Source organism: Wyeomyia smithii, chromosome 1, assembly GCF_029784165.1.
Source record: "Wyeomyia smithii strain HCP4-BCI-WySm-NY-G18 chromosome 1, ASM2978416v1, whole genome shotgun sequence".
Lineage (NCBI taxonomy): Eukaryota > Metazoa > Arthropoda > Insecta > Diptera > Culicidae > Wyeomyia > Wyeomyia smithii.
Genome location: NC_073694.1, coordinates 71,960,083 through 72,103,120, shown reverse-complemented (window position 1 = coordinate 72,103,120; position 143,038 = coordinate 71,960,083). Strand labels below are relative to the sequence as shown.

The window sequence follows — 143,038 nt, the reverse complement described above, 5'->3', positions numbered from 1 at the left end:
TCGACAGCGTATATGTTTAATTTAGCAACAAACAAGTCCAGTTACAGTATAAGTGTCCTCAAAGACAAGCCAAATGATTAATAATGATAATAATGTGGTATTTTTCAACACACTTTTGCATACAAGTTACAAACGTCGTAACCTACACACAATTTTGTATGAAAGCTATTCCTCATTTTTCTTCTCAGTGTTATTTATTTTTTGCCCTCCCCTTAGCTGACTTTGATAACCGTGGACATAAAAACTTTTTAAAATTTGTATCAGCCTTATTTCAAATTATGAACTACCTATCGATTACAACTAATTTCAAACATTTCTATTTCCTCCTTTTTCAGAAGGTTTGCTTGGTTTGCTGTTTGCTTTTAATTGCAAAAAAAAAAAATAACAAAAACAACATGCAAGCACCAGTTACCCAATTTTGAGTAAATTTGCCGCCATGATCAATTTAATTCTACTCTTTTTTTTTGACGTCTTTGAACAACTGAAAAAAAAGATTAAAATTCAACTCATCCGCTGAGTAGCCCAGAGTGAGCGTGTATGCTATCGCTGTCAAATCTCATATTGGGAGGTTTGCCCAAAACTGAACACGGTCTAAGCCAGATGGAAAGAAACACTGACTCAAGACAAACACCGCGCTAGAGCTTCTATCAAAATTTTATAAACAAACAGGGTGATAAAACTTGGTTTCGAAAAATTTTCAGGATTGGTGGTTCTATCACAGACAAACAGACATGCCACTCGATGACGATTTCATCGACCAGAAAAATAACGATTATTTTGAAATTTTGCTGTAACATGCGTGCAACTCATTATTCAAAGACAAATCCATCAGTAATGCCGCTTGTGTCGATTTAAACAAGCATGCACACCAATTAGCAAAGACAAAACTTTTTACGAAAATAAGTTAGTAGGAAATAAGCTCACATGATGGCGCATGACTGTAACGTTTCGAAGAAGGACGAAGATTTTTCAGCATTTTTGTTCGGAGAGGCACGTCTTTTTGTCTGTGGTTCTATCATAAACACGGAAAATATATGAAATTGTGCTTACACTACTAAAATGCCTCATAAAGATATTTTGCATAACGGGAAATAGTTACGCGGCGGTAAATACAGTCTATTATTGCCATTATGCATTTTATTTTCTTGAAAACAATCGCAATCCAGCTTTCCACGAGCGGTAATGGCGGACAGTGCACGCAGCCCTTTTTGAAGTTTTCTGTAGGTCAAGGAATTTTCAATCGCAATAACGTAGTATAAAATATCACAACATTGCAACGTAGCGTAGCAACTTCAACAAACAATGGGCGTTTTGTTATTTTAATTTCGTCGTGCGCATGCGCGGATCATGATAAACAAAACTGTTTAGTAAAGTTGCTATGCTACGTTGCAAAAATTTTATGTTTTTCACTCCGTTACTGCGATTGAAAACTACCCGACCTACAGAAAACGTCTAAATGGGCTGCGTGCATTGTCCGCCATTACCTGAAAAGCTGGATACTAAACAGAAATTTTTGTAAATTCTAAATCAACGATTAGCAATTGGATTCTTTAAGAAGGAGGGCGAAGGAGTATTCTCAAGAAAACATCGGAGACTGGTTTATCGATATTTTGGGACTATGTAACGACAATAGCTGTTGAATTTTTTTTAAGGAACCTGTATTATTCATAGATGAAGCTAGAGATCGCTTTCGGCAACATTCTAAAAGGTGCATCAATAGTTCGAGTTTTAAAAACAGCTGGACTGACATAGAAAAAAATTGAAAGACATGCTATACAAATTAGAAAAGCGGATATTTTTAGGTAACGATGACATTGAATATTAGGAGCACAAATTTTATTAATTTGACTAAATTGCGGGAGCATTTATATGGAAGCTGAATCAATTAGTCTTCATCGATGATTTTGTTTTCGATTCCCGTAATATGCTACGAAACTACGGATACGGAGTAGAAGAAAAAACGCGATTTTTCGTGGAGAATTCAATCGACTTCCGCATAGCCGTATTTACCATTGTGGGGCCCCGGGGCTCAGTGTTAAGTGGGGCCCCAAAATAAAACAAAACCGTTTTTGACTTTTTCCCAGAGAGGTATAGCCACAGACAGACGTCCAAGCAAGAACAACATTGATCGAAAATTCTGTGTAAATTTTCGAAGAGAATCGCGTTATAAATCACTTGTACACTTGCGCCGCCTGGTGACCTTATCGCTACAATACTTTTTTTTCGCTGGTGTACGAGGCTAGCGTCACTGGTAGCGCTATCTGGTTACGAATCGCTACTACAAAAAACTTTACACAAGTTTAGAATTCAGCTTGGACGTTTGTCTGCGGTATAGCAATCACTGCAAAAACTAAAGGTATAAAAGTGCTCAAAAGGGCCGAATGTCGTATATCATTTCACTCAGTTCGACAAGCTGAGCATTTTCTGTATGTGTGTGTGTAACGCTCTCCCGATCTCACTCTAGTTGTACCATAAGACTGTATCGAATTTTATTGTAATCGGATTTCTAGTTTAGAGGTTATGTATCAAAATGTAGAAATCACGAAACATCAATATCTCGGAAACCACACAACCGATTTGAACAAAACTAATTTCAAATGGACGGGTTACCTAAAACCCTTAGCTTTTGAATTTTATGAAGATTGAACTTGTGGTTCAGGAGTTATGAAAAGAAACGTGTCCTGGAGACTATTTAATCTCACTCATGTTTCTCAGAGATGGCTGGACCGATTTTCATAAAATCAGTGTCATATGGAAGGTCTTGTTGCCCCATAAGACCTTATTGATTTTTTTTTTGCAAACGGATTAATACTTTAACACCCTATTGAGTTTTACTGTAATCGGACTGTAACTTCGTCTGTAATGTGAAAATCACGAAACTTCATTATCTCAGAAACTACACAACCGATTTGAACAATATTGATATCAGATGAACGGGCTAGATCGCAGATTTCTAGAGTCCGTGAGCAGATTTTTATTCATTCGATTATATTTGCAGATTTTCCATAGTTTTGTGTTTTGTGTAGATTCATAAAAACAGATCTGTCAAAATAACGAGTGCATCACTATCGGCAGTGTTGCCAACTCTCCAGTTTTTTGTGAATATTTCCAGTTTTTTTGAGCACGCCAGCGAAACAGCTAAAGGTTGAATATCTCCAGTTCTTGAAAAATTGTTCCAGTTTTGTCCAGCTCTCTATTCGTCACCTTATTTATTGAATTCATTCCCCTTAAACGTTTGGTCGTTCCAATATTTCATGCTATCGTGAGTATAATGAGTAGTTTCACTAACTTTTTCTTATAACTTGTTTTTGTTTCTTGCCAATAATATTAAAAATATGAAGGTTTCTTTCTTACCTCAATTTTGTAGGTTATCGACTCGCTTCTCAGGATGAAAAACTGCAGATTGATTGATGTCGGTTTATTTTCTGTAAGCAACACAACACTCCCATTCGAAACAATGTTGCTATTGTTTTACTGTTTGACTCAATAATTTATAAATTATTTCGTAAATTTAGTCGTTTTGTAAATTTGCTACGTTTATTTGAAATAATTTGACAGTTAAAATTTGCGAGTATACATCACATGGGCCGTTGCGGAACAGAGTGATCTAAAGACCATTTTTTACGAAAATGAGTTTTTTGCATAAACCGCATCTACTCAAGAAGTTGAAGTTTGGAGATTAAGAAAATTTTGGAAAATCGAATTTTAAAGCTGATTTTTTCCGTGTTGATAATTCGTCCGAAACAGAATGGCCGTTTTGTTTCGGAACAGAGTGGTCTATGTACATAAATCGATGTAATACTATCATGTAACACGTAACATGTAGCATATTACAAGTGATAAGGAACATGCCACTTGTTTTGTACATGTCACACGTGATATGTAACATGTTACACGTAATGTAACACGAAAAATGTAACATGTAAAAGATTATGTAATATGTAATATCTTGTGTTACATGTAATGTAACTCGTGACATCTTACATGTGACATGCTATATGTATCATATAACATGTGACACTAGCCATTTTATACGATTTACCGTCATTTTCTTTGGCATTTACCGGGTTTGTGTACATAGACCATTCTGTTCCGAAACGATTCGAGGATTCCAGTGAATATAGCTATGAAGTCAGAGTGGTGTATGTACATTGGTGAGATAAAATCACCGATTTCGCAAAGAAACTGTTAATTTTATGTATCCCAATGTTAAACCACTTCATAACCTTTATATCAGAACATTTTGTTTGAAAGAATCCGTTGAACAGATTTTTATTCAGAGATTTTTCGAAAATTGCTTCTTCTGAACAATTTGCTCGATGGCACATAGGCCACTCTGGTTCGCAACGGCTCATATTTAAACAAATTTCGGAAATATTTTATAAGTATCTTGGTAAAATATTAACGAGAATCTCGTTAAAGTTTGACAGGTTTCAATTGTTGGTTTCACAGAAACTCGGTTTTTAAATGTTTTATCGAGAACTCAGCTGTTGAAATCTCGGTAATTTATTTTACCTTGTTGAGTGGTGTATGTAATAACTTAATTCGTGTGACTAGTTTATGTAAATTGTAAACTGTTAATAGTAGTTGCCCTGAGGACGAGGAAATATATCCTTAAAACGTCGGCTTTGACATAGTAATACGTGTTTTAAAGAAACCCGTGAACGAAATTGCCATATTGAACCCATTATTTATTTTACCGTACTAGGTGATGATTTCTAAGTGTGTTTAAAACAAAAGAAAAATGGTAAAAACAATGCAACATCTTAATAAAACACGAATCGCAGGGGTAAATTTCTATAAAGGTTTTAATATTGATATTAATGATTCAAGATATTTAATTTTACCTAATGATGACTTCAGAGCAGGTACTCAAAAATAAGTGAGTCACTTTAATCCGCCAATGCATATTTGAGTTGTCACTTCAAAGGGTATAGCAACAGCTTGTGTTTGAATGTTCCTAACCAAGCGTGTAAATCGACGATGAAAACTCGATGAAACGGCGAAATCCTTACTTTTTTTTGTCGACTCGCCTATTGATAATTTCAAATCGCACTTTTCGCCCGTTATCGCTCGACTGTTTACAAAATACATCGTGATTTTGATTGGCGATGGCTGGATTTGAACTGCGTCGGTTGAATAAAAATCTTTTACTCGCGTGATTCATCAGTCCGGTGATTTTAATAGTGGTAATTGTGCAGTGAATATTTGTGATTATTAGTTTGTTGAGAAGAGTGCTATTTGAAAGTTAGAATTCACCCGTAAAATATGAAGCTTGTTACTGACGCCAGCTGTGAGTCACTGGAACCGGTTCGCATTGCCATCCGCGAGCGACCGACTGATTGCGTTGAAGTTGAGAGCACAATACAACACCACTCCGCAAATGATCAGATTTTGATAGTGGATGAGAGACCGTTTGTGTTCGATTACGTGTTCCGGCCGGGGGCATCCCAAGCGCTAGTGTACGATGCTTTGATTCGGCCGCTGGTCGTTAAAATGATAAACGGATTTTTCTGCACCGCATTAGCTTATGGGCAAACCGGAACAGGCAAAACCTTCACAATGGGACTGCAATGGGATCATAGTGGTCCCCATGACATTAACCGAGGTATGATAACGCGAGCCCTAGATCAGACTTTTGAGCTACTCAAAGAATCAAGAAACAAGGAGGATTACGAGATTGAGGTGTCATTTGTGGAGATTTATAACGAGAAAATTTATGATTTACTGTCGGAAAACTCATCGGAGCCTATAAATACGCGTGGGTGTAAGTTCAATGGTGGAACAAAGCGTCAGGTCAGTCGAGCGGGACAGGCCCAAGATATTCTAATGGAAGGAAACAAAAATCGGCATGTACGGCCGACCAAGATGAATACGCTTAGTTCGAGATCGCACGCTATTTTTAGCATTCATGCTTCAGTTGTACACGATGATGCAAGGATTGTTTCTGCGTTACACCTGGTGGATTTGGCAGGTTCCGAGGGTGTCCGTCGCACGGGACATCAAGGAGTGGCCCTGGCCGAAGGCGTTCACATAAATCAGGGCCTACTGAGCATCGGGAAGGTGCTGCAGGCGTTGTCCATCGGGAGTAAAGTGGTTCCGTATCGTGACAGTATCCTTAGTACGGTACTGCAAGATTCGCTTAATTCTAACTCGTATCTAACGCTGTTAGCTTGTGTGAGCCCGCTGCCCGAAGATTTGAGCGAGACACTGTCGACGATCCGGTTCGCACAGGGTGCCAAGACGTTGAAAAACAATCCGCAAATCAATGCCATCACGGCGGAGCTAAAGGTAAGGATGATTGATGCACAACAGCCTTTGAGAACAGCAAAATATTTAAATATTAGTCATGTGCAGCCCTTCAATGAAATTAGAACGCAAAAAAACAAGACACTTAAATTGCTTTTTACGCGGATTTTAAAATTTAAATTATTTAGGTCATCTTTACGTGGCTATTTTTTATTTGATTTTTATATCAATCGTTTATTTAGAGTGTCCGATGAGTTTAATTATTCCAATTGCTGCATATTCACTGATTTTACGTGATCGTTTCATTCTTTTCTTCTAATCTTCATCTCAATTCGCGGGTGAAAATAATATGTACTGCTTTTGATTGTTTGTGCGAAGTCTTTAGCAGAAATGATTCAAAACCTTAAACATATTTTTTTTTGTTTGGAACACGAATTTTGGAATTCGAATTCAACTAAAAATCGTCAATTAACCCTCTAGTGCCCAGTACCGCCTTTAGACGGTCTTCAGTTGAACCTCAAAAAAACTTCAATCAATACTTAAAAATTGTTTGTAAAGTTTCAAAGTGCTTTTTTCGAAGTCCGTCTGAAAATTAATTTGGGCACTAGAGGGTTAATTAATTTTGCGTGGCTAATCCCAAATGATGACTTTTCAACCTTATTAGAGCTGTCATCATTCGCAGCGATCCAAACCTTCCTGTCAAGAGAAGGGAAACGACCATACAACTAACTTAATTGCTAACTTTTTGATAAACAAGTTTGTTCACACAATTTGGTTCCAAAGTTTCAAATCTGATTTTAGAATGTAGTTTCTTGTCACCTTGTAGAATGTATTTAAAATTTATTCAATGAACACGTTCAACCAATTGCTGCGAAATTTATAAATAACGAATCTCCCCTTCTCTTATCAGATATATCCAAACCGGACCATGTCCCGACAGCAGTCTGTCATGTTTTTCCGGTACACTGCTTCTAAATCCTTTGAACAAAAGCTTTGTTCGGTGATCTCGCCATCTTGCACTTGCTTTGACCAACCTTCTAAACCGGGCACGTCCTCGGGTCTGGTAGTTATTATTGGCAAACCGATGGTAGCCATCACTAGTCCCATATGGCCGAAGCGAAGTAGCTGTGCTTGAAAAGCGTCCCATGGGAACAGTCGCTCGGGATCGGAACCCAATCGGCGTACAAACTCCGACAAAGTCGTATGGTAAACGCTTAGCAGTTTTTCATAGTATTTATCGCGAAACGCTTTGTCCGTAACCAAGAAGATGAAGTAGGTTAGATCCAAAACTGGTGAGCCATACCTGGAGCACTGCCAATCGAGCAAGCGAATGTCAACCGGTTTTCCGTTCTGTAAAAGCAATATGTTGAAAAACTACACGATGTTATAAGTATTTTTCAAACTTACTTCGTATTTGTACAGGAGATTGTTTTGCCAACAGTCTCCCTGTCCTATGACGGCATACGGCTCGGCGGGTTCTGCCGCCAGCAAATTCTTCGCCAATTCGGTCCACGACAATGCTAGGAGTCGTTTGGTTTTGGTATACACTTCAGGCTCTTGTTTCTCGTCTAGCAAACCGAGCGCTCGAGCACCCATTTGAGCATAGAATGTTTGCATCAACTGATCGGCTTCCGGAAGTGACAAAATATCCGACATCTGTTGGAATCGTTTCATTCGTTCCGGTTGCTGGTCTTTTAGTGCAAAAGAAATTGCATGAAACCGAGCCAAGGTCCGTATCATCAATAAACACTCATCAACGGTCATTATCCTAAATCGGTCCACCATCACAAATTTTTCTTCGCACAAATCACGCATGAAGATTGCTTCCTCATGGTCGGTTAGGCTACCTTGTAGGTAGGTGGGTATATGACTGAAACCCTCGTTAGGATCTACTCCTTTGGATCGCTGGAACTCCATCATCATAGGAAATACCTCGCTGTACATTAAGATTTCTCGCTCAAAACAAGCTCTCACGAAGAACTGGTTGCGTCGAGTTTCATCCTGTGGAGGTAACTTCGCGATGATGCTAACCGTTGATTTGTTTCCAGTTTTCACTTGAGCACGATAAATAATGCAACTATAGTTGTCACCTTTATTCGAGCCGGCCTGTATTTTCAGAGATGATAGATCACTGTTCGGCAATTCCTTTCGAAGCAAGTCTTCTAACGCCTGCTGACAGGAGGCAATTGGAAGCGTTGAAAAGCTTTCCGGCGTGCTTGGCATGATGCTTGGTTTCTTATTTAGATTTAAGAATATTCCACAATGCAAAAGGCGACTAGAATTTCGCTAACACTAACGTTCTCTAACACTAACCGACAATGATAACTGAATTCAATTGTGCTCTTCGTCGTTGGGCCTAGTTGAGAGTGTACTGCACAGCTGTTATTCAATGATTGATAAGTAAAGCCGAAGGCGTAGGGAACCGTGCGATCTACGAATGTGACGAAATTTTTGGTTTTAGAGTGTTTCCAGCCAGAATCATCTGAAAAAAGCAAAACGCAAAAATTAAAGCGACTTTTCGGATTCGTATTTCAGTATTAGTGTTTTGGTATGTATTTTAGCACACATTTTATTTGAAGCATTGTAGTTCAGAAACCAGTAGCTGCATGCAAAAAACTATCTTGGAACGAATTGTAGAAAAATTTATAATAATTTGCTAATAAAAACATAATAAACATTATATTTTGAATTTTAACGAAAAAAAGAGTGGAATTTGTCTCTTATTTTTTTCGTGAAAACTTAAAGTTATTACAAAACTGTTGATTAAAAGCATATGTTTTGAAGTTTATTTTTATTCCAATGCTTTCGAGAATTTTAAATGATTTTAGCAGTTATATGAAATTATTATTTTTACTATTGTTATTTTTATTATGATGTTTAGCAATTTTTGTCATCCCATTACACGTTTCAATGATATTTGGTATTCGGTAAAAAACTTGTAGTAAATAACTTTCTGAATGCAGTCATCATTTCCCCATCCTGAATTTTTTAATAAAAGTTTTATCATAACTCTAAGTTTCTTAGAGAAAAAAATTACACGACCTATTTGAAAACTACTTAGTAGTTTATTGGGGCCGTTCCTAAACCACGTGGTCATATTTTGATCATTATTTATACCCTTCGTACCCCCAGTGGTCTTTCGTGGTCTTTTGACTAACCCCCCCCCCCCTTTCCGACTTTAACCACGTGGTTTTTTCATTTGTCAACTGCCAAAAATTAGCTCAAATTTTTTACATTTCGTTATTGAACTTTCAGTACCTACATGCTATATTTCTTAAATGCAAAAGCTTCATTCTTGACTTGGTGGCAACAATAAATTATAGGTCAAGAAAAAAGACCACGTGGTCACCCCGGTGCGTGGTCTTTCGTGGTCTTTTGAAGAAACTCCCCGTCCCCCTCTTTATGACCACGTGGTTTAGGAACGGCCCCTAAGAATCTTTATACCCTCGGAAAATACTTAGTTTGCTGAGTCAGAGATGTGTGCAAAGTTTTATTTAAATAAAAAAAAAACTTAGTATTGAAGGATAGGTCATCTGGCATGGAATGGCTCTTTAGGAGAATAATGGATGGAATAAGTGAGTGCGTTCCTTTCTTATATTTGCCAAACATCATCACCATCAATTGGTTTGTCCTTCGTATTGTTATCAGCGCTCAAAAAAAGATAGGGTTGCGTGCTTTGCACATTCAGGGAAAGACTACCTCCAAGAGCTGAGCTTAGTTTTCAAAAATTTGCTTTGAAAAAAAGTCTTAGATTTTTTAAAAAACACTTTATTCATCATCGAATACTTATAAGAACAAATTATGAACGTCGTTAACTCAGGGTGTCTCTGAAGTAGATGAAGTTATAAAATTCGAAGTCCAATCAGAACGGAATCTTGGAAGTTCGTAATAAAGCCAACAATTGAAGTTACTTTCATTTTTTACATGGATGATGCGTAACTATTCTGGACCAGTTTGGTCTAATTTTAAATTTTAAAGCCAGGAGATGATCTAGCTGAGCAATTCCAGAAAAAAACTGGCAACCAATTTAATCGACCATGTTTGATTTGGTTGAACTCTCGCATAGATGTTTCTATGGGCTAGAGATGCCATTTTGTGCTTGTTAATGAATGGACGAACCGGATAAAACGAAAAGTAACTGGACACTGACGCCAAAGAACCGACTTTCCACGTGGTCGAGCCGTGGACAATATCTACGCAAGCAAAAGAATAAGCGAGTATAAAACAGTGGTTTTGTTGCTCTACGTTTCCGTTACAAGCGAAATTAAGTTTTCGTTTCCCTTTCTCTTGGCAAATAAAGATATAACAGTAAATATACCGGTTGTTTACCAGGGGATTGCTAGAAACATCTCAACATCATCCCCGCCTTGAGGAAGCATCACAATCCGGAAGTGGACATGGCAGCTTCTGAACTGGATGCTGATACTCTATCTTGCCTCGACGCAAAGTGACAATACGCACCAATTCCTGCTGATCTGGATGCACCGCAGATACTCTGGCCAACTCCCACGCTGAGGATGATACATTTTCACCTTTCACCAAGACTAGCTGACCTGGTTTTATGTTCTGGCTTGTTGTCCATTTTCCTCATGGTTGCGATTTCGCCACTTGTTCCAAAACTCGATCGTATGAACCTCCTTCCAACGATCAAGTCGACTCATTTGCACTTGTGATACATCAGGTTCGGGTAGTAGATTTAACGGCTGGCCCACAAGAAAGTGCCCCGATGTGAACGCTTCAAAATTATCGACCGATGACGAAATAGGGCACAGCGGCCTCGAATTCAGACACGCCCCGATTTGGCATTGCTGAAGGAGCTGATTGCGGAAATGTCGCTCTGCGTCAGATTTCATTGCAATATCCTCGCCGCGCATGGAATCAAACAGAAGTATATCAATCTTTTCTCTATCTTTTTCTCTGTCAAAACTTGTTTTCAGATTGTAGAACTAAGTTATCAAACTTTCCCGAACCCGAAACTCTCCCGAACCTACTTTAAGCAGTTTCCATCTGTTTTGAAGGCGTTTTTTTTCAGCACCCGAAGTGGCTCCTGAATGGCTGCAATATAGGTCGATTTGTTTCGATTCATGTTTATTCACAGATTTCTTTGTGATTTACGGTATTTCTCATATTCGTAAGACAGCTAGACGATCAAAGTTTTCGTTTCCATCATTGAAATTGTCGATATTGATCAAAATTCAGGAGTTTTCATCGACTGATTAAAATAGCGCTACTGCTTAAGCCGTTCCTTACCCTATCTCTTCATGGATCTCTCTCATCGAGTGTTACTGGAGCGAAGCGAAATTGGACGGGCATAGTCCACCCCCACCAGGAGCAAATGGACGACATGCCTTAACACGTGCCGCTGGAAGACTTCCCAGCAATTGTTGAGCCGTTTTTGCCTTCAAGCGACAGCACTTTACACAGTTAGGTACGCACAATTTGCTTCACTACGTCTTTACATTCTTAAATGTAGTAGTACTGGTCGATTGTTGCGGTCAAAAGCGATGGACCGTCGTGACAATTCTGAAAATGTGGTTCCTCCACTACCTCTGTAAATCGATGTTCCTGCGGTACGATTATTGGATGCTTAATGCGAAACGGGTGGCTGTTGTAAGCGACCACCAACTCGCATTGTTTCGTGTTTATTTAGAAATGGGTACATATCACTGATCTTGGATTTTACGGAAACTCCATGTCCATGCGAACTGTCCAAGTGGTCTTGCTATACGTTTCATCAGCCTTGCCAACAGTTCTGCTGCATTTAGTTCAAGGCGGGGGATCGCGTCTTGTTCAACCGGTGCCACCCTCTTTTTGTTTGCAAACAGGCTAATACTAATTTTACCATGTCAAACCGATCTCAAATAAACTACTGCGGTGTATGCTTCCTCAGAAGCGTCTGAGAAACCAGTTCAATTTGACCTTGAAAGTTTGCCATCCAGCTGGGATTTTTAACTAACATTTGTTCACATGCATCTCCGATGCACGGGAGTAACGCATCATGCCAGTTCAAATCATAAAGCCAACATTGTTGATAAAGAATTTTTGCACGAATGATAACCGATGTAAACCATCCAAACGGATCATACAATCGCGCAGTGTCCGACTGCAACTGGTGTTTTGTGTTGGATGGAACCATCAACTTGCAAATTTTGCTTCAGGTAACCAATGAGTACCAAACGCCTTTACCGGATTCCGATTGTCCGGAAATTTGATTGGTTAAGCATTTACGTTGACATCTGAAAATAAGCTGGAATCCGGTGTTGAGTTCGAACTCCATTTCCACCAGATGAAACCAGAATTGTGCAGGATGTCGTTAATTGGCTTAATCAACTCTATTGCTTCTTCGTTTGTCTCAGCCCCCGAAGTCAGATCATCGACGTAGGTTCATTTGCTCAGCAGCGCCAGGATATTTTCTCTAACACTTCCACTGCCTTCTACAACGACAGTCAAAAGCCGAAAATGTTGTATAGGCTTATCCTATGAATCTCGTCATACCATGCGTTGGTAATTCGTATCGTCTGGATGTACCAACACCTGGCGGTACATCTTTTCGATGTCCGCTGTAGATACCACCGAAAAAGAACAAAATCTCAGAAGGACATCAAATTAATCACCATTGATATTAGGCGCATTCAGCAACAAATCATTGAGCGATGCTCTGGACGACGTAACACATGTTAAATACAACGCGAAGTTCGGTGGTAAGACTGTCTTCTTTGATGACTCTATGGTGAGGCCAATAGCAGGACTTCCTGCAATCAACTGCTACTTCCGACTCAGGAATAGGGATGGGAAACCTATCGATAATTATATTAGTTGCCAGCTATCGATAGAATCGTTAAGCTTTTAGCGTTATCGATAGTTATTGATATTTTCCTCGCATTGGAATTCATACTCCACAGTGACGCCAGAACTGAGAAAAATTAATTGGCCTTGCCATTGTTGAAAGAGACTTCGATGCTTGTTCGCTCTCACATGAAATACTCTTCAAATTTGTTAGAAGAATGAGAGGTAATCATTTTCGCTCACTCTAACTTGTACGGATAACGACGAGATTTAGCGTAGGTGCGAATTATGTGTGCGAATAAACTTTTAAATATTGTTCCTGTTCACAACGGAAGCAACACTTTGTTTTTTTCCTTTATCTAGTTCTAGCTGTCAAGCTATCGATAATAATCAATAGTTATCGATAGTTTTGAGGAATTCATCGATAATTATCGATAGCCATTTTAGTCGATATCAGGAATTAACTTCATATGGCCCAAGTGTATATACTCTTGCATGTATACGTTGCGTTGTATACCTTTCCTTGAAACTTTCGGTAGCCTTTTGATAAAGCGTCCATCTTTTGTATGTAGTAAAGTTGAATCGAAATGTTTGATTATTCTCTTTCCTTCTCCACTAAAGGTTTGGTGTCGTGCAGCTCTTGATCCTCTCAAAGCTGTCGCAGCGTACGGTAAACGTCGAAACCTTGGTGAAGATTGATCACGGCGTGATTAGTGTGTATACTCTCTTGTTTGCAAATTTTTTCTGCGATCATCCATTCAAATATGGAACGCTGTGTAACAGAAATGCCATTTTGATTCTTGACCTGCCCCGATTCAAGCACGGACGGCGAGACATCTGAACCTAAAATAGCCTCAACTGAACTCGATTTGTTGAATCGAGGATCAGCTAGTTGTGATCCCTTCAGATACGGCATGTTCGATGCACTAAACTGCTGGCACGGCGATTGTATAACAATTCCCCGAAAATTATTATCCCGAAACCTTTTTCCCAGAAAGATTTTCCCGAGTGTACACGCAAAAGTTAAAGCCTTGTACAATCATTGTGTCTTCCCGATTCGCACAAATGTTGCACAGAAATCGCACAATAAATGTGTAAACGCATAACGCAACAGTTGTACTGCGAATACATTGACATAGAATGAAATCAGAATATGTATCATATACCGACACTTTATTTCTCACGTCGAGTGTATTAGTGACTGCTACTCATGGAGCAGTGCAAGCAGCAAACAACAACTTGTGAACTCACTAGATTTAAATAGCTATAATCAAGGCTGGAAAATTCGTGTCGCATAACAATCATTCGGGTATTATCCCTGAACGTGCTGTTCATAAGCTTTCAATCCCAGCAAACCATTGCTATTGAAAGTTACACATTCTCACGCTTGCAGAGACAGCTTTGAACAAAGAAATATATGGTAGCTTTCTTTGATGATTTTGTGTCAGTATTGCCTGCTTTAGGCGGAACGAGCAACCTATAGCGAGTGTTTCACGAAAGAATCGTGAACGATTGCACTCAAGCGATCGCAACGATTCTTTCAAATGTTGGTTGCTTTGTAGGTGGAATTCGGCTACTCCACTTCGTGCATTCACCGTGACATACCACGATGATTCTTGGTGATTTCAAATATCACATGCTAATACACCATGCTATAATTTCCGTTAGCATTGATGATACCTGCTTGCTCCGGTAAGCAAACAGTTGAACGCAACCTAACCTTCATTTGGATTCATAATTTTGTATCACTGGCGATAATATCTCAAAGATTCTCGCGCAATGCAAGTTAACTTGGATACAATAAATACTATCGTGTTTGAATCATTCAGTCTCCTTCTATTGTATTTGGAACTCTAAGAAGCTAAAAACAATCAGCAGCGTTTATATGGAAAGCTTGTACGCGAGTGGAAATAGTTGAACGATATCTGATGAATCAAATAACACATTTGCATGAAATATTGCTAGTGAGTGAAAATTTCCATGCTTGGCTATGATACTCGATCGATTTATCTCGATGGATTTGGTCATTAATAAGTACCATTGAATGATTTGCAAAAAAAAGCGAATCAAAATTCTGTTCACAACATTTTGTAATCAACGCTAGCACCTCCCTGACACCGTAATCTCATTACCTATAGTTTGACAGTACAGGTCGGACTCGATTATCCGGAGACTCGATTATCTGGAAACTCGATTATCCGGAATTCGATTATCCGGAATTTTAGACTCGATTATCCGGAATTTTATTTTTTTGGTGTCCGTTTTCAATTATTATATCGAAATTTTGCCTTTACCATCCCTTCTGGCATATTTGTTACCATTTAAGTCAATTCCGGCATGTTTTGGACATGCTCGAATTAAGTGAAACTAATCAATGTCCAATTTATTTTTTTTTGCTTCTCAAGATTTTTCCCCTTTTCGCCTCAGAAATAACTTCTGGTTACGTCACTGCATCATACAAGTGAAATAAAGAAAAGAAATATTTATTTTATGTTCGTTAATCGCAAAATTTCAGTATTTTTTGTGTGATTCGATTATCCGGAAAACTCGATTATCCGGAATGAAAAATTGTTTGATGTTCGGGATAATCGAGTCCGACCTGTAACCCCATTATGACGAACCCCTCGATGCCGAGCCCCAAACAACAATGGCCGCAAAGAGAAGACATCTGACGTGCTCTTCACTCCCGTTCAGTGTTGCCTAATCTATCGATGTCGCTGTTTATAGCAGTGTGAAGCACAGCAGTGTAACATGCCATTTCATTCCCGCGTATACAAAAGTACAGGCTACGAACGTTTCAGGGAGGTGAACGCTAGCTTCACCGCAAAACTAGCAAAACCCTCCATTCCACGAAGCCACAAAAGCGTTGCGATTCTTTATGGCAACACTTGTAAATTGTGAATAATTGTAATTTGTCATCGTGTGCACGCGCTTTTTTTTTCAAGCGACGGAGAAATTTCTGTCTCGCTCGTATGATTTCCATGTACGTGCGACGAGAATAGACACACACATATAATTTGCAGGTTGCTCTTTCGCTTCTCTTTCGGTTCTGATTACGACGCGCAAGGCGATGTCACGTCGCTTTACGAAATCTAAGACAAGACGTGACAGCTGGTCACCGTTACATTCAACCAATTTGAACCGGCTGCTGATTGGCTGAATCCGATAACGCAATCGTCACGTAGAAAATACAACGAGGTTACTTTTCACTGTAAAGCAGTGATGCTGAAGAATCATAATTTAGTTATTATAATTGTTCATAAATAATGATGCAAAAGTATGCAAGGTACAAAATATTACCGAGTAAGTGAAATATCACTGTTACAACTTTAAAAATGCATTGATTAATCGTTTTGTACTATTTCGGTTGAAGTCCAAGAAACTTAGGAAGAAAAAATTTGGGTACCAAGAAACTTGGGAAGAAAAAATTTTATAGTAGAAGTATGCTTTATTGAACATAAAATAATAATTACAAATTGAGTATTATTCGCCTATATATTGCAATTTTAATTTGTTTTATTTTCATTGACCTGCAGAAGTTGTTAAAAATAATCATCCTGGCATCAACGGTATGGAACGTTCAAAAAAATTTCGACGGGGATGACGGCCGTTACGACAAGAAAAATAAGAAGCCAGCTGTCGCGTCTTATCTTAGTACGAAATGAGCGAGACACCAGTGCAGTGCATACTTGATACCAGTGTTGTTAGTCTCACTCATGCTATCTGTGCGTGCTTGCTGCTACTCAGGGTAATGCATGAAGAAGAAAGAGTATCTTGAAAGCGTGTGTGCAGAAGACTGGAGAAATGTAGCATATGTCTCGTTCCCAAGAAGAAAGAAGGAGGAAGGTTTTGCTTTTCGCTCGCTTTGCAATGCTGCTTGATACCAGTTGAAATTGTTTAAGTGTAGTAGTTTGGGGCTGCCAATTTGATTGAAAAAACGCTAGAGCATTAATTGCGTTATGCCCAACATGCAATCATTGTACTGGTTTCAAATCACATCAACAATTGCGCTAAAAACGAACAATTTTGTACTGATTTTACACCATCCAACTTTTGCGTGTACCAATTCCCCGAATGTACCTACAATCTCCCCGAAAGATATTTACCCGAATAAACTATTCTCGCGAAAACCGCAGTAAAAACGTTTTCTCCGAATGCACGATTTTTTTGTTCACACGAAGTACTAAAACTCCAGCTAAAAACATGCATTGATAAGTAAGATAACTCTTACTGCTTCACCTGCACTGTGCTAAGTAGGATGAGGCAAAGCGATCGATTTTCCAGAACCACTTTTTTGGTTCCATTAAGGGCCCCGAACAATCCTAAACTTACCGGAAGTCGATTGATTTATTTTCGCTTGGCGCATTTCAAATTTGTATGAGAAAACCAACTTTTTTACATGTTTCTTTCTCGAGAGTTTAGTAATGCTTTATTAGTGCACTACATTGCGTTAAAGTATAGTATTTTAGATGCTTAACAACTTTGTCGAAGACATTGAAGAGCTAGAATGTCTTTGAAAAAGTTACAGCTGTTTAAAGTTGAGCATGTCGAATTAAATGCTGAAAATTACTATTTCTGCCAACACGTCCAGTGTACCTGTCCAGTGATCTGTCGCACAGAGTTTAAACACTCAACTAGATCTAGCAAAAAATGCGAATCAATATTCTAGATGTAGGTAGGATCTACAACATTTTGCAGAGGTTACTTCGGATGGTCTTGAGGTACGATGCTGGCCTAACAAGCCAGTCGTCGTAGGTTCGAGTATCGGCTCGGGAGAGAGTGCTAGTGCCAGAAGAGTCGTAGCGCTAGCCCCGCAATTGTCCTGTACACTAAACAGTTGGCTGCGAAGTTTGTGTATAACAAACAGAAGGTTAAGTTTCGAATCGGAATGTAGCACCAAGGCTTTGCATTGTTTTACTTCGGATGGAAATCTGACACACCGGTACACTGGTAGAAAATTTCCGAATTAAAAATAGTAGAATCGATTCGTAAAAAATACTTCAGTTTTGCATGAAATAGTTAATGTATTATGGGATGGCAACAGGACACACACAGACTCAGACACATTGCAAGCGGTATAAGCACTTGTATTGCACGCCTTATGCCCAAATATGGCAATAAAGGCGTTTTAAAAAATGAACTAAAACTAGTGATAAGTCAAATATCATCAGAATGCAAAAATTTGGTCAATAAGACACGAAAGGTACCGTGAGTATGTTGAGTATCAAGGTCTGAACCCCTGAACTCAAGACCACAGTTTTTTAGTTTTAGGAGAGTTAAAAACTGTTAAGTAAAAGTATGGGGACTGTTTTGATTAAGTGTGTATTTAATTACATCTATAGACTGTGAAAATTTATAACAACGTTTACGCAGGCAACAAATACTGGTTCCGTGAAATACTGGATACGTGTAACACGGCTCTAGATGTATCCGAACTGGACCATATCCCGACAGCAGTCGGACATTTTTTGCCGATAGGTGGATTCGGTTTCTTCGGAGCGGAATTGATTAGCTTCTTCCGTGATGTCGAACCCGTTTTCCATTTTCTCTGCCATCTTCTCCAAGTCTGGGACGTCCTCGCTTTTGGTAGTAATAACCGGCAGGATCATAACAGCCATCAGCAGTCCGAATCTACCGAAACGCTTCAACTGTTGGTCCAAAGCTTTTCGTGGAAACAATCGCTCTGGATCTGATCCAAGCCGTCGCAGAAAACTTGTTAGACTTTGGTGGTAGCAATCGATCAGATTCTCGTAGTGCTGATCACGGAATGCTTTGTTCGACGCACTGAAAATGAAGTACATCAGATCCAGAACCGGAGATGCATAGCGGCTAATTTGCCAATCCAGTAGACGGAAATCCACTGGGACTCCGTTCTAGAAAATAAATAAGGTACTTTATTATTAAATCATTTTTTTTTTCCACATAAACTCTACCTCATGCTTGAATAGCATATTATTATTCCAACAATCACCATGGCAGATCACAGCGTACGGTTCAGCGGCTTCCCCAAGAGTCAGATCTTTCACCATATCCATAAACTTGCCATCGAGAGCTTTTTTAGCTTTGGCATATACGTCCGATTCTTTCTCCGGATCTAAGGTTTCCAATGCCCTGGTAATCAACATACCGAACCAGACCTCCATTTGTTCGTCCACTTCGCGGGATGTGAACAATTCCGCCATTCCTCGAAATCGTTCAATTCGTTCCGGTTGCTGATCTTTCAGTGCAAAAGAAAGTGCATGTAATCGGCCCAACGCTTTAATGACCATGCAGAAATGCTCTACGCTTAGCTCCTTGTGCCGGTCGAACATGTCAAAGCCATCTTCCTTTAAATCTCTCATTAGAATGACCTCTTCGCATTCGACAAGGCAGGTTCGTAGGCAGCGTGGGATCTGGTTGAATGCTTGCTCTCCGTCCGTAGTATCGATGCCCTTTTCCCGCTGAAACTCTTCCATCATTGGGTATATCTCAGTGTAGAAACTAATCTCGCGCTCGAAGCTAGGTCGCGCGAAGAACTGTTTTCGACGGGCTTCACTCTGCGGTGGTAGCTTGGCGATGATGTTCAAATGTTTCTCCGTTCGGCGACACTCGGCCCGACCTCGGAACACTATTCCGATATAGTTGTCACCTTTGCAGGATCCAGCCGTCAGGCTGATGGTGACATCGTCAGAATCTAGTTCCTCACGAGCCGCCTCTTCAAGCAGCTGCTGGCTTGAGGCTACCGGTAACTTGCCGGTCGTTTCGTCGGTTCCGTCCAAGCACATGATGACCTATGCGGGGAGAAAAGGGTATGTGTTTAGTTTGGTTTCCTGCTTTGATTTGAACAGTTTACTACAGGCTAGGAGTATTTTCATAAAATTACTAGGATGATTGAAGAAATAGTAATTTCTAGTAAAGAAATCATAGTAGAGATTGCTTGCAGTCTCCGGAAACCTTTGGTAAAATGTTGTTGCTGCTGATGATGATTGTTGGGCGGTTTCGATTTCGTTCTCATACACCCAAGTCTCGTCACCGGTCATGATGTGCTGAATATATTTTTCCTCATCTAAAATGTGCTGGATTTGTATCAGTCGTAGTGAGCACTTCTTCGGATACAGTTTTGCATAGTTCTTTTCGAAGAAAATTCAACAATTTAAAAAAAAAGATGCATCTCATGCCCTAAACATCATGTATAATACCATGAGCGGGTTCGTTTGACATGTTTAGCTCACTAGCTATCTCTCTTACAGTCACACGGTGATTTTCTCGCACTATTTCCGTCACTTTTTCGATGTTTTCTTCGTTTATGGTTATTGTTGGATGTCGATCTTAGCCCGAAAAATAAAACCATATGACAGATCGCGCTCAAACTTGATAAAGTCTCGTTTATATTTAAACAGGAGGTATGCGAGTCCTCGCGATAGCGTCGGTTGAAATGGTGCGTTAAAAGTTATTTCAAACAATTTCAAAGATATACTAAAATCTTCCCAAATCAACTGTAAAGCATTCTCAGCCTTTCAAGAAGTTATATGTAATTTGAAAAAGGTTTTCAAACACGTTTTCACGGTGATGCAGAATTGCAAAGAAAAATCGAAAAACATGTCGCAAGCTTGGCTTAGCGTTAGTGTAAACGAGATTTCAAAAACAAAAACGGTTAATTACACTAAAGTCGCTTTTTACGCGGGGGATACGTGCCGCGTAAAAAAAACCGCGTGAATTCCGGAATCCGCGTAAAAAAACGCGTAAATTCCGGAATCCGCGTAAAAAAAACCGCGTAAATTCCGGAATCCGCGTGAAAAAACCATCGTTAATTTTGCATTTCGAGTGAAGGGAAGCCGAAACCCGGGCAAAAAAAAACCGTAAATTCCGGAATCCGCGTAAAAAAACCGCGAAATTCCGGAATCCGCGTAAAAAAACGCGTAAATTCCGGAATCCGCGTAAAAAACCGCGTAAATTCCGGAATCCGCGTAAAAAAAACCATCGTTAATTTTGCATTCCGAGTGAAGGGAAACCGAAATCCGGGCAAAAAAAAACCAGTAAATTCCGGAATCCGCGTAAAAAAGCCGCGTAAAAAGCGACCTTAGTGTATTCTTAAATGGTTGTTTTATCCTCTTCAAAGTAATCACAAGGCGTTGCACATATGTCAACGTTTATTCTAATCATAGCACTTTTAGAAGGGCGATTACGGTTAGGGTTTGCAATATTCCCGAGAATAGATTTCCCGGAAAACGGGAATGAAAAATCTCATTTCCCGGGAACTCCCGGGAACCGGGAAAGGAAAAAATCCATAGCAAAAATGAGATTTCAAATAAAGTTTATTAATAAAAAGTTTCAAACAATCGTTTACAATTTAATTATGAATTGAAGAACAAAATTTATTCAAGTTCACTCCAGAAATTCATGAACAATCGTCTATCAATCGCCTCAGTTCCGCTCTTAGAAACTGAAGAGTCCAATACTTTTAAAGCATTTTTAAGATTTTAAGATTTTAAAGCATTTGAATGCCTTCGCAATTAATGTGAAATCGCAGCCACGACCCAAGTTACACTGACTGAGTTTTATTAATTAATTGATTTCTGGTCGCATTGATTTACGGGTTTCAATTCTTTTTTTTTTATCAATTTACAGGTTTCAAAATTTTTTGTTAATAAACAAAGAAAAAATCAAGCAACTATCCGCTTAGTAGTAACCTCACTAGCAAAAAAAGATATGAAACAAAGAAAATATTTCTTAATTTATCTTTTACTGAATAAGACATCATATATTTTTGACAAATAAATTAAGCAAATAATTTGATATTACACGGCAAGCAAATATTGATCGTCGTTTCAAGCAAATATTTGCTTCGTCTAATGCACACTATGAAGCTGCTCTACACTTCTACGACGTAAGTTTCGTGTTTTGATACGAAGTTTAGTTTTATTGCAATATTGTATGGAAAATTTTCCGAGGAGCTCGGGAATCCCGGGAATCTATATTCCTATTCCCGGGATCCGGGAATCCCGGGAAAAGGCAATTCCCGGGAAATCGTTCCCGGGATTGCAAACCCTAATTACGGTATAGCTCTTCGATTTTTTTTTTCCATGACTTCAGTTGTCTTAAATGGTTTTAATTCTATGAAGGATTCGTTTGAATTCGCAATGTGGTGTTGAAAATTTATATGCATAATTAATTAATGCACGCGCATTTTTTTAGCGTTATCATTAAATTTATTTTTCGCAGCTGAAATTTGTGCTCACCCTATCTTCTTCTTCTTCTACTATATAAAAATGGAATTCCGTAACGCTTGATCTTATTGATATTATTCCCTCCGTCTCTGTGGTGTACAGTAATCATCATCATTTGAAATCGTTCTAAATCAGAAAAATAAGCGGTGACATAAAGGTTTTTTAACCGGAAAATGTTCGCTGATGTTCAGGAAAGACATTTGGTGAAAAATAATTAGTATCTGATTACTACAATTTGAGATATTATTCACAAATCTACGTAAAACATGCAAAATTATGACTTTTCAAGCTGAATTTGCCACTAAATCAAAATTCAAAGCGATGACATGTGATTCTTTTTTCATGAAAATGTTTGTTAATGTTCAGGAAAGACATTTTAGGAAAAATAATTAGTATCTGATTACTAAAACTTGAGATATTATTCACAAAACTACGTAAAACATGCAAAATTGTAACTTTTTGTGCTAAATTTACTTCTAAACCAAAATTCAGAGCGATGACATGAGATCCTTTTTTCATTAAAATGTTTGTTAATGTTCAGGAAAGACATTCAAGGAAAAATAATTAATAGCTAATTACTAAAACTTGAAATATTATTCACAAAACTACGTAAGACATGCAAAATTGTGACTTTTTATGCTCAATTCGTCTCCAAATCAAAACTCAAAGAGAAGACATGTGATTTTTTTTTTTCATTAAAAAGTTCGTTGATGTTCAAGAAAAACGTTCGAGTAAAAATAACAGGTATTTGATTACTACAATTCGAGATAATAATCACAAAACTACGTGAAACATGCGAAAACATGACTTTTCATACTGAATTTGCCTCTAAATCAAAATTCGAATCTATGATCTGTGATTTTTTTTAAGATGAAATTAAGTAAAAATAAATAAAATTAAGTACCTGATCATTTGAAATTTAAATAATTTTAATAAATCTACGTGAAAAATGCAAAACCAAGATTTTTAGGCTTAATTTGTCTCTAAAACAAAATACAAAGCGATGACATGTGATTTTTTTCAATGAAATGTTCGTTCATGTTCAGGAATGACATTTGAGAAGAAATGTTAGGTTTCTGATTACTGAAAATGTAGATATTATTCACAAAACTAAGTAAAACGTGCAAAATCATGAATATTTAGGCTCAATTTGTCTGCAAATTAAAATTCAAAGCTATGATATGTGATTGTTTTCCAATAAAATGTTAGTTAATGTTCAGGAAAGACATTTGAGAAAAAATAACACGTATCTTATTGCTAAAAGCTGACATATTACTCAAAAAACTACGTATGTTCGAAGCATTTTCAAAGATGATTTTCTGCATGCAAAGAAACACCTTAAAATTCTCTCTGTGATTTTTTTTGAAAAACATATAATACATGCAAAACTTTGACTTTTTAAGCATAAGCTCAAGTCGCATCTAGATAAAAATTCAAAACGATAACATGTGATTTTTCTTTCAATAAAATTTTCGTTGTTTCTTCAATATTTCCAAATATTTTTTTTGAAGAAAAATCTATGTTTGAATCAGTGCGAGTCGAGCATAAAAAATTTACATTTCTGATGTATTCGTAGATTTGTGAATAGTAACACATTACGGGATTCGATTTACTTTTCTACCTTTACCCAAACTAGATCTTGGAACATTTAGCTGGAGGAAAGGTCCCATTTGATTGGTTTGAACATAGATTAAGAGGCGACTTAAGCATTGAAAGTCATTTTTTATTTTCTATATAGTTTTGTGGATTAAAGCACAATTGTTAGTTATCAGAAAACCTTCACTTCTTCTCAGACGTGTTCCTTGGACACCAACAAACATTTTCGTTTTGAAAAAAAGCAAAAGCATCTCTTGAGATTTCATTATAGAGGAGAAATAAGCATGAATGGTCATGCTCAATTCTTCTTACTTACTCGAATTTCCTAAAAAGAGGTTTTACTGTAAACGATTGTCAAATAGCCTGAATATCACCCAGTATAGGAATATTCGAAACTGGGATGACTCCACACAACATTATCCAAAACGGCGGCTTCCGGCTTAAGAAAAATAACCTAAAGTGGTATTTGGCCAACCATTTCAATGATTCCGAAAGTGGAACTTCATACGTCGTTTGGAAATCCAATATGGCGACTTCCAGTTTATGTGTGTTCTGTTCTCAAAATATTGTATTTTAAGTTTTTAAGTATTTTAAGTAAGTTGTGCTAAAGCAGTAATGAATTATAAAAAATGATTCTTGAATTTAAAACCTTTGATCCCGAGCATCGCCGGGAACGTTCAACTAGTACTATATAAAAATGGAATTCCGTAACGCTTGATCTTATTGATATTATTCCCTTCGTCTCTGTGGTGTACAGTAATCATCATCATTTAAAATCGTTCTAAATCAGAAAAATAGGCGGTGACATAAAGGTTTTTTAACAGGAAAATGTTCGCTGATGTTCAGGAAAGACATTTGGAGAAAAACAATTAGTATCTGATTACTAAAATTTGAGATATTATTCACAAAACTACGTAAAACATGCAAAATTATGACTTTCTGTGCTAAATTTGCCTCTAAATCAAAATTCAAAGCGATGACATATGATTCTTTTTTCACTAAAATATTTGTTAATGCTCAGGGAGGACATTCGAGGAAAACTAATTAGTATCTGATTACTAAAACTTGAGATATTATTCACAAAACTACGTGAAACATGCAAAATTATGACTTGTTTTGCTTAATTCGTCTCCAAATCCAAATTCAAAGCGATGACATGTGATTCTTTTTTCATTAAAATGTTCGTTGATGTTTAAGAAAAACCTTTGAGAAAAAATAACAGGTATCTAATTACTAAAACTTGAGATATTATTCACGAAACTACGTAAAACATGCAAAATTATGACTTTCTGTGCTAAATTTGCCTCTAAATCAAAATACAAAGCGTTGACATATGATTTTATTTCACGAAAATGTTTTTTAATGTTCAGGAAAGACATGTGAGGAAAAATAATTAGTATCTGATCACTAAAACTTGAGATTTTATTCACAAAACTACGTAAACATGCAAAATTATAACTTTTTATATTTGATTCGTCTCCAACTCAAAATTCAAAGCAATGACATGTGAATCTGTTTTTCATTAAAATGTTCGTTGATGTTTAAGAAAAACATTTGAGAAAAAATAATTAGGCTGATACAAATTTCGGATTCTTTTTATGTCCAAGGTTATCAAAGTTAGCAGAGGGGGTGGCAAAAAATAAATAACACCGAGACGAAAAAAAAAGAAATATCTTTGATCAAAGTTTGTGTGCAAGTTATGACGTTTGTAACTTGCACTCAAAATTACGTTGAAAAATAACACCTTATTATTATTATTATTCATTTCGCTTGCCTTTCGACGACACTCTCGCTGTCACCTGACTTGTTTGTTGCTAAATTAAGCATTTATGCTGTCGGAAAACCAATGAAATGAACAAAACGGTTTGAGCTTTTTTTCTTTTCCTTCCAATATTCAAGATTTTTGAAGGGGGGGGGGGGTGACATAAAATGAAAATAAAATTTGTAACGGCCCTAGTATCTGATTACTAAAACTTGAGATATTATTCACTAAACTACGTGAAACATGCAAAATTATGACTTGTTTTGCTTAATTCGTCTCCAAATCAAAATTCAAAGCGATGACATGTGAGTCTGTTTTTCATTAAAATGTTCGTTGATGTTTAAGAAAGACATTTGAGAAAAAATAACAGGTATCTGTTTGGAAATCAAATTCGAGATATTCTTCACAAAACTACGTGAAACATGCAAAATCATGACTTTTATGCTGCATTTACATCTAAATCAATCGAAGCAGTAATCTGCGATTTTTACTATAATAAAATGTTCATTGTGTTAAGGAAACATATTTTAGGAAAAAATTATAGGTATCTGATTATTTGAAATTTAAATATTTTCCACAAAACCACATGAAAAATGCAGAACCATAATTTTTTAGGCTCAATTTGTCTCTAAATCAGAATTCAAAGCGATGACACGTGATTTTTCTATAAAATGTTCGTTGATGTTCAGGAATGACATTCGAGAAGAAATAATAGTTATTTGATAACCGAAAATAGAGAAATTATTCAAAAAACTAAGTAAAACATGCAAAATCATGAATATTTTGGCTCAATTTGTCTTGAAATCCAAATTCAAAGCTATGATCCATAATTTTCTTCCATTAAAATGTTTGTTTATGTTCAGGAAAGACTTTTGAATAAAAATAACAGATTTTTGATTACTGAAAATTGAGATATTATTCACAACACTTCGTTGAACAAGCAAATTCATGAATATTTGAACTCAATTTGCCTCTAAATCGAAATTCAAAGCTATAATATGTAACTGTTCTTCATTGAAATGTTTGTTAATGTTCAGGAAAAATATTTGAGGAAAAATAATAGGTATCTTATTGCTAGAAGTTAAGATATTACTTTTAAAACTACGTATCTTTGAAGATGATTTTCTGCATACAAAAAACACAGTAAATTACTCTTTTTGGAATTTATATATATTAAACATATAATACATGCAAAATTTTGACTTTTTGAGCATGAGCTTAGTTCGCCTGTAAATAATTTTTTTTAAATAAAATGTTCGTTGTTCCTCCAACATCTGCAAATATTTTCTTGCAGAAGAATTTATGTTTTATTTGGTGCGAGTCGAGCAGAAAAAAAAATACATTTCTGATGTTTTTGTAGTTTTGTGAATAGTATCACATTACGGGATTCGAAATACTCTTTTACTTTTTCTAAAACTAGATTTTGAGACATTTGGCTGGAGGAAAGGCCCCATTCCATTGGTTTAATCTTTTTTTAAAATTTCTACGTAGTTATGTGGATGAAAACGTCAACTTCTTCTTGGACACCAACAAATATTTTCGTTATAAAAAATTCAAATGTTATCTCTTTAGATATGATTATAGAGGAGAACTAAGCATGAATGGTCACGCTAAATTTTTCTTACTTTGATTACTTTCTTCTTAAAATTTACATAAAAAGAGGTTTTACTGTGAACGATTGACGAATATCCGGTTAGCACCCGAGTGTGGTATATTGGGAACTGTGATGACCCTACACAACATTTTTCAAAATAACGACTTCTGGTTTCAGGAAAATTATCTAAAGTGGTATTTGGCCAACCATTTCAATACTTCCGAAACTTCCGAACTCCATATGTCATTTTGAAACCCGAAACGGCGACTTCCAGTTTTTTTAAAACATCCCCAAATCACAAAATGCAATCCAATATGGGTATTCCCGTTCTGTGCGTTCTCAGAATGTTAAAGTACTTAAAGTGACGATGGACGTATAAGATGCGAAATATTTTTGAAGTGAGTTGTGCTAATAATGAAATGAATTTAAAAAAATGATTTCTAATTTTGAAACTTTTGATCCCGAGCATCGCCGGGAACGTTCAGCTAGTCGAATATAAGTAAGTTCATGTTGTTTCTTCGCACTATGAATCAGAGTGCTTATTCTTGCATTGCGATTATAAAAATTCGGGGTTGTAAAAATGGTTGGACTTTATCTGTTCAAGTAGAATTATCGGTAGTTTTAGTGCCAGACCCACAGCAGATATGAAGTAGTATTTTGGCTAGTGACACATTGACCAGTTTCGAGTTTGTTTTGGGTAAACTATTCTGTCGCCCTTCACTAAAAACTTGATTAAAATAATATTATCGGTTATTACAAAAGAAAAGATTCTTGCCACGAATTTTGTCAGATTTTTCAAAGCCAATGATGTAATGAAACGATTTGTTAGTTGCGCCCAAATCGCGAATCACTCCGGATATAGTGCTGGACCACAAGATTTAGAATGAAAGATTTCGCTACACCACTTCAGCGTTCAATCATTCCAGATATTAAAAAAAACCCTGTCTATCGCATTCGCTAGGTATGTCACTCTTTTATGGTGATTTTTTTGCCTACCGTTGGCAATCAAAGCATTAAATCATTCAATCACCGCGAAGGTCGAGTGACAATGCAAAAGCCATGCGGATCCGTAAAGCGTCGATATCACACAGATGGAGGGCCCCGTTAGATTCAAAATGTTTGCCTGTAGGTTTTGTCTCTCCATAGAAAAAAATCAATGACAAAGCTACTTTTTATAACGTCGGATCATTCTAGCACCTGTAGATTCACTTACACATCTACAAAGATAACAATGAAATAATAATAGTAGTTTAGTTTATAATGATAACGTGTTTTCAAAATTGGTATTGGTTATAGCTAAGTAAAGGCTTGCTGCTACATTCCGCTATAGGAACTTGACCTCCTGTGTTTTTTGTACACAAACTTCGCTGCCAACTATTAATGTACAGGATAATCAGTACGATTCTACTGACATTAACACTTCCTCCCGAGCCGGGGATTGACATAGCATACGATGACTGGCCAGCGTCGTACCTCGAAACCAGCTGGGAGAATATTGGTCAAACTGCAAGTGGATTTAAAGTTATTCCCGTTAATTTTCGCAACACTGCACTGTTGCACTGTTTCATCATAATTAATATATCAGTATGACTGGTAAAAAACACGTCGGCGCTGCTTTAATTACATCTCATTCGGGAACCACTGTCCGTCAAACGTGCTTCATTTGGCTCTGGTGTCAATTCATCTCCACCACGGTTTGTCCTCATTAGCATCTTCAACTAACTTGCGGCGCGTTTCACTTTGTTCTTTCTGTAGAGTTATTTGTTTTTATACTAGCTCATCATTACTCAATTGAAATGTTTGCCTGCATGATGAGTGTTTAGTTATATATGGTCTATTCTGGTTAATAATACTCCAGTGGGGAGCTGCTTTTTATAATCATAAAAACTTCATCAGTGATATGGCGAACTGTTTTTCAAGTTCAAGTTCGAGCAGACTGTGAACTTGTTAAATGACCGTCTCAACACAACACATCATTAGATTTCAAAGTGAGATTTATAGCAATCTTCGTTCAGTGATTTTTCAATACTAATTGTTTGAAACTGCCAATAAAACTGAAAGCTTCATCAGAACTTCCTGTTAGCCACTATGAGGTTACTTATCAAACAAGTGGTCCATATTTTCTCATATTTTATCTATTTATTTATTTTTAGGGGTAACAAACATATCCATAATGGTTTGACACCCCTACCTCTTCTAGAAGGGAGGGGTCACAAACAAATGAAACACAAATTTCGCACAACGCGAGAGCCAATCTAGCAAATACAACCAAATTTGGTATGTGAATTTTTTTGGGGGCAAGAATATGAAACATCACAACTCAAGTACTAATGGAGGTTTTTGGAAGCGAAAAATATTTTCATGGTGGTTCGACAGCCGTCCCTCTTCTGGATGGAAGATTTGATTGTAGTTTGGTTGTATCCCGTATCGGAAATCGACCTTCTGTTTACTATACACAAACTTCGCAGCCAACCGTTACGTGTATAGGACAATTGCGGGGCTAGCGTTACGATCTTACTGACACTAACAGTCTCTCCCGAGTCATGACTCGAACCTACGACGACTGGTTTGTTAGGCCAGCATCGTACCTCGAGACCAGCTTAGGAGGCTCGGGTCGATGCACAGGAGCCAAAAATCGACTCCATACGCTATTTTTAAATTTAGGATAGAAACTTAGGGTTTCTAATATGGGGTTTTCCGGAAACAGAATGACGCCCAGGGGCCTGAAAATTTCTTCAAGTTCCATTTTGAAATCCAAGATGGTACTTCCAGTTTCTGGAAAACAGCGGAAAGTGTCTAAATCCGGTATTCCGGAATCGTAAAGATGCAATGAAGCCATAAATCGACCTCAGACAACATTTTAAATTGTAAGATGGCAACTTCCGGTTTCTAGGAAACAGTCAAAAAATGGCCGATTTCCCTCCAATATGAGTATTTTCAGCACCAGAATGATGCACAGAAGTTAAAAATCGACCACAGACACCATTTTGAATTTAAAGGTGGCGACTTCCAGTGTCTGGCAAACAGCCGAAAATGACCAAATACCATCCAATATGAATATTTCCGGAACCAAAATGATGGCCAGGGACCAGAAATTGATTTCACATGTCATTTTGAAATCAGAGATGACGGCTTGGTTTCTGGCACAGCCTAATGTTACCAAATACCAAATACCGTAAGGCACTACGATGGTTGTAAAAAAAGTTATTCGCACCTAACTGATTGAATGTCTGACGAACGGCTCGCCATTGAATTTTTCCAGCAACACTGCTGCAGCATGCATGAATTATTTTGGCGTGGAATCAAGCTTGAAAGTGTGATTTTCGCTAAGAATATCTTCGGAGAAGCCTCCTCCTTTTCGCATGGTTGAAAGTACAAAAGCAGCATGCTGCAGCAGTATTTCTAGAAAAATTCAATTGTGAGCCGTTTGTCAGATATTCAATCAGCAATTCATTTTTTTACAAGCATCGTAGCGCCTTACGGTCTTCAGAACCCAGTTCGCCCAGTAAAATTTCCTACAAATATATATATATATATATATATATATATATATATATATATATATATATATATATATATATATATATATATATATATATATATATATATATATATAAAATATATATATATATATATATATATATATATATATATATATAAAAATATATATATATATATATATATATATATATATATATATATATATATATATATATATATATAAATAAATAAATATATATATATATATATATATATATATATATATATATATATATATATATATATATATATATATATATATATATATTTATATATATATATATATATATATATATTTATATATATATATATATATATATATATATATATATATATATATATATATATATATATATATATATATATATATATATATATATATATTATCGATATATTTTTAGGAGCCAACTGGACATCTATAGAGAATAAATTTTTAAAAAGTGGATTTTTCCATATAAGATCGTATGGAAACTTCAAAAATCGGGCGCAAAAATATAGTTCCACCGATCGATCTAAAAAGTTTCACAGTTGTTATAGGACCCAAAAGGAACACGAAAAGTGCATGAGAACGAAAAAATAACGCCATCGCTTTTTTCCCATATTACCGTGTCCCAGTCTAATGTACACTTCGTATGAAATGACCCTAAAGTATTTCCGCGCTAAACGAGATGCGTTTTAGAATTATTATTTACGCGCTTTTCACATAATGTTTTCACTTATCGTTTTTTGCACAATTGACTGTTTCAAGTATTATTATGTATGGTCCTTACTTATAGTGCATTGCTAGTTAACATGCGTTTTGTCTCCTGCCACTTGACAGGAGACCACGTTGCTGTTGAATTTTAGAGAGCACTTGAACCAACCTGATATTTTCTTCCCAAACTGGCGATACTTTGATAAACTGCGTAGCTCGAAACACTGGATATTCTATTAGTTCTTTCAATTAAGCTCTCAACTAACGAACTAAACTGCCAATCCGAAGTCAAGGCCGTTTTTAAGCTGGGTCACTTTGGCTGCTGTGTTATCTTTGGATGCGCGTGTGTTTGATTTTAGAACGTTGCGCAAGCCGTCTTCCCAGCCAGGCTACCGACTGACGAATGTTTTGAAATTGAATCGCGAACAGCGACTTCGTACGGGAGAGTTGATGCTGGTTGGTCGTGCTTGTGTGTATATTGTTTCGGATCCATCCACAACCATCGCAGAGGTAATGGGGCAGATGAGAGCACGCTTCGCGTGTCCAGTTTGTGGTGATAACCGAAGCGCGCACTCTGCCAAAGTTTGGGTTTATGTTATTGCTCAAATTACTCAATTTAGTGAAGCGATTTTGGCTGCAAGCCGTTTTTTTTTCACACGAGCAGATTTGTGGTGGAGTGATTGCTTACTGTTTGTATTTTTTGGTGAAGGAATTTGTCGCACAGGCGTTTCATGTGCCAAGACAACGTGAACATGTGGTTGCTCGAAGAAGCAGGATTAAACTGTTTCGACGTAGTAGGGTGTCATGCTGAGAAAAGGTAACCTCAAAAATCCATTAACGACCTAACTACCATTGAATAGATTTCAATGAATATCGATTCTCCCAAAATTAGTGAAAAGTAGTTGAGTGGTGAAGAACTAGCTAAAAGATGAGTTGAGTAAAATCCGAAACTTTTCCATACGGAATGATCATTTCTCTAACACTGATAGTAAGAAATACGGAACGGATTCCTCATTTCAGAATTATATCAAACATCGCACAGTTGTTTGGTGTTGATAGAGATATCATTTTGGGATATGAGTTCAGTCCTTTCTCAAAAAGGATTATTAAAAGAGACAATTACAAAAAGAATAACTAAACTAGTAGAAAATGCGTTCTTTAAAATATCGAAAGTGTAATTTTTATTTGTTTGTTTCAGACGAAAACGTTTTTACAGTTCAGGGCTACAATTTACCTATCTAAGGATTTACGGATGACAGATGACACCATTTCAATCAAATAATTTCCTTATCCGATATTTTATTTATTATTTTATTTATTATACCAAACAACCGTATGAACTTACAGCTAAATCTGAATTGTTGGATTTGCGAAGTATCGTCTAATGACTGAATGAATAAATTTCTATTCATTTTTTTTTACTTGTCGCATCAATCATTTTCTAATGTTGATTAAACTCTGCTGCACTAATATTCATATTAAGCTGTGTGTGTACATCGAGTAGTCACCGCTAAAGCAACCACTGATTAAACTTACTAATTTAGTAAGATAAATCATCTATTGTGGAAATGATGGCCAATCACTGTTCTAACGACGCAGTGTCAATCAATCATAGGTAAGGTAGTTAGCGTCAACACATCATAGGTAGTTTGGCGTCAAAGAACTGGCACTGTACAACTAAAAGTGTTCAAATGGATTCACCCGTTGTTGACATGTGATGAATGATTACAAATAATAAATATACATAGCTTTTAAATGCCACACACAGGGATGCCAGGTCATTTTTTCAAATGTCCTAACGCTCCGCAAAAAAAATGTCTTCCACCCGAGATGCCGGGTGAAAACCGGCGGTCGACTGGAATAATTACAGGCAAATCGAAACATGTCGAGCAAAAAAAGCAGGTCGCCACCTTCGCAAATTATGGACTTTTATTGTTGTACGAAAACTAAAACAATTTTTAAAAAACTTGCATTAACTTAACTCGTATAATATCTCGAAGGTTTATATCTGATACCCTCAGTTATGTTTTTAAAAAAAAATGTAGATGTGGGAAAATTTTTCGCTAGAGCATTTAGGTAATGTTTGTACGAATAAATAGTCTCATCGGTGAACGGGGTCAAACGTGATAGATTCAGCAGTAATATAGAGAACAACTGAAAAAATAACAGGAGGGTTGTGTGCAAAGCCACGACCGCAAGGTTGAAGTAGAATACTTTTACAAGAAAGATAACCCGGCTGCTTGCGTGGCAGTCATTTTTTCTAGTAAATAAACGTTGACTAATCAGATCAATCGAATTTTGCGCTTCAACAAGGATTTACCATTTTCAATAATATAGTAAGTTGTTGGAACTTGACAATTTTTAAATTCTGAGATGAAATTTTTTCGGATGTCGTGCTCATGACTGAAGGAAAAGACAATTCATTAAGTTTTGAGACACGGAGATAAAGTAAAACTTATGACTTTTACAAATTCAAAAATGTGAATTGACTCATTAGAAGATATTAACTCTTCAATCAAGTTTTTATTTCATCCTGAAAAGGACAATTTGTTGTTCATTTTAGTATCGGAGAAGATGCCGATTACATCTTTGCGTTATCACTGACAGTGCGAATAAAGTATTCCTTGTGATAAAATAAGCAGTGAAAAGCTGATTCAACACTCAAAACTAGACGGCTCACGTGTTGTCAAAAAGAGTCAACTTTTCATTGAATGCATTTACTAGTGCCCACTATCGCACAGAGACTGCATTTCACTAAAGTGCCTCACTGCATCAGCCGCTATCTATGCTGAGATCCGCTGCAACTAATTCGCTATTCATAGCCATGCCACAGTTGTGGCCGCTATACGCTGCCATTGGTATCCACTGTCCCTCATCAGCTGGCCCAGCTGCTATCGTTGCTGGAATCCGCTGCAACTAGTGCGCTATCCATTGCTACACCACAGCTGTGGCCCCTTTCCGCCATCGCTGGTATCCACTGCACTGCTAGTGCTGCTGCTAAGGGAGAACGACTGCTGTTGTCGCTGTCTAGAACTATTATGAGCGGCTTGGCCGAAACAGGCTCTTATATAGGCCAAATAGCATGTTTTCCATTGCAAGGTATATGATCCTGTCGACCGGGCTTGGAAAGCAATCATATAACGACCAATCAGAGATCGAATTTTTCGTTTTGACAAGGCTAGACTTTTTTCAATAGTACAATAGTGTGAATAATAAAATTACAATTATCTTCTTTCGGGAAGAATCTTGGAATATTTTCCAATCTATTGCTGCAAAAACGAAGGAAATCCATCGAATACTAACCGATTTATTAGCATTTGAAATTGGACATATTTTGCTCACTTTTTCCGGTTTTAGATTTTCATTTCACATCCCTATGTGCCGAACTTCCTGAGAGAAGTATTCTACTTCAAAAAAAAAACATTTTAATTAATAATTCAGTTTCGATTTAATACTACTCCAACTGGAAATACTCGGGTACACGTTTTGGTCACAAGTATGTACAACGTCAAATAAAATTGCTCGATCATTTTTTGCTACATAGTAAATCTCGGATGCAATCTCTGAATAATACAATTTCATTTTACTATCGACTGTTTGCAAAACAACGGTCGGCGGCACGCTTGCAAGCTTAATAAAATGACCCTGCTTTTGAGTAAAATGTCAAATCATGCTATTAAGAAGCGTGCCGATTGTTTTTTTTTTCGAGTTTCTATCTTATCATTGGTAACCTCCTTATATAGACATAAGAAATTAGACAAACGTTAAGTTACGTTCATCTTGTTATCACTGGCACGACTAGAGTGTGAATGTTACGAAAAAACAAAAATGCTCTTATCACAAACCTCATCGTAGCTAGACATTATACGTTCCGCTAAATCACCGTTTTCTTCTGCCTTGTTACCTTTATCACCGACACTTTAAATTGCACTGATCATTCAATCATTCACAGTGAAATGGCGGCAGAACTCGCATTGGCAAACACTAGGAAGAATAGACTTGCGGTTATCCGTTCAGATGGCTCTTATTTATAGACTTCGTTCCGCAATTCGGTAAATGATTCGTCGCTTGTGCGAATCCTCCGGATCCGGTTTTTCATTAGGTTAAATACAATTGATGGGTGCAAACCACAGACCTGTAGAAATGCGATTCTTCCGAGCGTCGCCGTACTCAAATTTCATGTCGAGTCACGTGATAATCCATTGTTGATGTTCGAAAGATGTAATTTGCTGGACACAATCCAAAATTTTCAACATTTTTTTAAGGAAGTGCCTTCATGCTCTGTGATGTTACCGCATGTATGTCTGATTGATGGTTTCTCAGCACCGGTCTTGAAGCGTATGCTAAAATAAAATCTTATTCAAAACGAATATTCACGTTAATTTTTCTAACGCTCGTTCACATGCACACTTGAACTTGATGATCTCGTCTGTGGGTTCTTTACCTATTCTAATTCGAAAGAAATTGTGTGCGAAACTATGCCAATTCAGCCGAAGCAATTGAATCAATTCTCGTTAGATTGCTTCAGAGCGCCTAGAATACGCTGCCTTTTCGCGCTGTCCTGGCCTTGAGCGTTAGGATCGCTTTTTCCCCTCTTTATTGTCCGTTACACAGCGGTCGAAAATTGCCATGGAATTGTTTTAATATATAATGTGATGTTGAGCTTATTTCTGTATATTTTTTAATCGAAGTCAGAAATAAGAGTTAATATGGCATTCCTTTACTCAGATGGGTTTATTCCATCATTGCTAGGACCCTCAACTTAGAACTTAATTATTTTAGTCCGGGAATTCCAACAGTGTGTAATGTGAATATTCGAAACTCTAATCGATTTCCGCAATGACTGATGTTACTAAGTCTATGTTACTTAGAGTAGGAATTTAAAACTTCGAAGATTGTCTCATGTGCATTAATTGCTTTTGTATGAAAATACAAACATTTTCAGAAAAACTTCCCCTGTTCACCATTACTTTTTTCTGTAAAACAAAAATTTTAACAAGTCTTGAAAACTTCGGCGAAAATATTGAATTTACTCAGCTACATTGTAAATGTTTTTTTAGTGTAAAAATTAAACTGTTTATGGCATCTTTGATGGTGGCCTGTTTTTAGAACAATCCTATACTAGATTTACATCAGCAAAACTTGAAAAGAATTAGCTAAAATGGATTAAAATGTATAACTTTACTGTTTAGATCAGGTATAAGACGTAATTTCGGCACAACATCGGCGCAGCAGTGAATGTGTTTGTTCCAACGGTTTGATTCACCACCGGAAATGCCTTTGAAAATGCATTTACTAGTAGGCTAAAGATATGATCTTGGGGACGGGTTCCTGAGAAGTAAATCATTTTAACAGTAAATTTAATTTCTGTCATTTGCTAAGATTTCTGTCTCAATAAATTATTGTTCATACCACTGTGCGTATATCGAAACAGCTGCATGCGTAAATAAGTGAACATCTTTATCTATAAAACTTGCCGTTGCGGTTACAACTAATTCGAAAAACACGTGATCTTATCTGTCTGTTTACTATTTTCTCTTTCTCGGTTACCCTCAGGCTAAAGAGCGCACTCGCACACCGGGTAAAAGCTACGTTCCCGGGGCGCTGAAATCGAAGAATCTCAACCCGAAAACACCCAAATCGGCGGTGAAACGACCTCTGCCACCGGGTGGCGGTTCGTCAGTGAAGAAGGTACATAGCAACACCTTTTGCACTCCCAGCAAAATTCGTAAATTGGACTACGGAAAGCTGAACTCAACTGTTGCACCAATTCCGGCGGAGATCAAAGTGGTACCGGAACCAAAACTAGTGACCCCACCTACCAAGGCTGCTTTCATATATCTTAAATACCAATATAGTTCACTTACGTGAAATTATGAAGACAAATTGAAAATGACAGAAGCGTTAGTCACCTTTTCGACCGCTAGGTGCGCCACTTCTGATTTTGTTCTACACGACATGCGAAAAAGAGTAACTTTTAACAATAATATTACCCTAATGGGTACACTGAAAAAATGCACATTTAATTCTGAAGTGGAATATTTTTAAATTAATTTTAATTATTTTTAATATTTTATAATAATAAAGTTCGCCTATGTATGAGGCAATCCATGGGTGCTGTTCCACGGTTTGTACGTTTGTCGACCTCCGACAATATTTTGAGTTGTAAAATGGCGACTTCCGGTGTCTGGAAAACTGCCGAAAATGACCAAATACCACCTAATATGAGTGTTTTTAACTAGAATGACGCTCAGAGGCCAGAAATTGTCTCCAAATGCCAGTTGAAAATCCAAGATGGCGACTTCCGGTTTCTGAAAAACAGCGGCAAATGACCAAATATGGGTATTTCCGCGATTGTTATGATGCACTGAAGCCACAAATCGACCTCAGACAACATTTTGAATTGTGAGATGGCGGCTTCCAGTGACTGGAAAAGAGACGAAAATGACCAAATACCACCTAATATGTATGTTTCTTTAACCAGAATGACGCTCAGAGGCCAGAAATTGTCTCTGAATACCATTTTGAAATCCAAGATGGCGACTTCCGGTTTCTAAGAAACAGTGAGATATGACCAAATACCACCCAATATGGGTATTTCTGAAATCGTGATGATGCACTGAAACCACAAATCGACCTCAGACAACATTTTGAATTGTAAAATGGCGACTTTTGGTGACTGGAAAACTGCCGAAAATGACCCAAAAACAACCAAATATGGGTGTTTCTTTGACCAGAATGATGCTCAGAGGCCAGAAATTGTCTCCAAATGCCATTTTGAAATCCAATATGGCGACTTCCGGTTCCTAAACAACAGTGGCAGAAGACCAAATAACACTCATTATGGGTATTTCCGGGATTGTTATGATGCACTGAAGCTACAAATCGACCTCAGACAACATTATGAATTGTAAGATGACGACCTCCGGTGAATGGGAAACTGCCGAAAATGACCAAATACCACCCAATATGGGTATTTCTTCAACCGGCCGATTTCCATCCAATGTGAGATGCTTCGATACCAGAATGATACGCAGGAGCTAGAATCGACCACAGACACCATTTTGAATTCTAAGATGGTGACTCCCGGTTTCTTGAAAACAGCCGAAAATGACTAAATAACACCTATTATTGGTGTTTCTTAAACCAGAATGACGCTCAGGGGCCAGAAATTGTCTCCAAATGCCATTTTAAAATCCAGGGTGGTGACTTCCGGTTTCAGGAAAATAGCCTAAAGTGACCAAATACCACCCAATATGAGTGTTTCTTTAACCAGAATGGTGCATGTAGCTAAAAATTGACCTCAGACACCATTTTGAATTGTAAGATGGCAACTTCTGGAAAACAGCCGAATACTACGACCAATAATTTCAAACGATATAAACAAATCGCAAGAAATCAATGAATTTGGAATGTTGAAAATTATTAAATTAAACACAAAAATAGGCGGGACGAAGTTTGCCGGGTCAGCTAGTAAATACATAAATATGCTGGTTAAAGCAAAGCTGCAAGTGATCAATACGAAGATTAGAACTAGAAAGCAAAAAATTTGGATGGATAAAAAAAAACAAAAAAAACTTTCAAAGCGAAGAAAACTAAACATTAAATAATAGTTTTTGCATAACAGTTGTTATCACTAATTATGTTTGTTTTGTTGAACATCTTTTATATATAATATAATAAAGCTTTTAAACCAATTACAACATTATATGTATCCATACTTAAATTGTTAAATTGATAGAACATTCGAGTGTTATCTAGGCTTAAAGTTGCACAACAACCATATACGACTATTGACAACCATTGTGCGGTTTCTCCTTTTATCTTCTCCACGAGTAATTGAAACCTTCATTTAATTGTACACTTCGTGGCCTGATCATTGAGCTTGAGCTTGACGGCCGCACATTTCGTAGTTGCTTCCCGTGATGGATCTGAGCTAGTGAAGTTACACAGGGAACCACGTATATAGCAACTTGGGATTAGTTTACCATTTACACGTCATGGCCTGATTATTTGAATATTTCTTCTTAGTGCCTCGGTAAGTTACATCACATTATATTATCAATATTTAACTCCCGGGATGGCGTCAGTTTTACATACCAACAATATACGCACGAAATCTGCAACATATTTTTTTCTGTGAAAGTATGAAATTGAATCAACTAAATCTAAAATTGAGTAAATTCAGTTGCGTGTGTGAAAATGTCGGTCACACGCTCACAGAAATTCAACAACAATGCACAGTGGTACAGTAAGGCAATGTAGGCGGACATGAGTTTTTCGATGCGATTTTGTGGTTTTAGAGTAAAATTTTTTCTAAGAACTTGTTTCTTATATTTAGTCTATTTTTTATGTGCAAATGAAAATTAGAGTGGTCCTGAAATCGACTAAATAAAAATACTAACTTTTTTATTTGCAGAAATAAATGTATACATTCATCGGCACAGTTGTAGATCAACTAATTTTAAGCAAATTTCGGTATTTCTTCACAATATTTATACAATATTTGTTCTTCCATATGATACAAAAAAAAATTATTTATATTTGCCCTAAACGGAAACATCAATATATCAAAAGGGTCTATTTTTAAAATAGAAATAGTGAAGAGTCCATCTGTACAATATATCGACAATGTTTTTTCGTCAAAATTGGCGTATTTTTGATTAAAGTTACCGAAGAAAACTTTGTTTTTAAATTTGAATTGAAAAATAGAGCGAAAAGGCTTAGAATTAGTTGATTTACAATTATTTATGCAAATAAAACCATGTTAGTTTGTTTTTATTTCGTTGATTTTAGGACCACCCTAATTTTCATTCGCACATAAATAGAGAACTATGTATAAGAAACAACTTTTTACAAAAACTATGGCTTTAAATCGCAAACCAAAATCGCAACGAAAAGCTTATGTCCGCATAAATTGCCTTACTGTACCACTGTGCAATGAGTTTAGTTACCTTTTTCACCACAAGAGGGGGTGTTCCCTGTCTGTCTTTACGGAAATAAATGGGATATTAGAGAGTGAACTATATTGTTATTTTAAGATATTTGAATAAATGCTTTGGCCCATACGTGTTCAAATTCTTTATATTTGTCGGATATTATTTCTTCAGAAGTAAAGTCTACATTAATGGCAATGAGGACTCCACCGCCTGACTTTTTTGACTGGTAGACAAATTCCGATCGTGCCGGAATACATTATAATTGTTTCCAAATACTTCTTCGCTTCGCTTTCGTCCCAGCTACTTTCAGTTCCTAAAATTATTTTAAAAGATGACGACAATAGATTTTGTTGAATTTCTTTCATTTTGCTTGGGCTTTTCATGCGATTGAAATTCTGACAATAGATAAGAATTTCAGTCGCATTCTGTCGAGGAAGCGAAGAAGTGTTAGTCAAGTTATTACTTATGTTAAAATATAATGGTTCTGCCTCCGGAGAGGGCGTCCTTACTTGCGAAAATTTGTACTGAATTTATTTACACTTTCGCGAAGTTGTTGAAGACGGTGCGTGCGTTCATTTGATAAAAAATGACGATATGATTGAAGGTCGGCTACTGCTTCGGCTGGCGTGAGTCCATATTCCTGATTGACTTCAATAAAGACGCGTTGGAGTTGTTCTGGAGATGTCGGCAGTCCTTCGGATGCGAGAAGCATTCTTATACTGGTTGGTGTCATTCCTTCTACGCATACAGATGATGGTTGGTCCTTCATGTATGCGAGATATAGGCGTGTAATATGCATTACTTTTGGGTCGCGGAGTCTAGCCTTCAAAAAGCGCTCGTCGCCATTCGATGATCGCTGCGTAAGTCGGACGATTGGTGGACGCATGGGGTCATGTTCAAATTGGCTGTCTTGCGGTGCTGATTGTATGCTGGCAGGAGCCGGTGCAGAATTTTCATTGTTAGTTGCATTTTTTTCTGTCCGATATGGGTTGATAGTTTCGCCTTTTTGGAAATTTATAAATTTTGATGTTATGTCTGAATTCGGCGGCCCAGCAAATTGAACGCGTGCAGCTGCCAGGAGGTCTTTGTCCGAGGGTAGTGGTTGTTTTGGCATTTCAGCAATTTGAGTTTTTTTTTGAGTTGCAGGCGAAATGGTTTATTCCGTGTTTATAGGTGTTGTTACTTATGCTGATAGGGTTTGAGTTTTCCTGCTGACGTTTGCGTTGCTGCATACGCTTACGAGCGGCCTTTTCTGCTTGCTTTTCCTGCATGCGTCTTTTACGCTGTCTGGCGTCATATTCAGTCCAGTCGCGTTTTCATACTTTTTTATTGCCAATTAGGCGCCAGCCTGATGTGAAATTTGGAGTACGGTGTTCTTCTGAGTCCGATTCTGGAAGTGGCAATGGAAGGCGAAGTTCTTCAGCCAGACTGGAATGATTGTCTGTTTTTGGCTGGAGTGAATTCGATTCTTTGAGCGCTTTTAATTCATTGATTAGTTCCTGCGCCGTTGTACTGCAGTTTGTTTTCTTATTTTGTATAGCTTCTAATTGGTGTTCCATATTGTCAATTTTTGATTCTATATTAGTAAATGCTTTTTCCAGGTGCTGTTGTATGTTCTTTGTGTGCTGCCGATTTTCTTTGCTAATGTCCGATATGTCCGATATGGAGTCATGGCCAAGTTCGCCGAACAGCGTCGAAATGCGATTTATGGTTTTTGCCGACGCATTGTTTGTGTTGATATTTACTTTTTTAATTTCCGTCTTCAATTCAGAAAGCAGTGTATTGATACTGTCCAGTGTGTCGTGCGTTACAGTCAGTTTAGGTAGTTGACTGATTATTGAATGATTTGATTTGATTTGTGATTCAATACTTTCTGTTAAAATTTTCTGGTGCTGGATGAGCTTCTTCAGTTGGAGTTGGTCCATGAATTGTTCCTGGCATTCTATGCATAAGGGCAGCGTAAATGAACGCAGTAGTTCTTCTTGGTTTCTACGGGTTCCTACGCAGACAGCGTGGAAGTGCCTTTTGCATATTCCTTCGCATTTCCACAGGAAACGGTTGTCGGTCGAAGTACAGTTGGTTATGCCACACTTTTCCATAGCACTGATTAAAAATTGTTACGCGGCGAGTACGAATTGTCGAGAAAAGGTAAGTTACACGCGGTAGCGCGACGGTCAAAGACTGTTTATAAATAAATAAATTGTTGCTTACGTGCACTCGCGACGCCGTCAAGGTGTAAAAAAAAAAATACAAGTTAATTGCGGAGCGAAATGAGAACGCGTCCGCGCCCGATGACTGTTCGTGGCGAAAAAAAAATTCCAATTTCAGTTGTTCAATTCAATATCCGATGAAATGTCTGTTTATTATCTGATGAAGCTCTTATATAAGCCAAATGATGCATTCCCAATTTACTAGGTCCATAACTCTGCTGACCGTGCTTGGGAAAGCAATCGTATAACGATCAATCAGAGGTCGAATTTTGTGTTTTGATAAGGCTTAAGAATTTTCAATAGTACAATAGTTCGAATGATAAAATTGCAATTTCATGCATTTGGTAGGAATCTTAGAAGATTTTCTAATCGATTGCTGCAAAAACGAAGGAAATCCATCGAAAACTAACCGATTTATTAGCATTTGAAATTTTTCTCACCTTTTTCAGTTTTAGATTTTCATTTTACATCCCTATGTAGCCGAACTTCCTGAGAGAAGTATTCTACTTCAAAATTAAATCTTCATTAATTCATTTGTTGTCCTTATCAGGACAATTGTTCAATTTATCATAGGATGTAGTGTTTATCTTACATCTTTGTGTTACCTTGACAGTGAGGACTAAGGCGCATGGTCAACACAATAAGAAAGGTGTTTTCACATTGAAAACTAGACACGGCTTTACTGGAGGAAGTGTTGGCAAATGCATCTACCGCTAATACCGCCGCTATCATACGAAAGCGCGTCGTTTCATGTGGGGAATATCAACAACGAAAAATGACGCGCGTCTAAGCATAACCCGAACTGTTTCGCCGTGCTGCTTCCATTTACTTCCACATCGGTCTCAGGGAAGTACCGGCTGTATCTACCGCTGAGGCTGTCACTATACTGCTATTGGTACCAAAAGCTATTAACTCTTCAAATAAGTGTTTTATTTGTTCTCAAAAGAACAATTGTTCAATTCAAAATCGGATTCACGCAATCGCATCTCTGTAATATTACCGAAAATATTCTTCTGAAAAAAATGATACAACTTTCCCATTAGGCTTCTGCCATAATAGATGCGAAAAGCGACGCGAACCGATTTGCTCGGCTGTAGGTTAATGTTCAGCCATCAGTAGAGCTGTACATTAACCTACGGCCGAGCGTATCGGTTCGCGCCGCTTCTCGCGTTTACTATGGCAAAGGCCTTAGAAAAAGTTGCTGGCTGATGTATTCACTTCATGCAAGCCTGCTGCTGATGCTTCCCGCTACCACACTGAAACAGCATTTTAGTGAAGGAAGTGTCGTTGCATCAGCTGACCCTGCTACTATCGATGCTGATATACCCGCTGCAACAGCTACGCTATGCATAGCCATGCCACAGTTGTGGCCGCTATACGCTGGCCCAACTGCTGAGCAACTGCAACGCTATCCGTAGCCATGCCACAGTTGTGGCCGCTATCCGCTATCGATGGTACCCACTGCACTGCTCCCGCTGCTCTAAGGGAGGACTGCTGTTGTCGCTGTTCAGAACTATTATGAGCGGCTTCGACTAAAACAGGCTCTTATATAGGGATGAAAATAGGAATGAATTATTTTTCGTACGTGGTGGAATGATATAACTTGAAAAATATTTGTGACTTCATTCTGGCTCAGAGCGATCATTTGATAAGCTTCACCTCTTTTTTCAGTTTCTAAAGTTTTTCCTCAGTTTCGTAGCACGGATGTACAAAAATGATTTCTTGTGGACATTCTGTCGAGCCGGATCGATAGCATTCTTATTGAAGCAACAAAATAACATGTTTTGTGTCGTGTTGCGCAGCTTGGTTGAAGAAAATGTTCCCGTCCCCGTGTCGTATGAAAGCAGATTATTGCGTGTTTGACATTGCCGATGGTAACATGAGTATGAAGGTCAAAATTCTGCTGAGGTATCAAAATATAACCGTTTTAATTTATGACGCAAGAGCGTAAGTGCTGCATTTCTGTTATCTGCTGCCATCCAGCACGAGAACAAGTATAAATTATAACTGGTCCTACTCAGGGCCACCAACACGTTCTTGAGGCAATGTTGATTTTTTCCACGCTTGCTGAAATTCGCGGTTTTCCGTCTGTTACACACGATGAAAAATTTTAACTACTTCAATCACACAGTTGAAGAGCACCAAAAGGTGCTATTATATTTCACAACAGTAACAACACTGGCAGGTTTGTTCAATTATCATCATTCCGGATAACCATTCGCCGATGATTCTAGATCTTCCGTTTTCTCTAGTAGAATTGCCTGCCATTTCCAATAATTCTGCAGCTACCGAAAACTCCATGACAGCCGCCAGATAGACAGGTGCTTAAGTATCAACGCGCCCAGAACGATCAGCAAGAAATTGAAACTTTTCTCTCTTCTTCACGATCAGCAATCAACGTCCGTGTGGTATCGGCACAACCATGGAATGTATTATACATAAAACACAAAGCGCGCATTCTTAGTCAACTAGGTATATTCTGTCGACCTTGTTAGGGATAGAAGCATTGTGCGACCAATCAGAGGTCGACATTTGCGTTTCGACATAGCTTGACAATTCTCAATAGTACAATCGTTCGAACAATCAGATTACAACTTTCTGCATTTGGACGGGTGCTTGGTTGATTTTCCAATCGATTACTGCAAAAATGACGAAAATCGGTTGGAAACTGACTGAGCTTAAAACGGTTGAAAATGGACAATTTTTGTGACGCTTTCGATGTTTTTGGTTTTTGAAATTGGATCCCTGTAATGAAATTGGTTCCCTGTATATGTTGCCGTAAGACGTTATTCTACGTCAAAAAAAGTTCATACCGTTTTGTTAATATTATTGATTTAATTTAGCAACAAACAAGTCCAGTTACAGTATAAGTGTCCTCAAAAGACAAGCCAAATGATTAATAATGATAATAATGTGGTATTTTTCAACACATTTTTGCATACAAGTTACAAACGTCGTAACCTACACACAATTTCGTATGAAAGCTATTCCTTATTTTTCTTCTCAGTGTTATTTATATTTTGCCCTCCCCTTAGCTAACTTTGATAACCGTGGACATAAAAACTTTTTAAAATTTGTATCAGCCTTATTTCAAATTATGAACTATCTATCGATTACAATTAATTTTAAACATTTCTATTTACTCCTTTTTTCAGACGGTTTGCTTGGTTTGCTGTTTGCTTTTAATTGCAAAAAAAAAAAAATAACAAAGACAACATGCAAGCACCAGTTACCCAATTTTGAGTAAATTTGCCGCCATGATCAATTTAATTCTACTCTTTTTTTTTTTGACGTCTTTGAACAACTGAACAAAAAAAGATTAAAATTCAACTCATCCGCTGAGTAGCCCAGAGTGAGCGTGTATCCTATTGCTGTCAAATCTCATATTGGGAGATGGAAAGAAACACTGACTCAAGACAAACACCGCGCTAGAGCTTCTATCAAAATTTTATAAACAAACAGGGTGATAAAACTTGGTTTCGAAAATTTTTCAGAATTGGTGGTTCTATCACAGACAAACAGACATGCCACTCGATGACGGTTTCATCGACCAGAAAAATAACGATTATTTTGAAATTTTGCTGTAAGCATGCGTGCAACTCATTATTCAAAGACAAAAACCATCAGTAATGCCGCTTGTGTCGATTTAAACAAGCATGCACACCAATTAGCAAAGACAAAACTTTTTACGAAAATAAGTTAGTAGGAAATAAGCTCACATGATGGCGCATGAGTGTAACGTTTCGAAGAAGGAAGAAGATTTTTCAGCATTTTTGTTCGGAGAGGCACGTCTGTTCGTCTGGGGTTCTATCATAAACACGGAAAATATATATAAATTGTGCTTACACTACTAAAATGCCTCATAAAGATATTTTGCATAACGGGAAATAGTTACGCGACTGTAAATACAGTCTATTATTGCCATTATGCATTTTATTTTCTTGAAAACAATCGCAATCCAGCTTTCCACGAGCGGTAATGGCGGACAGTGCACGCAGCCCTTTTTGACGTTCTCTGTAGGTCAAGGAATTTTCAATCGCAATAACGTAGTAGAAAATATCACAACATTGCAACGTAGCGTAGCAACTTCAACAAACAATGGGCGTTTTGTTATTTTAATTTCGTCGTGCGCATGCGCGGATCATGATAAACAAAACTGTTTACTAAAGTTGCTATGCTACGTTGCAAAAATTTTATGTTTTTCACTCCGTTACTGCGATTGAAAATTACCCGACCTACAGAAAACGTCTAAATGGGCTGCGTGCATTGTCCGCCATTACCTGAAAAGCTGGATACTAAACAGAAATTTTTGGAAATTCTAAATCAACGATTAGCAATTGGATTCTTTAAGAAGGAGGGCGAAGGAGTATTCTCAAGAAAACATCGGAGACTGGTTTATCAATATTTTGGGACTATGTAACGATAATAGCTGTTGAATTTTTTTTAAGGAACCTGTATTATTCATAGATGAAGCTAGAGATCGCTTTCGGCAACATTCTAAAAGGTGCATCAATAGTTCGAGTTTTAAAAACAGCTGGACTGACATAGAAAAAAATTGAAAGACATGCTATACAAATTAGAAAAGCGGATATTTTTAGGTAACGATGACATTGAATATTAGGAGCACAAATTTTATTAATTTGACTAAATTGCGGGAGCATTTTTATGGAAGCTGAATCAATTAGTCTTCATCGATGATTTTGTTTTCGATTCCCGTAATATGCTACGAAACTACGGATACGGAGTAGAAGAAAAAACGTGATTTTTCGTGGAGAATTCAATCGACCTCCGCATAGCCGTATTTACCATTGTGGGGCCCCGGGGCTCAGTGTTAAGTGGGGCCCCAAAATAAAACAAAACCGTTTTTAACTTTTTCCCAGAGAGGTATAGCCACAGACAGACGTCCAAGCAAGAACAACATTGATCGAAAATTCTGTGTAAATTTTCGAAGAGAATCGCGTTATAAATCACTTGTACACTAGCGCCGCCTGGTGACCTTATCGCTACAATACTTTTTTTTCGCTGGTGTACGAGGCTAGCGTCACTGGTAGCGCTATCTGGTTACGAATCGCTACTACAAAAAACTTTACACAAGTTTGGAATTCAGCTTGGACGTTTGTCTGCGATATAGCAATCACTGCAAAAACTAAAGGTATAAAAGTGCTCAAAAGGGCCGAATGTCGTATATCATTTCACTCAGTTCGACGAGCTGAGCATTTTCTGTATGTGTGTGTATATGTGTGTGTAACGCTCTCCCGATCTCACTCGATTTTCTCAGAGATGACTGAACCGATTTCAATGAAATAAATTGCTTATGAAAGGTCTAGTTGTACCATAAGACTGTATCGAATTTTATTGTAATCGGATTTCTAGTTTAGAGGTTATGTATCAAAATGTAGAAATCACGAAACATCAATATCTCGGAAACCACACAACCGATTTGAACAAAACTAATTTCAAATGAACGGGTTACCTAAAACCCTTAGCTTTTGAATTTTATGAAGATTGAACTTGTGGTTCAGGAGTTATGAAAAGAAACGTGTCCTGGAGACTATTTAATCTCACTCATGTTTCTCAGAGATGGCTGGACCGATTTTCATAAAATCAGTGTCATATGGAAGGTCTTGTTGCCCCATAAGACCTTATTGATTTTTTTTGCAAACGGATTAATACTTTAACACCCTATTGAGTTTTACTGTAATCGGACTGTAACTTCGTCTGTAATGTGAAAATCACGAAACTTCATTATCTCAGAAACTACACAAACGATTTGAACAATATTGATATCAGATGAACGGGCTAGATCGCAGATTTCTAGAGTCCGTGAGCAGATTTTTATTCATTCGATTATATTTGCAGATTTTCCATAGTTTTGTGTTTTGTGTAGATTCATAAAAACAGATCTGTCAAAATAACGAGTGCATCAGTATCGGCAGCGTTGCCAACTCTCCAGTTTTTTTGTGAATATTTCCAGTTTTTTTGGGCACACCAGCGAAACAGCTAAAGGTTGAATATCTCCAGTTCTTGAAAAATTGTTCCAGTTTTTTCAGCTTTCTATTCGTCACCTTATTTATTGAATTCATTCCCCTTAAACGTTTGGTCGTTCCAATATTTCATGCTATCGTGAGTATAATGAGTAGTTTCACTAACTTTTTCTTATAACTTGTTTTTGTTTCTTGCCAATAATATTAAAAATATGAAGGTTTCTTTCTTCCCTCAATTTTGTAGGTTATCGACTCGCTTCTCAGGATGAAAAACTGCAGATTGATTGATGTCGGTTTATTTCCTGTAAGCAACACAACACTCCCATTTGAAACAATGTTGCTATTGTTTTACTGTTTGTCTCAATAATTTATAAATTATTTCGTAAATTTAGTCGTTTTGTAAATTTGCTACGTTTATTTGAAATAATTTGACAGTTAAAATTTGCGAGTATACATCACATGGGCCGTGGCGGAACAGAGTGATCTAAAGACCATTTTTTACGAAAATGAGTTTTTTGCATAAACCGCATCTAGAAGTTGAAGTTTGGAGATTAAGAAAATTTCGGAAAATCGAATTGTAAAGCTGATTTATTCCGTGTTGATAATTCGTCCGAAACAGAATGGCCGTTTTGTTTCGGAACAGAGTGGTCTATGTACATAAATCGATGTAATACTATCATGTAACACGTAACATGTAGCATATTACAAGTGATAAGGAACATGCCACTTGTTTTGTACATGTGACACGTGATATGTAACATGTTACACGTAATGTAACACGAAAAATGTAACATGTAAAATATTATGTAATATGTAATATCTTGTGTTACATGTAATGTAACTCGTGACATCTTACATGTGACATGCTATATGTATCATATAACATGTGACACTAGCCATTTTATACGATTTACCGTCATTTTCTTTGGCATTTACCAGGTTTGTGTACATAGACCATTCTGTTCCGAAACGATTCGAGGATTCCAGTGAATATAGATATGAAGTCAGAGTGGTGTATGTACATTGGTGAGATAAAATCACCGATTTCGCAAAGAAACTGTTAATTTTATGTATCCCAATGTTAAACCACTTCATAACCTTTATATCAGAACATTTTGTTTGAAAGAATCCGTTGAACAGAATTTTATTCAGAGATTTTTCGAAAATTGCTTCTTCTGAACAATTTGCTCGATGGCACATAGGCCACTCTGGTTCGCAACGGCTCATATTTAAACAAATTTCGGAAATATTTTATAAGTATCTTGGTAAAATATTAACGAGAATCTCGTTAAAGTTTGACAGGTTTCAATTGTTGGTTTCACAGAAACTCGGTTTTTAAATGTTTTATCGAGAACTCAGCTGTTGAAATCTCGGTAATTTATTTTACCTTGTTGAGTGGTGTATGTAATAACTTAATTCGTGTGACTAGTTTATGTAAATTGTAAACTGTTAATAGTGGTTGCCCTGAGGACGAGGAAATATATCCTTAAAACGTCGGCTTTGACATAGTAATACGTGTTTTAAAGAAACCCGTGAACGAAATTGCCATATTGAACCCATTATTTATTTTACCGTACTAGGTGATGATTTCTTAGTGTGTTTAAAACAAAAGAAAAATGGTAAAAACAATGCAACATCTTAATAAAACACGAATCGCAGGGGTAAATTTCTATAAAGGTTTTAATATTGATATTAATGATTCAAGATATTTAATTTTACCTAATGATGACTTCAGTGCAGGTACTCAAAAGTAAGTGAGTCACTTTAATCCGCCAATGCATATTTGAGTTGTCACTTCAAAGGGTATAGCAACAGCTTGTGTTTGAATGTTCCTAACCAAGCGTGTAAATCGACGATGAAAACTCGATGAAACGGCGAAATCCTTACTTTTTTTTTTGTCGACTCGCCTATTGATAATTTCAAATCGCACTTTTCGCCCGTTATCGCTCGACTGTTTACAAAATACATCGTGATTTTGATTGGCGATGGCTGGATTTGAACTGCGTCGGTTGAATAAAAATCTTTTACTCGCGTGATTCATCAGTCCGGTGATTTTAATAGTGGTAATTGTGCAGTGAATATTTATGATTACTAGTTTGTTGAGAAGAGTGCTATTTGAAAGTTAGAATTCACCCGTAAAATATGAAGCTTGTTACTGACGCCAGCTGTGAGTCACTGGAACCGGTTCGCATTGCCATCCGCGAGCGACCGACTGATTGCGTTGAAGTTGAGAGCACAATACAACACCACTTCGCAAATGATCAGATTTTGATAGTGGATGAGAGACCGTTTGTGTTCGATTACGTGTTCCGGCCGGGGGCATCCCAAGCGCTAGTGTACGATGCTTTGATTCGGCCGCTGGTCGTCAAAATGATAAACGGATTTTTCTGCACCGCATTAGCTTATGGGCAAACCGGAACAGGCAAAACCTTCACAATGGGACTGCAATGGGATCATAGTGGACCCCATGACATTAACCGAGGTATGATAACGCGAGCCCTAGATCAGACTTTTGAGCTACTCAAAGAATCAAGAAACAAGGAGGATTACGAGATTGAGGTGTCATTTGTGGAGATTTATAACGAGAAAATTTATGATTTACTGTCGGAAAACTCATCGGAGCCTATAAATACGCGTGGGTGTAAGTTCAATGGTGGAACAAAGCGTCAGGTCAGTCGAGCGGGACAGGCTCAAGATATTCTAATGGAAGGAAACAAAAATCGGCATGTACGGCCGACCAAGATGAATACGCTTAGTTCGAGATCGCACGCTATTTTTAGCATTCATGCTTCAGTTGTACACGATGATGCAAGGATTGTTTCTGCGTTACACCTGGTGGATTTGGCAGGTTCCGAGGGTGTCCGTCGCACGGGACATCAAGGAGTGGCCCTGGCCGAAGGCGTTCACATAAATCAGGGCCTACTGAGCATCGGGAAGGTGCTGCAGGCGTTGTCCATCGGGAGTAAAGTGGTTCCGTATCGTGACAGTATCCTTAGTACGGTACTGCAAGATTCGCTTAATTCTAACTCGTATCTAACGCTGTTAGCTTGTGTGAGCCCGCTGCCCGAAGATTTGAGCGAGACACTGTCGACGATCCGGTTCGCACAGGGTGCCAAGACGTTGAAAAACAATCCGCAAATCAATGCCATCACGGCGGAGCTAAAGGTAAGGATGATTGATGCACAACAGCCTTTGAAAACAGCAAAATATTTAAATATTAGTCATGTGCAGCCCTTCAATAAAATTAGAACGCAAAAAAACAAGACACTTAAATTGCTTTTTACGCGGATTTTAAAATTTAAATTATTTAGGTCGTCTTTACGTGGCTATTTTTTATTTGATTTTTATTTTTCAATCGTTTATTTAGAGTGTCCGATGAGTTTAATTATTCCAATTGCTGCATATTCACTGATTTTACGTGATCGTTTCATTCTTTTCTTCTAATCTTCATCTCGATTCGCGGGTGAAAATAATATGTACTGCTTTTGATTGTTTGTGCAAAGTATTTAGCAGAAATGATTCAAAACCTTTAACAAATATTTTTTTTTTGTACACGAATTTTGGAATTCGAATTTAACTAAAAATTGTCAATTAACCCTCTAGTGCCCAGTACCGCCGTTAGACGGTCTTCAGTTGAACCTCAAAAAAACTTCAATCAATACTTAAAAATTGTTTATAAAGTTTCAAAGTGCTTTTTTCGAAGTTCATCTGAAAATTAATTTGGGCACTAGAGGGTTAATTAATTTTGCGTGGCTAATCACAAATGATGACTTTTCAACCTTATTAGAGCTGTCATCATTCGCAGCGATCCAAACCTTCCTGTCAAGAGAAGGGAAACGACCATACAACTAACTTAATTGCTAACTTTTTGATAAACAAGTTTGTTCACACAATTTGGTTCCAACGTTTCAAATCTGATTTTAGAATGTAGTTTCTTGTCACCTTGTAGAATGTATTTAAAATTTATTCAATGAACACGTTCAACCAATTGCTGCGAAATTTATAAATAACGAATCTCCCCTTCTCTTATCAGATATATCCCAACCGGACCATGTCCCGACAGCAGTCTGTCATGTTTTTCCGGTACACTGCTTCTAAATCCTTTGAACCAAAGCTTTGTTCGGTGATCTCGCCATCTTGCACTTGCTTTGACCAACCTTCTAAACCGGGTACGTCCTCGGGTCTGGTAGTTATTATTGGCAAACCGATGGTAGCCATCACTAGTCCCATATGGCCGAAGCGAAGTAGTTGTGCTTGAAAAGCGTCCCATGGGAACAGTCGCTCCGGATCGGAACCCAATCGGCGTACAAACTCCGACAAAGTCGTATGGTAAACGCTTAGCAGTTTTTCATAGTATTTATCGCGAAACGCTTTGTCCGTAACCAAGAAGATGAAGTAGGTTAGATCCAAAACTGGTGAGCCATACCTGGAGCACTGCCAATCGAGCAAGCGAATGTCAACCGGTTTTCCGTTCTGTAAAAGCAATATGTTGAAATACTACACGATGTTATAAGTATTTTTCAAACTTACTTCGTATTTGTACAGGAGATTGTTTTGCCAACAGTCTCCCTGTCCTATGACGGCATACGGCTCGGCGGGTTCTGCCGCCAGCAAATTCTTCGCCAATTCGGTCCACGACAATGCTAGGAGTCGTTTGGTTTTGGTATACACTTCCGGCTCTTGTTTCTCGTCTAGCAAACCGAGCGCTCGAGCACCCATTTGAGCATAGAATGTTTGCATCAACTGATCGGCTTCCGGAAGTGACAAAATATCCGACATCTGTTGGAATCGTTTCATTCGTTCCGGTTGCTGGTCTTTTAGTGCAAAAGAAATTGCATGAAACCGAGCCAAGGTCCGTATCATCAATAAACACTCATCAACGGTCATTATCCTAAATCGGTCCACCATCACAAATTTTTCTTCGCACAAATCACGCATGAAGATTGCTTCCTCATGGTCGGTTAGGCTACCTTGTAGGTAGGTGGGTATATGACTGAAACCCTCGTTAGGATCTACTCCTTTGGATCGCTGGAACTCCATCATCATAGGAAATACCTCGCTGTACATTAAGATTTCTCGCTCAAAACAAGCTCTCACGAAGAACTGCTTGCGTCGAGTTTCATCCTGTGGAGGTAACTTCGCGATGATGCTAACCGTTGATTTGTTTCCAGTTTTCACTTGAGCACGATAAATAATGCAACTATAGTTGTCACCTTTATTCGAGCCGGCCTGTATTTTCAGAGATGATAGATCACTGTTCGGCAATTCCTTTCGAAGCAAGTCTTCTAACGCCTGCTGACAGGAGGCAATTGGAAGCGTTGAAAAGCTTTCCGGCGTGCTTGGCATGATGCTTGGTTTCTTATTTAGATTTAAGAATATTCCACAATGCAAAAGGCGACTAGAATTTCGCTAACACTAACGTTCTCTAACACTAACCGACAATGATAACTGAATTCAATTGTGCTCTTCGTCGTTGGGCCTAGTTGAGAGTGTACTGCACAGCTGTTATTCAATGATTGATAAGTAAAGCCGAAGGCGTAGAGAACCGTGCGATCTACGAGTGTGACGAAATTTTTGGTTTTAGAGTGTTTCCAGCCAGAATCATCTGAAAAAAGCAAAACGCAAAAATTGAAGCGACTTTTCGGATTCGTATTCCAGTATTAGTGTTTTGGTATGTATTTTAGCACACATTTTATTTGAAGCATTGTAGTTCAGAAACCAGTAGCTGCATGCAAAAAACTATCTTGGAACGAATTGTAGAAAAATTTATAATAATTTGCAAATAAAAACATAATAAACATTATATTTTGAATTTTAACGAAAAAAAGAGTGGAATTTGTCTCTTATTTTTTTCGTGAAAACTTAAAGTTATTACAAAACTGTTGATTAAAAGCATATGTTTTGAAGTTTATTTTTATTCCAATGCTTTCGAGAATTTTAAATGATTTTAGCAGTTATATGAAATTATTATTTTTACTATTGTTATTTTTATTATGATGTTTAGCAATTTTTGTCATCCCATTACACGTTTCAATGATATTTGGTATTTGGTAAAAAACTTGTAGTAAATAACTTTCTGAATGCAGTCATCATTTCTCCATCCTGAATTTTTTAATAAAAGTTTTATCATAACTCTAAGTTTCTTAGAGAAAAAAATTACACGCCCTATTTGAAAACTACTTAGTAGTTTATTGGGGCCGTTCCTAAACCACGTGGTCATATTTTGATCACTATTTATACCCTTCGTACCCCCAGTGGTCTTTCGTGGTCTTTTGGCTAACCCCCCCTTTCCGACTTTAACCACGTGGTCTTTTCATTTGTCAACTGCCAAAAATTAGCTCAATTTTTTTACATTTTCGTTATTGAACTTTCAGTACCTACATGCTATATTTCTTAAATGCAAAAGCTTCATTCTTGACTTGGTGGCAACAATAAATTATAGGTCAGGAAAAAAGACCACGTGGTCACCCCGGTGCGTGGTCTTTCGTGGTCTTTTGAAGAAACTCCCCGTCCCCCTATTTATGACCACGTGGTTTAGGAACGGCCCCTAAGAATCTTTATACCCTCGAAAAATACTCAGTTTGCTGAGTCAGAGATGTGTGCAAAGTTTTATTTAAATAAAAAAAAACTTAGTATTGAAGGATAGGTCATCTGGCATGGAATGGCTCTTTAGGAGAATAATGGATGGAATAAGTGAGTGCGTTTCTTTCTTATATTTGCCAAACATCATCACCATCAATTGGTTTGTCCTTCGTATTGTTATCAGCGCTCAAAAAAAGATAGGGTTGCGTGCTTTGCACATTCAGGGAAAGACTACCTCCAAGAGCTGAGCTTAGTTTTCAAAAATTTGCTTTGAAAAAAAGTCTTAGATTTTTTAAAAAACACTTTATTTATTCATCATCGAATACTTATCAGAACAAATTATGAACGTCGTTAACTCAGGGTGTCTCTGAAGTAGATGAAGTTGTAAAATTCGAAGTCCAATCAGAACGGAATCTTGGAAGTTCGTAATAAAGCCAACAATTGAAGTTACTTTCATTTTTTAAATGGATGATGCGTAACTATTCTGGAGCAGTTTGGTCTAATTTTAAATTTTAAAGCCAGGAGATGATCTAGCTGAGCAATTCCAGAAAAAAACTGGCAACCAATTTAATCGACCATGTTTGATTTGGTTGAACTCTCGCATAGATGTTTCTATGGGCTAGAGATGCCATTTTGTGCTTGTTAATGAATGGACGAACCGGATTAAACGAAAAGTAACTGGACACTGACGCCAAAGAACCGACTTTCCACGTGGTCGAGCCGAGGACAATATCTACGCAAGCAAAAGAATAAGCGAGTATAAAACAGTAATTTTGTTGCTCTACGTTTCCGTTACAAGCGAAATTAAGTTTTCGTTTCCCTTTCTCTTGGCAAATAAAGATATAACAGTAAATATACTGGTTGTTTACCAGGGGATTGCTAGAAACATCTCAACATCATCCCCGCCTTGAGGAAGCATCACAATCCGGAAGTGGACATAGCTTCTGAACTGGATATTGATACTCTGTCTTGCCTCGACGCAAAGTGACAATACGCACCAATTCCTGCTGATCTGGATGCACCGCAGATACTCTGGCCAACTCCCACGCTGAGGATGATACATTTTCACCTTTCACCAAGACTAGCTGACCTGGTTTTATGTGCTGGCTTGTTGTCCATTTTCCTCATGGTTGCGATTTCGCCACTTGTTCCAAAACTCGATCGTATGAACCTTCTTCCAACGATCAAGTCGACTCATTTGCACTTGTGATACATCAGGTTCGGGTAGTAGATTTAACGGCTGGCCCACAAGAAAGTGCCCCGATGTGAACGCTTCAAAATTATCGACCGATGACGAAATAGGGCACAGCGGCCTCGAATTCAGACACGCCCCGATTTGGCATTGCTGAAGGAGCTGATTGCGGAAATGTCACTCTGCGTCAGATTTCATTGCAATATCCTCGCCGCGCATGGAATCAAACAGAAGTATATCAATCTTTTCTCTATCTTTTTCTCTGTCAAAACTTGTTTTCAGATTGTAAAACTAATTTATCAAACTTTCCCGAACCCGAAACTCTCCCGAACCTACTTTAAGCAGTTTCCATCTGTTTTGAAGGCGTTTTTTTTCAGCACCCGAAGTGGCTCCTGAATGGCTGCAATATAGGTCGATTTGTTTCGATTCATGTTTATTCACAGATTTCTTTGTGATTTACGGTATTTCTCATATTCGTAAGACAGCTAGACGATCAAAGTTTTCGTTTCCATCATTGAAATTGTCGATATTGATCAAAATTCAGGAGTTTTCATCGACTGATTAAAATAGCGCTACTGCTTAAGCCGTTCCTTACCCTATCTCTTCATGGATCTCTCTCATCGAGTGTTACTGGAGCGAAGCAAAATTGGACGGGCATAGTCCACCCCCACCAGGAGCAAATGGACGACATGCCTTAACACGTGCCGCTGGAAGACTTCCCAGCAATTGTTGAGCCGTTTTTGCCTTCAAGCGACAGCACTTTACACAGTTAGGTACGCACAGTTTGCTTCACTACGTCTTTACATTCTTAAATGTAGTAGTACTGGTCGATTGTTGCGGTCAAAAGCGATGGACCGTCGTGACAATTCTGAAAATGTGGTTACTCCACTACCTCTGTAAATCGATGTTCCTGCGGTACGATTATTGGATGCTTAATGCGAAACGGGTGGTTGTTGTAAGCGACCACCAACTCGCATTGTTTCGTGTTTATTTAGAAATGGGTACATATCACTGATCTTGGATTTTACGGAAACTCCATGTCCATGCGAACTGTCCAAGTGGTCTTGCTATACGTTTCATCAGCCTTGCCAACAGTTCTGCTGCATTTAGTTCAAGGCGGGGGATCGCGTCTTGTTCAACCGGTGCCACCTTCTTTTTATTTGCAATCAGGCTAATACTAATTTTACCATGTCAAACCGATCTCAAACAAACTACTGCGGTGTATGCTTCCTCAGAAGCGTCTGAGAAACCAGTTCAATTTGACCTTGAAAGTTTGCCATCCAGCTGGGATTTTTAACTAACATTTGTTCACATGCATCTCCGATGCACGGGAGTAACGCATCATGCCAGTTCAAATCATAAAGCCAACATTGTTGATAAAGAATTTTTGCACGAATGATAACCGATGTAAACCATCCAAACGGATCATACAATCGCGCAGTGTCCGACTGCAACTGGTGTTTTGTGTTGGATGGAACCATCAACTTGCAAATTTTTCTTCAGGTAACCAATGAGTACCAAACGCCTTTACCGGATTCCGATTGTCCGGAAATTTGATTGGTTAAGCATTTACGTTGACATCTGAAAATAAGCTGGAATCCGGTGTTGAGTTCGAACTCCACTTCCACCAGATGAAACCAGAATTGTGCAGGATGTCGTTAATTGGCTTAATCAACTCTATTGCTTCTTCGTTTGTCTCAGCCCCCGAAGTCAGATCATCGACGTAGGTTCATTTGCTCAGCAGCGCCAGGATATTTTTTCTCTAACACTTCCACTGCCTTCTACAACGACAGTCAAAAGCCGAAAATGTTGTATAGGCTTATCCTATGAATCTCGTCATACCATGCGTTGATAATTCGTATCGTCTGGATGTACCAACACCTGGCGGTACATCTTTTCGATGTCCGCTGTAGATACCACCGAAAAAGAACAAAATCTCAGAAGGACATCAAATTAATCACCATTGATATTAGGCGCATTCAGCAACAAATCATTGAGCGATGCTCCGGACGACGTAACACATGTTAAATACAACGCGAAGTTTGGTGGTAAGACTGTCTTCTTTGCTGACTCTATGGTGAGGCCAATAGCAGGACTTCCTGCAATCAACTGCTACTTCCGACTCAGGAATAGGGATGGGAAACCTATCGATAATTATATTAGTTGCCAGCTATCGATAGAATCGTTAAGCTTTTAGCGTTATCGATAGTTATTGATATTTTTCTCGCATTGGAATTCATACTCCACAGTGACGCCAGAACTGAGAAAAATTAATTGGCCTTGCCATTGTTGGAAGAGACTTCGATGCTTGTTCGCTCTCACATGAAATACTCTTCAAAATTGTTAGAAAAATGAGAGATAATCATTTTCGCTCACTCTAACTTGTACGGATAACGACGAGATTTAGCGTAGGTGCGAATTATGTGTGCGAATAAACTTTTAAATATTGTTCCTGTTCACAACGGAAGCAACACTTTGTTTTTTTCCTTTATCTAGTTCTAGCTGTCAAGCTATCGATAATTATCGATAGTTTTGAGGAATTCATCGATAATTATCGATAGCCATTTTAGTCGATATCAGGAATTAACTTCATATGGCCCAAGTGTATATACTCTTGCATGTATACGTTGCGTTGTATACCTTTCCTTGAAACTTTCGGTAGCCTTTTGATAAAGCGTCCATCTTTTGTATGTAGTAAAGTTGAATCGAAATGTTTGATTATTCTCTTTCCTCCTCCACTAAAGGTTTGGTGTCGTGCAGCTCTTGATCCTCTCAAAGCTGTCGCAGCGTACGGTAAACGTCGAAACCTTGGTGAAGATTGATCACGGCGTGATTAGTGTGTATACTCTCTTGTTTGCAAATTTTTTCTGCGATCATCCATTCAAATATGGAACGCTGTGTAACAGAAATGCCATTTTGATTCTTGACCTGCCCCGATTCAAGCACGGACGGAGAGACATCTGAACCTAAAATAGCCTCAACTGAACTCGATTTGTTGAATCGAGGATCAGCTAGTTGTGATCCCTTCAGATACGGCATGTTCGATGCACTAAACTGCTGGCACGGCGATTGTATAACAATTCCCCGAAAATTATTATCCCGAAACCTTTTTCCCAGAAAGATTTTCCCGAGTGTACACGCAAAAGTTAAAGCCTTGTACAATCATTGTGTCTTCCTGATTCGCACAAATGTTGCACAGAAATCGCACAATAAATGTGTGAAATGCATAACGCAACAGTTGTACTGCGAATACATTGACATAGAATGAAATCAGAATATGTATCATATACCGACACTTTATTTCTCACGTCGAGTGTATTAGTGACTGCTACTCATGGAGCAGTGCAAGCAGCAAACAACAACTTGTGAACTCACTAGATTTAAATAGCTATAATCAAGGCTGGAAAAAATCGTGTCGCATAACAATCATTCGGGTATTATCCCTGAACGTGCTGTTCATAAGCTTTCAATCCCAGCAAACCATTGCTATTGAAAGTTACACATTCTCACGCTTGCAGAGACAGCTTTGAACAAAGAAATATATGGTAGCTTTCTTTGATGATTTTGTGTCAGTATTGCCTGCTTTAGGCGGAACGAGCAACCTATAGCGAGTGTTTCACGAAAGAATCGTGAACGATTGCACTCAAGCGATCGCAACGATTCTTTCAAATGTTGGTTGCTTTGTAGGTGGAATTCGGCTACTCCACTTCGTGCATTCACCGTGACATACCACGATGATTCTTGGTGATTTCAAATATCACATGCTAATACACCATGCTATAATTTCCGTTAGCATTGATGATACCTGCTTGCTCCGGTAAGCAAACAGTTGAACGCAACCTAACCTTCATTTGGATTCATAATTTTGTATCACTGGCGATAATATCTCAAAGATTCTCGCGCAATGCAAGTTAACTTGGATACAATAAATACTATCGTGTTTGAATCATTCAGTCTCCTTCTATTGTATTTGGAACTCTTAGAAGCTAAAAACAATCAGCAGCGTTTATATGGAAAGCTTGTACGCGAGTGGAAATAGTTGAACGATATCTGATGAATCAAATAACACATTTGCATGAAATATTGCTAGTGAGTGAAAATTTCCATGCTTGGCTATGATACTCGATCGATTTACCTCGATGGATTAGGTCATTAATAAGTACCATTGAATGATTTGCAAAAAAAAGCGAACCAAAATTCTGTTCACAACATTTTGTAATCAACGCTAGCACCTCCCTGACACCGTAATCTCATTACCTATAGTTTGACAGTACAGGTCGGACTCGATTATCCGGAGACTCGATTATCTGGAAACTCGATTATCCGGAATTCGATTATCCGGAATTTTAGACTCGATTATCCGGAATTTTATTTTTTTGGTGTCCGTTTTCAATTATTATATCGAAATTTTGCCTTTACCATCCCTTCTGGCATATTTGTTACCATTTAAGTCAATTCCGGCATGTTTTGGACATGCTCGAATTAAGTGAAACTAATCAATGTCCAATTTATTTTTTTTTGCTTCTCAAGATTTTTCCCCTTTTCGCCTCAGAAATAACTTCTGGTTACGTCACTGCATCATACAAGTGAAATAAAGAAAAGAAATATTTATTTTATGTTCGTTAATCGCAAAATTTCAGTATTTTTTGTGTGATTCGATTATCCGGAAAACTCGATTATCCGGAATGAAAAATTGTTTGATGTTCGGGATAATCGAGTTCGACCTGTAACCCCATTATGACGAACCCCTCGATGCCGAGCCCCAAACAACAATGGCCGCAAAGAGAAGACATCTGACGTGCTCTTCACTCCCGTTCAGTGTTGCCTAATCTATCGATGTCGCTGTTTATAGCAGTGTGAAGCACAGCAGTGTAACATGCCATTTCATTCCCGCGTATACAAAAGTACAGGCTACGAACGTTTCAGGGAGGTGAACGCTAGCTTCACCGCAAAACTAGCAAAACCCTCCATTCCACGAAGCCACAAAAGCGTTGCCGATTCTTTATGGCAACACTTGTAAATTGTGAATAATTGTAATTTGTCATCCTGTGCACGCGCTTTTTTTTTCAAGCGACGGAGAAATTTCTGTCTCGCTCGTATGATTTCCATGTACGTGCGACGAGAATAGACACACACATATAATTTGCAGGTTGCTCTTTCGCTTCTCTTTCGGTTCTGATTACGACGCGCAAGGCGATGTCACGTCGCTTTACGAAATCTAAGACAAGACGTGACAGCTGGTCACCGTTACATTCAACCAATTTGAACCGGCTGCTGATTGGCTGAATCCGATAACGCAATCGTCACGTAGAAAATACAACGAGGTTACTTTTCACTGTAAAGCAGTGATGCTGAAGAGTCATAATTTAGTTATTATAATTGTTCATAAATAATGATGCAAAAGTATGCAAGGTACAAAATATTACCGAGTAAGTGAAATATCACTGTTACAACTTTAAAAATGCATTGATTAATCGTTTTGTACTATTTCGGTTGAAGTCCAAGAAACTTAGGAAGAAAAAAATTAGGTACCAAGAAACTTGGGAAGAAAAAATTTTATAGTAGAAGTATGCTTTATTGAACATAAAATAATAATTACAAATTGAGTATTATTCGCCTATATATTGCAATTTTAATTTGTTTTATTTTCATTGACCTGCAGAAGTTGTTGAAAATAATCATCCTGGCATCAACGGTATGGAACGTTCAAAAAAATTTCGACGGGGATGACGGCCGTTACGACAAGAAAAATAAGAAGCCAGCTGTCGCGTCTTATCTTAGTACGAAATGAGCGAGACACCAGTGCAGTGCATACTTGATACCAGTGTTGTTAGTCTCACTCATGCTATCTGTGCGTGCTTGCTGCTACTCAGGGTAATGCATGAAGAAGAAAGAGTATCTTGAAAGCGTGTGTGCAGAAGACTGGAGAAATGTAGCATATGTCTCGTTCCCAAGAAGAAAGAAGGAGGAAGGTTTTGCTTTTCGCTCGCTTTGCAATGCTGCTTGATACCAGTTGAAATTGTTTAAGTGTAGTAGTTTGGGGCTGCCAATTTGATTGAAAAAACGCTAGAGCATTAATTGCGTTATGCCCAACATGCAATCATTGTACTGGTTTCAAATCACATCAACAATTGCGCTAAAAACGAACAATTTTGTACTGATTTTACACCATCCAACTTTTGCGTGTACCAATTCCCCGAATGTACCTACAATCTCCCCGAAAGATATTTACCCGAATAAACTATTCTCGCGAAAACCGCAGTAAAAACGTTTTCTCCGAATGCACGATTTTTTTGTTCACACGAAGTACTAAAACTCCAGCTAAAAACATGCATTGATAAGTAAGATAACTCTTACTGCTTCACCTGCACTGTGCTAAGTAGGATGAGGCAAAGCGATCGATTTTCCAGAACCACTTTTTTGGTTCCATTAAGGGCCCCGAACAATCCTAAACTTACCGGAAGTCGATTGATTTATTTTCGCTTGGCGCATTTCAAATTTGTATGAGAAAACCAACTTTTTTACATGTTTCTTTCTCGAGAGTTTAGTAATGCTTTATTAGTGCACTACATTGCGTTAAAGTATAGTATTTTAGATGCTTAACAACTTTGTCGAAGACATTGAAGAGCTAGAATGTCTTTGAAAAAGTTACAGCTGTTTAAAGTTGAGCATGTCGAATTAAATGCTGAAAATTACTATTTCTGCCAACACTACCAGTGTACCTGTCCAGTGATCTGTCGCACAGAGTTTAAACACTCAACTAGATCTAGCAAAAAATGCGAATCAATATTCTAGATGTAGGTAGGATCTACAACATTTTGCAGAGGTTACTTCGGATGGTCTTGAGGTACGATGCTGGCCTAACAAGCCAGTCGTCGTAGGTTCGAGTATCGGCTCGGGAGAGACTGCTAGTGCCAGAAGGGTCGTAGCGCTAGCCCCGCAATTGTCCTGTACACTAAACAGTTGGCTGCGAAGTTTGTGTATAACAAACAGAAGGTTAAGTTTCGAATCGGAATGTAGCACCAAGGCTTTGCATTGTTTTACTTCGGATGGAAATCTGACACACCGGTACACTGGTAGAAAATTTCCGAATTCAAAATAGTAGAATCGATTCGTAAAAAATACTTCAGTTTTGCATGAAATAGTTAATGTATTATGGGATGGCAACAGGACACACACAGACTCAGGCACATTGCAAGCGGTATAAGCACTTGTATTGCACGCCTTATGCCCAAATATGGCAATAAAGGCGTTTTAAAAAATGAACTAGTGATAAGTCAAATATCATCAGAATGCAAAAATTTGGTCAATAAGACACGAAAAGTACCGTGAGTATGTTGAGTATCAAGGTCTGAACCCCTGAACTCAAGACCACAGTTTTTTAGTTTTAGGAGAGTTAAAAACTGTTAAGTAAAAGTATGGGGACTGTTTTGATTAAGTGTGTATTTAATTACATCTATAGACTGTGAAAATTTATAACAACGTTTACGCAGGCAACAAATACTGGTTCCGTGAAATACTGGATACGTGTAACACGGCTCTAGATGTATCCGAACTGGACCATATCCCGACAGCAGTCGGACATTTTTTGCCGATAGGTGGATTCGGTTTCTTCGGAGCGGAATTGATTAGCTTCTTCCGTGATGTCGAACCCGTTTTCCATTTTCTCTGCCATCTTCTCCAAGTCTGGGACGTCCTCGCTTTTGGTAGTAATAACCGGTAGGATCATAACAGCCATCAGCAGTCCGAATCTACCGAAACGCTTCAACTGTTGGTCCAAAGCTTTTCGTGGAAACAATCGCTCTGGATCTGATCCAAGCCGTCGCAGAAAACTTGTTAGACTTTGGTGGTAGCAATCGATCAGATTCTCGTAGTGCTGATCACGGAATGCTTTGTTCGACGCACTGAAAATGAAGTACATCAGATCCAGAACCGGAGATGCATAGCGGCTAATTTGCCAATCCAGTAGACGGAAATCCACTGGGACTCCGTTCTAGAAAATAAATAAGGTACTTTATTATTAAATCATTTTTTTTTCTACATAAACTCTACCTCATGCTTGAATAGCATATTATTATTCCAACAATCACCATGGCAGATCACAGCGTACGGTTCAGCGGCTTCTCCAAGAGTCAGATCTTTCACCATATCCATAAACTTTGGCATATACGTCCGATTCTTTCTCCGGATCTAAGGTTTCCAATGCCCTGGTAATTAACATACCGAACCAGACCTCCATTTGTTCGTCCACTTCGCGGGATGTGAACAATTCCGCCATTCCTCGAAATCGTTCAATTCGTTCCGGTTGCTGATCTTTCAGTGCAAAAGAAAGTGCATGTAATCGGCCCAACGCTTTAATGACCATGCAGAAATGCTCTACGCTTAGCTCCTTGTGCCGGTCGAACATGTCAAAGCCATCTTCCTTTAAATCTCTCATTAGAATGACCTCTTCGCATTCGACAAGGTAGGTTCGTAGGCAGCGTGGGATCTGGTTGAATGCTTGCTCTCCGTCCGTAGTATCGATGCCCTTTTCCCGCTGAAACTCTTCCATCATTGGGTATATCTCAGTGTAGAAACTAATCTCGCGCTCGAAGCTAGGTCGCGCGAAGAACTGTTTTCGACGGGCTTCACTCTGCGGTGGTAGCTTGGCGATGATGTTCAAATGTTTCCCCGTTCGGCGACACTCGGCCCGACCTCGGAACACTATTCCGATATAGTTGTCACCTTTGCAGGATCCAGCCGTCAGGCTGATGGTGACATCGTCAGAATCTAGTTCCTCACGAGCCGCCTCTTCAAGCAGCTGCTGGCTTGAGGCTACCGGTAACTTGCCGGTCGTTTCGTCGGTTCCGTCCAAGCACATGATGACCTATGCGGGGAGAAAAGGGTATGTGTTCAGTTTGGTTTCCTGCTTTGATTTGAACAGTTTACTACAGGCTAGGAGTATTTTCATAAAATTACTAGGATGATTGAAGAAATAGTAATTTCTAGTAAAGAAATCATAGTAGAGATTGCTTGCAGTCTCCGGAAACCTTTGGTAAAATGTTGTTGCTGCTGATGATGATTGTTGGGCGGTTTCGATTTCGTTCTCATACACCCAAGTCTCGTCACCGGTCATGATGTGCTGAATATTTTTTTCCTCATCTAAAATGTGCTGGATTTGTATCAGTCGTAGTGAGCACTTCTTCGGATACAGTTTTGCATAGTTCTTTTCGAAGAAAATTCAACAATTTAAAAAAAATGATGCATCTCATGCCCTAAACATCATGTAGAATACCATGAGCGGGTTCGTTTGACATGTTTAGCTCACTAGCTATCTCTCTTACAGTCACACGGTGATTTTCTCGCACTATTTCCGTCACTTTTTCGATGTTTTCTTCGTTTATGGTTATTGTTGGATGTCGATCTTAGCCCGAAAAATGAAACCATATGACAGATCGCGCTCAAACTTGATAAAGTCTCGTTTATATTTAAACAGGAGGTATGCGAGTCCTCGCGATAGCGTCGGTTGAAATGGTGCGTTAAAAGTTATTTCAAACAATTTCAAAGATATACCAAAATCTTCCCAAATCAACTGTAAAGCATTCTCAGCCTTTCAAGAAGTTATATGTAATTTGAAAAAGGTTTTCAAAAACGTTTTCACGGTGATGCAGAATTGCAAAGAAAAATCGAAAAACATGTCGCAAGCTTGGCTTAGCGTTAGTGTAAACGAGATTTCAAAAACAAAAACGGTTAATTACACTAAAGTCGCTTTTTACGCGGGGGATACGTGCCGCGTAAAAAAACCGCGTGAATTCCGGAATCCGCGTAAAAAAAACGCGTAAATTCCGGAATCCGCGTAAAAAAAACCGCGTAAATTCCGGAATCCGCGTGAAAAAACCATCGTTAATTTTGCATTTCGAGTGAAGGGAAGCCGAAATCCGGGCAAAAAAAACCCGTAAATTCCGGAATCCGCGTAAAAAAACCGCGTAAATTCCGGAATCCGCGTAAAAAAACGCGTTAATTCCGGAATCCGCGTAAAAAATCGCGTAAATTCCGGAATCCGCGTAAAAAAACCATCGTTAATTTTGCATTCCGAGTGAAGGGAAACCGAAATCCGGGCAAAAAAAAAACAGTAAATTCCGGAATCCGCGTAAAAAAGCCGCGTAAAAAGCGACCTTAGTGTATTCTTAAATGGTTGTTTTATCCTCTTCAAAGTAATCACAAGGCGTTGCACATATGTCAACGTTTATTCTAATCATAGCACTTTTAGAAGGGCGATTACGGTTAGGGTTTGCAATATTCCCGAGAATAGATTTCCCGGAAAACGGGAATGAAAAATCTCATTTCCCGGGAACTCCCGGGAACCGGGAAAGGAACAAATCCTTAGCAAAAATGAGATTTCAAATAAAGTTTATTAATAAAAAGTTTCAAACAATCGTTTACAATTTAATTATGAATTGAAGAACAAAATTTATTCAAGTTCACTCCAGAAATTCATGAACAATCGTCTATCAATCGCCTCAGTTCCGCTCTTAGAAACTGAAGAGTCCAATACTTTTAAAGCATTTTTAAGATTTTAAGATTTTAAAGCATTTGAATGCCTTCGCAATTAATGTGAAATCGCAGCCACGACCCAAGTTACACTGACTGAGTTTTATTAATTAATTGATTTCTGGTCGCATTGATTTACGGGTTTCAATTCTTTTTTTTTTATCAATTTACAGGTTTCAAAATTTTTTGTTAATAAACAAAGAAAAAATCAAGCAACTATCCGCTTAGTAGTAACCTCACTAGCAAAAAAAGATATGAAACAAAGAAAATATTTCTTAATTTATCTTTTACTGAATAAGACATCATATATTTTTGACAAATAAATTAAGCAAATAATTTGATATTACACGGCAAGCAAATATTGATCGTCGTTTCAAGCAAATATTTGCTTCGTCTAATGCACACTATGAAGCTGCTCTACACTTCTACGACGTAAGTTTCGTGTTTTGATACGAAGTTTAGTTTTATTGCAATATTGTATGGAAAATTTTCCGAGGAGCTCGGGAATCCCGGGAATCTATATTCCTATTCCCGGGATCCGGGAATCCCGGGAAAAGGCAATTCCCGGGAAATCGTTCCCGGGATTGCAAACCCTAATTACGGTATAGCTCTTCGATTTTTTTTTTCCATGACTTCAGTTGTCTTAAATGGTTTTAATTCTATGAAGGATTCGTTTGAATTCGCAATGTGGTGTTGAAAATTTATATGTAATTAATGCACGCGCATTTTTTTAGCGTTATCATTAAATTTATTTTTCGCAGCTGAAATTTGTGCTCACCCTATCTTCTTCTTCTTACTATATAAAAATGGAATTCCGTAACGCTTGATCTTTTTGATATTATTTCCTCCGTCTCTGTGGTGTACAGTAATCATCATCATTTAAAATCGTTCTAAATCAGAAAAATAGGCGGTGACATAAAGGTTTTTTAACAGGAAAATGTTCGCTGATGTTCAGGAAAGACATTTGGAGAAAAATAATTAGTATCTGATTACTAAAATTTGAGATATTATTCACAAAACTACGTAAAACATGCAAAATTATGACTTTCTGTGCTAAATTTGCCTCTAAATCAAAATTCAAAGCGATGACATATGATTCTTTTTTCACTAAAATATTTGTTAATGTTCAGGGAGGACATTCGAGGAAAACTAATTAGTATCTGATTACTAAAACTTGAGATATTATTCACAAAACTACGTGAAACATGCAAAATTATGACTTGTTTTGCTTAATTCGTCTCCAAATCAAAATTCAAAGCGATGACATGTGATTCTTTTTTCATTAAAATGTTCGTTGATGTTTAAGAAAAACCTTTGAGAAAAAATAACAGGTATCTAATTACTAAAACTTGAGATATTATTCACGAAACTACGTAAAACATGCAAAATTATGACTTTTTGTGCTAAATTTGCCTCTAAATCAAAATACAAAGCGTTGACATATGATTTTATTTCACGAAAATGTTTTTTAATGTTCAGGAAAGACATGTGAGGAAAAATAATTAGTATCTGATCACTAAAACTTGAGATTTTATTCACAAAACTACGTAAACATGCAAAATTATAACTTTTTATATTTGATTCGTCTCCAACTCAAAATTCAAAGCAATGACATGTGAATCTGTTTTTCATTAAAATGTTCGTTGATGTTTAAGAAAAACATTTGAGAAAAAATAATTAGGCTGATACAAATTTCGGATTCTTTTTATGTCCAAGGTTATCAAAGTTAGCAGAGGGGGTGGCAAAAAATAAATAACACCGAGACGAAAAAAAAAGAAATATCTTTGATCAAAGTTTGTGTGCAAGTTATGACGTTTGTAACTTGCACTCAAAATTACGTTGAAAAATAACACCTTATTATTATTATTATTCATTTCGCTTGCCTTTCTTTTTTTTTTTTTCTTCACATAACATTTATTTGACACGGCACAAATACAATTTAATGTTTAACGGCGCCAATTATATCTGATGACTTAAAAACTAAAGCAAATTTTTTATCCTCGCTGCCGACTACGAGCTGAAATTAAGTCTAACTTAAAACTAGCATGGGATTTCCAATCAGTGTTTTGTTGTTCAATGGTCGTCTGATAATCGTCGAATGGCATGTATGGATTCGTTCTGCTGAGCCACGATGTCGTGAGTTGGGACAGAGGCTCGTAGTCCTTGGGTCCTGGTTCTGTTGTGCGGGGTCTGGTTGCTGGTTTTGTGCTTAAGGTTCAAACGTGTTCTTGTCGTTTTGTTGGGTGTAGACGGAGGGGAACGGGACTAGACTGGGGCGTGGATGGATTTCAGGAAAACGTATATAAGGGACATGTAGGATAGGTCACGGCTCGCCAAGACATCACGAACAGGAACAGCCGGCTGTCTACCCTCGGCCTGCAGGGAAGCTATTAATTTAGACCTGGCGTCACGGTGTACAGGGCATGACCAAACCACATGCTCTATGTCGTGATAACCTTCACCACAGGCACAGATACCACTTTCCCCGAGCCCAACACGACGGAGGAGCGCGTCAAATCTATAGTGATTGGACATAAGCCGGGACATCACGCAAATGAAATCCCGACCTACATCCAACCCCTTGAACCACGGGTTCGTCGATACTTTGGGGATTATGGAATGTAACCACCTTCCCAATTCCCCTCTGGTCCAAGCATTTTGCCAACTGATGATCGTATTCTGACGTACAAGTGCGAAAAATTCATTAAAGGCAATCGGTCTTTCATAAATATCACCGTTTGTTGCGCCCACCTTAGCCAAAGAGTCCGCTTTCTCATTACCCGGTATCGAGCAGTGAGAAGGGACCCACGCTAAGGTAATCTGAGTAGATTTTTCGGATAAAGCACTCAGATGTTCCCGTATTTTCCCCAGGAAATACGGAGAGTGCTTAACATCTTTCATCGATCGGAGAGCCTCAATGGAACTGAGACTGTCCGTAAAGATGAAATAATGGTCCGTGGGCATTTTTTCGATAATCCCTAGGGTGTACTGAATTGCAGCTAATTCTGCGACGTAAACAGAAGCAGGATTATCGAGCTTATGGGAGACGGTTAAATTGTTATTGAAGATACCGAAGCCAGTGGACCCATCAAGAAGTGATCCGTCAGTGTAGTACATATTGTCGCAGTTGATGTTTCGATATTTATTGAAAAAAATTTTAGGGATCTGCTGCACGCGTAAATGATCCGGGATTCCACGAGTTTCTTCTATCATGGATGTATCGAAAAACACAGTAGAATCAGAAGTATTTGATAAGTCGACACGATTTGGAATATTCGAAGAAGGGTTAATATTTTGGGACATGTGATTGAAATACAATGTCATAAAACGGGTTTGAGAATTAAGTTCGATTAACCTTTCAAAATTTTCAATCACGGGACGGTTCAAGACCTCACATTTGATTAGAATACGAGAAGACAGGCTCCAGAAGCGGTTTTTCAATGGTAGTACTCCAGCTAAAACCTCCAAACTCATCGTATGGGTCGACTGCATGCAACCTAAGGCGATACGCAAACAACGATATTGTATTCGCTCCAGTTTGATCAAATGTGTGTTTGCTGCGGAGCGGAAGCAGAAACACCCGTATTCAATAACAGACAATATCGTTGTTTGGTAAAGCCTTATAAGGTCTCCTGGATGGGCTCCCCACCATTGTCCGGTTATTGTACGAAGAAAATTCACTCTTTGTTGACATTTTTTCATCAGATACCTCACGTGACAACCCCAGGTGCCTTTAGAGTCGAACCAGACACCAAGATATTTGTGTACCAAAACCTGAGAAATCGTTTTACCCATTAATTGTGTTTGAAGCTGAGCAGGTTCATGCTTCCTAGAAAAAACTACTATCTCAGTCTTCTCCGGAGAGAATTCGATACCTAGCTGTAAAGCCCAAGCAGACAAATTGTCCAAGGTATCTTGCAATGGTCCTTGCAAATCGGCAGCTTTGGCTCCTGTAACAGAGATTACACTGTCGTCTGCAAGTTGTCTTATCGTGCATGAATTTGCCAGACATTCGTCGATGTCATTTACATAAAAGTTGTAAAGAAGGGGGCTTAAACATGAGCCCTGGGGAAGACCCATGTAGCTAATGCGAAAAGTTGCCAAATCGCCATGCGTAAAATGCATGTGCTTTTCGGACAACAAGTTGTGCAAAAAATTGTTCAAAATTGGAGAAAATCCTTGTCGGTGAAGTTTACCCGAAAGAATGTCAATAGAAACGGAATCAAAAGCCCCCTTAATGTCCAAGAACGCAGACGCCATTTGTTCTTTACGAGCATACGCCAGCTGAATATCTGTTGAAAGCAACGCAAGACAATCATTCGTCCCTTTGGCACGGCGGAAGCCAAATTAAGTATCTGATAGTAGACCATTTGATTCGACCCAATGGTCTAAACGACGGAGTATCAATTTTTCCATCAATTTCCGGATACAGGATAGCATTGCAATCGGCCTATAAGAGTTGTGATCAGAAGCTGGTTTCCCTGGTTTTTGGATGGCGATCACCTTCACTTGCCTCCAATCCTGCGGTACAATATTTTGCTCCAGGAACTTATTGAACAAGTTCAACAAGCGCCTCTTGGCATTGCCGGGTAGATTCTTCAACAAGTTGAATTTGATTCTATCTAATCCAGGCGCGTTATTGTTACAGGACAGAAGGGCAACTGAAAGTTCTGCCATCGTAAAAGGTGATTCTATCGCGTCGTGGCCCGGAGACGCATCGCGAACAATATTTTGCTCAGGAACAGAGTCCGGACATACTTTCCTGGCAAAATCAAATATCCACCTACTTGAAGACTCCTCGCTTTCGTTGACCGTTACGCGATTCCGCATTCTTCGGGCTGTGTTCCAAAGAGTGCTCATCGATGTCTCCCTCGACGTCTCGTTCACGAACCGACGCCAATATCCACGTTTCTTTGCTTTAGCCAAGCTTTTAAGCTTGGTATCAAGCTCCGAATACCGTAAATAGTCGCCAGGTATACCTCCCGTCTGGTAGGCCTTAAACGCGTCGGATCTTTGCGTGTAGACATCGGAGCACTCTTGGTCCCACCACGGAGTGGGAGGCCGTTCTTTGATCGTTACGCCGGGATATTTCTTCGTTTGGGCTTGCAACGCGGCGTCGAGAATCAAGCCCGCGAGGAGGTTGTATTCTTCAAGTGGTGAATGATGTTGAATCGACTCGACCGCTTTTGAAATCATTTCCTCGTATAACTTCCAATCGACATTTCGTGTGAGGTCATACGGAATGTCAATTGGTCGCATGCGAGTTGACCCGTTAGTAATTGAAATAAGAATAGGCAGATGGTCGCTACCGTGAGGATCGAGGATTACCTTCCATGTGCAATCCAACCGTAGCGACGTCGAACATAAGGATAGATCCAAAGCGCTTGGGCGCGCTGGAGGTTTCGGGATACGTGTCATTTCACCGTTGTTTAAAATAGTCATGTCGAAGTCATCGCAAAGGTTATAGATTAAAGAGGAGCGGTTATCATTGTATGGGGAACCCCAAGCCACGCCATGAGAGTTGAAGTCTCCCAAAATCAAACGTGGCGAGGGAAGAAGTTCTATTAAATCAAAGAGCAGCCGTTGCCCAACCTGTGCTCTGGGGGGAATATATATTGAGGCAATACAAAGCTCTTTACCTTGTATTGTCATTTGACATGCGACAACTTCGATGCCTGGAATCGAGGGGAGGTTAATACGATAGAAAGAATAGCACTTTTTAATCCCTAAAAGTACTCCTCCATATGGGGTGTCTCGATCAAGGCGAATAATATTAAAATCATGGAAGTTGAGATCAATATTTGAAGTAAGCCAAGTTTCACAAAGGGAAAATGCATCGCATTTGTTTTTATTTATCAAAACTTTAAACGAATCAATTTTTGGTAAAATACTTCTACAATTCCACTGTAAGACAGAGATAGAATCCTTCATATACGCAGTTGAATTAGGCATCGAAGGATACAATCGCTGCAAGGAGAGGCCATTGGGCAGTCAACTGCTTCAAAAATGATCTAACTGTTGGGAGGAATGCTGTAAGAAAAATTTTAATTGGATCGGGTACATTGAAAGTTTCAAAAATCCAGTCCACAATGTCAGAAAATTTCACTAATCCAGAGTTTGTTTCATCAACTGGGAGTGTAAAAGGAGCAACTGGGGTTTTAGATGTTCCTGGCAGTGCTGGGAACTCCTTCTGGGACTTTAAATTTGCCAGCCCAGGAGGAGTTTGCTTCGGTTTTTCCGCAGCACTGTTTGGTTTGTTTGTAACCTTCATTTCACTTTGAGAAATCTTAGGACCTTTTCTGGGAAGTTTAGGAGAGGAAACACTTTTCCTCTTTCTAGACTCCCCAGGATTGGCGTAAGATGCTCCCGCTGGTGAATCGTCAGAATCGGTTTCCTCAGAGGGCAACAGATCGAAGGGGTTCGAAGTAACGGGAGAAGTGGTAACGGTCTTCTTCAGCATGTCAGCGTAGGAACGCTTTGAACGCTCTTTGAGAGACCGTTTTATTTTATCCCTGCGCTGCATGTACACCGCACATGTCGAGAGCTCATGCAGATTTTCTCCGCAGTGAATACACTTTTCAGCGTTAACACTGCAAGAATCTTCCGCATGAGACTCCCCACACTTGCCACAACGTGCCTTATTGCAGCAGTAGGCGGCTGTATGGCCTAACTGCTTGCAATTCAGGCAGTTCATGACGCGGGGCACGTAGAGCCTCACAGGGAGACGAACCCGGTGGATCGAGACGTGGCTTGGTAGTGCAGACCCGGCGAACGTAACTCGAAACGAGTCTGACGGAGTGTATACTGTTTTGCCACCGATGATCGATGCTGACCGCAATTGCTTGCAGTCGAGCACCTTTACTTCGGGACACGTTTTGTTCTTAAAGCACCCTTTGGCACTTTGCAGTATACACTCGACGGACAGACTCGAATCGGTTATGACACCGTCGATCTCCACGTCTCGTGCGGGTATGTAAACGCGATACTCGCGTGTGAAGAGCTCAGAGCAAGCTATATCGTTGGCCTCTTTCAGGTTACCGACCACGACACGGAGCTTGTTAGGCCGGACCTTGGAAATTTCGGTCACGCCCTTGTACTCCTTCGTCAGGTCTTTAGAAATCTGCAAGAGGTTCAACTTTTTCGATTTCGGTCCTGCCTTTGGCCGAAAATAAACAGTATAGCTGCCCTGGGCTCCGTCTGGGTAAAGCCTGGGGCGAGGGGGGACTGAAGAATGAACAGGGGAGGGGGTAACAGAAGGGTCAGGGTCAGAGGGGTTCGGGGATGGTGGCGCGGGAGGCGAGGGATCTACATCCATCTTAAGTCTAGCGCACTAGCGCTGACAAGAACACGTACCTTTTTATTTCTCCCTTCCAGTAAGGTTGGTTGTCCGATCGTTCGAAGTAGCAGCCGTTACAGCCAGCAGCACCAATACAGCAGCACCAAACAGCCACCAGCAGCGAGCCAGGTGTGAGATCACTCCACACAGCGATACAACTCACTGTCAACTGATGGCTTCTTCTTTTTCCTCTTTTGTGTCTCGTCCACTGCTGTAGCACAATTCAGTCAGCAGCCAAATCGGCTTACGCACCAGCTGGTAGTCACGATGCGAAACAGTTGCACAAAGGCGCGACCTTGAACCCGGATTTATTTCACTCGACCAGGCAAACAATGCCAACACTTGTTCACACGTCTTTTGTTTTATACTCTATCGGACCGATCACCAAACACGTCCAGTACTGATGCGTGTTCGGCACAGAATGATTTCGCTTGCCTTTCGACGACACTCTCGCTGTCACCTGACTTGTTTGTTGCTAAATTAAGCATTTATGCTGTCGGAAAACCAATGAAATGAACAAAACGGTTTGAGCTTTTTTTCTTTTCCTTCCAATATTCAAGATTTTTGAAGGGGGGGGGGGGACATAAAATGAAAATAAAATTTGTAACGGCCCTAGTATCTGATTACTAAAACTTGAGATATTATTCACAAAACTACGTGAAACATGCAAAATTATGACTTGTTTTGCTTAATTCGTCTCCAAATCAAAATTCAAAGCGATGACATGTGAGTCTGTTTTTCATTAAAATGTTCGTTGATGTTTAAGAAAAACATTTGAGAAAAAATAACAGGTATCTAATTACTAAAACTTGAGATATTATTCACGAAACTACGTAAAACATGCAAAATTATGACTTTCTGTGCTAAATTTGCCTCTAAATCAAAATACAAAGCGTTGACATATGATTTTATTTCACGAAAATGTTTTTTAATGTTCAGGAAAGACATGTGAGGAAAAATAATTAGTATCTGATCACTAAAACTTGAGATTTTATTCACAAAACTACGTAAACATGCAAAATTATAACTTTTTATATTTGATTCGTCTCCAACTCAAAATTCAAAGCGATGACATGTGAGTCTGTTTTTCATTAAAATGTTCGTTGATGTTTAAGAAAGACATTTGAGAAAAAATAACAGGTATCTGTTTGGAAATCAAATTCGAGATATTCTTCACAAAACTACGTGAAACATGCAAAATCATGACTTTTATGCTGCATTTACATCTAAATCAATCGAAGCAGTAATCTGCGATTTTTACTATAATAAAATGTTCATTGTGTTTAGGAAACATATTTTAGGAAAAAATTATAGGTATCTGATTATTTGAAATTTAAATATTTTCCACAAAACCACATGAAAAATGCAGAACCATAATTTTTTAGGCTCAATTTGTCTCTAAATCAGAATTCAAAGCAATGACACGTGATTTTTTTCAATAAAATGTTCGTTGATGTTCAGGAATGACATTCGAGAAGAAATAATAGTTATTTGATAACCGAAAATAGAGATATTATTCAAAAAACAAAGTAAAACATGCAAAATCATGAATATTTTGGCTCAATTTGTCTTTAAATCCAAATTCAAAGCTATGATCCATAATTTTCTTCCATTAAAATGTTTGTTTATGTTCAGGAAAGACTTTTGAATAAAAATAACAGATTTTTGATTACTGAAAATTGAGATATTATTCACAACACTTCGTTGAACAAGCAAATTCATGAATATTTGAACTCAATTTGCCTCTAAATCGAAATTCAAAGCTATAATATGTAACTGTTCTTCATTGAAATGTTTGTTAATGTTCAGGAAAAATATTTGAGGAAAAATAATAGGTATCTTATTGCTAGAAGTTAAGATATTACTTTTAAAACTACGTATCTTTGAAGATGATTTTCTGCATACAGAAAAACACAGTAAATTACTCTTTTTGGAATTTATATATATATTAAACATATAATACATGCAAAATTTTGACTTTTTGAGCATGAGCTTAGGTCGCCTGTAAATAATTTTTTAAATAAAATGTTCGTTGTTCCTCCAACATCTGCAAATATTTTCTTGCAGAAGAATTTATGTTTTATTTGGTGCGAGTCGAGCAGAAAAAAAAATACATTTCTGATGTTTTTGTAGTTTTGTGAATAGTATCACATTACGGGATTCGAAATACTCTTTTACTTTTTCTAAAACTAGATTTTGAGACATTTGGCTGGAGGAAAGGCCCCATTCCATTGGTTTAATCTTTTTTTTAAATTTCTGCGTAGTTATGTGGATTAAAACGTCAACTTCTTCTTGGACACCAACAAATATTTTCGTTATAAAAAATTCAAATGTTATCTCTTTAGAGATGATTATAAAGGAGAACTAAGCATGAATGGTCACGCTAAATTTTTCTTACTTTGATTTCTTTCTTCTGAAAGTTACATAAAAAGAGGTTTTACTGTGAACGTTTGACGAATATCCGGTTAGCACCCGAGTGTGGTATATTGGGAACTGTGATGACCCTACACAACATTTTTCAAAATAACGACTTCTGGTTTCAGGAAAATTATCTAAAGTGGTATTTGGCCAACCATTTCAATACTTCCGAAACTTCCGAACTCCATATGTCATTTTGAAACCCGAAACGGCGACTTCCAGTTTCTTTAAAACATCCAATATGGTATTCCCGTTCTGTGCGTTCTCAGAATGTTAAAGTACTTAAAGTGACGATGGACGTATAAGATGCGAAATATTTTTGAAGTGAGTTGTGCTGATAATGAAATGAATTTTAAAAAAATGATTTCTAATTTTGAAACTTTTGATCCCGAGCATCGCCGGGAACGTTCAACTAGTCGAATATAAGTAAGTTCATGTTGTTTCTTCGCACTATGAATCAGAGTGCTTATTCTTGCATTGCGATTATAAAAATTCGGGGTTGTAAAAATGATTGGACTTTATCTGTTCAAGTAGAATTATCGGTAGTTTTAGTGCCAGACCCACAGCAGATATGAAGTAGTATTTTGGCTAGTGACACATTGACCAGTTTCGAGTTTGTTTTGGGTAAACTATTCTGTCGCCCTTCACTAAAAACTTGATTAAAATAATATTATCGGTTATTACAAAAGAAAAGATTCTTGCCACGAATTTTGTCAGATTTTTCAAAGCCAATGATGTAATGATACGATTTGTTAGTTGCGTCCAAATCGCGAATCACTCCGGATATAGTGCTGGACCACAAGATTCAGAATGAAAGATTTCGCTACACCACTTCAGCGTTCAATCATTCCAGTAAATAAAAAAAACCTTGTCTATCGCATTGGCTAGGTATGTCACTCTTTTATGGTGATTTTTTTGCCTACCGTTGGCAATCAAAGCATTAAATCATTCAATCACCGCGAAGGTCGAGTGACAATGCAAAAGCCATGCGAATCCGTAAAGCGTCGATATCACACAGATGGAGGGCCCCATTAGATTCAAAATGTTTGCCTGTAGGTTTTGTCTCTCCATAGAAAAAAATCAATGACAAAGCTACTTTTTATAACGTCGGATCATTCTAGCACCTGTAGATTCACTTACACATCTACAAAGATAACAATGAAATAATAATAGTAGTTTAGTTTATAATGATAACGTGTTTTCAAAATTGGTATTGGTTATAGCTAAGTAAAGGCTTGCTGCTACATTCCGCTATCGGAACTTGACCTCCTGTGTTTTTTGTACACAAACTTCGCTGCCAACTATTAATGTACAGGATAATCAGTACGATTCTACTGACATTAACACTCCCTCCCGAGCCGGGGATTGACATAGCATACGATGACTGGCCAGCGTCGTACCTCGAAACCAGCTGGGAGAATATTGGTCAAACTGCAAGTGGATTTAAAGTTATTCCCGTTAATTTTCGCAACACTGCACTGTTGCACTGTTTCATCATGATTAATATATCAGTATGACTGGTAAAAAACACGTCGGCGCTGCTTTAATTACATCTCATTCGGGAACCACTGTCCGTCAAACGTGCTTCGTTTGGCTCTGGTGTCAATTCATCTCCACCACGGTTTGTCCTCATTAGCATCTTTAACTAACTTGCGGCGCGTTTCACTTTGTTCTTTCTGTAGAGTTATTTGTTTTTATACTAGCTCATCATTACTCAATTGAAATGTTTGCCTGCATGATGAGTGTTCAGTTATATATGGTCTATTCTGGTTAATAATACTCCAGTGGGGAGCTGCTTTTTATAATCATAAAAACTTCATCAGTGATATGGCGAACTGTTTTTCAAGTTCAAGTTCGAGCAGACTGTGAACTTGTTAAATGACCGTCTCAACACAACACATCATTAGATTTCAAAGTGAGATTTATAGCAATCTTCGTTCAGTGATTTTTCAATACTAATTGTTTGAAACTGCCAATAAAACTAAATGCTTCATCAGAACTTCCTGTTAGCCACTATGAGGTTACTTATCAAACAAGTGGTCCTTATTTTCTCATATTTTATCTATTTATTTATTTTTAGGGGTAACAAACATATCCATAATGGTTTGACACCCCTACCCCTTCTGGAAGGGAGGGGTCACAAACAAATGAAACACAAATTTCGCACAACGCGAGAGCCAATCTAGCAAATACAACCAAATTTGGTATGTGAATTTTTTTGGGGGCAAGAATATGAAACATCACAACTCAAGTACTAATGGAGGTTTTTGGAAGCGAAAAATATTTTCATGGTGGTTCGACAGCCGTCCCTCTTCTGGATGGAAGATTTGATTGTAGTTTGGTTGTATCCCGTATCGGAAATCGACCTTCTGTTTACTATACACAAACTTCGCAGCCAACCGTTACGTGTATAGGACAATTGCGGGGCTAGCGCTACGATTCTACTGACACTAACAGTCTCTCCCGAGTCATGACTCGAACCTACGACGACTGGTTTGTTAGGCCAGCATCGTACCTCGAGACCAGCTTAGGAGGCTCGGGTTGATGCACAGGAGCCAAAAATCGACTCCATACGCTATTTTTAAATTTAGGATAGAAACTTAGGGTTTCTAATATGGGGTTTTCCGGAACCAGAATAACGCCCAGGGGCCTGAAAATTTCTTCAAGTTCCATTTTGAAATCCAATATGGTACTTCCAGTTTCTGGAAAACAGCGGAAAGTGACTAAATCCGGTATTCCGGAATCGTAAAGATGCAATGAAGCCATAAATCGACCTCAGACAACATTTTAAATTGTAAGATGGCAACTTCCGGTTTCTAGGAAACAGTCAAAAAATGGCCGATTTCCCTCCAATATGAGTATTTTCAGCACCAGAATGATGCACAGAAGTTAAAAATCGACCACAGACACCATTTTGAATTTAAAGGTGGCGACTTCCAGTGTCTGGCAAACAGCCGATAATGACCAAATCCCATCCAATATGAATATTTCCGGAACCAGAATGATGGCCAGGGACCAGAAATTGATTTCACATGTCATTTTGAAATCAAAGATGACGGCTTGGTTTCTGGCAAACAGCCTAATGTTACCAAATACCAAATACCGTAAGGCACTACGATGGTTGTAAAAAAGTTATTCGCACCTAACTGATTGAATGTCTGACGAACGGCTCGCCATTGAATTTTTCCAGCAACACTACTGCAGCATGCATGAATTATTTTGGCGTGGAATCAAGCTTGAAAGTGTGATTTTCGCTCAGAATATCTTCGGAGAAGCCTCCTCCTTTTCGCATGGTTGAAAGTACAAAAGCAGCATGCTGCAGCAGTATTTCTAGAAAAATTCAATTGTGAGCCGTTTGTCAGATATTCAATCAGCAATTCATTTATATATATATATATATATATATATATATATATATATATATATATATATATATATATATATATATATATATATATATATATATATATATATATATATATATATATATATATATATATATATATATATATATATATATATATATATATATATATATATATATATATATATATATATATATATATATATATATATATATATATATATATATGTATATATATTATCGATATATTTTTAGGAGCCAACTGGACATCTATAGAGAATAAATTTTGAAAAAGTGGATTTTTCCATATAAGATCGTATGGAAACTTCAAAAATCGGGCGCAAAAATATAGTTCCAACGATCGACCTAAAAAGTTTCACAGTTGTTATAGGACCCAAAAGGAACACGAAAAGTGCATGGGAGCGAAAAAATAACGCCATCGCTTTTTCCCATATTACCGTGTCCCAGTCTAATGTACACTTCGTATGAAATGACCCTAGAGTATTTCCGCGCTAAACGAGATGCGTTTTAGAATTATTATTTACGCGCTTTTCACATAATTTTTTCACTTATCGTTTTTTGCACAATTGACTGTTTCGAGTATTAGTATGTATGGTCCTTACTTATAGTGCATTGCTAGTTAACATGCGTTTTGTCTCCTGCCACTTGACAGGAGACCACGTTGCTGTCGAATTTTAGAGAGCACTTGAACCAACCTGATATTTTCTTCCCAAACTGGCGATACTTTGAAAAACTGCTAAGCTCGAAACACTGGATATTCTATTAGTTCTTTCAATTAAGCTCTCAACTAACGAACTAAACTGCCAATCCGAAGTCAAGGCCGTTTTTAAGCTGGGTCACTTTGGCTGCTGTGTTATCTTTGAATGCGCGTGTGTTTGATTTCAGAACGTTGCGCAAGTCGTCTTCCCAGCCAGGCTACCGATTGACGAATGTTTTGAAATTGAATCGCGAACAGCGACTTCGTACGGGAGAGTTGATGCTGGTTGGTCGTGCTTGTGTGTATATTGTTTCGGATCCATCCACAACCATCGCAGAGGTAATGGGGCAGACGAGAGCACGCTTCGCGTGTCCAGTTTGTGGTGATAACCGAAGCGCGCGCTCTGCCAAAGTTTGGGTTTATGTTATTGCTCAAATTACTCAATTTAGTGAAGCGATTTTGGCTGCAAGCCGTTTTTTTCACACGAGCAGATTTGTGGTGGAGTGATTGCTTACTGTTTGTATTTTTTGGTGAAGGAATTTGTCGCACAGGCGTTTCATGTGCCCAAGACAACGTGAACATGTAGTTGCTCGAAGAAGCAGGATTAAACTGTTTCGACGTAGTAGGGTGTCATGCTGAGAAAAGGTAACCGCAAAAATCCATTAACGACCTAACTACCATTGAATAGATTTTAATGAATAATATCTTAGTCGATTCTCCCAAAATTAGTGAAAAGTAGTTGAGTGGTGAAGAGCTAGCTAGAAGATGAGTTGAGTAAAATCCGAAACTTTTCCATACGGAATGATCATTTCTCTAACACTGATAGTAAGAAATACGGAACGGATTCGTCATTTCAGAATTATATCAAACATCGCACAGTTGTTTGGTGTTGATAGAGATATCATTTTGGGATATAAGTTCAGTCCTTTCTCAAAAGGGATTATTAAAAGAGACAATTACAAAAAGAATAACTAAACTAGTAGAAAATGCGTTCTTTAAAATATCGAAAGTGTAATTTTTATTTGTTTGTTTCAGACGAAAATGTTTTTACAGTTCAGGGCTACAATTTACCTATCTAAGGATTTACGGATGACAGATGACACCATTTCAATCAAATAATTTCCTTATCCGATATTTTATTTATAATTAGCATTTTTGAATAGTGATCTTAGATGATAAACAATTACATTAAATAACATCTCTATTAAACCAAACAACCGTATGAACTTACAGCTAAATCAGAATTGTTGGATTTGCGAAGTATCGTCTAATGACTGAATGAATAAATTTCTATTAATTTTTTTTTACTTGTCGCATCAATCATTTTCTAATGTTGTTTAAACTCTGCTGCACTAATATTTATATTAAGCTTTGTGTGTACATCGAGTAGTCACCGTTAAAGCAACCACTGATTAAACTTACTAATTTAGTAAGATAAATCGTCTATTGTGGAAATGATGGCCCATCACTGTTCTAACGACGCAGTGTCAATCAATCATAGGTAAGGTAGTTAGCGTCAACACATCATAGGTAGTTTGGCGTCAAAGAACTGGCACTGTACAACTAAAAGTGTTCAAATGGATTCACCCGTTGTTGACATGTGATGAATGATTACAAATAATAAATATACATAGCTTTTAAATGCCACACACAGGGATGCCAGGTAATTTTGTCAAATGTCCTAACGCTCCGCAAAAAAAATGTCTTCCCACCCGAGATGCCGGGTGAAAACCGGCGGTCGACTGGAATAATTACAGGCAAAACGAAACATGTCGAGCAAAAAAAGCAGGTCGCCACCTTCGCAAATTATGGACTGTTTTTCACTGTTTTTTGTTGTACGAAAACTAAAACAATTTTTAAAAAACTTGCATTAACTTAACTCGTATAATATCTCGAAGGTTTATATCTGATACCCTCAGTTATGTTTTGTAAAAAAAATGTAGATGTGGGAAAGTTTTTCGCTAGAGCATTTAGGTAATGTTCGTACGAATAAATAGTCTCATCGGTGAACGGGGTCAAACGTGATAGATTCAGCAGTAATATAGAGAACAACTGAAACAAAAAACATTTTAATTAACAATTCAGTTTCGATTTAATACTACTCCAACTGGAAATACTCGGGTACACGTTTTGGTCACAAGTATGTACAACGTCAAATAAAATAGCTCGATCATTTTTTGCCACATAGTAAATCTCGGATACAATCTCTGAATAATACAATTTCATTTTACTATCGACTGTTTGCAAAACAACGGTCGGCGGCACGCTTGCAAGCTTAATAAAATGACCCTGCTTTTGAGTAAAATGTCAAATCATGCTATTAAGAAGCGTGCCGATTGTTTTTTTTTTCGAGTTACTATCTTATCATTGGTAACCTCCTTATATAGACATAAGAAATTAGACAAACGTTAAGTTACGTTCATCTTGTTATCACTGGCACGACTAGAGTGTGAATGTTACGAAAAAACAAAAATGCTCTTATCACAAACCTCATCGTAGCTAGACATTATACGTTCCGCTAAATCACCGTTTTCTCCTGGCTTGTTACCTTTATCACCGACACTTTAAATTGCACTGATCATTCAATCATTCACAGTGAATTGGCGGCAGAACTAGCATTGGCAAACACTAGGAAGAATAGACTTGCGGTTATCCGTTCAGATGGCTCTTATTTATAGACTTCGTTCCGCAATTCGGTAAATGATTCGTCGCTTGTGCGAATCCTCCGGATCCGGTTTTCCATTAGGGTAAATACAATTGATGGGTGCAAACCACAGACTTGTAGAAATGCGATTCTTCCGAGCGTCGCCGTACTCAAATTCCATGTCGAGTCACGCGATAATCCATTGTTGATGTTCGAAAGATGTAATTTGCTGGACACAATCCAAAATTTTCAACATGTTTTTAAGGAAGTGCCTTCATGTTCTGTGATGTTACCGCATGTATGTCTGATTGATGGTTTCTCAGCACCGGTCTTGAAGCGTATGCTAAAATTGATTGCAGAGCAATTGAATCAATTCTCGTTAGATTGCTTCAGAGCGCCTAGAATACGCTGCCTTTTCGCGCTGTCCTGGCCTTGAGCGTTAGGATCGTTTTTTCCCCTCTTTATTGTCCGTTACACAGCGGTCGAAAATTGCCATGGAATTGTTTTAATATATAATGTGATGTTAAGCTTATTTCTGTATATTTTTTATTCGAAGTCAGGAATAAGAGTTAATATGGCATTCCTTTACTCAGATGGGTTTATTCCATCATTGCTAGGACCCTCAACTTAGAACTTAATTATTTAAGTCCGGGAATTCCAACAGTGTGTAATGTGAATATTCGATACTCTAATCGATTTCCGCAATGACTGATGTTACTAAGTCTATGTTACTTAGAGTAGGAATTCAAAACTTCGAAGATTGTCTCATGTGCATTAATTGCTTTTGTATGAAAATACAAACATTTTCAGAAAAACTTCCCCTGTTCACCATTACTTTTTTCTGTAAAACAAAAATTTTAACAACTTCGGCGAAAATATTGAATTTACTCAGCTACATTGTAAATGTTTTTTTCAGTGTAAAAATTAAACTGTTTATGGCATCTTTGATGGTGGCCCATTTTTTGGAACAATCCTATACTAGATTTACATCAGCAAAACTTGAAAAGAATTAGCTAAAATGGATTAAAATGTATAACTTTACTGTTTAGATCAGGTATAAGACGTAATTTCGGCACAACATCGGCGCAGCAGTGAATGTGTTTGTTCCAACGGTTTGATTCACCGCCGGAAATGCCTTTGAAAATGCATTTACTAGTAGGCTAAAGATATGATCTTGGGGACGGGTTCCTGAGAAGTAAATCATTTTAACAGTAAATTTAATTTCTGTCATTTGCTAAGATTTCTGTCTCAATAAATTATTGTTCATACCATTGTGCGTATATCGAAACAGCTGCATGCGTAAATAAGTGAACATCTTTATCTATAAAACTTGCCGTTGCGGTTACAACTAATTCGAAAAACACGTGATCTTATCTGTCTGTTTACTATTTTCTCTTTCTCGGTTACCCTCAGGCTAAAGAGCGCACTCGCACACCGGGTAAAAGCTACGTTCCCGGGGCGCTGAAATCGAAGAATCTCAACCCGAAAACACCCAAATCGGCGGTGAAACGACCTCTGCCACCGGGTGGCGGTTCGTCAGTGAAGAAGGTACATAGCAACACCTTTTGCACTCCCAGCAAAATTCGTAAATTGGACTACGGAAAGCTGAACTCAACTGTTGCACCAATTCCGGCGGAGATCAAAGTGGTACCGGAACCAAAACTAGTGGCCCCACCTACCAAGGCTGCTTTGCAGGCGAAGAATGCCATGATGCCTCCACCACCGCCTATTTTTCCGCGGTTCAGTGACGTTACAGAAAAGGATTTCGAGTCCATTCCGGCCGATTCTCGGTCGTCGATATTCAGTCTGAATCTATCCAGCTCAACCTCGGTGGATCAACCGGTTGCGTCTTCCAGTGTGACTTCGCAGAGTAGCAGGTGAGTGGTGTTCTTCTATGTTGAATTTTAATGAATTTTATGCATCGATCGACTGAAAAAAACCTACGCTGCAGTAATTTATAATTTAAAGCCAGATGGAACAATGTTTCGTTATTATTTTCTAGGTAATACGTATTTTCAAAGAATCTATCTAGAACCCAATGTCTGGCAGTGATAAAAAAACAGTTGCAATTATATTTCATTTCTTTTTCTGCAACTATCTTAGTTTCGGGATCTAGAAGGTGTTGGCTCTACCGACTTTCCAAAGATCCTTTACAGCAGTGTTGGAATTATCAGCGACATATCATTTTCAAATGCGATACGTTTTCGCTTCTGAACTTTTTTTCGCTCGTTCACACGCTGATTTATCCCGATTGAACTTCGGGGTGCGAGAATATGAAACATCCTGAACTTGATTCGGCGCAACTCACCGATGCCACGATATGAAAAGAATCAGTTCGTTCTCTCTCTATCTCTTTACATCACATTCGCTCATGATTAGGCTGTCAAAAAAAATCGATGTTGAAAAAGTCAAGGTGCTCAGCCCTAAATTGTAAGATAATGTTATTTATAGCATTTTTGTAGAACATTTCGACAGGTCGTTTTTAGGTTGCCCTAACGTGATTTATAAAAAAATGACCTTTTCAAGCTACAAAACCACTCTTGCACTTTTTTCAAATCTGTTCGATTCCTAAATTTTTTCATATATTTTTTTTATTTTTGTGGGGTTGTTTTTGAATATTTTGCATGGTTTGGTTCAGCATCGCATTCAATTATTTGACTCACAGAGCCCACTGAACATCACAAATAAGTGAATTTTCCTTATAATTTTCAGATAAAACCCTTCAAAACACATATAAAATTTTTTTTTGATCACGAACTGAAATATTCACTGCAAAGCAAAATTTAAGACGAAAATTTACAAAGATCCTTGATATCTTATCGGGGGGCTGAGATATCGGCGTTTTACATGTGATGGAAAACTATGCATTTTGTCAAAATGCCACTAAAGCTAAATATCTCCATTGCACAGTGTTTTATTTTGCCGTTTGTGCGTATAATTTCCTAAATAGTGATTTAAATGTTGATTATAGCCATGAGGTATGTTCGGAGAAGTTTCATGATATTCAAAAATGCATCTTTTAATGTAGAAAGAAGGGTGATCAATCCACCAATAAGTGAGATAAAAAATTTACTTTTAATTTGAATAAGATAGACGCAAGGTGTCTTCGACAAAGTTTTAGGTTATCTTAAAACAAGAAACTTTACCGACGAAATCATGTTTCTATCTCTTACATATTACGAGCAACATTGAGTTTTCTATTAGAAGGCACGAAAAATCATAATTCATTTCGTTCTAACTTTTTTCGCAGATTTTTCCAAATTTTGAAACCTTCTACTAAGTTATCAGCCATCCAAAAATGCATTTGTTTTCTGAACATTGTTATTTTTTATCTCTCAAAATAAAACAGTTATTTAACATATTTGTTAAAATGCATAGTTTTCCATCACATAGAAAAATGCCAATATCTCAGCTCCCCGATAAGATATCAAGTATCTTTTTTCATGTAAATTTTTGTGTTTTGAAGGGTTTTATCTAAAAATAATCAGAAAAATTAATTTTTTGTGATGTTCAATGGGCTCTGGGAGTTAAAAAACAAGAATACAATGGTGAACCAAACTAGGCGAAATATTCAAAAGCAACCCCACAAAAATTAAAAAATGTACGAAAACATGTACGAACCGAACAGAATTGAAAAAAGTGCAAAAAAGTGGGTTTGTAGCTTAAAAAAGTCATTTTTTCATAAATTACATTTGGGCAACCTGAAAACAATTTTTTAGAAAGTCTAAATGTTCTACAAAAATGCTATAAATAACATTATCTTTCAATTTAGGGCTGAGCACCTTGACTTTTTCAACATCGATTTTTTTGGGACACCCTACTCATGATACACCCAGAGTAAATATCGTAGATGAAATATCATGAAATGATTCGTGATATGGTTTGACGAAAAATCCCGATCATTACCCGCTCTTCAACCAGATGACTGATTGTATACATTTCATTTACTTTACGACAAGTGCACTGCGTTGCGGATGACAACCCAAACAAAGAGGAAGATGAAGAAGAAAGAGAGGGAGAGGAGGGGAGTCAAGAATTCAAGGATATAAATTACCTAATCAATAGTGTCAATTTTGTATATAGGTTATGAGTAATAAGAGTTGGAAAGTCATTCCTTTTCGCTGGGATAGGGTTTATTACATATCAAACAAATGATAAGGATAAGTGTTTTTTCTCATTCCGCGTCGAACACTCGACAGAAACGGACGTGCAAAGTGGTCGTTCTATTACAATCCGGTCCGTGTGTACGAATAGCCAAACAAAAGAGTGTATTATTCGCGCTAAATGCCAACTAGATTGTGAGTTGTGTCGCTACGTTCTGTACCCGGCTCGCAACTTTGGCTGTATTGGTGCAAAATACCAGCTGCAGTTTTGATCTGCACAGTGAATAGATCTTTCTAATTCAAGGCCATCAGTTGACAGTCGAGTGTGCTGAGTGATCTCACACCCGGCTCACTGCTGCTGGCTGTATTGGTGCTGCTGTACTGGTGCTGCTGGCTGCTTTGGGTGCAGCTTCGAACGATCGGACAACCACTGCTGGAAGGAAGAAGTAAATAGGTACGTGTTCTTATCGGCGCTAGTGCGCTACATTTAGCGCGATGGATATAGATCCCTCGCCTCCCGTGCCACCATCCCCGAACCCCCCTGACCCTGACCCTTCTGTTACCCCCTCCCCTGTTCATTCTCCAGTCCCCCCTCGCCACAGGCTTTACCCGGACGGATCTCAACAGGGCAGCTATACTGTTTATTTTCGTCCAAAGGCAGGAGTGAATTCAAAGCGATTAAACATACTGCAAATTTCTAAAGACCTGACGAAGGGGTACAAGGCCGTGACTGAAATTTCCAAGGTCCGACCTAACTAGCTCCGTGTCGTGGTCAGTGATCTGGCACAGGCCAATGCTATCGCTTGCTCTGAGCTCTTCACACGCGAGTATCGCGTTTACATACCCGCACGAGACGTGGAGATCGACGGTGTCATAACCGATTCGAGTCTGTCTGTCGAGTGTATCCTAAAAAGCGCAACCGGTTGCTTCAAAATTACCGAAACACAGGCGAAGATTTTGGATTGTAAGCAATTGCGGTCCATGTCTCTCGTCGGCTGTAAAAAAGTTTACACTCCGTCAGACTCGTTTCGCGTTACGTTTGCCGGATCTGCACTCCCTAGCCACGTCTCGATCGACCGGGTTCGTCTGCCTGTGCGATTGTATGTACCCCGTGTTATGAATTGCACCAATTGCAAGCAGTTAGGCCACACAGCCGCCTACTGCTGCAATAAGGCACGATGTAGCAAGTGTGGGGAGACTCATGCGGAAGATTCTTGCAGTGGTAATGCTGAAAAATGTATTCACTGTGGGGAAAACCAGCATGAGCACATGCCCGGTGTACATGCAGCGCAGAGATAAAATCAAGCGGTCACTTAAGGAGCGTTCAAAGCGTTCTTATGCTGAGATGCTGAAGAAGACCGTGACCACTTCTACCATAACATCGAACCCCTTTGATCTGTTGTCCTCTGATGAAACCGATTCTGACGATACATCAGCGGGAACATCTTATGCCAATCCTGGGGAGTCTAGGAAGAGGAAAAATGTTTCTTCTCCTAAACTTCCCCGTAAAGGTCCTAAGATTTCCCAAAGTGTAATGAAAAGTACGAACAAACCAAACAGTGCTGCGGAAAAACCGAAGCAAACTCCTCCTGGGCTTGCAAATTTAAAGTCCCAGAAGGAGTTCCCAGCACTGCCAGGAACATCTAAAACCCCAGTTGTTCCTTTTGCACATCCAGTTGATGAAACAAACTCTGGATTAGTGAAATTTTCTGACATTGTGGACTGGATTTTTGAAAATTTCAATGTACCCGATCCAATTAAAATTTTTCTTACAGCATTCCTCCCAACAGTTAGATCATTTTTGAAGCAGTTGACTGCCCAATGGCCCCTCCTTGCAGCGATTGTATCCTTCGATGCCTAATTCAACCGCGTATATGAAGGATTCTATCTCTGTCTTACAGTGGAATTGTAGAAGTATTTTACCAAAAATTGATTCGTTTAAAGTTTTGATAAATAAAAACAAATGCGATGCATTTTCCCTTTGTGAAACTTGGCTTACTTCAAATATTGATCTCAACTTCCATGATTTTAATATTATTCGCCTTGATCGAGACACCCCATATAGAGGAGTACTTTTAGGGATTAAAAAGTGCTATTCTTTCTATCGTATCAACCTCCCCTCGATTCCAGGCATCGAAGTTGTCGCATGTCAAATGACAATACAAGGTAAAGAGCTTTGTATTGCCTCAATATATATTCCTCCCAGAGCACAGGTTGGGCAACGGCTGCTCTTTGATTTAATAGAACTTCTTCCCTCGCCACGTTTGATTTTGGGAGACCTCAACTCTCATGGTGTGGCTTGGGGTTCCCCTTACAATGATAACCGCTCCTCTTTAATCTATAACCTTTGCGATGACTTCGACATGACTATTTTAAACAACGGTGAAATGACACATATCCCGAAACCTCCAGCGCGCCCAAGCGCTCTGGATCTATCCTTATGTTCGACGTCGCTACGGTTGGATTGCACATGGAAGGTTATCCTCGATCCTCACGGTAGCGACCATCTGCCTATTCTTATTTCAACTACAAACGGGTCAACTCGCATGCGACCAATTGACATTCCGTATGACCTCACACGGAATGTCGATTGGAAGTTATACGAGGAAATGATTTCAAAAGCGGTCGAGTCGATTCAACATCATCCACCACTTGAAGAATACAACCTCCTCGCGGGCTTGATTCTCGACGCCGCGTTGCAAGCCCAAACGAAAAAATATCCCGGCGTAACGATCAAAGAACGGCCTCCCACTCCGTGGTGGGACCAAGAGTGCTCCGATGTCTACACGCAAAGATCCGACGCGTTTTTGGCCTTCCAGAAGGGAGGTAAACCCGACGACTATATACGGTATTCGGAGCTTAATACCAAGCTTAAAAGCCTGGCTAAAGCAAAGAAACGCGGATATTGGCGTCGGTTCGTGAACGAGACGTCGAGGGAGACATCGATGAGCACTCCTTGGAACACAGCCCGAAGAATGCGGAATCGCGTAACGGTCAACGAAAGCGAGGAGTCTTCAAGTCGGTGGATATTTGATTTTGCCAGGAAAGTATGTCCGGACTCTGTTCCTGCGCAAAACTTTGTTCGCGATACGTCTCCGGGTCACGACGCGATAGAATCACCTTTTACGATGGCAGAATTTTCAGTTGCCCTCCTGTCCTGTAACAATAACGCGCCTGGGTTAGATAGAATCAAATTCAACTTGTTGAAGAATCTACCCGGCAATGCCAAGAGGCGCTTGTTGAACTTGTTCAATAAGTTCCTGGAGCAAAACATTGTACCGCAAGATTGGAGGCAAGTGAAGGTGATCGCCATCCAAAAACCAGGGAAACCAGCTTCTGATCACAACTCTTATAGGCCGATTGCAATGCTATTCTGTATCCGGAAATTGATGGAAAAAATGATACTCCGTCGTTTAGACCATTGGGTCGAATCAAATGGTCTACTATCAGATACTCAATTTGGCTTCCGCCGCGCTAAAGGGACGAATGATTGTCTTGCGTTGCTTTCAACAGATATTCAGCTGGCGTATGCTCGCAAAGAACAAATGGCGTCTGCGTTTTTGGACATTAAGGGGGCTTTTGATTCCGTATCTATTGACATTCTTTCGGGTAAACTTCACCGACAAGGATTTTCTCCAATTTTGAACAATTTTTTGCACAATTTGTTGTCCGAAAAGCACATGCATTTTACGCACGGCGATTTGGCAACTTTTCGCATTAGCTACATGGGTCTTCCCCAGGGCTCATGTTTAAGCCCTCTTCTTTACAACTTTTATGTAAATGACATCGACGAATGTCTGGCAAATTCATGCACGATAAGACAACTTGCAGACGACAGTGTAATCTCTGTTACAGGAGCCAAAGCTGCCGATTTGCAAGGACCATTGCAAGATACCTTGGACAATTTGTCTGCTTGGGCTTTACAGCTAGGTATCGAATTCTCTCTGGAGAAGACTGAGATAGTAGTTTTTTCTAGGAAGCATGAACCTGCTCAGCTTCAAACACAATTAATGGGTAAAACGATTTCTCAGGTTTTGGTACACAAATAACTTGGTGTCTGGTTCGACTCTAAAGGCACCTGGGGTTGTCACGTGAGGTATCTGATGAAAAAATGTCAACAAAGAGTGAATTTTCTTCGTACAATAACCGGACAATGGTGGGGAGCCCACCCAGGAGACCTTATAAGGCTTTACCAAACAACGATACTGTCTGTTATTGAGTACGGGTGTTTCTGCTTCCGCTCCGCAGCAAACACACATTTGATCAAACTGGAGCGAATACAATATCGTTGTTTCCGTATCGCCTTGGGTTGCATGCAATCGACCCATACGATGAGTTTGGAGATCTTAGCTGGAGTACTACCATTGAAAAACCGCTTCTGGAGCCTGTCTTCTCGTATTCTAATCAAATGTGAGGTCTTGAACCGTCCCGTGATTGAAAATTTTGAAAGGTTAATCGAACTTAATTCTCAAACCCGTTTTATGACATTGTATTTCAATCACATGTCCCAAAATATTAACCCTTTTTCGAATATTCCAAATCGTGTCGACTTATCAAATACTTCTGATTCTACTGTGTTTTTCGATACATCCATGATAGAAGAAACTCGTGGAATCCCGGATCATTTACGCGTGCAGCAGATCCCTGAAATTTTTTCCAATAAATATCGAAACATCAACTGCGACAATATGTACTACACTGACGGATCACTTCTTGATGGGTCCACTGGCTTCGGTATCTTCAATAACAATTTAACCGTCTCCCATAAGCTCGATAATCCTGCTTCTGTTTACGTCGCAGAATTAGCTGCAATTCAGTACACCCTAGGGATTATCGAAAAAATGCCCACGGACCATTATTTCATCTTTACGGACAGTCTCAGTTCCATTGAGGCTCTCCGATCGATGAAAGATGTTAAGCACTCTCCGTATTTCCTGGGGAAAATACGGGAACATCTGAGTGCTTTATCCGAAAAATCTACTCAGATTACCTTAGCGTGGGTCCTTTCTCACTGCTCGATACCGGGTAATGAGAAAGCGGACTCTTTGGCTAAGGTGGGCGCAACAAACGGTGATATTTATGAAAGACCAATTGCCTTTAATGAATTTTTCGCATTTGTACGTCGGAATACGATCATCAGTTGGCAAAATTCTTGGACCAAGGGGGAACTGGGAAGGTGGTTACATTCCATAATCCCCAAGGTGTCGACGAACCCGTGGTTCAAGGGGTTGGATGTAGGTCGGGATTTCATTTGCGTGATGTCCCGGCTTATGTCCAATCACTATAGATTTGACGCGCATCTCCGTCGTGTTGGGCTCGGGGAGAGTGGTATCTGTGCCTGTGGTGAAGGTTATCACGACATAGAGCACGTTGTTTGGTCATGCCCTGTACACCGTGACGCCAGGTCTAGATTAATAGCTTCCCTGCAGGCCGAAGGTAGGCAGCCGGCTGTTCCTGTTCGTGATGTCTTGGCGAGCCGTGACCTATCCTACATGTCCCTTATATACGTTTTCCTGAAATCCATCCACGCCCCAGTTTAGTCCTATCCCCTTCCGCCTACATCCAACCAAACGACAAGAACACGTTAAGACCCCGGACCCGGAAACAGCAATCAGACCCGCACGATACTCTCAAGGCCCGATGGAAACAACCCAATATGCCAGTCCGTAATATCTTGGCCCAGCAGCGGAACAAATTTAATATGCTGCTTACCTATGACAATGAAAATCATCAAACAGCAAACCTGTGCTTTTGATGCAAAATATTCTAGCTTTAAGTTAGATTTAGTTTCAGCTCGTAGTCGGCAGCGAGGATAAAAAATTTGCTTTTAGTTATTAAGATACTTTAGAAAGTAAGCTACCAGATATAATTGGCGCCGTTAAACATTGAATTGTATTTGTGCCGTGTCAAATAAACTATAGATGAAGAAAAAAAAAGTGTTTTTGCTAGACGCCTGGGTTCGAATCCCACCGGCGACATAGGTGTCGATGGTTGTGGGGTGGCGTGATCCACTCACAACCAACCAATCTGGTCTAGATTCAATTCTAGCCGATATCGGGAGATTTTCTGAGGCGAAAAATCTCTGGGATCACGCCTTCCATCGCATGAGGAAGTAAAGCCGTTGGCGCCGGTCCGTTAATTAACGGGTCGTGAGTTAGGGTCCTGGGTGGAATCGCCTCCCGGGCGTCGGTGATTGGCACAACAACACTGGCGGAACCAGACCGACGGAAAATAAGCGAGAATAAAAAATAAGTGTTTTTGCTAGTAAAGTAAGCATATGCTATAACAACAGCAGCTGAAAAAGGTTAATGAAAAAAGACCATATTTGAGTTTTATCAGGTCAAATTCAAATAGTAAATCAGTGCCAGTTTACTGCCTCGTGCAAAAAAAAAAGAAATAAATAAAACTACATAAACAAATTTTGAAGAATAAAAAAAACCTAAATTAATCCACCTAGCGACGACCCAGCCTTTCTCATTCAAACTTTTATTTGAAAAAATAGATTCACATGAACGCTTCAATGCAATAAATGTGTATTCACTCTTTAGGTTCTAAAATATTGATGTTGTAATCTATACATATAAAAATGCAGGCCGTTCTGTCTGTCTGTTTGATCCAAATAGGCTCGAAAACTACCGAACCGATCGACGTGAAAATTTGTATGTAGGGGTTTTTGGTCCCGATAAAGGTTCCTATGATAGTTTGAGACCCCTCCCTCTTCTGGAAAGGAGGGGTCCAATACAAATGAAACAGGAGGGGTCCAATACAAACGACTCCGTCCACATAAGCACTGAGGAAGACTGTACGTCACAGTCGAAATATATATTTGCGGACTGAATTTCAATATTTATTTCCAAAAAAAAATTTAGTAGAGTATAACGAAAACCGATAACTATTTCTTTGATTGATCTCAATCACTCTGCTAAGACGCTCGTTATAGATTTTCTAGACTTTCGTTGTTTTATTGACAATTTAATACATAACGGTGGCTTAAGTTCAATTATAATCAAATGAAATGGGAACGTATAGGGCAGCCAAACTTTGAAACCACGTGTTCAATCATAATTCATCAGTTAACCCTTAACTAGCCTGCTCATCTGATAACAATATTGATCAAATCGGTTGTGTAGTTTCTGAGATAATGAAGTTTCGTGATTTTTTCATTTTGGTACTTTACAGACGAAGTTACAGTCCGATTACAGTAAAATTCAATAGGGTGTTACGAGGCAGCTAGACTTATTAGTTGACACTAATTTTGTGGAAATCGGTTCAGCCATCTCTGAGAAAAGTGAGTGAGTTCAAGTAGTCTTCGAAATATGTTCCTTTTCAAAGCTGGATTTCACATTTTTAAACATAACAGACAAAGTAATAGTCTGATTGCAAAACAAATCAATAGGGTCTTATGGGACAACTAGACCTTCCATTTGACACTGATTTGATGAAAATCGGTTCAGCCATCTCTGAGAAACATGAGTGAGATTAAGTAGTCTTTAAAACACGTTTCTTGTCATAACTTTTGAACCACGAGTTCAATCTTTATGAAATTCAAAAGTTAAGGGTAATTTAGGTAGCCCGTTCATTTGAAATCAATTTTTTTCAAATCGGTTGTGTAGTTTTCGAGATAATGATGTTTCATGATTTTTACATTTTGATACATAACCTCTAAACTAAAAATCCGATTACAATGAAATTTAATAGGGTCTTATAGGACAACGAGACCTTTCATTTGCAATTAATTTCATGAAAATCGGTCCAGCCATCTCTGAGAAAAGTGAGTGAGAATAAAAATCTGCACATACACACACACACACACATACAGAAAATGCTCAGCTCGTCGAGCTGAGTCGAGTGATATACGCCATTCGGCCCTTTGGAGCACTTTCATACTTTCGGTTTTGCAAGTGATTGCTATACCTTTCTAGGAGAAAGGCAAAACTACGTGTAAAGTTACATTAAAAGGAATAAATAAACACTGATCAATTTTTTTTTATGTTTGACTGCATTTCCATAAAAAATAACTACACGACATAATTAATTTGTTGTATAAGAAATGTGTTTTTTGACTTTCCTTATAAATTTATTTAAACGATCTTGTATATAAATATGAGATTCCTTAACGCAGTTACTCTTATCGAATTATTCCTTTCGTTTCTGGGGTGCATCCGTGCTTCATTCAACATGGGTTTTTTAAACCGGAATGTTACCCTGAAGCCAGAATCCGACCTTAAACACCATTCTAAGTCCAGTTGACTGATTTTGGCTGCCTGAATACATCCTAAAATGGTCAACTAACTACGTCTAATCTGGGTATTTCGATGGCGATATTCTGTTTCAGAACAACAGTCCAAATGGATCCAATATCATCAAATACGGGTATTTGTGGAACAGTATGATACCCAGAGACCAAAACTCATCTTTAGACACCATTTTAAATTTTTAGATAGTAGCTTCCGGTTTCTGGAAACCGCATAAAAAGGACAAACATTACCCAATGTAAGTTTTTCAGCAACCGGGATAATGCTCAGAGGGCGGAAGTCAACTGCATACTTCATTTGGAAACCCGATTTTTCGACTTCCGGTTTCTGGAAAACATTCTTACATTGCCAAATACAATCCAATAAAGGTATAATATTGATGTTGTCTGAATTAATGTTTGAAGTATAAAATATAAAATTTTACGTAATATTTGTGCTAGAGAAATAGCGAAATAAGTAGTTTTATTTTTATTTGGCTATTTCTAAGTTGTGTAATTTTTGAGACAATAGACTTTCGTTGTTTCTTCAATTTGATACATAGCGGTTGAAAGAAAAGTCCGATTATAATCAAATTTAATGGCAACCTATAGGGCAGCCAAACCTTTCATTTGAAATTCATTGTTGAAATTAGTCCAGCCATCTTTGGGGAAACGAGTGAATTTGAAAAGTCATCGGAACACGTTTCTTTACACAACTTTTGAAGCAAGTGTGCAATCATTATAAAATTCATCAGTTAACCCTCAACTAGCCCATTCATTTGATATCAACATTGTTCAAATCGGTTATGTCGTTTCTGAGATAATAAAGTTTAGTTATTTTCATATTTTGATACATCACAGACGAATTTACAGTCCGATTACAATGAAATTCAATAGGGTGCTATAAGCTAGACCTTTCATTTGACACTAATTGCGCCGTATTACTAAAAATCTTCTCTCCGCACCTTGGGAAGAAATTTGAAGTGGATATAACGTTTTGATTATATCTTCTAACACTTTGGAATAATATTCGAATTATTATTGTTAGTGTAATCAAAAGTATGATTGTTATATACCGTTATGTTCCTCTAATGTCCTTTACCCAATGATGTGTGGCTCTTTACTGTAGGACCACTTCCAGAGAATCAACAGACGTTAAAAAAGTGACAATCAGTGTTGAGACGGTTTGCCTTTCTATTTCTTAGTGATTAGTGTTCGGAATTTGATATCAAATTGTCATATACAAAGCATGTTTGAATCTATTAAATAGCACAATTGCAGGGGCGACTCGTCCATAGGTGCAACCTGTGCATTGCACACGGGGACGCCAGGCAAGAAATATATTTCAGACGCAAATTTATATTAATACTTTATTGGTTTTTAGTTTCACTTTCAAATAGTAACGACTAGAATGACTTGCGTGATTGTGGACGTGATTGTGATTACTTCCTCAAATTGCGATTTTCGAAATTTGTAGTTGAACAGGCAGGCAGATTCAAAAGCCACGAGTCGCCCCTGCACAATTGCAAAAAGAAAAAAATAACCAACATACTAAACATTCAAGATCGATGCGAAAATTCATTTGTCGTTGATCTTTTAGTGCAAGAAGTTACATCAAAGCTTATTTGTTCGAAACTTAATGCAGTACGGCATATTGAATACAACCATTCTGTGGAAAATTCTGGGGAGCTACAAAATTTCTCGTGTGAGATGGGAGCGCCTTCTTTGCGACATTCGAAAGCCCTTGTATCCGAAAGCGAAATAAAACAATTTTTGGCGATTGATTAAATTTTATTAGAATGAGTAATACAGCAATGGAATAAAAACATTTTGTTTTGCTTTGCTGAAAGAGGTTGGCGTTGACGCTGTGGTTAAGATTTGCAAGCCATTAGTTCGGAGAGTCTCGTTCGAAATGATTTTTTTAGTGGTATTTGTTTTTTTTTGTTACGACACTATACTACACAATAAAAAAAAATAAGCGTTAACCACTTTCGATATTTTTTCCAATAAAAAGTTTGGAAGAATAGCCCATTAAATTTTTCTTAGTTGCGCCCATATGAAAATTACATGACTGTAGAGTATCTCTCCTACAAAATAAAGCAAATAATATCAGCAAGAGAATAACTCTACTGATAGTTAATGATACTTTTCCTTACTGATAACTGTCAGTAGTTACTGGTGGTATTCCCATCTCAATCATAGTGCATTCTCCATTTCGCTCGCGTCCGTTAGCAACGTGCCTTCAGTGTTCAGTCGCTGCTGTTCATGCGACATGCAAATAGTCGCAAGATAGTACTGTTGGTGCATCTCGAGTGCCAACTTTTACTAACCGGGACTTCACCCTAAACGAGTCGAACTGAGCAGCTAAGTAAAATCGTGTTTAATGCTCTTATATTCTAGAACTATCCTTCTCGCGATGTTACGTAAGAATGTTGACCGGGATGTGATTATGGCATGCATTGAAATTTTTTTTACTCGATAATTTTCGATTTGTCGGTAGGTTTTTCAGCCTTGTAATATCCACCAGATCGTCCTCCTTGATGCGTAGCTTTTCGAATTGGGTGCTGATGTTCTTCTGGAAGTTGTTCCACTTCAGATAGAATAATTCATTGTTATTAGCGAATAACTTGCTCACCAGGCCGGTTGACGTATTTCTTCTCCAGTTATTTCACAAAAATGGTGCTTCAATACGTCTTGATGCTTCTACTTCCGATTCTTGTGAAAAAATGGTATAATTATATTGGCAAGGATTGCTATGTTCCCCCGTCGCCACAAATTGTTGTATTTCGCAGTTAGAAAAAAAGACATGTGATCTTGTCAACAGTGCTTTGTAAAGATCGCAAGTTGACTGTTAGAACACGAATGCGATCGCTTTCCGCAGTCAACTTGTCTGCTCGGCATAGTACAGCGATCGCCCCAGAGGGGATTCACTGCTGTCAAATTTCATATATGTGTGCGTTATCGCAGATCAGCTCTGGTCCATGACGTTTGTTGGTCCGTGACGTTTGTAACTATGAACGATAATGAGGAAAAAATCACTACACAACACATTCATAAAAGTTTTCCGCGGTTTCTCGAGTTTTGATAAAAAAAAACGTTAATATTCTATAATATTCCACATCGATCAATTTCATAACCAAAAAGAACATAAACCAAAACAAACACCATGTTGCCGAATATGTTGGTTACACGATGTTTGACAGATAGATCCCCCCTGGATCGCCCGGAGAAAGAGCAGTCAAAGTGGAATTGAACATTTTTTTAGTTCCTAGGTGGCGGTCATTCGCTATGGCAGCGCTCGTTATTTCGTTCAATCTTTCATTATGTATACGTTCAAGGCACAAAGTGAATAGGGCAGTAGGTACCATTTCTACAGCTTCGCTGAGTTGCGGGCCAGCGAAGACGGCACCGAAGGCGGGAAGTTAAGAATGAAATAACTTTTGGTCGCTTGCGCGGCAATTAACACATGTGATTTGCTATTTCTTAATTGTGTGCTTTTGCATCTTAGGTGAATGGCCTTTAGATTTTTTTTTGTGACTCGACTGTGGTTGTAGCGTATCCTGCGCTGCGAAAGCGGCTCGCCCTACCGCAGTTTAATGTACAGGTACACTTAAGGCTGTACATTAACCCACGGTAAGGCGAACCGCCTACGCAGCGCAGGCCGCGCCAGTATGTTTTTAGCCTCACAGTCTTTCGTGAAGGTGTAAAAAAAATCATATTTTCTAATCAATATTTTGTACCGTAAAACGGTGTATCATTGATCAGCGGGGTAACATTGATCAGTTTTACCCTTCTCATGAATAGTTGAAATAAAACTGCCCCGTGATTACTTTTGCTAAATTTGAGTAAAACATCTTAGTCTTGTGTCATTCGAGATCTGAACAATATTGCATTGTTTGAAATTTTTTATTGTTTTGATAACCAAACTTTAAAATAAATTTGATCGTTATATTTCTTACTCTCAGTAAGTGCCAAAAAAGCACTTTATACTAGTCGAATATTAAACATTTCGTATTTATTGACATGTTTTCCAAATCCATTATCTAATTTTCTCAATCAACTAGAAAAAAAATTATGGAAATTTATTACATTTATCATTAATTAATTTATATATGTTGAGAAAGTCCAGTTTTATGCTCTAACCAGACATCTTCCTGGTCTACGCCAGGATGTTGTCTTGGCTAGAGCATAGAACGTAAGAGGCTAGAGCTGGCCTATTGATACTTCCGTTGTTGGAAAGGCCTTGCATATATGATCAACATACGTTTTCTGAACACAAACATTTTACAACGATTGCTGACTTACAAAATACTTCTGGCACATTTCGCAACGTTTACGTTTTTCATCATCGAAAGGTGAAATTACATATGGCATAAAAATGACTCGCAGTAGGCCGCGGTTAGGTGCAAGAACAGGACTATCCTCCGCAATGAGAGCAGTCCAGGAGAACGTGATGTCAATCCGGAAAGCGTCTCTAAACATGTTATCAAAGCAATATCTAACACTTTTAGTTCAAAAAAGTTTCAAAACAATTCAAAATTGACACCGATCAAAGTTACCCCAAATAAGGAAACAACGACGAAAAACAAATGTTTTAATGTTCAAGATTTTCGAAGGGCTTTAAAAACTAACTTCTCAAGTTTTAAGGATGCCAATACTGGTACTAAAAATATGAAAACTGTAATTTCAGTTGAATAATATATAAATACACGGGGGTCTGTTTTTACGCGGTTGTACCGCGTTGAAAAATCCGCGTATAAAAAACCGCGTAATTTCAAAAAAATTCTTAAAAAACTCCATTCAATAATAAGATCCGATTAAAAATAATGGCACGTAAGTAAATATAAACTTGAAAAATGATATAAAAATGGTAACGAAACACACAAAATAAGTTTTTAGTGCTTCTAAAATGAAAATTCATTGAAGAACATGACAATAACTTTTTTATAACAATTTTGCTACATGTTTAAGCTTTCGTTTCTTAAACGGAAGTAAATCGCAACGACCCTGACTCGTATCGTTGTAAAATTATTAATGTAATTAATGTAAATTGCCTATTTTTTGATAATAACAGCAAATATATTAAAAATATGCATTATTTAGATTAATAAAACAGAATATTTTATTGTCATGAACCATGCGATTGATTTTTACTTTATTGAGATAAACTTATACTGAACTTATTTCGCGTAAAAATAATCGTCACTGTGCTACAGCGATTTAGAACTTCTGAAGTGACCTAGTGTAGGTTGTAGGTCTTTTTTTTTTTTTCTTCACATAACATTTATTTGACACGGCACAAATACAATTTAATGTTTAACGGCGCCAATTATATCTGATGACTTAAAAACTAAAGCAAATTTTTTATCCTCGCTGCCGACTACGAGCTGAAATTAAGTCTAACTTAAAACTAGCATGGGATTTCCAATCAGTGTTTTGTTGTTCAATGGTCGTCTGATAATCGTCGAATGGCATGTATGGATTCGTTCTGCTGAGCCACGATGTCGTGAGTTGGGACAGAGGCTCGTAGTCCTTGGGTCCTGGTTCTGTTGTGCGGGGTCTGGTTGCTGGTTTTGTGCTTAAGGTTCAAACGTGTTCTTGTCGTTTTGTTGGGTGTAGACGGAGGGGAACGGGACTAGACTGGGGCGTGGATGGATTTCAGGAAAACGTATATAAGGGACATGTAGGATAGGTCACGGCTCGCCAAGACATCACGAACAGGAACAGCCGGCTGTCTACCCTCGGCCTGCAGGGAAGCTATTAATTTAGACCTGGCGTCACGGTGTACAGGGCATGACCAAACCACATGCTCTATGTCGTGATAACCTTCACCACAGGCACAGATACCACTTTCCCCGAGCCCAACACGACGGAGGAGCGCGTCAAATCTATAGTGATTGGACATAAGCCGGGACATCACGCAAATGAAATCCCGACCTACATCCAACCCCTTGAACCACGGGTTCGTCGATACTTTGGGGATTATGGAATGTAACCACCTTCCCAATTCCCCTCTGGTCCAAGCATTTTGCCAACTGATGATCGTATTCTGACGTACAAGTGCGAAAAATTCATTAAAGGCAATTGGTCTTTCATAAATATCACCGTTTGTTGCGCCCACCTTAGCCAAAGAGTCCGCTTTCTCATTACCCGGTATCGAGCAGTGAGAAGGGACCCACGCTAAGGTAATCTGAGTAGATTTTTCGGATAAAGCACTCAGATGTTCCCGTATTTTCCCCAGGAAATACGGAGAGTGCTTAACATCTTTCATCGATCGGAGAGCCTCAATGGAACTGAGACTGTCCGTAAAGATGAAATAATGGTCCGTGGGCAGGTTGTAGGTCTTGTTGAGTATAATATTCGCTTATACTAGAAATTTTACAAACACCCTCAAAATCTGAAGTTAGGGTCAAAATACGGTTTTTTTGACCTCAGCGCATATAATGTTTTTTAACTCAGTCATTCATCAACCGATTTTTAATATTTAAGCAGTTTTAGAAAGGGGATAAATAGAGGTTTCAAAATATATACAGGTTTTAACTAATATCAATAAAACATGTTGAGTTATTTGAGTTTAAATATAGGTTTTTAGATTTTTTCACGCAGTTTTTCGACTTAATTTGAAATTTGCTGTTTTTTTAAGAAACATACCACAAACATACTATAATTTTGAAAGAATATTCAATTCCGAATCTCACTCTACATTGATGATCTTCCAGGTGTGCTTAGACATTGTCGTATCCAGATGTTTGCCGATGATGTTCAATTGTATTCTATCCATCCTGATCCCACCACAGCTGCGGCACTGCACAACGAAGATCTACAACGTGTTGCATGGTGGGCTTCAAGAAATTCACTTAGTTTGAATCACACGAAGACGAAAGCAATGTTGTTCGGAACCAACCGTCGTTTAGTTTCAGCGGAATTGCAGATCTATTTAGAAGGCAATCAAATTCAGTTTACCGATCATGCGAACAATTTGGGCATCTTTTTCCAAAGTAATCTTCACTGGGACAAAACAGTGTCCCACCAGTGCGGTAAAGTTTATGCTGGGCTACGTACACTGCGAGCTACTACGTCCGATCTTCCACAAAACATTAAACTGAAGTTGTTCAAAACACTTATACTTCCTCACTTCATCCTTGGGGATGTTATTCATCTAAGTATGCACACTGCTTTGTTGTCAAAACTAGAAGTTGCTTTAAACGATTGTGCTCGCTACGTGTACAATGTAAATCGTTTCACCTCAGTCCGTCATCTTCAGAAATATTTACTCGGATGTCCCTTTCGTAAATTCTACACGTTGAGGGCGTGCATCTACCTTCAGAGGCTAATTCAACGTCAGTGTCCATCGTATCTCTACGATAAATTAACAGCTTTGCAAGGATCTCGCACGCGGAATTTCATAGTTCCAACTCATCGGACTTCGTTGTACAGTAATACATTATTCGTGAGAGGTGTCGTGCATTGGAACGCACAACCTAGAGAGTTAAAGCAAATAACTTCGGAAGTAATGTATAAAAGAGCTGCTCTAATTCATTTTAATAGCTAATAAGTTAGACTATAGTCCTAGAATAATTGTAACGCTGGAAATTATTATATTCGTTCTTATTCCGTTAATGACACAAAAAAAGACTTGTCTTACGTCATGTATCAAATAAACTAAACTAAACTAAACTAAATGAAGGTATTTTGGTGAAAATCGGTGGATATTTGCTTAAGTTATATATATTTTTTTAGAGAACCAGTATTTTTGGCTTCTATCGCACAATTATTTCACGGAGCTACAAATGATAAAAAAATGCAAGAACTTTTGATGTGACTTAGTGTGGGTTATATAAGATCAATGATCTAATTAATCAGCCAATACAGGTCGGACTCGATTATCCGGAACATAAAAAAAATTTCATTCCGGATAATCGAGTTTTCCGGATAATCGAATCACACAAAAAATACTGAAATTTTACGATTGACGAACATAAAATAAACATTTCTTTTCTTTATTTTACTTGTATTGTGCAGTGGCGTAACCAAAAGTTATTTTTGAGGCGAAAATGGGAAAAATCTTGAGAAGCAAAAAAATTAAATTGGACATTGATTATTTTCTCTTAATTCGAACATGTCCCAAACATGCCGGAAGTGACTTAAATGGTAACGAATTTGCCAGAAGGGATGGTAAAGGCAGCATTTCGAATAAAAATTTAAAATGGACATCAAAAAAATAAAATTCCGGATAATCGAGTCTAAAATTCCGGATAATCGAATTCCGGATAATCGAGTTTCCGGATAATCGAGTCCGACCTGTATAGGCTTTTACTTAGTATAAGTCGGGTCCTCTAAAATCAGTTATTAAAAACTATCTTTAGATTTAATCTTCTTAATTGTCTCCGTATGTTCTCGTTCACGGCTCAAATCAGAAAGCTCTTATATTCGGTCTTTTTATGCTATCATTTATCGAGAGCGAGAAGTCTCTCGCATCGATTGGTTTTAGTACAATTTGTTATTTTTACATGCTTAATTTAAATAAATAAACTATCAGTATATAACAGGTTATAGTTTAAGTCATGTGTTACTTGCGCGTTTACTTTAAGTTTTTCAAAAAAAAACCCAAAAATTATAAGTTAAGGTCAAAACCCTGCTTTTTGCCTTAGCTTACATTTTTATGTTTAATTCGGTCATTTTCCAACCAATTTTTTATATTTTGGCTGTTTTGGATAGGCGAAAAATAGAAACTTTGAAAAATATGAATATGTTTACCTATTTGTGATGAATAGTTCTAAAATAAATAAGATGATTCATAATTAATAAAATAAGATGATTTATATTTTTTTTCAAATTTTACCAATATGTGATAAATAGTATGTTACACTCAACAAGACCTATAACCTACACTAGGTCACATCAGAAGTTCTTGCATTTTTTTTTTCATTTGTAGCACAGTGTAATCCGCGTTATGTCAAAAAACCGCGTAAAATAATCCGCGTTATTGTAAAAATCGCGTATAAAACAACCACATAAAAAAACCCGCGTAAAAAAGACCCCAGCGTACTCACGAAAAAGTGAAAAAACTGATCAATCTTACCCCGTTTTACGGTATATACCTACCTATTTGTCTTGTTGCGAGCACGAGTGGTTGATTTTTCTTTAAATGCTGTTAATCAATTTACTTTGATTATTGAATTTCATAGATTCAACTGCACTAATGCAGTGCAGAGCATGCAACAAAACGAGACGATCGAAAGAATTGGAATTTTGTATTAAAACGTAATTGAATTTGGATACAACGACCATGTAGCATGTACCACTTTCACTCTATGAAAAAACAACGGATACAGACGTTGCGAGATTTTTATTTAAAATATATATATTTAAAACTTATTCCAACCACAAATCGTAATTTGGACAACAATGCGAATGTTAAGCATCATTTCGGAATTCTCTCGCTACGCCTCAAACGTAAGAATGCTTTAGACTGATTGACTGTTTTTTCGGTCGATCATGAACATAAACGAAAAACGGAATGGTAATGCAGACAGAACATTGTACGAAGTTTCCCGAACGGCCTTGAATACCAAGCCGTGCTCCTTTTGCGGAAACAACGCACGCAGCCCGTTGCATATTCGTGAATGTTGAAGACTGATTGACTGTTTTTTCGGTCGATCATGAACGCAAACGAAAAGTGGTATGTGAATGCCGGCTGACGATTTTATGACGGACATGAAAGACAAAGCGGCGGTCCTTTTGCGGAAGCAAACGTTGCCCGCAGCTCGTTCCACATTCGCTCTGTTTTAAACCGTTCTTTGAAATTGAACATGCTGCAGATACAAGTTGAAAATGAGCGAAGGATCGCACAAAAAGGAAAGCTTGTAACTGAACGCGAAAACGTTCAAGCGTCTTTTTAGAAAAGGATTTTCAAAGCTCTGCTTGTCAATAGCGAAAAACTTAATGAGAGCTTTATTAGGTTAGAAAATTTTATCCATCAGTCACATTTTTGGATATGCCCTTTTGGAACAGCAGTCGTGAGTCTGATGTACTTATATCATAAAATGACCTCTATCAAAAACGAAAACGGAAATGATCGATCGACATCGATTTGCGAAGTAGCGTGGACTGCCCCTAGTACAATTCTACTACACTCACGTCTTAACACTTACCTACTATTAACAACTTAAAGGAAAAATGCGGACAACAGACTCACACGCGACACTTCCGAAATGCTTGGCGGACTCGGACGGTATAAACGAGCAATGTAAATCGTCAGATAACGGAAGGTGATTCCGTACGACTTACAGGAAATACGTAATGTCCCGCCAACTTCTTCGGGTTACTGGTTATTTCATTTTGAATCGTCAATTGGCTCTATTTGTTCCTTTCCAACCTTTCTTCGAGGTTTATTTTAAAGACTATCGCCCTAAGTAAGTCTAAATGGGACTTTGAGCGGTTGACAGTAAGAGAGAAATCATGCGATTGTATTGCGGTAAATGGACCGAAATAGCTAGTCTACATCTCGGTTTGTTTTGTTTTTCTGTTCTCCGACGAAATCGATGCTGAGTCCTACGGCTGCACAGACCGGTTCATTTCACTGAAGAAATTTGCGAATATTCCGGGAAAATGAAATTCAGGCTCCAAATCAAACATCCGGCGGATCCCATGATGTTTGGCTTGGTGGAGTCCAACGGTTTGAAAATGTCACCTGTTTTCATTGATGCTGGTGTTAAAATCGATACCATATCGTTGTTTCAAAGAACCAAATGCTTTCCTGGCGGAGAACCAACTTCTTCTAGTATTAATACGTAGTTATATGGGAGAATCGAACGCTATATCACGGGTCAAATCGGACCCAACGATGGCTGATAAAAAAACAAAGTTTTGGTCCAAAGATTTGTGGCTCCATAGAAGTCCGGCTCTCCCAGACGGTCTCGAGGTACGACGCTGGCCTAACAAGCCAGTCGTCGTGAGTTCGAGTCTCGGCTTGGGAAAGGCTGTTAGTGTCAGTAGGATCGTAGCGCTAGCCCCGCAATTGTCCTGTACACTAAACAGTTGGCTGCGAAGTCTGTGTATAAATAAATAGAAGGTCGAGTTCCGAATCGGAATGTAGCACCAAGGCTTTGCTTTTTTTAGATGTCGGGCGTATGTTGTAGTTAGCACAAACCTGCACAACATTTCATCCTAGTTTGTGTTTGTCGAATCGGAAAACTAAAGATAACTGAACGTGAAAATTTCAATACTATTGCTCAAAGTAGTTGAAAACGGATTTGAAGTAGTCACTTGGCTAGAGTAACTAACAAGACTCGGCAAAGAAGATCAGTAGAGTTAATAAACGTAAAAAACGTAAAAAAGTATGAAAAATCCGTCACTCACCTTCTTTTCCGTAACAGTCGTTAGAGATGTAGAGGTTAATTCGGTCTCCGGCAACAGCAGCACTTCCTGCCTTCCTTCCCTAACCGATCGTAAGAATGTAGCCGGCGACTACCTCTACAAAAAATCAGATTCGGCTGATTAAATGATGTCTATCATTCTGTTTACTAATTTTCTGCAGCTCAATAATAAATCATGCATTCCTATATCACTTCTGTTAGCAAGCCATGTTTTCCTACGCTGAACACGATACATATCTTAGAAACCTAATAAAGCTCTCATTAAGTTTTTCGCTATTGACAAGATCACATGTCTTTCTTTCTTACTGCAAAATACAACACTTTGTGGCGACGAGGATTATTGGACAATCAAAATTATGAATCCGGATTTCCAAGAAGCGCTTCTGAATGCTCTTCAAAATCAACAGATGATTCTTGATGAACTCGTGAAAAGTCAAGGGATGACGCAGCAGAGGGGAGACATATGCTTCGAAACATCAGTTCAGTAGAGCATCAAAAGTACGTAAGCTACAAACTGCCAAAGAAGCCAAAAGACGAAACCTCCGAGAGGACTGTCTCTACTCTCAAGTCGATATTCTGGAGGCAGACTTCATTATTCAATGCAAGATACCAGTACCTGCAGCTATCGAAGAGTTCACTTGACGATTTCTACACGTATGCCGGGTTCGTCAATCACAAATGTGAAGATTTCACAAGATCAATTCAAATGCCTTATGTTTGTGTGTGGGCTCAATTCGCACCGTGACGCTGATATTCGTACAACACTCTTGTCAAAAATTGAGACGGCCAGGCCGGACAGCTGATCAATGTGAAGCGGGATACGGCTACGGTAGAAGAACAGAGTCATATAAAACCATCAGTATGTGCAGTGAACCAGTCAAACTCAAGCAAGTCGTCGAATACGAAAGTCAGTGACCAACTCGATGATGTTCTGAGAACGCCGTGTTGGCGATGTGGCGAGATGCATTACTCCAAGCATTGCTGCTACATTAATCACGAATGTCGCACATGCCATAAAACAGGACATAAAGAAGGTTACTGTGCATGTGTTTATTTCAAAAGGAGTGGCAAGCAGAAGGGCAAGATTGAGCAAAAAGTTCAAACGGAGGGAATATTTTCAATCAACCAGGTTGGACTAGCTGAGAGACTTAAATTCATTACAGTCGATATCAACGGAGTATCAACTTCACTCCAACTTGATTGTGCCTTGATTGACATCACGATCATTCCGGAGGACGTCTACGATCAGCTCGGTTCGCCATCAGTCAACGCGGTCAATGCTAGTGGACAGGATGTTGTTCTTATCCGTTATTTCTTGCGACGTTACACTCAATGAAAGCACGAAAAAAGGACGATGCTTCGTTACACCAGTACCAGAATTATGTCTTTTTAGTATTGAATGGATTGAAATGTTTCGTCTATGGGATGTTCCAATCAATGCTGTGTGCAACGGACTAAAGCTACAGAGTCATCCGAATGCAGAGGATTTAATTCACCGTTTTCAGGATAAATTTCCGAGCATTTTTTTCCGAACAACTTGGTCTCTGTACTAAGAAGCAAGTTTCATTCACTGGAAAGCCCGGTACAAAATCAGTTTTTCGTCAGAAACGTCCGGTACCATATGCTGCAGCAGCCAAAATTGAAGCAGAACTGGACAGGCTTCAAGAACTAAAAATCATCACACCGGTATCGTATTCGGAATGGGCCGCTCCAATAGTAGCAATATTGAAAACAAACGGTCGAGTGAGGATCTGCGCAGATTATTCCACAGGACTGAATTCGGCTTTAGAACCACATCAGTGTCCGTTACCACTTCCACAAGATATCTTCGCTAAACTAGCCAACAAAAAGATTTTCAGCCAAATCGACTTTTCTGATTCTTATCTTCAAGTTGATGTTGAGCCGGCGTCTCGGAAAATGTTGACCATCAACACACACAAGGATCTTGTCGAGTTCAACCGGTTGTCTCCAGGTGTCAATACTGCTCCAGGTGCGTTTCAAGAAATCGTCGATAATATGATCGCCGGACTCGAGGGCACTAGTGGTTATTCGTACGACACCATCGTAGCTAGTAGCACAATCAAGGAGCATATCCAGCATCTTGATCAACTGTTCGATCGAATCAAGCTATTTGGATTTACCTTCAAAATCCAGAAGAGTATCTTTTTCCTCAACGAAATCAAATATCTGGGGTTCATCGTGAATCAACAAGGCATCCGACCCGATCCGGAGAAAATTCAAGCCATAACGCAAATGCCAGCGCCTTTCGATATTTCAACATTACGTTCGTTTCTGGGAGCTGTAGGGGTTCAAGCAAATTCTCCAATCAAATCTTCTCCTCACTCACTACGATCCGGCACTCGATATCATTGTTGCGGCTGATGCATCAAAAGAAAGCGTGGGCGCAGTTTTGTTTTATCGCTTTCCGGATGGTGCAGTATGTCACGCATCTAGAATCATGACATCAGCAGAGAAGAATTACAGTCAAGGAGAAAAGGAAGCATTGGCTCTCATATTTGCAGTTACCAAGTTTAATCGGATGCTGTTCGGACGACAATTTGTTTTTTAGGCGGATCATAAGCCACTCATTTCCTTTTTCGGTTCCAAGAAAGGAATCCTGGTACATACAGCAAACCGATTACAACGATGGCTTTGACTATGCTGCTCTATAATTTCAAGATCGAGTTCAAATCAACCGAGTCATTTAGGTATGCAGTAGGGTGGTCGGTATTACGGACTTTTCGAAAAACCGGTATTTCGGTATTCATAAAAATAAAAACCGGTATTTTTATTTTTTCAGATCAATACAAACCGGGGGCGACTCGTGGTCTTCGAACCTACTTGTTCAACTACAAAATTCTGAAAATCATAGTTTGTGGAAATAATGACAATCATGTTTGCGAAAAAAACGCAAGTCATTCTCTCTGAACTATTGAAAATAAAACTGAAAATATAAATATATACATAAACTTGGATTTGAAATTTATTTATAGCCTAGCTTCTCATGTTGCATCTATGGACGTGTCGCTGCATAATTATGTTTTTGCATTTATGAGTACCTGTGCTTCATTACGATCCAGATTTTTTTTGTAAGGTTTGGACCACCGCGACCATTTGTCTTGATCTTTTGTGGTACAAATATAACAGTGTTCTGTAAACTTTAATGAATAAATCCAGTCATATAATTACGTAGAACTTAATTTCGAGAGTCAACAAAAAACATGCAGATTTTTATTTCAATTTTCTTACAAAACGCATAACTTATATATGAATAACTTTAAAATTCTTAGAGAAACAATACCTGAAACTGTTGAAAAGAGTAAATAAATGAAGATGAAAATGAAATGATGATCAGACAAGAATTAACATTTTACGTGTCCGAAGGAATCAAAGGCAAGTACTTCTCTATTCTGTACGATGCTCTTTAAACAGTTTGTCTAAATTCAGTTGAACCTGAGAAAGCATATGTCTCAGCTAGAATCGTTGCTAATAAAATCCGCTGCGGTTTGGGCGACGAAGCTTTGACCATGCTACAGTTATTTAAAATTCACCTTTTCAAGAATAAACAGCAGTAATTCATAGGATGAAATTTTTATTGATTGATTATTTCATCCTGTAAAATTTTTGTATCAGGAGCAACTTGTCCATAACTAGGTGCAACCTGTGCAAAGCACACGGAGACACCAAACAAAAAATAAATTTTCAATTCAAAGTTATATATATACAGATTATTTGTTTAGTTCTACTTTAAATAGCACGAAACGAATAATGACTTGCGTTCTTTCGCGGACATGATTGTGATTACTGCCCTAAACTATGATTTTCAGAATTTGTAGTTGAGCTGGGTAAGTTCAAAACCCACGAGTTGGCTCTGTAAGTGTGAAAAGAGATTAGCTTTTCTATTTTTAGAAAATAAATGTTTCAAAAACTTTCAGCTCGACCAGCTCGATCGGACATCGGGAACACGTGCCTCAAAGCGGTCTAAGCTCAAAAATTTTCTAAGACCCAGAAAGCTGATTCCATAGATTTTTATTTATTTCGAGTTAACACCAAATTTCGATGTTTCAAGCATTTCTAAGCCATATGGCATCTGAAAAAAAAAAAATTATTTTGGCAATTTCTCGTATCAATACCTGCTTTTTTTCATCGATACTTTTCGTGAAACTTTGACCGCTTTGAGACACGTGTTCCAAATGTCCGATCGGGCTGAAATTCTGCATGGGGACTTTTTTCAAGAAGACGAAACTTTTGAGCCCTACCGCTAAACGATGTTCGAAAAATCGATTTTCATTGGCACTCTAATATTTATTATATACACCGTCATGTGATTTGTAACACCTACGCCTACGTGGGTAGCATTCATTAGCCTTACAATGATTTATGAATATTTTAACGTTTTTTTTAATTTTAAGAAAAATACCGAAAATACCGGTTTTTTCGACTCTCCAACACCGGTATTTCGGTATTGAAAAAAATATCGGTTTTACCGATTTTTGTTTTACCGGTAAACCCCCTAGTATGCAGATGTGTTATCAAGACTCATCAATCAACATCGCAGGCCAGATGAAGAGTACGTTATTGCAAGCACTCAGCTGGAAGCTAGCATTGCATGTATTCAAATGGAATCTCTTTCAAATTTCCCCGTTACACATGAAATGATTTCTAATGCAACCAAAGAGGACAAAACTCTGCAGAAAGTTAATCAGCATATTCAGAACAATTGGTCAGAAACAACAATTCCGGCGGAGGTACAGCCTTTCAAGAGTCGCAGGGAATCATTGTGTAAATCGGGTAAATGCATCATGTTTCTCGACAGAATCGTCATTCCTGAGATTTTACGACAAGCAGTACTAAGGCAGTTACATGCAGGACATCCCAGAATAAAACGAATGAAAGCCGTTGCGCGCAGTTATGTGTTTTGGCCAAACATCCATGCTGATATAGAAAACTACGTTCGTCTTTTTTTCTTACTGCTTAATACAACAACTTCGTATGTACGAAGAGTGTCTGTTTAACTAATAATGTCTTTTTTCCCTATAGTTACAGCCCCATCGTGAAAAAGTGCATGGAGACGTTCGAAGCTACCATCGAGCAAAAGTTGGCACAAATGTTCGCTAAAATACAACATATACAACCAGTCCCGGCAGATGCAGCACTAGTATCTGCCCACCCAGCACCCATTCCAGCCACTCTCACTGCTAACCCAACCATCGTGATTGACTGCACTAGCGCTCAAAAGGACAACAACAATAGTGATAGTAGTGCAGCACCCTCCGAAACATCAATAAACGCAGCTCCTCCAACAACGGGAGCAATTCCATGGGATATGATTCGCCGGGAAATTCAAGAAGCAATTCGCTCGGAAATCAGTACCATCAACGATTCCCATGTTATGAAGTATGAAAGCACTCCCTGCCAGAGGCAGAATGAATTTCGCGCCGTTCCACAAAATACGGCGATTCGAGTAAATCCGGCTCTACAACGTTTGAAGGAACAGGCCAAGCAGCTAACAGCCGCTGATGACTCAGCTGGTGAAACCGGGTTAAACAGCACTGTTGTGGCGAACACTAGAACGCCGCGACACTGGGACGTAATCAATGTTGATAGCGACGATGAAACCGCGAATGAATTCGGTGAAACAAATGACAATGGAGTCGTGAGGAGACTTTCGAAACGGCTCTCCGGAAAGCGCCTGCCATTTGATGAAATTGACGCAAACACAAATCAGAGCGTTGCAGTACTATCGGCGAAGGTAGGAGGAATTCCTGACGATAGCTATTTGTGGCAAGTCCAAGACGGCATGGTGCGTCGTCGTAGTACACGGATTTCCATGCGCAAAAATATGTCCTCCCATCAGCACCGGAAAGGTTGTTGCCAATCTGCCAAGAAAAGAAAACAACATTTCGAGGCTGTACTCGAGGACGAAAAAGAAAATTTAGAGCAAACCAGTATGGGTCTTAAGAGAAAGGTCACTCATTTAACGATTAGCAATAAAGTGATTGCTGGTTATTTCCACCAAACGCCGGCTGTCGGCAGAAAGGAACCCAAGATGACGGCTTCAAAGCATGGGAAGGCTGTGCTGGATCTTGTTAACCGTGGCAGCATCAAAGAAGTGCAGATTCTACCTACCGTGGGTTTGAAAACGGCTTATCAAATTGTGACTCATCGGTTAGTATTCATTTAATAGTGAAGATGATATGTTGAATTATAATTTTTTTGTTCCATACAGTACTATCAACGGAAAGTTTAAGAAGATTGATGATTTGTCTAAGCTGTTTGTCGGTGGCAAAAAATGGTCCAAGTTTCTCGAGGTATAGCTAACGTTTTTTCAATACGCCTGTTCGTTATACTAACTTGTGTATGTGTTTCTTTGCAGGCGAATTACCTATCCTAAAGCTGTGGAGAAAGCTGCACTTTTGTGGTCGTTTCTCTGTACTCGGGACTGCAGCAGATTTTGTAAGATAGATATATTGCTAATTTCACTTTTGTCGACATTTACCGTAATCGAAAAATAGTTTACTCTGACTTTTTAATAAAACATGCTTTAACCTAAATTTGTTTCATTCAAACTAAGAATTATGAAGCACCCTAGGGGTTTTACTTACAACCATCAGATTAAATTATCCAACAGGAACTAGAGTGAAAATTTAAATGATTCGATTGACTGGATCAGATTGATCTCTATAAATTTTATGCTAAGAATTTACAGACATTTTGTGACTACGTAATGTTAATCCAAGTTTTGACTTTTGCATTAATAAAATTTAGTATCGCAACGAAGCAGTATTTTGGGTTTTTGGAAATAAAAGAGAACTTATTGATTTCCCAGACTAGTGCAGATTTTACATGAAAAAGGTGGTCCGAGCGAACGGTCCAGGAAAGAGTTTCCATGGTAGGCATCAGCAATCAAACATACATACATATTGAAATTTGAATTTCAGATAAAGATTGTATCGGAAAAGTGCGAATTTCAAAATCATTTTTATTACATGGGTGCAATTTTGCAGAAACGCAAAGTTTCAATAAGAAGAAAATTTTCACAACCCGGTGACTTTTCGAAAGCTCTCTTTTTCCGAAAGATTCAAATAAATTTCGGGAAATAAATTTCAGGAATCTCGGTTAACAATTGGCGAATGAGTGAACATTGAATTATAGCTGTTCTAACGGGATACATTTTGTGGATTACCAGCAATACACCACTCTTTTCAATCAATCAATGCAAATTTTGCCAGCTTCACTCTAAAAGCGCCTTCCACTTATCTATTAACTATATTTTTGTATATTGACTGCGCATTTATTCACAGATGAACGGTACCGTGGTATGAAAGCTCTTTGCTAGTATCAACTGTATTTTTTTCGTTTATGTATTCCTTATTATAAGAGTGAGTTAAAGTTATTCATTGTGTGATAGTTTAATTGTTTTGTTAATGATATATTGCCGATCGCTGAACACATCAACTGCTTATCTAATTCTGAATGATTTATTCACCATTCTGTGTCCAACAGTGAGTGAACGCAAGTCGAACAAAGCGGAAAAAGGGAACGCCATGACTCTTTAGTAATTTTAACATTCACACCATACCGGTCGTTGTCAATAGTAGCATTAGTTTGTCTTCAATTGGCTAATTTATTCATACGACTTCTCAACAGCTGCTTGAGAACAAGCATTCCGTCTCCACAAAGCAAAGTCTCTCGGTTGAATGAGCACGGAAAAATACTTTCCATTTTATTGACTTGTTATAAAACCGCTTAGTAACTAGAAACTTAACCGGTAAATGCTAATATCTACAGAAATATTCATATCAAATGTATATAATACATCTATAAGCCTACACTTCTAGAATTACACAACACAACACGAATTCATTCGACCTTGAGGCTCCCACTTCGACTACTACTGATCGCTTCTAGTTTTGTCTGAGAGCCACCTTGTCGCTAAACTTGTAAAAGTCTTGATGCGCCTCCTGATAGTAAGGGGTCATCGTGTAGCGCACCTTTTCAAGCCAGGCCGCTAGTTTTGGCCGTCCCTCAAACGGATCCATGCCGACAATCTTTGGCTGCTCGACTTCACAAGCAGCCAAGATGTCAGCAATCGTTATTCTATCGCCAATGATGAATCGTCCGGGCTCGAGCCAATTCTGCTCCAGTTGATTCAGCGTTTGGTCGACTTGTTGCCGGTATTCTTCGACCTTCTGTTGGGATGATCTCTCGTCTCTCAAGCTAAGGTTCCATTTTTCCTGTACGAATGCGTTGAACACTTCCGATCTGCTGTCCTGTTGCCACTCGAGGTACTCGTCAATCCGAGCCCGCAATTTGCTGTCCCGAGGGTACCAATGTTCAGGAATTAACTTCTCGCGAATCAAATACTTCAGAATAGTGACACCATTGGACAGCTTGAAACCATCGTCGATGATGCTGGGCACCTGCTGGAACCGACCGATGCATTCTTTGTACTCGTCCGATCGGTGCTCACCTAAAAGTAGGCAGAAATGGAGGTGTGACATCATTATGACAAGTTATTTTTATTTTGAAGGGGAAATATTTTCGTGTGCGGGTACAAACAAACAATGGTCATAGAATAAGCAAGCGTTAATTTGTTGACATGTTTTCGTTGGAAAGCTGTTATCGTTGTTATTAACCGTGCCACCTGACCCGTCAAGTGGTATTTTGCGTTCGCAATAAATTTATCTATTCCTTGTTTGGGCTGATAACGAGACTCCTTTTGCGTGACTGGTTATTTTTAGTATGTTTTTTTTTTTTTGGTTGATTGACCCCTGCAGAGGCATATGTTGCGAATGTAAAGAATACGAATGACGCACGCTCTCGATGCTTTGGTAAATGGGTTGTGTACTGCATGATAGAGCCGAGGTGGTGCAGCTGGGTTGGTGATTGAGGATGTATGGATGAGATAATGTAATGATTGCTGTCGATGCTTCATTGACTGTCTTTTTTTACTGTAGGTTTTATCGCATTGTTTGTGTAGAGTATTAAATATAATTTTGTATTAAATTTCTTCTTGTAATTGGTATTTAGGTGATTATTTATCAACAACCCATTATCAACAGTCCATTCACATTCCGGACGCGTTGGCAGTACTTTTCGCTTTAGCTTTGCTGTTGCGTTAGCGTACATGCTTGCAGCCGTGCTCTGATAAGCTTCACTGGGTATTTAAAATTTTTATTTCTAGCAAAGTTCACAGACAGGGGCAGCCAGTGAGTGCCTCCAGTTACACATTCATATTGGAACGCGCTTCGTAAGTGAACCGTTGCATTCTGCATAGTGTGTGCAAAATATTTGCCGTGAAATGTTTTTATTTCAAAGTAAAAAAAAAAAAAGATATTGATTAAACTTTTCGTAATGCAACAATACCAGGTTTTCATTTCATAAAAAAAATAAATATACTAAAGCAAAAATTACGCTTTTAAGTTAACTTGTTTTCTAAAACATTTGAAGTTTTTCTTCTAATAATAATATCGCATTAAGCATTACGGGTGTATAATCTGGTTTATTTTATTTTCAAAACAAAATATGGAATTTCGATTTTTAAGAGGGTAATGTTTCACACTCTGCAAGTCCTGATGGTTAAAGTACCTTTTAAACCATTTCATCTTCGCTGTATCATGAAAATCAAACGCGGCAAACGTTTCATATGGCAACAAGTTTATCCAAATCGGAAGCAAAAGTTTATTCAAATCGTTGAGCAAAAGTTAACGGGAATAATTAGCGAAGCAAGGCCCACCACTGTTTTTATTGATTCGAGTTTATTTCAGTACCTTTAGGGGCACGTGATCATGTTGCTGGAAGTGCACCTCGTCCTCGACTAGAAAGCTAAGGTTTCGAGCTAGATTCTCAAAAATTTATAGTATCATTATTCATTTTCTATCTTTTTAAGTTGGACATTGACCATCAAGTGGTTTGAGGTGGGTTTTTTATTTGACGCGACAAATCTTTTATCAAATGGTGAAATGGTAAAGAAGCTAAATTTATCGAAGACAAAAAGCAATATTTAAAAAAACGTATATCTTTATTTGCATCCATCACTGCACTTCAGTGCTTTGTGCGCTTGACCGGCACTGTCTAGACGTATGCCGGCAAAGTATAATACCATTGTTTTTTATGCAGGCCTTGTTGTAGACTCTGCAAGTTGTTTATTTATACCATAGTTTTTCCGATTAATCATTGCATCGAAATGCGTTGCTATTCAATTGTAAATAATACTATAAGCCGCAGTTCCGCAGGGGGTAAATTTTCTTCGCGGTTATCGGATCAAAAGTGGTGAGTTCCTAGCGTACACGGAATGAGAACCGTGTGCGTGTTGGAATGGAGTAACCATAAATAGATTGTGAGAGACGCGTCTGCAAAAATGAAGTTGGATAAGTCGCAGTTAGCAGCTTACCAGCACTATTGTGGTCGACCAAAAAAAAAAGTGGAAAACAAAAATGACCTTCAAAGAGGAATGAAGATCAAAATAAACATGGTGGGCTTCAGCCGCGAAACCGAGGAGTTCGACGGGCCTGCAGACGTGTACAGTTTTTTTTTATTGTTGTTGTGGTTTCCAAACGGCGCATGGTTTGGAACACCCAACAGCTGAAGTGTAGAGGTTTACTGGTACATAATAGGAAAATTTATTGTAGAATCATCGAATCAGATATCTTGCCTGTTATGGTTCAATGATTGCCTATCTTGTTGTGTACTTTTGAACAATTGAAGAATGATTATTCGCTTATAACGTCGAATTGTGAGTCACAAATGTTTCGAGTTATTTTTGTATGTATAAACAGAATCATATAACCATATGTACAAAATGTACGAAATTACTTTGACAGGCTATTTTTATGATTTTCTAAATTATTCTCCGAAAACCGAAACCATTGGAACCGTTTATGGTACTGTTGAGACCAGTTCAAGAGTAGATTAGTTTCTAAGCTCAAACAAACCAGAACTATCGCAATTGGTGGTAAATTACAAAAGTTATAAAAGTTTCAATATGTAAGTACCCGTTTAGTCTCGTGTTGCACTCGAAGTGGTCGAGTACAAGACAATAAATCAAGAAAGTATTCAAAAAACAGCACATTTTGTTACCAACTATTCGAACCGACAACACGCAGTGGAAACAGCAAAATTGGTATCGTAGCTTTGCCCCATATCAATTAGGAGTGTCGATCTAATTAGTGACACTGACCTCATAAACAGCAATTTTCGTTTGGTTAGACCGCCGTTGGTGTTGATTCATTTTTGTATGCATCTACATTTCGTCACTTTTTAGGTAAGGGTTTTGAAGAGTTAGCACTCTGTTGCTAAGTGCTCATTATAGATGTAAAATAAATTATCTATTCTCGTTCTGCATCACTTTCTAGTGATATTGACATACCATTTATTGAAACGTGAATTTATGCAGGTGCCGATCTATAGTTCTTATCGCTGGTAAACAGTCATTTTACTGCAAACGCATTAGATTTTTTTGTAAACGAGGAATATAAAGGTTACATTTTTTATTTTGGAAATAGCCATATGTTCAACAGCCTTTTTATTGTTTGGGTTGCATACATTTCATGCACGGAATCAAAAACAAGATACCGTTGAACTCGAGCTTGAACGACCGCACATTTTGTAGTTGCTGCTCCGTGATGGATCTGAACTAGTGAAGCGGCACGATGAACCACCGCTGGCTAATTTGAGAATTACTAACCATCTTCCGCTTTGTATTGATCGATAACCGGACCGGCTACGTTCCTACAGTCGGTTTGGGAGGGAAAGAAGGAAGTGTTACAATCTTTGTTGCTAAAGACCGAGTTTACCTCTGCATCTCTAACAATTATAACGGAAAAAAGGGTACATTGTCACCGTGGTAAGTGACGGATTTTTATACTTTTACCTTTCTCTGTACACGTTTAAACATAGACTGGTCTGCCCTGCCAAGTATCGGCAATTATAAATGCCTGACTATTTTATGGAATTTAGCTTGAAGGAAGGGTCAAGTAGGGCGATGAGAGCGAACCTGAGTATAAACCCGTGTGTGAAAGTCCCTCTAACATCGAAGGTCTGATTCTAGTAAGATTCGAAAACAGGAAAAAAATCATTGAATAACATTGATTGATGTCTATAATATTGCTGAAATATGTACTGTTTTTCTTTAGATGTAATCTAGTTGCAAACATTTTATATTTAAAATACAAAGCATTTTTGATATTAAACTTCACAATAAAAAATCCGTTGAAATATTGATTATAGTATTACAATCGATATATTCTATGAATAAACGTATGAAAAAGCGTGACGGATTAACAGTTTTTGGGATTTTTCAGTTTCAGCTTGTAATGCTTCTTGCAATCTTCGTCTGTCAAAGAGAATCCAAATATTACACATTTCAAAGATTATATGATTGTACTTATGTCTTCAGTAGATATTGTGCCAATATCAGCATTTTCACTTTAGAGAAAATACCAGGTTAGTATGAAAACTTAGCTTTCTCCGTTGGAAAAGGTTTGTGGTGTAAGTTTTGTGTTCAAATCATTAATTCCCATTCTATAAAGAGATAAAATGGATGATTTCGATTCCAGTTTGTGGAAACCGCAACAATAAATATTTTATTCTGAAGCAATCCATCCTTTGCCTACTGATATTTACTATTCCAAGCAACTTTCTTTATTACTTACAAATATTTGTTATTTTTTAGCTTTTGTAACTCTAATATTCGATTGTTTGTGAATTCCATTTTCTTGTTTTTTTTTTTTTCAAAAGCTAGACTTAGCCAGACGAGAAAACTGTGGTAGTTTACAGATTCAAGGGGCAAAACTGTTCAAAAATGTATGTTGAACCAAAAATGTATGTTTTTTTTCTGTATTTGATCAAAGGCTTAAGACAATTAAACTAAAGTTAGGATAGATAGTTTGTTTTGAAAATCCGTTACATTGCCATTATTTACCGAGTGCAGATTTTCGGTACATTTCCGGCTTCTTTTCGCTAGCGGAATTTTTTTTGCGATGCGCCAATATCACAAAAACATGTTCAACCCGCTTGGGTTTGGCAGGTACGCATTCACACAGCATCAAAAACGTATATTACTTACCTTTGGTGGTGCAGACTGGTATCGGATCGTATGGAATCTTGGTGGCCTCGAAGAACATATACAAAGCTCGCGAGTGTGTCGACAGTAGGTCGTAAAACAATTTAACCGGTCTTGGCATGATTGTATTCGAGTATCTCCACTTAATGTTTTTTTTTTTGTAGAGAATTGATTTCGAGAAACAAACCCAACCGGAAGCGCTGAAAGTTTTTTGAAAAATCTATATGTTTCCACTTGCTGTAACCACCACTTTTATTTTCGAATGAACAGATTAGCTGCCAAAAGTCACGTAGTCACTGGTACTACACTTAGAGGTAACACAGTTGGGAGAAATAGAGACCCTACCGAGTTATGCGTTCGCTTGAAGCGCAACTTCAAACTCAACTGAACGTAGACCGGTCGCGGTGTTTTAAGGTTGGCCTTCTGTGGTAACTCAGCAGCCGCAGCGAAAGCAATAAGCTGTAACTTTGCTGTTCTTCGTTGCTCATTGATGACGATGATGTCTTGCGTCTACACAAGCGTAAGCACATGTATGCTCTGGGCCTGGGATGGGCATTGAGTGGCATCCCAACCATGCGTCGTATTCGTGCATTGGCGCGCGTACCGGTTTATGTCGGCCGTTGCTGCCACATGCACACAGCTCATGTTTGGCGAGAGTTCGTTAGTTTTCGCTGTAAACAAACAGACACTCACGATGACGGTGCATGGGCCGTACTTCCATGCGTTAATGGTGGTAAATGGGTCACAGATAAGCGGAGGGGAAGCTCATGGTGGTATACGGTTTATCAAAATTTCGACACCTTATCTAATGCTTGGTGAACTTGCGTTGTAGGTACAGGGAAAAAGAAGTGAACATGAGATTGTTGTTTTTACTTGGTGTTGTGACAATACAGGAGGTGACAGTTACCAACCGAAAGTTTTGTTTTTTTTTGCAAAATAATACGAGGTAATGTTTGTCTCAGGGTGATTGGTTCCTTGTTTTGAATAATCCAGGAGTTGATAGAGGGCCACATTTGACGAAAAATACTTTTCTACGTATATACCCGAACGATGATCTACTCGGAAATATAAAACTTTAAAGTTTCTTGGATACTCTACTATCTGTCTCTAACTTTAAATATGCACTTCTATTGGTTTTATTCGAAAACTTAGAAAATTTTCTACTAGATAAAGATTTTACATGTCTCAATAAGGCCGTTACAAATTTTATTTTCATTTTATCTCACATCCCCTTCAAAAATCTTGAAAATTGGAAGGGGAAGAAGAGAAAGTTCACGCCGGTTTGTTAATATTATTGGTTTTTCGACAGCGTATACAGGGTGAGTCAAAATTATCCGTGTTCAATGTTCAAGTCATAACTTTATTCTTTCAATATTAAACAACAACATATTTATACAAACTGTAGATACATTAGCATGATTTGTAATATTTACATCACGGACTCGAAATGTCCACCCTTCGGCTTCAACGCACGGCTTCAATCGTTTAGGGAAATTATCAACGATGGACGATAGTTCTTCTACAGACATGGCATCCCAGGCTTTGGTTAGACTAGCTTTTAAATAATCCAATGATTTGTGTGGTTTAGTACAGGCTCTGGATTCAGACCTAATGGAATAGTTCATTGGATTTAAATGAGGAGCAATTCTCGCTGAACCTAGGTCACTAGGTGCACAAGGTCTTTCAAATTTGATATAAATGCACATAGTTATTAGAAATAGAGAAAAAATGATAATGCCATTTTTGTTTGATCGAATTTGTTGACCCCTTGGTCACCAAGGGGCGGAACAGTTTTCAGAAAAGTGGAAATTTTAGCAATTCTTGATGTATTATTTGAGCTATATCTCTAAAATTCGTTATGTAAAGTACTACAAGTAGCACTTTTCTGTAAAGAGGAATGATAGTGCTTTCATTTGAAGTGATTAGAATTTAGGCCGTCATCTTGAATTTGGCCGCCATCTTGGATTATATCAGAAAAATGCAATTTTGACCGTGTTCGCAACTACCGATCTTCGATCTGAGACTAGCATTGGAAATGTATATGTATATTTTTTCGGAGAGACAAAAATATTAACTACAACTTTATAGAAGACGTCAGACCAATCAAACAAACCGTTTTGGCCCTGAAAATATTTGTAATCATCAATATCTTCCCAAAATAGCATTATTCAATAGCTTCTCAAAAATGAGTCGTGTTGCAAAATATTAAACCATTAGCACAGAATGGCATCTTTTGCCTATTGAAACGTCTATGCAGAGTTTCAGCCAAATTAAAAATGACAATTTAAATAAAATATTAAAATTGGGTCATTTTTTGTGGAACTGCTTAGTATTAGAAAACCTATCACTTTGTTAGTATCACACATGCTAGTGTTGTACTCATTATTCTCACTAAACTTAAAAAAACAGTAGTGGCGTACTAGTTGTAGCATCAATCAATTGAATTATGATATATGGACATATATGGACATAACATGTGCATCCACTTGGCCTCAGTAGACAGGTTACTACGTTGATCGCGCGATGTACGATGAATATTTTGAAACAGCTTGGAAAATAGCTTCAATTAATGGGTTAACACTGATGCTCACCAAATTTTTTTCTTGCATCTTATAGCATTTTTTCTCAGCTTTCCAATGCTGGTTTCAGATCAAAAATCGGTAGTTGCGAACACGGTCAAAATTGCATTTTTCTGATATAATCCAAGATGGCGGCCAATTTCAAGATGGCGGCCTAAATTCTGATCACTTCAAATGAAAGCACTATCATTCCTCTTTACAGAAAAGTGCTACTTGTAGTACTTTACATAACGAATTTTAGAGATATAGCTCAAATAATACATCAAGAATTGCTAAAATTTCCACTTTTCTGAAAACTGTTCCGCCCCTTGGTGACCAAGGGGTCAACAAATTCGATCAAACAAAAATGGCATTATCTTTTTTTCTCTATTCCTAATAACTATGTGCATTTATATCAAATTTGAAAGACCTTGTGCACCTAGTGGCCTAGTTTCAGCGAGAATTGCTCTCAGGAGAGTTTGAAGGCCATTCATCTTTAGTTGAATATTTCGGAAAAAGTCTGCTAAAGAGTTCCAGTGTTTTTGTCCATGCGATGGAGCCCAATCTTGTTGTAATGTCCATTTAGTTTTACGAAATGTACACGTGAACAAGGTGCCACTGTGTCGGTTGAAAGCTTTTGGTAAACAATATGATTGATTTTTAGACCCTTGTCAATGAAAATTAAGGAGGTTTTACCAAAAACTTATTTTCAAAGAGCACATTGAAAGTATACAAGCCAAGTGCATCAAATATACGAGATGTTTATATCCTCTCATTAACAGGAATTCTAAACTTTGTTTAAAGAACAAACTTTTGATTTACAAACAAATTTTTAGACCAGCAATGCTTTATGCTGTACCGATCTGGTCAAGTTGCTGTTCAACAAGGAAGAAAACACTCCAAAGGACTCAGAATAAAATTCTGAAAATGATTTCGAAGCGTCCTCCTTGGTTTGGTTCACTCGAATTACATAGACTTACTGGTGTCGAACCATTAGAAGCTATGTCAAATAAAATTATTAACAATTTTCGACAAAAATCGTTGCAATCCTCAATTGTAACTCTTTATAGTCAATAAGTTAGCAATTAAGTTAGTTGTAAGTTTACTTCAACTCCGCCTGTTACGATTCTCTTGGTTCAGTTTAGCCTTTACGAATAGACTTGAATTATTGAGAACTGTAGCAGAGGGTCCAAAGCCCCTGTAAAGGAGGATGGTTGCAACAGCTCTTAACCATGGCTGTTGCGTAAAATCCAATGATTAAAACCCCTAAGCTAAGGTGTTATGCGACCCGTGCCGATGGATGACGTGGTGGGGGGGGGGTGGTTTAAGAAATACCCAGCCTCTAACGGAGCCTGTGGAGTACCAGGGCACCCTTCACAGTAATTAGCCCTTACTGCATCACGCGGGTCACTGATGCAGCGGACTCTTCTTTACCCAGCGACTCGTGGGAATTTTATGAACGACAAAACTTCACAAAATTCGGCCACCGGCAGCCTTTCTTTGCCGGAGCCCATGGACTCATCGGAGCGTAGTCCAATAAAAACAAACGCACCGGGCAGAACGGAGGAGATGGAGCATGAGGATGATTTCAACCTCGACAGCGAATCGCTGGACGGAGGACCCTCGGCCTCATCCTTAATCCTACTTTCTCCACAAGGGAATGACGAAAGTCAAATGGACTTAGTTCCCGGTCCACAGACAAGGCCCGATGACGAAGGGAAACCCGAATCATCGGCACCCCTTGTCAAGCGACTTTCAAATGCGCAAAGGCGGCGACTGAGCAAAAATCTTCGCTCCGGTCTCTCGTACGAAGAAGCCAGGAAGCTGGCCCTCCTTCCAACAGAGCAGCCTGCTCAATCGAACCAAGTTGCCGTCAAGCGACAGCGGTCGGACGACTTGGTGTCACCAAACACCAGTACTAAGTGTCCACAACCTAAAAAACTGCGGAACGGCACTGGTTTGGGGTCATCGGGTTCGAAGCCGCTCCCGAAGGCCACATATAGGGACATGGTGGGAGCTATAAGCCTTGCGGTTACTTCTGCTACCCACCCCAGCTCCCTACTCACAACGGACCAGCTTCAGGCTGTCCGGACCTCCATCCTCGATCACATTGCGGACCAGGAAAATCCAACCACCAAGCCCAAGTTTAACGGTTGCCATCTAAAGAATGGCTTCCTGCAACTTGCCTGTGCCGACAACGACACAGTGCAGTGGTTGGAAAGGGAGGTACCTTCTCTCGTACCATGGGAGGGAGCACAACTTCGTGTATACCACATGAAGGATCTGCCGAAGGCCAGACGGTATGTCGGTTACTTCGCGGACAGTGCGAACTCTCCGGACGAGAAGATTCTTCGTTCACTCCAGAATCAGAACGACCATCTCTCTACCAAAATGTGGCGAGTCTGTAACCGCAAATTGGTAAAGACCTTGGTCGAACTAGTTCTGGATATTGACGAAGAATCGGCCAAACTCGTTGAGAGTAGAAATTATGAACTGCACTACGGTTTCGGCAAAGCACGCATCCGAAAGGTAAGCGGAAGGCCGAACGTCACAGGCGGGAAAGACTCCGTCGCAATGTCAGGGAAGGTACGTGCGGGTAACTCCTCCGGGAGTACTCTGCCACCACCCAGGCAAAACGATCCTGCGAATGGGCTAAAGGTTCGCGTGGGAAACTCCTCCGGGAGTGCCCCACAACCACCCAAACGCAACCCTGCGATTGGGAAGGTACGCGCAGGATGCTCCCCCGTGAGTGCCCTGTCACCACCCAAAAAACGCAACCCCGCGGCTGCTCGGACGGTTCCGCCGAAGACTCGCAAGGGTGTGAAGCATCAACCACCGAAAAGTCGCACCCCTTGGAGTCAAAAACCGCCACAGTGTGCGCGACGACCTTCTGTTGCCAATCGACTGCTGCAACCGAAGCCGAACAGTGAGGAAGAGCAACTTCCATCAACCAGCCAAACCGCTGTTGGCAGCCGTCAGCCAATACCAGGATCATCTTCCGATCCGGACAAAGACGGCAACTTCACTGCAAAGTGAGCAGCCTTCGCTGCGTGCAAGCGAATCTCCATCACGCAAAAGGCGCCTCGGGTGTTCTTTGCAGGAGATTCGCCAAAGAGCAGCTAGCGGCTGCTTTCATCCAGGTGCCGTGGATCAACGAATCCAAAGTTCTCGGACTTAACGCTTCTAACGGTAGGTTAATCTACTGTGACACGCAGTCCAAACCAAGGACTGCAATTCTGCTAAATAGAGAACTAAAATTTTTACCTATTAAAGAATTTATCCAACGCGACGTCGTTGCCGTCACGGTTGAAGTACCGACAACCAGAGGAAAACAGGAAATGGTTGTCGCGTCGGCCTACTTCCCGGGCGACCAAGGTGATATACCGCCACCCGAAGTTGCTGCGCTCGTGCGGTACTGCAAGGCCATCAACAAGCCGTTTCTGATCGGCTGCGATGCCAACGCTCACCACACGATCTGGGGCAGCTCGGACACCAACACCAGGGGTGAGTACCTACTTGAATACCTTACTTCTAACGATGTCAATGTATGTAATGAAGGGAATAACCCCACGTTTATCAACGCTATTAGACAGGAGGTCCTTGATCTCACTCTGTGTAGCGCCTCTATTTCTGAAAGGATTAAAAATTGGCATGTCTCCGATGAAACTAGTTTGTCGGACCACAGACACATCGTTTTTAATATAGAGGCTAACCCTCTGAAAAGAGAGCTGTTCAGAAATCCTAAGAATACAGATTGGGAATCCTTTAAGGAACGCCTGATCGATTCACGAACTTTCAGTTACAGCAACATTCGAAATTCTGTTGACCTGAATTCGGCAGCAAATGATCTACAAAACAGAATCATGGATGCTTTCGACGCTAACTGTCCACTAACACAGCGGTCAGTATGCCGTGACGTACCCTGGTGGAATGATCAACTTAGTGACCTTCGTCGGGAAACTAGGCGGTTGTTCAACAGGGCAAAAGTCACGTCTAACTGGGACGACTACAGGGCGTCCCTCACTAAATACAACGCCGAGCTACGCAAGGCTAAACGGAAATCCAGAGTTAGTTTCTGTGAAAGAATCCAAACTCTGCCGGAAGCTACGCGGCTCCAAAAGGCGATGTCCGAAGACCATACTAACGGTTTAGGACAGGTGAGGAAAGAGGATGGATGCCTCACTGTCACTACCAAGGAAACGCTGGAGGTTCTTATAAACACCCACTTTCCTGGATCGACAGAGACCGAAGAACTGAATAGGGATGGGTCGCGGCAGGACAATTCGAGACATATGGCGTCTCGGGAGTCCATCCTGCTGGCCCGTCGACTGTTCACGGAAGCTTCAATAGGTTGGGCTCTAAGCTCATTCGACCCTATGAAGTCTCCTGGTCCAGACGGCATACTACCCATCTTTCTACAAAAATCGGCCGCAGTTATCATGTCCGAACTCATCAACCTCTTCAGAGCCAGCTTTATCCTGGGCCATATTCCGGATAACTGGCTGAAGGTGAAGGTAGTGTTTATCCCCAAAGTTGGAAGAAAGGACAAAACCCTACCTAAAACTTTCAGACCCATAAGTCTGACTTCATCGCTTCTCAAGTTGATGGAGAAAATAATGGATAAATATATCCGTGATGAGTTTCTTAAAGACTCCCCGCTGAACAGGAACCACCATGCCTATCAAAGCGGCAAGTCAACAGAAACTGCTCTTCACAGCTTAGTGACGTTGATTGAAAAGTCCCTAAGTTATCAGGAGACGGCGCTATGTGCCTTTCTTGATATTGAAGGGGCCTTCGATAACACGTCCTTTGCATCAATCGATACGGCTCTTTCTCATAAGGGAATCGACCAAACTTCCAGGAACTGGATACACGCAATGCTCTCTAGCAGAGTGATCACAGCAACCTTGGGAGATTCGTCTGTAACAATGTCAGTGATCAAGGGGTGTCCGCAAGGAGGAGTTCTCTCGCCCTTGTTATGGTCACTAGTTGTCGACGCACTTCTCAACAAGCTTTCACAGCTTGGTTACGAGGTCATTGGATACGCCGATGACATCGTCCTCATCGTCAGAGGTAAAGATGACGCAACTCTGTCGAGCCGAATGCAAACGGCTCTGAATACCACCATGTCATGGTGTTTACAGGAGGGTCTAAACATAAACCCCTTAAAAACAGTCCTAATTGCATTCGGCAGACGAAGGACGATCTCCATCACTCCTCCAATACTGAGTGGAGTTAGACTGGGCTTCAGCAATGAAGTCAAATATCTCGGAATTATTCTGGACAAGAAACTGAACTGGTCTGCACAACTGGATCATGCCGCTAAGAAAGCGATCTCAGCGATCTGGGCCTGCAGAACTCTCTTCGGTAAGACCTGGGGACTGAAACCAGACTTGGCACTCTGGTCTTACAAGACCATTGCCCGACCAAGAATCACCTATGCTGCTCTAGTGTGGTGGCCTAAGGTGAACGAAGTGACTGCGCAAGCCAAACTCAAAAAAGTTCAAAGACTTGCATGTCTTTCGGTGACCAGCGCTATGCGAACAACTCCAACTGCAGCCATGGAAGCTATGCTTTGCCTACTACCTCTACATCTTCATGTGAAAAAGGAAGCAGAGCTTGGCGCTCTAAGGTTGCAAAGGAGGAAAACCATACTTGAAGGGGACCAAATCGGCTACCATCGCATTCTTAGGGAGTTCAAACTAACTCCGCTATTAACCACAGTCTCCGACTGGATGGACGTTAGGTCCAACATGGATATTCCATATAGAGTGATTGAAACAAACCGCTCTATGTGGAACAATGGAGGGCCTAATCTTCCACCTGGCATCGTCAATTTTTATACGGACGGCTCGAAAATGGGATCCCTAACGGGATCTGGTATATACGGACCCGGTATCAGGGAAACGTTTTCCCTGGGAAAATGGCCCACCGTTTTTCAAGCAGAGGTATATGCCATATATATCTGCGCAAAAATATGTCTGCAACGCAACTACAGACATGCGAAAATCGGTATATTCTCGGACAGTCAAGCAGCACTACTAGCACTTAAGTCCGTCAAATGCGCTTCCAAACTAGTTTGGGAATGCATTGAAACTCTACGGGAACTTTCCCGACAGAATTCAGTTTTTCTGTTTTGGGTGCCCGGACACTGCGGAGTCGAGGGTAATGAACACGCTGACTACCTAGCAAGACAGGGATCAGCTCAGCGGTTTATTGGTCCCGAGCCGTTTCTGGGTACGTCCATTTCCGCTATCAAAAGCGAACTATTAACTTGGGAAAGGCTAGAAATAGTATCCCAATGGCAACAGGCACAGGGTTGTAGACAAGGCAAACAGTTTATCTATCCGAACCCTGGAACCGCCAGAAAGCTACTTAGTCTAAATCGTAGTGACCTACGGATAATCACGGGACTCCTCACCGGACACTGTCCCGCTTTTTATCATTTAAAGAAAATCGGCGTAGTGTTGAACGACACCTGCCGATTCTGCAAATCTGAACCAGAGAGTTCAGAGCATTTGCTTTGCTCTTGCGAAGCTCTTGCTTCCTCTAGGTACAACTTCTTAGGAAGTTACCTTTTAACTCCATACCAAGCATGGAGCTCCAATCCCAAGCAGGTCATTAGTTTCATCAACTATGTTGTACCTAATTGGGGTACAGGTTTACAACAAAACAGTTCTACTCCATCAATGAGTACGAACAATCCGTAACCTGTGCACAGCAATCGGGGCCCGCCACAAAAGACAATCAGCAAGAATGTCGCAGTGGCATTTCAGTACCCAGTGCCCTTCAGGCATACAGAGAAAAAAAAAAAAAAAGTTTACTTCCCTTTTCTGACAAGTAGGTTTAAATTCCCCGTAGCTCTGTGGTTAGCGGTGTCGGTCGGCTAGCTCTCCCACACGGTTGTGATATCGGGTTCGATTCCCGATCAGGTCGAGGAACTTTTCGAGCTGGAAATTTTTTCGACTCAGCACTGGGGCACGGTGTATCGTTGTACTTATCCTACAACATGCAAAATGTGCCGAAAACAATATCGATAACGAATTTTCTCAACTAATCTAGTTGATCAAGACCGCATTAGCCCCAGGCTAGCGTGCGATATTGTTGTTATTGTTAGGTTTAAATTCCTACGAATGATAAGTCCTAATTGCATCCTGTCATTGAGGTAATGTTTCTTCGAAATTTGTAACGACGTAATCCTAAATCCTTGTGAACAATAGTTAGTACAGATTTCTGTTCAATTTTAAATGATTTTGCCATCTTTCGAGTTGACCTTCTAGAATCACGGTTAATCCGGTGACGAATAATTATCCGGTTCCCAGGGATCCTAGCGGTTCTTTTTCTGCCTCTTCCTGAACGGTCCTCCAAAATATCCCAGCTCATTATACCGTTTTATAGCGTCTCTAATGGTTTGTATAGGCATTTTTGACATACTAGCGATACTTACTGGACGCTTTCCTCGTTTATACAACTCGATCTATGCACTGCTTAATGGACTTGACTGCATTATGACACTTAATGCACACTGTTTCAAAGGAGATTTCGTGGTTTTTTACACATAGCCAAGGTTAAAAATTGCATTGGTAAGCTCATTTCAACATCTGTCAAATCTTAGATATACATTACCCGTCATAAGTTTGGAATCGCTTTACTGAGTATTGCAACACCCAGTTTGAATATTGCAACACCTTCCAAAAAGTTTAGCATCACCTGGAATAGGCGGATATCTCGTGTTTTTGATAACCTAAAAAGTTGCGGTTTTCAACAAACTTGTTCAGAACATCAAAGGCTACTGTATGGTAGCCAATTCAGTGTGAAATTTTACCGCTATGCAGCGCTAGTGGGCACACAATATGTCGTAGTTTAAACTAAACTAATCTCACGATTCCGACCTGCTAGAAAGTTGCGGGTTTTAGCTAACTTGTTCAGGAGGCTAAAGGCTTCTTCATGGTAGACAATTTAATACTGAATTACACCGCTATGCGGCGCTAGGGTACATGCAGTTTTTCGTATTTAGACTTCAACTTATCGCGTGATTATTACTACCGACAAACTTGCGGTTTTCGGCTAGTGCCACCAGTTCTGGTTAAGCATGTCGAAATACAGTATAACGCTGCATGTGTGTTACAAACTATTCCATCGTTTCAATTTTCATTACAATTTAGTGTCAACACAAATCAAAAACACCCAGTGTTCTAATTGAAACACGACTTCGACAACCTTGGTAACCACCAGGGTGAGTGTTTTTGACTTCGTGTATACAGTTCGGTTGGATGGGGCTTACACGCGCTTCTCGAACGCACCATGTACTGAAGTCACAGCCACTCGGCTTGCATATAAGCCGACGGCGTTGCGTGTTCGGTCTTCAGTTTGCAGCGGAAAGTAATACGAAATGCCCTCTGTGGTGTACAAATCCTTCAACATCGGATTAGAGGCATGTCAACTTCAACTGTTTGCAGCGAGGTCGCGATATTGCCAATTATCCCCATTGTAAAACGGGTTGTGAATGTTGGTGATCAAACTGTCAACATGCCAACACAGTCGCATGCTACATGTTGTAACCTGCTCAAACGATAGCACTTCTCTATAATAAACACACACAACCTTACGTATTGTGTGAAGTGATCAAACTTTCAACATTCAAATTGGTTTCACTTCGTCATGTGTAAACAGTCAGTGCTTAGAGAATTGCGTAACAAAAAGTGTTACTGTGTTACTGAATATTGCAACTACCTAAACAGAGTTTAAGATAGAGTAAGTTGAAAACACTAAAAACTTTATGCACACTAGCAGCACATTGAAGAAAAATTCCGAACTAAACTGTTAGCCAACCAGAAACTCTTGATCTTTTGAGTAACTTTGCTGAAAATCGCAACTCTCTAAATGATGGGATTATTGAGTTAACTGAATTCGAAACGCTCAAAACTACATGCACACTAGCGCTGCGTCGCGGCTGAATTTCGCACTATACTCTCCGCCAATTACAAGCCCTTGACCTCCTAAGTACTTTGCTGAAAATGGCAACTCTCTAAATAGCGGGATTATTGAGCTAAATAACATTCAAAACACTCGAAACTACATGCACACTAGCGCGGCGTTGCGGCTGAATTCTGCACTATACTGTCTGCCAATTACAAGCCCTTGACCTCCTGAGCAACTTTGCTGAGGACCATAACTCTAGGTTTCCAGAATCAAAAGATAGAGTTACATAAACCTCCCCATTTTAAGTGATCAAACTTTTATCAAAAATATTCCATTTTTTTCGTCTCGGTGTTATTTATTTTTTGCCCTCCCCTTGGCTAACTTTGATAACCTTGGACATGAAAAGAGTTCGCAATTTGTATCAGCCTTAATGTAAAAAATAACATTTTGAAAGCAAAAATTTTCAAAGGTGGTACTGTTTTAAACGTATTTTGATATTTTCTCACAAAAAACCGCAGTAAATATTATTGTTTTTTAGCTCAAATTGAACGTTCTTATCCGCTCTACAGATCGCTCTCTGACACCAACTCTATCTGCTTTAGTTTTCGAGAAATTTCACTTTCAATGCAGCATGTTTGGTGGAGAACCTGCATCAACATAAAACTGGATACTCGTCGTGTCTAATACTAATAGGCTGACCAGATTTTCTCGGGATAAGAACGGGACAAATGGATTCAAAAAACGGGACACATGATAAGATTGATTTTTGAAAATTTTTGCTAACCAAAACATGCAAATAATTATTTATTGCTTTGATGTACCTACCCGATCCTGTACGATACTTAGCGTTTGAAAAAAATTAGTGTAGAAGAGTGTGATTTTAACGTCCTCAAAATTGGTCACATGGATGATCGAGATTTTGACTTACAATTATCATGATCTCAAGTTTCAATCGCGACTTTTTCGTCAGTTCACGATAGGGGATGTCTTTTCCATTAGTGCGGTGCTGGCCCAAAATGTACTCAGTAATCTTAAAAAAATCCTGGCTACTTGGAAACTTATTTTCCATTTAGGAGAATTTCAATGCAACGCTTTATTTAACAATTTTTCATGGAGTATCCGAAAACGGTACAAAATGGCAAAAAGACGGGACGGTTAAAAATATTCGAAAAAACGGGACTGTCCCGTTCAAAACGGCACGTCTGGTCAGCCTAAATACTAAGGATCAAAATAAAGCGAAAGAAAAAGTTTTTTTTTTCCGATTTCGGGGTTTCCGTTATGGATACTTGATCAAAAAAAGCGAAGCCTTGGTATTTCATTCCGATTCGGAACTAGACCTTTATACACAAACTTCGTAGGCAACAGTTAAGTGTACAGGACAATTGCGGAGCTGGTTTTTCGATCCTACTGACAACATTAACAGTCTCTCCTCCCAAGCCGAGAGACTCGAAACTGCGACAACTGACTTGTTAAGTAAGTATCGTACCTCGAGGCCAGCTGGGAGGGTCAAGGATACTTGAATATTTTTCCTGAAATTTTAATTATGTTTTCAATGTACTTCCTTCAACTGAAAATCCATTTTTTTATTAAGAATTATTTTTGAATACCTAAGCGTGATAAAATCGAAATAGAAAGCGTGATGAAAACGAATGCATTATCAAACTGTATTAAATATTTCTCAAATCAAGCAAAAAAAAAAACACTTTCTCCGCTACTTGGTAGTAAACTTAGACAAAATAATTAAACTAGAATTCACATATTCATTAACCGTAATATTCAACACATGCACTCATTCGTTGTTTTGCTTTCGTCTCGATTAGACGCAAATTGTTTATCTCCGTTTGAGTTCGCAAAATAACAATACACGAGTTATCGTACGGGTGTTTTTTTGTCGATTAGTTCTTGTGTTGCGCGATAACAATAGCCTGTTGTATATCGGCAGAAACATCTGCAAACATCTGGTAGGGGCAGGCTACCCCGCCAGTGATTCGATACGCAGCTGATATATCAGCAAGAATAATTCTCCCGCACCGCTGTTACCCCGCTAGCAGCACGGACCACCATACGATCGAGCGAGTGGAAGCAGAGTTGCCAATAATTTTTTTTATTTAACTGGAAAACGGCAAAAGAAAAAACTGGAAAAAACTGGATTCCAAATAAATTTAAAAAAAAAGCAGAAAAAAATGATTTTGAGAGCGCTTTTCTGTTATGGGGATTAAATCCAATTTCAGTTTTGAATACAGCAACTAAAGAGATAACTCTTCACAAAAAAATACTCATTTTAATCAGAACTGTTTTGTTTCGGGCTTACATTTTGTTAAATTATGGACTGTAAAATTTCCTCTAACAGCAAAATTTAAAATTACTCAATCAATCTATCTCAAAATTGAGAAAATAGAGCTTTTCCATTTACTTTTATTTTTAACAAAAGTATTAACGCAACATTCCCTTCCGTTACATCAGTGAAGTTTAAATTTCAATTATTTCTGACTTCGCTATCTTTTGGTATCTAATTCTTCTAACAATTTTTCAACTGCTACGCAACAGAAAATAAATAGAAGATTTTTTTATGGTCTGGTAAAATATTTTTGTTTGGTTTCATCTTAACTATGTCATGCAGTCTTTTATTTGACCGTGTTTCGTGCGAGAAGATAGAATACTGAAAATGCTGTTAAGAATTGTCATAACAATTTATCAATCTACAAAATTTACGTTTTAAAAATATTTGCGAAAACCGATCGGAGTTTGAGTGAATAAAAAACTGGATAAAACTGGCAAATATCTGACAAAACTGGATGATTTTGGGATTAAACTGTTTGACTGGATCACTTGAAAAAAACTGGAGGAATCCAGTTTAAACTGGAACATTGGCAACCCTGAGTGGAAGTCAACTACAAGTGGCATCTACAAGGTCGCGTGTAGGATACGGCCACTGTGTCACAACACGAAGCTGGATCGTCATTGTTTGTTCTGCGGAGACGCTCGATTAATCCTACTATCAGCCGTGAGGTCGTGACTTAGACGTTAGGTGAAGTATTCACTTTAGAATTTTTATCATTATTATCAATACTATTACTATGTTATAATATTATTATTGATATTATTATTGATATTATTATTATTGTTATTATTATTATTATTACTACAATTATTATTATTATTATTATTACTATTCCCAATAAACAATTTTGTTGTATAACAGCTTGTTAAGCTATAGTTCAGCCGAAATCCACTAAATAATAGCTTATTAAGCTGTTAATCAACAAAATTGTTTGCTGGGTTGTTATTAGTATTAGTATTACTGTCTTTTTTTATTTGATCCATTGTAGATTGAAAAATTGTTTTTAAAATTTAATATCAACTACTTGAATCCCCCCCCCATATTTGAATATTTATCGTTTGTGTGCGGTAGAGCGTAACGCTCCCGCAAAATGGACGACATGCAGGTGCAACTTTTCCTGGATGTAGAAACAAACGGGGAAGAAATTGAAATTTCTCCTATCAGCTCACCCCTACCTTCCCCTGTGCTCTCCCCTTTGCCAAGTCCTGTACCAAGAGTACCGGAAGTACGGGTAAAAGCTTACCCAGATGCCGCTGGCGGTCCCTACGTTGTTTTTTTCCGGCCCATAAAGAAGCCATTGAGTATTATTCAAATTGGCAAAGACCTGGCAAAACATTTTTAGGCCGTAACCGAGATTACGAAGGTGAGGCCGAACAAACTGCGAGTTGTCGTGAGTAGCTTGAAGCAAGCAAACGAAATTGCTGGCTACGAGCTCTTCACGAGAGAGTATCGCGTGTACATCCCTGCCAAGGATGTAGAAATCGACGGTGTGGTTACCGAGGGGAATCTCACTGTCGATGACATTTTGCGTCATGGAGTTGGCTGTTTTAAAAACCCCTGGATGCAAAGTGTAAAGATACTGGATTGCAAGCAATTGCATTCAGTATCCATCGAAGAAGGGAAGAAGAAATTCCTCCCTTCGGATTCCTTCCGAGTAACATTCGCCGGATCCGCGCTGCCGAACTACGTCCGCTTGGACAGGGTTCGTCTACCTGTACGCCTGTTCGTACCGCGGGTCATGCATTGCCAAAACTGTAAGCAGTTAGGTCACACAGCCACCTACTGCTGCAACAAGGCACGCTGTAGCAAGTGCGGAGGCAATCATGCTGAGAACGCTTGCAGTGGGGATACTGAAAAGTGTCTTTATTGCGAGGGAACTCGGCATGACCTTCCGGCATGTCCCGCGTACGAACAGCGCGAGGAAAAAATTAAGCGTTCCCTTAAGGAACGATCAAAGCGCTCTTTTGCAGAAATGCTTAAGAGGGCTGAACCACCCTCGACAGGAAACATCTTTTCCTTCTTGCCAACTGATGAGGGTACATCTGACGATCCCGTCGAAGGGTGTTCCTATGCCTTGCCAGAGGGATCTAGGAAGAAGAGAATGCTTAACTCTCCTAATCTTTCTCGCAAAGGTCGTAAGATAACCCCTAGCGGAATGACCAACAAGACAACACAAAAAGGAAGCGGTGAAGAAAAACCGAAGCAAGTACCCCCCGGTTTCAATTTCAAATCAAACCAGGAGTACCCACCGCTTCCTGGGGCACCAAAAACCCCTCGTGCACCCATTTCTCGATCAGAAGATAAAAAAGAAACAGGGTTCATAAAATTTTCTGATATTGTGGACTGGATATTTAAAACATTCAACATACCAGATCCCCTACAAAATGTTCTTCTTGCCCTTCTTCCTACAGTGAAAACCTTTTTGAAGCAACTAGCAGCAACTTGGCCCCTCATTTCAGCTATTATATCTTTCGATGACTAATACGGCGAAAGAGGTTAGGAATTTTATCACTGTATTACAGTGGAATTGCAGAAGTATCATCCCCAAATTCGATTTATTTTCTCATTTGATGAATACATACAATTGTGACGCATTCGCGCTCTGTGAAACCTTTCTCAATTCGAACGATCAACTCAATTTCCACGATTTTAACATTATTCGTCGAGATCGAGACTCACACGGTGGAGGGGTACTTTTAGGGATCAAAAAGTGCTATTCTTTTTTCAGAATCGACCTCCCCTCGATCTCGAATATTGAAGTTGTTGCCATTCAAACGAATATGAATGGAAAAGACCTATGCCTTGTTTCGTTATATATTCCCCCATCCGCGCGGATTGAACAGAAGCAACTCCTTGATATAGCAGAATTGCTTCCCGCACCTTTTATGATTTTGGGAGATTTTAACTCTCACTGTTCGCTATGGGGGTCGCTGTACGACGACAACCGATCTTCTTTAATTTGTAACTTGATCGACGACTTCAATATGACACTTTTGAATACTGGGGAAGCGACACGTGTACCTAATCCTCCAGCACGTGAAAGCGTGCTTGACCTATCCCTCTGCTCGACATCACTAGCGTTAGATTGCCAGTGGAAAGTAATCAACGATCCCCACGGTAGTGATCATCTTCCAATCTTTATATCAATTGCTAATGGTTCAACTCCCCCGAACCCAATCAATATTTCCTACGACCTTACACGTAATATTGATTGGAAGCGTTATGAGTCTATTATAGCGGAATCTATCGAGACTCACGAGGAACTTCCTCCGGAGGAAGAATACGCGTTCTTAGCTGGCTTGATAATCGACACCGCGACTCAAGCTCAGACGAAACCGATACCCGGGATAACGATTAGACAGTGCCCTCCCAACAAATGGTGGGACAAAGAGTGCTCTGAGTTGTACGCGCGAAGGTCCGCGGCGTATAAGGACTACCGGGAGTACGGCACTGTCAACCTACTTCGAAAGTACGAGGCACTGAGTAGGCAGATGAAGAGCTTAGTAAAGGCGAAAAAACGCGGGTACTGGCGGCGGTTCGTAAACGCGTTGTCGAGGGAAACAGCGATGAGCACTCTTTGGGATACCGCCAGGCGCATGCGGAACCGTGACGTTTCGAATGAGAGTGAGGAGTATTCAGATCGCTGGATACTCGATTTTGCCAAAAAGGTCTGTCCGGAACAGAAAACCTTTCGCGACGCGTTTATAGTAACTACGGAAGAGCCTCGCTTTCGATGTTGGAATTTTCAATGGCTCTCCTGTCGTGCAACAATAAGGCTCCAGGGTTAGATAGAATAAAATTCAACCTGTTGAAGAATCTACCCGACTCTGCAAAAAGACGCTTGTTGAATTTGTTCAACAAGTTTCTTGAGCTGAATATTGTTCCGCATGCCTGGAGGGAGGTAAAAGTCATTGCTATTCGGAAACCCGGGAAACCTGCCTCTGATCACAATTCATATAGGCCGATTGCGATGCTCTCTTGCCTCCGGAAATTAATGGAGAGAATGATCCTCTTACGGTTAGACAAATGGGTCGAAACAAACGGTTTACTTTCAGATACTCAATTTGGCTTTCGCCGGGGCAAAGGGACGAACGATTGCCTAGCGTTGCTTTCTACTGAAATTCAACTCGCATTTGCTCGAAAAGAGCAAATGGCTTCTGCGTTCTTGGATATTAAGGGGGCTTTTGACTCTGTCTCTGTAGAAGTTTTAAGCGCGAAACTTCATTCGCAGGGACTTTCACCAAATTTGAATAACTTTTTGCTCAATTTGTTGTCAGAAAAGCATATGTATTTCTCACATGGCGATTCGACAACTTCCCGAATTAGTTACATGGGCCTTCCCCAGGGCTCATGTTTAAGTCCTCTCTTATATAATTTTTACGTCAATGACATCGATGAATGTCTTGCAAATTCATGCACGCTAAGGCAACTTGCAGACGATAGCGTTGTATCCATTACTGGTAGCGAGGCTAGCGATCTGCAAGGACCATTGCAAGATACCTTAGACAATTTGTCTGAATGGGCTCTTAAGCTGGGTATCGAATTCTCTCCGGAGAAAACTGAGTTGGTCGTTTTTTCTAGGAAGCATAACCCAGCTCAGCTGCAGCTCGTACTAACGGGTAAAACGATCTCTCAGGTTTTAGTCGCTAAATATCTCGGGGTCTGGTTCGACTCTAAACGCACCTGGGCTTGTCATATTAGGTATCTGACACGAAAATGCCAACAGAGGATTAATTTCCTTCGTACGATTACCGGAACCTGGTGGGGAGCCCACCCAGGAGACCTTCTAAGGCTTCACCAAACAACGATATTGTCAGTTCTTGAGTACGGCTGTTTCTGTTTTCGCTCCGCCGCGAACACGCACATTATAAAATTAGAGAGAATACAATATCGTTGTTTGCGTATTGCCTTGGGTTGCATGCAGTCGACCCATACGATGAGTCTTGAAGTGTTAGCGGGTATTCTTCCGTTGAAACATCGTTTTTGGAATCTCTCTTACCGGTTGATAATTCGATGCACAGTTATGAACCCATTAGTAATTGAAAATTTCGAGAGGTTGGTCGACCTTCAATCTCAATCCAGATTTATGACTTTATATTTTGACTATATGGCTCAAGATATTAATCCTTCTTCATACGATTCCTCCAATGTCGCACTTTTAGATACTTCTAATAATGCTATATTCTTCGACACCACCATGAAACAAGACATTTCTGGTATCCCGGATCAATTGCGACCCCAAGAGATCCCTAAGATTTTTTCCAATAAGTTTAAACATGTTAGTTATGATAAAAGGTTTTACACTGACGGATCTAATCTAGATGAGTCCACTGGCTTCGGTGTTTTCCACGAAAATTTTACCGCCTCCTACAAACTCGATGCTCCTGCTTCCGTGTACGTCGCAGAACTTGCTGCTATTCAGTACTCTCTTGGAATCATCGAAACCCTACCCATAGACCACTACTTCATCTTCACAGATAGTCTCAGTGCCATTGAGGCTATGCGATTGATGAAGCCTGTGAAGCACACCCCGTATTTCCTGGGGAAAATACGGCGGTTTTTAAGTGCTTTAACAGATAAAAATTACCGGGTTACCTTAGCGTGGGTCCCTTCTCATTGCTCGATTCCGGGTATTGAAAAGGCTGACTTTTTAGCTAAGGTGGGTGCTATTGATGGCGATATTTATGAAAGACCAATTGCTTATGATGAATTTTATAGCATTTTGCGTCAGAGAACACTCAACAGTTGGCAATCATCATGGAACTCAGATGAACTGGGACGGTGGCTACATTCCATTTTTCCTAAGGTATCGACGAAAGCATGGTTCAAGGGGTTAGATGTAGGTCGGGACTTCATTCGCGTGATGTCCAGACTTATGTCCAATCACTACACGTTAAACACGCATCTCTTTCGTATAGGGCTTGTAGACAGTAATCACTGCGTTTGTGGCGATGGCTACCATGACATCGAGCTGTTGTTTGGTCGTGTGCCGAATTCTGTGATGTTAGGTCCGAGCTTATAGATTCCCTCCGGGCCCGAGGAAAACAACCAAACGTACCCGTTAGAGACATTCTGGGAAGCGGTGATCTCCAGTACATGACACAACTGTACTGTTATTTGAAAAAGACTGACATTAAAATTTAATATTCTTTTGTCTATTTGTCAGAATACCCGTATACGACGCTGGAGACACGAACACGAAGAGCCTAAATCTATGTTTAAAAAACAAAAAAGAACACCAGTCGAAACACAAATAGATCGTATATCTTAATTAGTTTTAAGCAAGAATTGTATTTCCCTCCTCTCACCTTAAATCCCCACTAGCTCGTAGTCGGCCGCGAGAATAAAAAAAAGGCCTCCCTCTTTTCCCTGCTAACGTAGAATTAGTACGAATTGTACTTGGCTCAGTAAAACAGAAAATGTATCGTGCCGTGTCAAATAAACTAATTTTAAACCAAAAAAAAAACACATGCACTCGCAGCGATCAGACTTCTTGGTGTAAAATCAATAAGAAATATAATTTGTATAACGTTCATTGCGACAGAACTAAAAAAGTTAGATGAAATTGATTGACTCTCATTTTACTCGAAAAAAGTTTTTTGTTATTTAAATTACGTGAGATTCTTGATGCCTGAAAAAAAAATTAAAAACATCAATGGTACCTATCAGTCGACAGTCTTTTAAATTAATAATTGTTCCTCACAAACTTCATATTGCGTATCAATCGCAATAACAAGATAATAACAATCAAGCTCTAGAAGTGATAGAAACAGAACGGGATTGTTGTCGGAAGCAACACAAATATTCAGCTGCACATTCTTTAGGATCTGTTCAGCAGTGACCTTGAATAATAAAAAGTGTTCTTCTATGTCGGGTCGTTAACCGTAAACATTCGCAATATTTTGCAAGCGCGATAGAAAGCGAATACAATATATACGTATTTTTAATGAATCTACTCTGTATCAAGCTTGGTCTGGTCGGTGACTGAAATTAATCACACATGCAGCATCAATCATTCACGTTCTGGGCTGTAATTATAGTTGTTTCACAGCGTTGCTCAAATCTACGCTAGACGCTAAACAAACTAGATTTTTAACCGGGTCGTATTATCACGTCGTTATCATTGATTCTCAGATCGACGGCAGTGAGGGTACACTGCACGGTTCACAGCTATGATGTCAGATCAGCTGATATGGGCTGATCAAAAGCTGGTCAGTGCGAATCGTGCAAATTTACGAATGTTTACGTATTTGGCGTCAAAGTATTACGCAAGCTACAAGATTGACCGTCGTTCGTTGTATATACATTCTGTTAATCTTTTTTTTTCTTCTTCACAAATATCTGTTAATCTTTTATCCGCATGATATGAGCCGTTGCGGAACAGAGTGGTCTAAAGACCATTTTTTTCGAAAATGAGTTTTTTGCATAAACCGCATCTACCGCATCTCCGTTTTGTTTCGGAACAGAGTGGTCAATGTACATAAATCGATGTAATACTATCATGTAACACGTAACATGTAGCATATTACATGTGATAAGGAACATGCCACTTGCTTCGTACATGTCACACGTGATATGTAACATGTTACACGTAATGTAACACGAAAAATGTAACATGTAAAATATGTAATAGGTAATATCTTGTGTTACATGTAATGTAACACGTGACATCTTACATGTGACATGCTACATGTATCATATAACATGTGACACTAGCCATTTTATACGATTTACCGTCATTTTCTTTGTCATTTACCGGGTTTGTGTACATAGACCACTCTGTTCCGAAACGATTCGAGGATTCCAGTGAATATATGTATGAAGTCAGAGTGGTCTATGTACATTGGTGAGATAAAATCTCCGATTTCGCAAAGAAACTGTTAATTTTATGTATCCCAATGTTAAACCACTTCATAACCTTTATATTAGAACATTTTGTTTGAAAGAATCCGTTGAACAGAATTTTATTCAGAGATTTTTCGAAAATTGCTTCTCCTGAACAATTTGCTCGATGGCACACAGATGGTGAGGTTTTCGAGTATGGGGAGTGTCATAGACTTTTCTTTCGGGGAGACTGCAGAATCGCAAAATATCATCCCACCTACCTCCCCCCCCAAACGTAGGCCATCGTTGAGTTGCCGTACTACAGAAATCGTCCCCGCAGCAGCATCCTCTTCTACGTCCTCGACTCAACTTACATCCGACGTCTCGACTTAACTTACATCCGACAATCTTTCCAACTCGATGTTTGGCAAGGAACAAAATCTAGCAGTTTATTACAGAACATATGAGGCTTGCGAAAAAACGTTGCAAAGTTGCGTTTAATGCTTACCAGCGCACAGTGTTCCAATAACGCAAAAAGTGGAACTTAATTCCATAGCGCCTTTCACCTTCATCCTAGCTTGAAAGTGTCTTCGGAACAATTGTTTGTATGAATGACCCGCATAATCGCAAATTGTCAAAAAATATGAAAAGTTTACTATACTAAATATAAAAAAAATAACTTTTTTGTGTTAAAAGATAGAAGAATAATTTATTCAGCAAAATTGTAGTAAACTCAAAAATATGAAACTTTGTTGAACAAATGAAAATCCTATCTTTTTTCGGTGCAAAGTTATAAAGTATATTACAGGGAACTTACTTAAAAGTTAGTTTTTTGTACTTAACTTTTGGTAGTTGCATTTTACACGAAAGTGTGTTCAGAGGAATTGTTAGGACACTCAAAACACACATTTTTACCAAAGACCATAAATATCCAGAATCTTTTAAGCCGCGCTTGCGTGACTTGTATTGACGCTGGCAGATTTAAATATTGCTAACAAATGCTTCTACCGATCAGAGGGTTGTTCTGCTTGTTTCTGTGTTCCCACAGGCAAATGGGGGATAGCCTTAATCTAGCATTCACAGATGTTGATGTGCTATGTTGTTGCACTCTCACGGGAAATAGAACTGAGGAGGCAAATGGGCGCGGTGTACGTAGATTTTGTGAAGGCATTTTAGATCAAGCTGCTCCCGCTTATTCTGCTTCACGTCTGGCGTGCCCAAAGGCAGTGCTCTTGGACCGCTGTTATTGAAAATGTACATGGATGATCT

At 38.9% G+C, this 143,038-nt stretch overlaps 5 protein-coding genes and 1 pseudogene across 8 annotated transcripts; 2 read left to right on the top strand and 4 right to left on the bottom strand.

The window, feature by feature from the left end:
• The first annotated feature begins 5,268 nt into the window (after positions 1–5,268).
• Positions 5,269–6,503, top strand: LOC129716822 (kinesin-like protein Nod). The gene is made up of 2 exons (XM_055666657.1): positions 5,269–6,291; positions 6,492–6,503. Exons 1-2 carry the CDS (start codon positions 5,269–5,271, stop codon positions 6,501–6,503), a joined length of 1,035 nt encoding a protein of 344 aa, XP_055522632.1.
• On the bottom strand, positions 6,459–35,757 carry LOC129732183 (uncharacterized). Of its 4 annotated transcripts, none has more exons than XM_055692796.1 (3): positions 35,273–35,757; positions 7,657–8,731; positions 6,459–7,599 (listed from the first exon to the last, which is right to left on the bottom strand). In XM_055692796.1, the coding sequence occupies exons 2-3, from the start codon at positions 8,470–8,472 to the stop codon at positions 7,156–7,158; spliced, it is 1,260 nt and encodes a 419-aa protein (XP_055548771.1). In that variant the 5' UTR covers positions 8,473–8,731; positions 35,273–35,757; the 3' UTR covers positions 6,459–7,155. The 4 variants fall into 4 exon arrangements, with proteins under 4 accessions (XP_055548771.1, XP_055548760.1, XP_055548750.1 ...); XM_055692785.1 differs by lacking the exon at positions 35,273–35,757 and adding an exon at positions 31,597–31,852; XM_055692775.1 differs by lacking the exons at positions 6,459–7,599; positions 7,657–8,731 and adding exons at positions 18,342–18,908; positions 18,969–19,805 and having other exon boundaries at positions 35,273–35,753.
• A 14,736-nt stretch (positions 35,758–50,493) lies between these two features.
• Positions 50,494–113,838, top strand: LOC129732128 (kinesin-like protein KIF22). The gene is made up of 5 exons (XM_055692676.1): positions 50,494–51,725; positions 84,758–85,221; positions 112,099–113,226; positions 113,288–113,369; positions 113,435–113,838. Exons 1-5 carry the CDS (start codon positions 50,703–50,705, stop codon positions 113,450–113,452), a joined length of 2,715 nt encoding a protein of 904 aa, XP_055548651.1. The 5' UTR covers positions 50,494–50,702; the 3' UTR covers positions 113,453–113,838.
• LOC129732203 (uncharacterized) lies at positions 51,878–80,948 on the bottom strand. Its single transcript, XM_055692830.1, has 3 exons — positions 80,699–80,948; positions 53,091–54,165; positions 51,878–53,033 (listed from the first exon to the last, which is right to left on the bottom strand). Exons 2-3 carry the CDS (start codon positions 53,904–53,906, stop codon positions 52,590–52,592), a joined length of 1,260 nt encoding a protein of 419 aa, XP_055548805.1. The 5' UTR covers positions 53,907–54,165; positions 80,699–80,948; the 3' UTR covers positions 51,878–52,589.
• LOC129732197 (uncharacterized) lies at positions 63,761–83,342 on the bottom strand (annotated as a pseudogene).
• A 916-nt stretch (positions 113,839–114,754) lies between the features above and the next one.
• On the bottom strand, positions 114,755–120,528 carry LOC129717602 (glutathione S-transferase theta-1-like). Its single transcript, XM_055667620.1, has 2 exons — positions 120,128–120,528; positions 114,755–115,531 (listed from the first exon to the last, which is right to left on the bottom strand). The coding sequence occupies exons 1-2, from the start codon at positions 120,243–120,245 to the stop codon at positions 114,966–114,968; spliced, it is 684 nt and encodes a 227-aa protein (XP_055523595.1). The 5' UTR covers positions 120,246–120,528; the 3' UTR covers positions 114,755–114,965.
• Positions 120,529–143,038: the final 22,510 nt, after the last annotated feature.

Excerpts from the sequence above, each read along its gene's own strand:
- LOC129732183 (XM_055692775.1), bottom strand. Across the intron at positions 18,909-18,968 it reads ATATGCTATTCAAGCATGAG|AACGGAGTCCCAGTGGATTT; the intron begins GTAGAGTTTATG and ends TTTATTTTCTAG.
- LOC129732128 (XM_055692676.1), top strand. The coding sequence starts at position 50,703 with ATGAAGCTTGTTACTGACGCCAGCTGTGAGTCACTGGAACCGGTTCGC. Across the intron at positions 51,726-84,757 it reads CCATCACGGCGGAGCTAAAG|GCTAAAGAGCGCACTCGCAC; the intron begins GTAAGGATGATT and ends GGTTACCCTCAG. Across the intron at positions 85,222-112,098 it reads GTGACTTCGCAGAGTAGCAG|TTACAGCCCCATCGTGAAAA; the intron begins GTGAGTGGTGTT and ends TTTTCCCTATAG.
- LOC129717602 (XM_055667620.1), bottom strand. The coding sequence starts at position 120,245 with ATGCCAAGACCGGTTAAATTGTTTTACGACCTACTGTCGACACACTCG. Across the intron at positions 115,532-120,127 it reads ACCAGTCTGCACCACCAAAG|GTGAGCACCGATCGGACGAG; the intron begins GTAAGTAATATA and ends GCCTACTTTTAG.
- LOC129716822 (XM_055666657.1), top strand. The coding sequence starts at position 5,269 with ATGAAGCTTGTTACTGACGCCAGCTGTGAGTCACTGGAACCGGTTCGC.
- LOC129732203 (XM_055692830.1), bottom strand. The coding sequence starts at position 53,906 with ATGCCAAGCACGCCGGAAAGCTTTTCAACGCTTCCAATTGCCTCCTGT. Across the intron at positions 53,034-53,090 it reads ATCTCCTGTACAAATACGAA|AACGGAAAACCGGTTGACAT; the intron begins GTAAGTTTGAAA and ends TTGCTTTTACAG.